The sequence below is a fragment of the Anabas testudineus genome, chromosome 15, assembly GCF_900324465.2.
Source record: "Anabas testudineus chromosome 15, fAnaTes1.2, whole genome shotgun sequence".
In the NCBI taxonomy this organism is placed as follows: Eukaryota; Metazoa; Chordata; class Actinopteri; order Anabantiformes; family Anabantidae; genus Anabas; species Anabas testudineus.
In genome coordinates, this window is record NC_046624.1 from 20270773 (window position 1) to 20386185 (window position 115413).

The following is a 115413-nucleotide window of genomic DNA, read 5'->3' on the forward strand; positions in this document are numbered from 1 at the left end:
AGCGCTTGTCTGACAAGTAAAAATTGTTGTTGGCAAGTTGCACTTAGGGGAAACAAGTAATTGAAGGTCATTTAAGCATTTAGAAAGTATCTCCACAGCACGAGTGCTTACAACTCCTTCATCTGACTCATCACTACTCATCTCTGAGGGAGAGGCAGCAACTTAGTGACAAGCACAAAAATCACAGATTCTGAAGTTTTGGTGGACAAAGATGTATTTTAAATGTCTCTGGTACCTGTGAAATTCATTTATATATTTACATTTAGCTTCTTTTATCTGAGCAACGTACAAGTGAGATACAAGCAAATAGTCACAAGTAAATCAGTGAGACGTCATTAAAGCAAAGTACCAGTCTGTTTGTGGTCATTTCTCATCTTTTTAAAGGAGACTAAAAGCTTATCATCTTATGTCTGTCTGCGATCCTTTTGCATTGTTTTATTGAGCTCTGTCACTTCTGAACAACAAATGCTAACACAACTGTCTTCCAACAGCAAGCAGCTACATCAGGTGATCAGGTGCTTCTCAGATCGAGGACATCAAACACTTTGAAAGGGAAAAGACTGGAGCTCAACTTAACTTGTCATGTTTCCTGTGGGGATCGATGTAGGTTTTTTAAGACCTATTTTGGTCTTTTAGAACGTGTTTTGTTTGCTTCTGTTATCCCATTGTACTGGCTTTAATACAGTAAATGTGTCAGTGGGCTCCAGTCTTTCCCCTTTAAAAAGAAATATTATTTTCCTCCAGATATTATGGCCCAGGGCCCCCCTGACCTCTTGGGGTCCCTAAGCCTGTGCCCAGTAGGCCCACTCAGTAATCTACCCACGACTTTAAATCCATGTAATTATCCATTTTCAGTGTCCAGAGTTCATTTCTCGGTGCCTCCTCTGAGATCTGCCTAAATATCAGACTGCTGCTCCATCACTCTCCTTGAAGGTTTACAGTCTGACTAGAGGTCTGCCTTCAGAACAGGAAACACCCACCAGACTGCTGCTCAACACTTCGAGCTTAACAATTACTTTGGCCAAATATTTAAGAAGCAGAGCTGGTCTCAGTTGAGCAGCTGACCTCTCATTAAAGCTCTGTCTAATTAAAACAGTAGGAGGACCAACACAGATCCATACTGTGCCCCCTGGCACCTGAACGAGAGGATGGAATTAATTAAACTATTAATAGGAAAGCAGGTTCCAAAACTCCTGCTTACTTTAGACATGATTAATCACGGAGTACTTCGTTCTTCTTAATCATTTGCTTTGTATTTGTTCGTCGATCTTGTCCCGTCTTTGTTCCATGTTTTGCCATATTTCATTTAATCACTGTAAAAGATGCCCATAAGCTTTCATTCTCGACGTCCTTCAAGTTAAAGGGATGCTGTCCAGTTTGGTAAATAGGGCAGATTTGTCAGTGTGAGCTGTCTCAGAGCTCACTCCTCTACTTTAGGACTCAAACTGGGCTGTACTGCTTTTTAAAATCCATATTTATGAGGCTAGGGACACCACAGCATTGTGCCCAGTGGTAGCCTGGTTTGCATGCACACACAGCCCTGTGTGCACAGTTGGATTAATGAGCATGAGGCGTTCGTACACACACAGATGCATTAGCACCATCTCCACAAACGTTTACAGGATGAGACCCTGTGAGAATTTCCAATGAATGAAAGAACTGTGTTGACTTCATGCTTAAGTTGCAGGTTTAGCATTTTAGTTGGTGTCATTTTAATCATCAGTAATAAAAGACACTGTGGCTTTGAATGCCACAGTGAATAGAAAACACTGTATGATAACTGCTGTTTTCCTGGTTCACAATAGTTCACCTGAATAAAGCGGGCAGCTTTCTGTCCATGCTGTCATGTTGTGTCACGTTACATCTGTGAATTCACAGTTTTACATGAATCTGTAGAGAACACTTCACAATGCACCTGAGAGTTGTATTAATAACAATGATTTCTGGTCACTAAAGTTCATGTGGGGACGAAAACAAAGTGAGGGGTGAAATGGGAAAATTCAAATGAGCTGTTGATTATGTAAAAAAAAACAAAAACACTGATGCTAATGTTTTTCTAAAGGTCAGGTTTTCAGCCTCCCTTAATTTACCTCTGTCTTCATAGTTCCCCTGTTTCATCATGTGTTAGTAAGACAACTTCCTGTTTTCTGGTCTGCTCCTGTTTTAATTTGCTTTTGATGTAGTTTGTTGTTCATCCACAATTAAAACTTACTTAATTCATAATTCTCAAACCACTAATTGATCTATCCAGATGCAGAGTTGTGTCGTACTGATCTGATATAACACTGTTTAATCCCCTCTTTTCACCTTTACAGTGCCTCATTATCTGCCCCCAGACGACACTGCTCCATCACCAGCCCCCTACCAACCTGCACACAGTCTGAGCTCCTCAGGCAGGAACCCACTAACAGTTCCCATGTTGAGGTGTGAGAATAAACAGACCAAAGCTTTTGCTGGTCGACTTTGAAATGACTCACATTGATGACGTCACTAATACCCTCTTTGATTTGACATGTTGAATTATGTCCAAACCCTTCACAAGTTTCCACAGACTTCAAATTGGATTTAATCTTTTGTTTTGACACATGAAACATCCAATCACTAAAATCTGAAAACAGATGTTTTAGTTGTTCACAGACAACATTTGCAATTAGCAAGATGTGGGTTAAATGGTTAAAAATCCACAGTACATCATGCTAAATGATACTTCTCAACTATTTGTAATCCTAATTCTAAAAATATAAAATGATTTATTATTTAAATTTTTGTTGCTCTCCTCTCTCCAGCAGCTCAACTCATCCCTTAGTTTGTGGAAGACTGTGAAGCATCAGTAGAAAGTGTTTTACTGATGTGGTTTAATACAGATTTAAGAATAAAAGTAAATGATTGGAAGACATTAGTGAATGATAAGTAAATATTCAGCAGAGTGAGTATGACATGACATGTCAGGTTAATTGCAGACTCTACAGATGGTCTTCTTGTTGGTCTCAGCCCTGAGTTCGATTAGCGACCTGCCTTTCGCTCAGTGACTGCTGGGACCAACCTCCACACCCTCCAATGAGCTGTAAGCAGTTTAGATAATGGATGGATGGAGTTATAACATAGGTAGTTTATCCGTCTCGGTGCTGTTTTACCCTGCCTATATTTTATGTGACACTGTGCACCATTTCTCATCATTACACATGATATTTAGCCACGATGGCGCCGATGTTTCTGAAACAATGTCAAAGCCTCTGCTGATGTTTCTCAATCTTACAAATGTCAAAAGATTTAATAAGTGAACAGACAATCAGATCCACAGATCTAAAAATATACTGCAGGGAATATTCATGAGAACCAGTTTCTATAGTAAACAGAAAATGTAGGACTGATCACTGGAGAAGCACAGAGAGCTGACACGCATCAGAGATTTAATAAAAAGACTCATTTTCTCATTCTGAGCTTGTCGTTGTGATTCTGTTATTCATGCCTTTAAAAATGAAGCCTGTTTCAATCAGCCCGTGACGACAACAACAACCGTTCACTCTGTTTCCAATTTGCACGCTTGTTTATCACATTCCTCCTACATCTATCTTCATCAAGCTATTGTTGGTGGTTCCATGCATCGTGTCCCCACTACACATTGTCAGTCTCCCTCTGTCTCCATTTCAGTATCTTTAATCTCCTAATTTTGTTTCATTTGTTGTTGATTAAAGCTGTTAAATTTACTATTTCATCCCAGAAAATGACCATTTTGTATTTGTAGTTTTTAAAATAATAGCTCTTGTTGACTGTGGTTGATCCCAAAGGTGATGGTTGGAGCTCAGGTTTTTGCAGGCTAATCATGTTTTAATACCAAACTGGGAATTTATATCTAGAGTCAGCTTTGTCGTGTGAGACTTGTAATAAAGGAACAGACAATAGAGGCTGCACAAAGGTGGACGAGCAGCATTTAAAATATGACTAGTTTACTTCGTTACTGACACATGGGATCCAGAGCCACACACATGCACTTGATGTGAAGGGGCGTCCATACACATTTAAACATATAGTGTGATTCCAACTCATCGTAGACGTCCCAAAAGCAACAGGAGAATTATCAAAAGCAATCAGCAAGAAGCTGAACAGCTTGTAGTTATAATGTCAGCTTTTCTTCTTCTCGTGCTTTTCAGTCCTGAACTGAATGATATAAATTAAAACCTTTGTGAGCTAAAGGTCACAGCATATATAAAGCTAACGTGTTAAGAAAGTGCCGATTTAATGCAGCACGTCATGACAGGAGCTCAGTGCGTCTGACAGCGCTGTTGTTCTGCTCCAGCCGCTGACATTTCAGGTTTCAGGAAGCTGAAGACAGAGGTCAGATTATTTGATGCTCTTTTAATACTGATTGATTCTAACGAGACAAACGAGACATGTCCACAATGAGGAATTGAAAGTGCGTCAACATCTTTGTTCCAAGAAATAATCAATTTTCATTTAACTTATCAGTTAGGGTTTAAGTCTGTTGCACTTCATCTAGAACTGGGCAGTTATCAGGGCTGAGGCACAGGACGCTGTAATTTGTACCGCTCAGCTGACAGGGACAGATAGCACTGGGAAAGGCTATTTCCTTTTTAAGAAATCTTTATTCTGTCAAACTGATATCTGTAGTCGTTTTCAAGCACAAACGTATTACGGCAGAAGCTCATACGATAACAGATATATACCATTTGGTGCTATAGTCGGAAATTCCCAAATGCTGAGCTCCAACTGCGACTGCACTCACATTCTCACATTATAATTAATCATATTCATTCAAAGGCTCCATTACAATTTGTTGTTCTCACTGTCAGCAACAGTCTGGATTGCACAATGTGTCTAAATTCAAGATACTTGTTTCGTCTGATCGAGGAAAACTGGCAGTGTAACATAAATTAGAATACGTATTTATTTATTTCTATATCCTCTTCCAGGCCTCTACAATATGAGAAACCCGACATTAGTCCACTGCTTCAGTTTATTGCTTTTCCCTAAAATTGCAAAAAACAAAACCAAATACTGAACCGTAATCTTTACTAAAGCATGGTAAGTCAGCCACAGGAGATTTAACATATTAGGTCTTTCTCATTTCTTTAGATCCTGGGGCATTTTCCAAACCCCTGTTCCAACTTCTCAGATGTGGGAATTCTTGGAGGAAACTTTTCGTTGTTTTTTGTGATACTGAACTGTTTAAAACCATCTGAAAAGTAATTTACCAGGACGACCTCTGGCCTCTTAGAACATGATAAAAGGCTTTTGGAGCATTCGTAATCAGTAACAAGTGATTTTAACTCGGTTTGAGTCAGTGAATGAGCTCCTGGATGTAGTTTAAAGGTCATCAAGCTTCTTAAATGTTGCTTACTCTTATTTCTAGCAGATAAAGACACATTTCACATTTCTACTAATGAATTAAGGCAAATAAGTTCAAAATTGGACGGGGGGAGAAACTTTTCAAACTGCTTCTAAATACCTGAACTGGTAGCTCAGCAAGATGTTTCCAACTCCAACATTTACAGAGGAAAAGCTTAAACACATCGATTCATCTCTTTCCCACTGCAGGACAGCAGGAGGACATCAATCTGATTCATTCCTTCTTTCTGCACACCCCTCTGGCTGGGACACATGGTTCAGTCCACACCTGCACTCAGGTGCTCAGCACAGGGCTAATTTCAGTGACCAGGAAACACATCGAGTGGATACAGAGGAGCTGAGAGGGTCTTCAGGAGATTGTTGTGCGGTTTGTGTGGACTCACCTGGTTTGTGGCTGACTGGGAGCACTGAGGACCTGTAGTGTTGACAACATGTGAATGGATGTTACGTCTCTGATACACAGAGGAAACCACATCAGGACTCCTGAAAGCCAGCACCTGCAAGTGAAGACACCCGAGTCAAGGTGAGCTCCAACCAAGACACCATGAGCAGTGTCTGTGGGCCACAGACAGCAGAGGTAACACAGGAGGTTACCAGTTATTATTATTATTATTATTATTGCTGCTGCTGCTGGATATGTTAATGTCCATGTTGAAGATGTGACCTGTTCATTATTTGTACAGTTCCAGTCTGTGAAGTAACTTTACCTGAGACACACACTGACCTCAAAACAATCAACAGTATGTGTTGTTTCTGTTGTTGTTTGTGTGTTTTTGCTGTAAAACATGAGTCAAAGCAGCGTTTTCACAGCTTCTCCATCTTCTGTAGCCTTCCTGTTGGTATCGGACGACCACTGAGGTGTAAAATGTTGGAGCTGGTTGATTTGCTGTGTGTTGTATGTTGTGTTCAACCTCATCATTCAGTCAGTGGCCAAAATGACAATGAGCATTTAACTCACGTCAAGTTGCCAACAAGTTGTTACTTTAACAATTTGGAGATTGTATTAAATATCTGATATTTCTTCTATAAAAGGAGGTGAAGAACTTAATAAAGTTAAAGAGACGTATCGTGAGCTGTGTGTTGGCTTGATCTCCGGTGAGGTGTTCAGGGACAGTACAGGGTGTAGGTCACAGATACAAAGCCAAAAATAAAATATATCTGTTCGATGTCTGAGCTGCAGATTTGGAGAAACGGAGTTCATCCCTGCTTCTACATCAGGGTTTCAGCAGCCACATACTGCAGCGTACGTACTGAAACATTTATGTTGTCTTCTGAGCTCTGTGCTGTTCTCGTCTGTATTTGGTTGTGTTTTGTCTTATTTTTCCTAATTTTTCCACCATTTTGTGTATTTGTACCTTTTAGCTTGCTGTGTGTTAAACTCTCCTACAATGACAAACGGCTGTGCAGTTACACTCGAGAGAGACTGCATTCATACTGGACGTTGTTGAGATACAGGTGTAAACACAGGTGACGACCTCTGGTTAAATGAGTAGTGAAGTAGTCAAGTGGTGGTTTTACCTATTTCCTATTTCTGCGTGGACGTGAAGCCCCTGAATGAAGCACTGAACATGTGACTGATGCTTTGTGGGCTGCACCAGCAGTTTTTTGTTTTGTGTGTTGCAGGAGGACTCTGTGTTTTTCTGCAATGAGAGACAGGCTGTCAGCCTCACTCAGCTTTTGATAGATGCAGTCTGCAGCCACAGATCCTGCTTTGTTGGCTGAAGATGTTTTAGTGGTGTATCGTGGAATTTCAACATGTGTTTAATCATGGGGCTAATTTCAGTTAACTATAATAACTATAATTAATGGCGGTTGATTGACAGCCTTGGCGTGGGTGCATCCTTTGCTCCTTCTGGTACATTTTGGATTTTCCTGCCTGTGTTTGCAGCCGTACAGCCCCTCTGCAGCAGATGGGTGACATGTCTGGTTTTGAACATTCAGTTCTCTGTGACAGACAGAGGCTGAGACATTTTTAAGAGTGTGAGCGTCTCTGGAGACTCAGACAAATTACCGCAGATCACAAGACGGTGAAATTTGTGAGCTTGTTGATTGACGACGACGTCTTCTTCCACTGATCACCAGCTCCAAATGACTCCAGCTGTTAGATACAGTACAAGTTACTTTATGCGTGATGAGAGAGTCTGATCGACTGCGTTCAGTTGTAACACCGTAGACGTTTAGCGAGTGATCTTCAGTTTCTCAAGGTTAATTGTTTTCACATTATTAATAAGGTAAATCTGTTACCTGCTGGGAAATGTGCTATACAAATATGTGAAAGTATTTTACATTCTGTTTGTGTAAAGCATTAGCACATTTAGCCTTTTACGCATTGTTTGCCTTGTAATAAATGCTGTAAATGTTTTTCTATTCTCGGCATGTGGTTATTTTCAGGACTCTACTGCTGATGACACTGATGATTTGAGGATTCTTAAAGCTTTATCAGTTGTGGGATCATAAATGACGGGAGTAATGCTGAAGACATGTCCCCCAGGTTATCATAAATCATCTGTGTTTATCTTCTTGGATCAAGTTTGTGCTTTTCATTTAAATTCGCTCACTAAATGTGACCATGTAGTAGTTTTTTTAAAGCCTCTCTACAAGGTTTTTACCAAGGTCTACAGCAAATACTATATGATCAAATTCTGGAAGTTACTTTTCTAGGGGCTGTGTCACAGACCGGTGAGTTGAGTTCATCAGTGTCTGCAGCACATTTCTTAGGAATCTGCCTGTCAGATATTGACTTTAGTAAAAGTGCCTGTCTTAAAAAAACAAAGCAAGAAATCCATAGGGCTGCACCACAGTTGTCTTAATTTAATAATATACATTTATAAATAAGAAATGTAACTAGTAACTAAAGCTATAAAAAACAAGTGCAGTGGAGGAGAAGTGGAATATTTCCTCTAAATTGAACTGGAGTTCAAGTAACATTAAATGGAAACGCTTAATAAAGCACAGGCACCTAAACTGTGCTTAAGCACAGTATTGGGATAAATGTAGTTACGTACCAGCCCTGCTCAGGACTAGAGAAAGATAAACTAACCTCCTCAGATTCTTACTGTATGATTTCTTTGTAGGACAGATCTCAAACGGATGCTGAGCGACACCAGCCTCAGTTAGATTCTTCATTTTCATCTTCATTGCAGACAATGAACTGACTTTGCCAGGTGAACAGCAGATTTATGCCGTTCATGTTAAAGTCTAGTGATAAGAAACATTAGATCTGCACTGTATGTTCAGTAGCAACTTTTAGAAGTAGGTTAAATTAGTCCTTGCAGATAACCTCAGTCTGTATCGTGCTGTCATGGACGCATCACATTTGTAAAATCCTCCCACCGCTTGTCAATGATGCTCCAGTCAGGGGAAGTGAGAGCTGATCCAAACTCTTCCGCTTGTTTTTCTTGAACTAGGTCATGTTCTTTTTTTGCAACCCTGTCTCCAAACGGTTACAGTAAGTTTCTATCCAGCTAATCTGCAAATGTGATGTGTTTGTAGTGGGGGCTGCCGCAAAGAGTGAAGCTGCACAGTCCTGAGTTGGTTTTAGTTCTCAGGAATCTATCTGAGCTTAGTCCTAGAGCCTTTAAAGAAGAGATCACCCTGGAGTTCTCACCCTGCAGTGTAAATGATACCTTCTCTGTCTAAAGTTTGTTTGTTTCACACAGTGCACCATGTATTAATAAGTGGGGGGGGGGTCTTCTGGTAATATGTATAATTGGCAGTCGGTATTCAATATTTATGTCACTCTGGAGTCTAACAGGAGGTGGTGGAGGGAGTTGAATAACAAAAATGAACCAGTCTCATTTGCATACGTACAAACCTGAACTGAGAGACGAGTCTGGAACAAAAGCATCTTACATACTGTAGATATCTGTCTCTGGGTTCCTGCTTTTGCTGTCAGTTAATCTAACATTCATTCATTATATTCATTTGCTTTAGTTGCTTGAATGTATATTTTAGTTGAAGAATGTTTGTCAGCTCTTTGTCTTTATCTTGAGTTAATTATTTTTAACTCCTGAGCGTTCTCTGGAAATAATGGGCTTCCTACAAAATGTGTTTTTTTTTTTTTTTTCTGCAGTGAAAAAATTATGTACAGGAGACGATAGTGTCATTGAAAACTATAGAAAGGAAAGATACAGAGGTTGGATTAGGATGAGGGCAGCTGATGATGCAAGTTTCAAAGCTTAATATTAACAAAAGGACATTTTCTATCGATGTTTATTATAACAACAAAAGAGAAAAAGTTGTGCGGACGTTTATGTAAACTGTGACTTGGTTGGTTGGAAGAAGCAACTCAGCAGCTAACTATACATTTAGTAACTTTCTATTTGTTCTAACCACACTGTGCTCGAATATCTTCTCCCTGATTTATGTAGCTTTGCTGCTTTGTACCTTACTTTAGATAAATATGTTTATAAAATTTAAATCTAATTTAGCCTGTGTCTTAATACGTAACATGAAAATGTTTAGATCAGCCTCTCAGTGATGATGATCTTAGTGATTGTCTATTTAATTCGGATCACCTTGACTTGCCGTTCGCAGTGGATTGAAAAAGTATCAACACTTATACAGAAAGCTCTTCACCTTCCTGCAAAATAATCTGTTTACCCCGTCCATCCCTGTGTCCTGTATTTTCGGTTGGATTGGATTAGAAAAGTTTTTTATAACACATTACTAAAAACATAATTGACTTGTTGTTGTGGATTACCGGCTGCAGAGAGAGTGGTGAAAATGTTTTCACCCTAAATGAATTCTGTAACATAGTGTGCATAAAGTGAGGGGTCTGAAACCGTCTGCAGCCGGTGTGATATTACCTCCATCTTTGCTTTCAGGAGGGAGACGACGTGATGAGAAGTGATGTTTTCAGACGTATGAAAACAAACTGCATCTGTTTTGAGGATGTTTTTCCAGTTCTAGCGAAGCTGCTCATACTTTAACTCAGCTGCTGGAAGTGTAACAGAACTATCAATATCTGTAGTGGCAGATATTTCCTGCCATGGTGGACTTGATTATTTATACCGTGCTTCTTACAGAGACATAGAGGCACCTCCACAGCTGCAAGAGTGACTTTAATTCAGAGCGACACTGAGTGGAACAGGCAGAGTGGGGAGGGTAGTGGTGAGCTTCGACGTGTCCACCTGAGCTTCCTCGTGTGTCATTAAGGTATAAAACACATTTTCTTGTTACACTTCTCTCTGTCATGTGTAAACATCCCGGAGACACAGTCTATTTGTTCCTTGCACTAAAGAAAAGCCAGTTCTGCATCCTCTTGTGTATTTCAGTGTGTTTCTCAGGCTGACACCATCCTCCAAATGCAGCTGAATGTGATCTGTTCTCAAAATCTGTCAACCTGCTGTGGAATGTGTCACTGCAGGCAAATGTGGATATACTCAGTGTAACTGCAGGTCAGGATGGAGGAGGAATGCATAACTTACAAACAGGCTCCTTTAAACGAGAAGCAAACAGGAACAAGTGGTTAACAGAATAAAAGCTGCTAATGCTCAGTTCTTTTATATGTAATTAATAGCTGCTCAGTTGGATTTACAGTGGGACAGAAAGTAATGTTTGCAGTTTCCTGGTTTCTGCATGAATTAGTCATCAAATGTGATCTGATCTTCACCAAAGCCACAACAGACGCAATATTTCTAACCCGATAAAACACAAACAGTCCCGATATTTTCCCTTTATTTCATAAAACATATGTAAGTGAAGTAGTGTTTTAATAACTGGTTGAACCACCTCTCAGCACTCACCTCAAACTGTAGTTGTGGATTAAAGCTGCACGATGTTCAGGAGGGACACTGGACCGTTCCTCCGCACAGAACTGCTTCTGTGAGTCATATTCCTTGGACGTCTGGTGTGAATGTCTGTCGTGAGGTCATTTCACAGCATCTCTATTGGGTTATTAGTTAAATGCAGCTTTAGCACAATAAAATGGCTGCTGGCTAAAGACAAAAGGGTTCTGACTTTCTGTTCTGTAAGCATCAATAATCAGATGCACGAATACCTTTGCTCTGAGCCATTAGGTGATTTATAAACTAGCAGCAGCACTTTACAGTCTATTCTATAATCAAACTGCATGCCAGTGTAGGGCTTATAGAAAGGAGACATGCCCAGCTCTCCAAACCTCAGCCAAATGTGTCAGCAGGGATGTATTGGAGGGAATGAACCAGGGTGTGTGAAAGCATCAAGTTTATCTGAATGGTCGACAGCTTGCACACACATACTGCTGTGACGGTAGCCTCCAACCCACACTTTCTCCTGTGTGAATGTCATTTGGTTTCAGCATTCAGCTATTGTCAGCCTAAACAGGTCATGTTAGAAACAGACGCAGCCAAACAGATTTGGCTGAGATTGGTGGCTGGAGATCATTTGGAGGCTGCTCTTATCCGGGATTTCTGCCAGTAGAGGAGATCAGCTTTCATCTGTAACTATTACACGCTGTTAAACTGAGCCAGTATACAGGATCGCCGTGTTAACCACCTAACAGCGTTGGGTTTATGTGCTGGAAAAACTGAAAATCAGAATGAACGCGTTGGTACATACAGTCGCTGTCAGTGGTATTTAGTTCAGACAGTGACATGAGCAGCGTTTCTTTCGTTACGTAACCTGAGGCTCTTTTGTCATCTGACGTTTGTTTGCGGCACGATTTCAGATGTGTGTTCAGATGTGTTTTGACAGACTACTTGTGGTGCTTTCTGTTTGCTGGTTGTGACCTGATTAGTTCTGTTTGTTATATTATCTGTGACATCATGACAGTAACTCTGCATGTGGAAGCTGTCATTTAATGTTCTGGCAGGTTAAGAAGCAGTGAGCCAAAGCAGATTTAATTTCCCTTTTGTAGATTTTGATAGAAGCTTTGTAACATGCAGATCTATATGTTGTGTACAAACGAAGTGCCTCTAGAGCAACTTCACTTCTCTTTGTCACCGATTCTCAGTCTGCAGCGTTTTACTTGATGTTGATTAAGAGCTCTTCAACATGTTGCTCTAAAATGTCCCATTCAGGTGTTCATCTGGAGAAGGTGAAGGCCAAAGCATTTGATTCACATCATTTTGATACTCAACAGACCATTCAGTGACCCCTCTTGTCCTCTATGGAAGCATCATAAAATCTGACTGTGTGTAGCAGGTAGTTTGATTAATATTCTTTGGAATCTAAAAAACTCATATAACATATATAAATGGATTCTGTTTTTGCAAATGAGCTCTTCAGATATTGAGGACCTATTTTTCACTGTGACCTCGAGACTAATAATGAATAAGTAGCAAACAACATGTACAGTGTATGTATGTTAATGCGTACATACATATGAATGTATACAGTACATGTGGAATTAATGAGAGACATCTGGTATTCAGTCGTGCTCTGTCTCTGTTTTGTGCTTTTACAACTTATTGGAAAGAAATGGGTTTAAGGACTAAATTCAGCTACAATCCAATGAGACAAAAACTTCTGAAACAGCTATAACAGACTTTCCGGCTGCGCTGCCGGTCTAATTTATTAGTGAATATCACAAATCTCTATTTTTAATGCTGTGTCAACACTGCATGCAAAGAAAAAACAATTTAAAATAAATAAGCAAATCCGATTACAAATGATACAGTAAATCAACTGGACACGACTATGAAACAAAGTGTAAAATAGGTAAATGGGAAGTAAGATAACTTTTTCTCAGAGGAACTTAACAAGCTTGTTTGCCACGTTATTGGAGCATTTCTTAATCTGAGAAAAACAGATCAGTCTCCATATTTCACCTGACCGTAAGGCATCAGAGCACAGCAGACGGCTCCACAGCTGAGCTTCAAGAACAGGACAAACTGAGCAGAGATTCTCACCCGACGCTCCCGGGAGAGACGATTCAGCATCTGGGGCCAATGTTGGTGGGTCAGTTCGGGTCAAAACGTAATGTTGCAGAAGACGTACCACCGTGACAACCCCCAACCTGTTGGGTCAAAGATGACGCATAGGCTAACCAGGCTGCTGGCCACAGTCTGGCCAAGGTCTAATTCAGGTTAAAGAGTTTGAATGGACCTGTTGCCCTGCCATTAACAGGATCATCTGATCAACAGTCTGCCAGCAAAACAGTGAGAGACTACAGACAGTTGCTACCGTATCTCATATCTCTCCGCTCAGTAAAAGTTTTCACCCACTGTGATGTCAGTCCACTGCACTAATACGTAAAGTGCACACATAGGGAGGAGGTTGGGATGTTCATGATTTCATATTTAGCTTAAGTCAATATTCAACAGTAGAAAGAAAATTTGATGGCAGTGAGAGAATGGAGGGCAGCACGTGTCTTTAGACTGAACTGACACAGAGAAGCCATGGACACATTTGTCTCAGACCACTAGGCCAGAACAAGTGCTCCTGAAGATCTTTTTAATGCTTTCTTTCAGCTCTTCCTGGGTAATCTGACAGCACACAGTCCCAGTCACTTCTGTTGAACTGTGGTTTCCAGATCCTAGAACAAATTGCCAGGAGCGAAGTGTAGCCTTTAACCCTCCAGCATCAGTACGTTCTAAGAGATCCCATTTCCCTCAGTGCATGTCTGGTTTTGGTGGCCTCTGCTCTGGTTGAACATCACTGTAGCGTAAACGTCAAATCAAGAGAGCCATCCATCCTTTTACACAGAGTGCTGCTCCAGACCCTGCTCTTTGCTCCGTTGCATGTTAGTACTTTCAGTCCTTACAGCTGACCCAGAAACACTGAGGTGTATTCAGGTGTCTGTGCCTCCACTGAAGACGTGTGTAGATTAGTGCATTGACATGTTTCCATAGAACTAAAAATAAGTTTGAGTGTCTTACTGAGAAAAAGGAAAGAGTAAAAATATTTTCCTGTCTTAAAGGGGTGGGGGAGTGGGGGAGCTGGAGTGATGAGAACGTGTTGATCATCAGGGAGAATGTCATAATTTTTAGGCTCATTATTTCTTCCATTCACCTTTTGTACTTGTGCAGGGTCAGGGTTCATAAGAGTAGGTGAATAAGAGTAGGTGAATATTGCTGCAGAAGGAATTTAAATGATTTCACTGGAAGAACAAACGAGCCGGAGCTGGAATTCATATTAGTTTCTATCAGTTTGTAGTGATCGTTGAGTTTGTTCAGGCAATCCAAAACATTGACAGGTGGTGGATGAGAGGCTTCTTTGCATAAGATTGGCATAAAAAAAGAGCTAATCGTGTTCTTGAGAGGACAGTTTCAGTCCCCCTGCCATGCTTCTCTCATGTGCACTAATTTCCTTGGCAGCGGTGGCTGAATCCCAATGCTTTTGGCTGGACATTGGCTTCGGAGTATTGGAACATTTAGATTATGTTAATGTTGTTCTTTCATCGTATTAGTGTGGAGTTACTTGTTGAGGTTGAAAACAAAAAGCAACCTAAGTCTTTACTTTATAGGAGCAAACATGCCGCAGCTTCTACCTCCATATTTCTGGTATTTCTAGTTTTGCCTGGCATCAAGCTGAAAATGAAAAACCTGGATTGTCACAGGTTTATTTCATGTGCTTGGATCTGATATCCTGTTCATGTATGGTCATTAATTAGCCGTCTTATTTTTCTCCTTAACATGAAAAAGAAAACCTGTGTTAGAGGATTTAAACGGCAAATTTCACTTTAATCTGATGATTTCACTTTGTTTCAAGTGAATTAATTAATATGAACAGGGTACATTTTGACGTTGACGTTGTTAGACTTAGAATAGCACAGAGGATTGTGTAATAGTTCCAGACGGAGAATAAAATCAGTATTTTTTGTTGTTTTTTGCACTTTAAGCAGTAGCACCTTCAAATGTGGCTGAGGATGTATTTTGAAATCTTCTTTTTTCCATTAGCTAAGCCCAGATGGAGCCTTGTAGTACATTGGACATAAAGACAAATAAATAAGAGCATCAATCCAGAACAGAACATGTACATGTGTATGATTCAGAGGTAAAGTGAGACTTCTCATCAGCATCAGGGACACGTTGTGCCTGATATAGACTTATTGTAGGCCTGTCTTTCAACCATTGTACTAAACATAGGGTCAGCACAGCTCAGAACAGTTCTCAACCTCAGCACCTCACAAATCCATAAAAACAAAGCTGTGGTGAACTATGAAATTTACAACAGGTCTTTCTCAATTAATTACCACAGATTTTTCTAGTATTTATTTTGTAGCTGCTGGCAAATTAGCATCCTTTCATCAAAGGACAAAACAGGCATTTGTCACAAGTTTCTGGAATGGGATAAATTTCCTTCAGATCATATAAATCACAGACTCTCTAACATCTTTGTGCAGCTGCCTGATGCATCTCAGCCCCAAGGCTGAGGACATACTTCCTTTCCTTCCCTCTGTCTCCCAATGTTAGTGCCCCTCAGAACAAAAGCCATCTATCAAAGTGTCATGATGGTCTCCTGAGGTCGAATTCACAACTCTTCCCCTTTCTTTCAATACTCTGATCTACAGAAGACTGTGGACCATAATATCAAGGCCTTGAATTGTAGCTTTAGTCTGGTTTTCAAAATAGATATAGATAGATACTTCCGTTTATGTGTTGTGGTCATAAACATTGGAAGTTTAGTCTTCTGTTTTATAACCATCATGACCTCTTTTTTCAAACAGTGGACACCTATTTAAATGCACCTATTTATTTCTTAAGCTTAATCGACTGAGGTGTTGAAGTGACTGAACTGATCTTCTGAAGAAGCTCTTCTGTCAAGCTGTTCTACTGCAGGAAACGTATTAGATCAAACACTTTAGGATGGAGCCGGTTAGGGAAAGGGTTAGGTAAAATTAGTCCCATATATCCTCAAGACAGAGATTTCTTCCAAGCCAGCAAACTGTTACTAGCTGCAGATAACTTGACGAATTCCAATCTGGTTTCACAAACATCACAGCACAGAGAGCGACCTACTAAAAGTGATGATGTGTGTGCTCTGTTCTTGTCCTTCTTGATCTTAGTCCTGCTTTTGATACAGTAGATCGCCACGTTTTGTTGGACCGACTGAAGCTCTGGGCTGGAATAACAGGTACTGCACTAGACTGGTTCTCTTCATACCTGTCCGATCGTTTAGTGTTTGTTAGAGTAGTGTTGAGTGGCTGACACTTTCCAAGTTCCTTGTTAATGTTCATTAGCTGCTGGTGACATTTATCCTGTCCGGGCACTGACCAGCACTGGCTAAAACTGAGAAGCTTAGCTGAAGGTTTTGTACACTGCCATTTGCTAATAATAAATCGTTGTTAACCTCAGTCTGTGAACTCTCGTGAGGACGTTTGACTTTTCTCACATTAGCTCATTTTTATATTTCCAGAAGTGTCAGTGCTCAGATTCTTGTTTTGCCTCCACCCTGTTACTGAGGTCTAATTAGATAATTGTGCAGAAGAGTTGATCCAAAAGCAGATTTATCATCAGTAACTCATCAGTTTGGTTTATCATTGTTATCGAGGGACTTTGTTTCTGAATAATGATCCAGATCGTATTATTCAGACCTAACAGTACATCCAGGTCCTTAAACCTTACACAGTACAATTTGATTTATACTCAGAGGTTGAAACACGTTGTGGAAAAGGGAGAGAAATAAAATACATCCTGATGTTGAGACAAATCCCCTGTGAAAAGTCTACTGTGGAAAAGGATGTGATTCGACTTGAGTTGCAGCCCCTGTGGATGTTGAGTCCCTCAGCTCCTTCAGAGAGATAAGAGGGGAGAAACAGATCAGAGACGGAGACAAAAAGAACAGTGACACATCTGGACTCAAGATTTTTAGTTAATTCTTGGAAAGGAATAAATGCTGAGCCATTTTAGGATCCAACATGTAGATGAAGGATGAAGGTCTCGTACTGACCCTTGGGTCAGTCATTATAAAATATGTGTTATCACCAAAACTCAGGGGAAGAAACATAAATACATCAAATGACTGTAGTTTAACCAACCAAGTTTTTAGCAGCTTCAAATACAGAAAAAGGCAAAGCTATTAAATTTCAGCCTCCAGGTGTCAGGAAGCACGTGAGGATCGAGGGAGGGGTCGGTCCAGAATTCCTACAAGCATATTGTCCTTTCCATGAATATGCTGAATGTCCAGGTTAAACTACAAAAAAATAAAACAAGGGTCGGGTCTGACCACCCACACTGTCAAAGTGCTGATTACATGCTGAGAGCTCAGTAATAATAATTAGAATAATACTCGTACCACATTTAAACAGTCTCAGTGGTCAGTAATTTACACTCTGATTTTATTATGTTCACACTGGGAAAAGACTGCAACATGACTCCCAATTACTGAAAGTCAAGTATTAAATACAAAAGCTGCAAACTCCCACACTCCTTACTTTTCTTTTCTTTTCGCTTTTGTCTGTGCGTCAGACTGTGACCTTCATCAAGACAAGTTAACCAGCTCTTTTGTTTCATTTTGTAATTCTAAAAAACTTTAAAAAGCTTTAGTTTCTGTGCTGTGTTTTGACAAGAGGTCACACCAGCTAGAATCATTTCCACAGTGTCAAGGAGTGACGCACCAGCTGCGCCAAATAACATTGGCTTCGATACTGAGAGGCCAAGTGGGGCGCGTCGTCATGTGACGCTGTGGGATGAGAACGTGTTGGCTTTTCCATTAAATGCTTCATTTTCACACGTTCACTTATATAATAAGAATATTTCTACATCTCCAATTCTGTTTAGTTTCCTCTGAGCTATTTTTTAAATTTGTCTTTAAAAAGCAGTGGCTGCTCAAATGATTAATTAGTGGTAACATGATTAATTGGAAGATACGCAAAGTAAGAACAAAAGAGGGAACACAGTTTGAAAGCCTGCCCTCACTGCCTTATTAAGAATCTTCTTTACATGTGACTGTGCATGGAATTCATGTAAGCATGCATCTTGATGCCAGTTTTTGTAATTAATATGCATCATTACATGCTCCTGTTGTGTATATGTGTGTGGCCTTGCATACAGTACCTATCTCTGTGCATCTGCTGATAAGCTCGTCTGTACCAACGTCTGTCATTAATGTATTCACACGTGTTGCAGATGGAGAGATCTGAGGCTCAGATACAGTCAGGAAGGCTGATTGCTGGTCCTTGGAAACTAATTCATCCGTACAGCTCAGGTTAGAGACCAACAAATTACATCTTGTAGGATTAGAGACCATGGACTACAAAGAGGAAAAAGCAATAATGCTCAGAGAGGGGAAATGAGTCAAACACCTCAAATGGAAATATCTGTCACCTGAGAATGACTTCGTTCTTAATCCACCTTAGCTCAGATGATGCTGATCGTGAAGTCACCTTTCTGTTGGGGCTGTTTTATGACAATAACCAGATTTTACACTGTTGCACAAAGAGTTTCTCCAACATTCATAGTCGTTGAACTTCTTCTGACTTGTTTTTGTGATCTCCTCAAGTATAGGTTCACACATGACTTCAGGTGCATGAAGGAATGAAAAAAGGAGCAGGAGAGAAACTCAGCAGATTTAAGGAACAGAACCCACGGCATAAATAAATAATACAATTGATGGATATTAAGTGAGATCCATTTTATATTAATGCTCATGAAGAGACTGTTCTGTTCTTGTGCAGTTTCTCCACATCCTGTTGCCGTCACATTGTACCATTCTTAAAGAAAAGACTATTATTCAGACACTCGTTGCTCTGCTGATGAATGTAATTCATCACTGTTAGAGGATACTGGGCATTTTTCTGTGCGTGCCTGTAAGTTCAGATAGAGATGGATACTTTATTAATCCCCAAGTTAAAAGTCACAGTCGCTGCAGTTGTGTTGAAAGTAGCTGTATCCTGCAGTTGTTAGTTTTTAGGAGGTGAAAGTCTGTCGACAGAGCAGATAGGGTGGAAGGAAACATTCCTATTTCTTTATTAATGTGTGAAATAGCTTTATAAAGACAATTGAAATGTATTAATGTAACAGTTTCCAGTTTTTGTGTGTGTGTGTGTGTGTGTGTGTGTGTGTGTGTGTGTGTGTGTGTGTGTGTGTGTGTGTGTGTGTGTGTGTGTGTGTGTGTGTGTGTGTGTGTGTGTACTTCAGTGGTGGTGCACCAATTAAGGTTGTTTATCAATGGCCCTAGAACTAATGCTATGAAAATAGATTCTTATTCCAGCTCTGTACCCGAAACATTTCCAACGACTTCTCCTTCTGAACTGAAATATGTTTTAGATGTATTTCTGTATCCTCGTCCTTCCATTCTTGGAACCGGTTCAAATAAACATTACTATTTTAAAACTACAGGGCATCAAAGATAAGACTTTTTTTTTTTTATTTACATTTTTTTATGTTGCCTTCACCCTTGCTGAAGTGTTATTTTACTGTGATTTAGCTGAGGAGATTCAGAGGTCTGTAAAGTTATCTCTGTATTAACATCTAGCTGAATGGTGGAAATGGCCTGGATTTACAGTCCAAAGAGGAATATAGTGAACATTAAGGTGGATATATGGGAGAGCTTTATACCTTTTCATTAAATTCAGGAGTCTGACCAAAATAGACGTTATTAATCCAGGCAGCTGCAGCATTCATATACAAACACACACACAGAGCGAAGCAGCAAGCCAATATTCTGTTTAACAGGCCAGAGAAAATCTCTGTATTTGTTGACTCATTGCCATGTGTGCTTAAAACCCCATTTTTAACCTGTAAAATGGTGATTGCATCACTACTGGAGTCTGTGGCTGAGCTGGCAGAAGCTTAAATCTCCCCCCTTCATGTTCATGACCTTTTATCTTTAGGATTAGAAAAAAGTATTTTTGCAATCAAGTGCAACCTTATGTGTAAAATCAACATCATGAAATGCAACACTGGCTGTTTGGTGGAGCGTCATGTCAGGTTACACACATTGATTGATGCAAGTAGCACTAAGGGCTATTTCATACTGCACCTGTAAATGTAACAGGTACCTAAATACAGCATCAGCTCCACTATCGGGGAAACTCGCTCATGTCGCATTTCAAAAGTTTGAACGACTCATTTTGCTGCTCAAATACGCATCAAACCCTCTTTGCACAGCTGGAAGTCTGCGTAGCTTATGTAGAGTATAAAAGAGTCCTGACTGAAGAAACACATGAGGTACAGCAGCCAGGGTGTGACAAAGTGAATTTGATGAAATTGCTGAATTTCTCGAGAGCTGATATGTGTCAAAGCTGGGAAGCAGAACAGTGATGTGCCCTGCTGAGTTATCACTGCCAGTATGCAGGCTTACACCAGCAGCTTCACTTTTCTCTGTGTCTACATAGGATGTGCTCAGGCACAGTTCGGAGTGTAGCTCATCCACGTTTGGCAGCGCTCAGAGTTCAACCCACAGTCACTGCAGTTAAAAGTAAGATGGAAGAAAATAGAAAGAAATGAGTAGTAAACATGAGCGGTGGACTGCTGGACAGCTGCGTTAATTCAACCAGAAATGTAGTTGTTCTCTCTGAGCCACGTGACCCTGCTGAATAGTGTGGTTGAAATACTTTGTGTGTAGCACAGTTTGGCTGCTTTCACACTGTATTAGCTGCTTTTGTGTTATTCTTACCAAACCAGCCATCAGGCCATCAGTGAGCTCCTGTCAGCCCAGTTCTTGAAGCGTGTCCACACTGTTGGCACTAGTCGCTCCTCTGTCAGTGACTTTTCAGCTGATTCGGCATTTTGAATCGGCAGTGGAGGGGAGAGAGACCACTCTGAATCTTAGCAGAACACTGCACGAGAAGAAAAAATGAAAGCTCAGTTATTCTTTATTCTAAAGCGAATAGGAACACGTTTTCTGTAGTATCTTATGTGTAATAAACAGCAGCAGTGGAAGTGAACATATGTGGTTTCAGACCACGTCCATTTAAATAGTTGTTGTAGTAGAGGATAGCTCTGTAGCTTTTGAAGTAATGACTCTTATAGTACATTTATTGTCTGTTGACCATCAACCTACAGAATTCAGTATGTTTGTAGTTTTCATCATCCAGGAATTATTTATACATCGACACAGAGGAAGCAGTTCTCTCCAAAAATCATGCTTTTAAGATGAAATCAACTTTGGCGGTGTGGATTCCATTATGCAACATGTGGAACACAGATATGCCTCCCCTGCTTCCTTCAGTAGCCAGAAGTGTGAGAATGACTGTGACATCCCTGCTGAAGAAGCCACCTAACCCCTGAAAACACCCCGAGGCCCAGAGAAGACGAGTTTCCAGAGGTTTGGATAATGTGAGGATGGAATGAATCCTGTGGCTCTGTGAATCCAACTCAAACTCGGCCCCCAAGAGAAATCAAACTAAATAATTTTTTATTTCATTCTCTCAAACCCTAAAGAGTAATGCTTAGATGAAACATCTGATCTGACAACTGATCGTGTTCCACTTTTCAAACGGATGAACAAAGCAACCTTGAGACAGGCGCTAAAAATAATTCACTTTCACTGAGCATTGTGTGCAATTTGTGGTGAAATCAGCACTTTTCAAGAAATAAGATGGAAGTAAGATAGTTATTGTAGACATAAAAGATTTATACACACTTATTTAACAGTGTTTAATCATTTTTGCTGTGCAACTCTTTGGACCTTTTTTTCTTGAGCTCAGTACGGTGTAAAATCTGTATTAGTTTCCTTCAGGCTGAACAACTCCTGAGCTCCACCTCCTTGACTGCGTTAAAGCTCTTCCAAGGTTAGCTATGTTGTTCTGTGAATATAAATCTGCCATTTGGTGGCCACTTTGATCCCCGGTGCCTGCATTGAGTAGCATCATGCTAAAATTGCATGAGAGCATGAATACATTTTTAGCATTCATGTGTAAATCTACAGGGAATGGAACTTTGTAACCCTGAAAATGTGAACGCTGTACGATCGTCAGGATCCTGCAATTTTCAATCATCTGCACTGAAATAAATTCTGCCGGCTCAGGTATCAAAAGAATGAAAGAAACTTGGATTCGAAAGGCTCAAATTGCTTGCTCACTTCACATTCTGTCCATTTATTTGAGGGTGACCTTAATAGACAGACGGTATATAAAAGGTAGGGGAAAGGGGAGTTTTACCTCGAAGGCTGAAGGCCTGTTGTCAGCTGTATGACATATTCCTGCCGCATTATGTTTCCCAATAGTTTGAAGCTGTAAATTCAGCAGCATGTGAAAGCAGAACTCTTTTTTCTTTCTCTATAATCTTCCTATTGTATGTCATGTGTTAATGTCTGGAACACACTGGCAAGACGGCAGGTTGTGATTAAGTGTGTGAAGGTCTTTCTAATCAGAAGAACAACTCCACCACTAATCATTGTTTATACAAGTTAGCCAGAAATCACCTGATAGATCCTTAAACACTCCATTGCATGGGACCTATTGGAAACCATTTCAATGATGAATCTGGAGGGTGGCTGTTTCTTCAAGGGCACAGACCACAAGTACAAATGATTCATACAAAGCGGAGCCAGATAAGGATGCACACACACACTATCTGTAAATCCTGAGGCCTCAGGGACTGACAAACTAAAAACCATATAAGGAGCTGATGTGAGCTTAGAGCAGTTTGTTAGGATTATGCAAGATAACACTACTGGAAAATATCAATAGACTAGATTAGTTTTAGTCTTCCTTGTGGGGAAATTTGACTCTAGCAGCAGGTAGTAAAGTGATAAATCAAAGACGAATCGAGGAGCATAAATAAGAGAAGGGCAAATGGGGCATTTGTAAACATGCACTCAGAAATTTAGTATAAATGTCTTTGTATGAATTAATGTGTATGTGTAGTCAGTCATATCGGTAGCAGCAGTGCAGAACAGACAGGAAATTAAAAATATCTGCATCATGTAATGGGGCTCTATGGAAGAGGTACCCTTTTTTTTACAGCTTTTCCTTGTTTCCAGTCTTTGTGCAAAGCTAGGAGGATGTTTCTTGAACTGGTGATGGATACCAGCTGTTAAAATGTCAGACATTTTAAGAAATTCACTAAAACCTAATTTGTCTTATGCCACGATTCAAAACAGTACAATGATATCAGTGCAGTGTGTCTGCAGCATGTGCTAACACATGTTGACACATGCCGGTGCACGGTGTTAACACAAGTAGCATTAAAATGATCAGTCTTTGATATTACCATGCAGCATGTAACAGAATCACTCTACAGTATGTACAATGCATATGTGCAGTATTTGGTAAATGAAAGTGACATTAATTCGCATTAGATTCTGAATATAATATTATAAGATGATTATTTGAATCCGTCGATGTTCAAGGACTCTCCTCCTCGCTGCTCTGTTCTGTCTTTGGATGAAAAGTGTTTGTCATCGCTCTGTCTCTAATTAAATGCTGCTATTCTCTATTGGAAAAGAAATGTGCAATCTCGGTGGAGCTAACCTGGATAAATGAAGCTCAAATGAAATGAATAATAAATACTGGAATATATTTTCATCAGGCTTCGGTTTCCAGCATTGTAAATGTTCTAAGTAGAGTAATTATCACTAACTATAGCTACACAAAATGCTGTGTAGTTCTTCTGTAAAACCTCTTCCTGCACTAATATACTTGGTACTTAGTGCTGAAGTAATTAGTAAAATTTTAGCTTTGATTCTAGATCATGAAAAGTAAGAATTTATATTTTAGTTTGTTTTACAGCATCTTAAATTGACTGTCTTTAGAAATGTTTAGACTAAACAGTACATCTGAAAATATGACTTTGGGCTCTGAGACATTTAATATTTTACAAAGTAAATGACTTATTGATCAGTGCAAAACTAATTAATAGATTACTGCTTCCTTTCCTCCTGTGTAGCACATGACGCCTTGGGCAGTGAAACAGTAAATGAACAGAATGAATGAACAGATTATACCAGTTGTTTGTGATTATTGATCGGATGCAGAGAAACATGACAATTCCAGAAATGGTTACAAATGCTACTACATGTACTAGGATATTAAAAATACAGGACTGGATGTTCCTGAACGATGAAAACTTTGAATATTTTTGGTTCTCACTTGACTTTACTGTAATATGAACTCTGTCACAACAGCAAACATCGTCTGCAATCTCAAAAAAGTTCCCCTCTATATCTCCACCCTAACTCTTCACGGGGGAGACATGCATTCTGCTTAGGCAATGTCTTAGCCTGTTTTTCATCCTTTACTTAACTGAAGTTATACATATATCTATTTTTTGTTTGCCTAGGATGAAGACAGCATACTGTGCTAAATGAGACATTTTATTAATATGCTAGGTTTGCAATAATATACAGTTAAAGTAATATACACTAGAGACAGGGTGGTACCTTCCATTCATATCAATAAACATAAGTAGTTTTCATTGTGCAAATGTTTACTACTGTTCAAAGGTTTGATGACACCTGGAAATGTTCATGTTTTTTGTCCATTAAAATGACATCAAACTGACAGAAACACCACATTGCACGTTAGTACTGTGGTCCAGTGTATTTGTGAACAGTTCAAATGCTAATTGATGATTTAAAAAAACCCTTTTGTAATGATGTTAGCACAGCTGAAAATGGCTGCACTACACAGAAGCAATAAAAGAAACAATACTTAAAGCAAATGTAATGAAGGTTATTCTATACAAGAAAATGCCAAGAAGTGTCCATTCACAAAGACCCTTAAACTAGACTAGAAAGAGGAGTGAGAGGCTCCAGTGGGCAACTGAACAATATACATCAGAGGTTCTATGTTGAGACGCCTCGCAGGACAACAGCTGGGTGATCAACAGGACAATGAACCAAAACCTCTTTAACTATGCAAGAACTATGTAGAAGCAGCCAGCTTCTACTCTGTCCTTAGTGAAGTCGTCAGCACCGCCTGGATCTCATCTCTCAGCTCGACCCTATGGTATGAAAAGTGCCGATCAAGCCGGTTGTCAGAGTGCTACAGGAAGCATGGGGTAAACAGATACTGACAACTAGAATGGCCAAGGTTTACATGGATGCTATGATGCAAATGGGGGGTTCTTGTCTGAAGGACACAGCTATTATCACCATCACTATCTAAGTGACCTCAAACTTTTGAACAGTAGTGTAAATACTGCAAAACCTAAAAGCTAGACACCTCCATTTTCTGGTACTTAATTAAAAAGAGACCCATCTAGCATGTTTCTGTTGATAAGGTTTATCTAACAAGGGTAGTTTACCCTTGTTTCTATTTCCCAGTGCCTCCACAGTCACGTTAATGTAGGGCGAATCAGCACCTTGGGCGTTAAACTGAACAGATGGCCAGACTCTGCTACAGGCAAAAAGTAATATAGTTTTATTCCATATGGGTCTGACACCTTCGCTGTGTCATGTACAAGTGTAAGAAGACGCTCTCTAGCTAATGCAATTGAACCTGCATTTGACACCTTCTAATTCAGATCAGCATCCTGCGCTGTTGAAGGTCACAGACAGGAAAAAAAAAAAAGAGAAGCAGGTCGGGTCGAGGGATCAAATGAAATTGCTGTGATTGAGTGTGCTGAATTACATTAACATTTATTTTTCCAAAGGATGTGTTTTGTTGAGTGTGTTCAGAACCCCAAATTACTTTGATGGAGCTGCTTAGAGTTCAAGGCAGATGATGGAAGTGCACTATAAACCACCTGTGCAGCCATTGCTAAAGAATTAGGTGCATAGACAAGGTCATGCTTCAGAGTAAATCATGAATGCTGCAGTAGTTCTGGGTTTGAACATTCCTGCACATTCACAATAAAAAAAATCATTTTTTTTATCTTGTTGAATTGATTTTAGATCCATTGATCTGGATTCAAAATGATCAAAAGGAATATTGGTGGGTGGAGATGATGCTTTAAACTGCCTTTTTATTGACAGTTGATGTCAAATTGGTTGAATAAACTCTTCCTGTGAGTAGGAGGCTGAAGCTCAGGAGGTAAAGCAGCCTACTCTACCTTCCATTCACTATGACAAAGTTGGCCGGTTCATTCACTGGCTCTTCCTGCCCACATGGTGAAGTGTCCTTGGGCAACACACTAAACCCCATGTTGCTTTTGGTGGGTCAGGCCAGCCAGGCAGCGTGTGGGAGAGTGTGAATGGATGAATGAAAGAGCAAATTGTACCTTGTATGGTGGATCTGTTCCATAATCGGTACTCCCACATGGAAAGGTTGCTGCGGCCATCTGAGCAGAAGTAGCATGACATGTAACTGAGAAAAATATGTGGTTCATGTAGAGAAGGATTTAAGTTTGTGATTAAAAAAAAGAATCCCAAGGACATGGCAGCCCCCGCATTACACGTTTTGTAAACGGCTGGTTCTTACTGCAGCACTTGTTTGGATTCATTGCGTGGACTTTCTTTGCAGATGTGCAGAACTATAACTGGGTAGGGAGATGAACAATATACTTCACAAGCTGACAAACTAAAATACTAAAGACCCACGTAACATACTTCCTCACTGGAGCTCGATAAACACTGTAGAGAGGAAAGCTGATGGACCTCATGAGATGTGGCTGCCGTCAGCAGGTGAGGACCCTGACATGTTGAAAGCTTGCAGCAAGAAATATGTGTGGCATTTTGGAAGCAGATTGCTGATTCTCATTAAGGATGGTCATACTGACAGGAGCCGTGACTGTTCATGCTGTCCGGGCACGGCTTGGTGACTTCACCAAGTGTTCATACAAAGTGTTTTTCCACTGCACATGGTTGAGTCTGAAGCTCACTGTGGCCTTTTCTGCCTAACTGTTCATCACTACAATATTTAAAACCCATCTGACTAAATAGCATCCAACATGTCCATGTCTGTGGACTTGTTTTAATTAAAGATTGGCACTGTCTAGTCAACGCACTGCATTTGCAAAAGCTGCTTCACAAAAGCTTCTGTCTGGGACTTTTCTAGAGAAGAAAATGCTCAGTTAGTATCAGCAGTAACTCACCGCTGCTCTGTTAGAACTGAAAGTGATTAGTAAATGTTAAATAAGACTGGTGGTGGACAGAATATACATGAATGTAAAAGTGAAACATGACTCTAAAACACAGTTGTGGTACATGGCAGCAGCAGCCAGCCCTGATCCAAAGCACCAGCTTGTGTTTGTCTAATAGAATTCAGTTTGCTGCATCTCAGACTAGAAACTAACTGAAGCTGCATTATGTTGAGATCAATACCTGTGATATTTCTGTGCTTCACTCCAACATTATGGTTTCCAGGCAGACTCAATAAATTAGTTAGACACATTATTCTGTGCTGCCATCACTGTTGTGGCAGAAAGTAAAACCTGCATAAATTCAAACAAAGGCAGCCGTCAGCTCTCATCCGTCCAGTCTGGAGTGGACGCAGCTGCCAAGTTAAAAAATATTATTTTTTACATTTTACTAAAACAACAGCAACTTTATTGTTTAGAAATATTGTCATGATCACCCAAACATTATACTTTCTGTTCAAGGTTGTAAAACAATTTACAAACAGTTGTAAAAAATATCAGGAGACAAAAATACTGATTAGATTTAATTTGTTCTTTGACTTTGTGAAACACTTTGTACGAACAGCTTGTTAAACACTAACAATAGCACAACACGGACAGCAGTTGTTGCTACTGTGTAAAAGCCCATTTCAACGTTTTTTTCTTGTCTCTACATGAATTATACATAAATGTTCCTTCTATTCAGTGTTGAATACCAGATGATTACATTCCTAGGTCACCAATATTCTAAATTATGGAGCATTATAGTCATTTATGGACATTCACATCTCCAGAGTGAGTCACAAAGAGTGCGAGCCGCCAACATTTGTGGATATTAGAGGGTGGAGCACATGCCGGTCGATGTAACACCTTGTACATGCATGGTTATATTTATCCATATCTAAACAAAGATCCTAGTATCAAACCATTCAAGACTGTATATTGAATACTTCTTATCCAAATGTCCACAGTAAGCTGAGCTAAATAACAAATGGGAACCTGGAAGTCGGAGCTAAAATACTGCTATGCTTGTTTTTTTTTTTCTTCTTCTTCTTTTTCCCTCAGCCTTTGATTAATTCTTAATTTATTTCAATTACTTTGACCTGAATTATTTATTATTTTCTCTTAAGATAATGGGAATATCCCACATATTCCCAAGTCATTACCCAAAGTTCTTGAATTTGTGCTGCCTCAGATCATCAGTTTTGTTTTTTTAACTTTTCTGGGGACTCTCACTATTTTTTGTCCATTTAACTAATTAGAGGAACTGAGACTCGGTGTCTTTAATTGTACATTCGGCTCAGTTTCCTCTTCAAATGGGATATTCTTCACTGGTCAAGTCAGTCACCTGATCTCAGCTCAGTAGAGCTTTTTACTTACTGAAGACTCACTCGTACCTCGCACTAGTTTCTGTGGTTGTACAGAGGTCGATATGTCTCAGAGTTTAAAACATTTAGAAAATGAACTTAGTTTAGTTTTTCCAAAGACAAAACTATAAAACAATAGATAGAATTAGGGGCCGGCACCAGATTTCAAGCAACATGTTTATGCTTTTCGCTGAACTCGACACTGTTTTCACAGACCAGCCCAGTATGCAGCAGGATTTTGGGCTAAGTTGTTGAAGGATGGTGGTGTTCCAACTGGGCCTAGTTTGATCCAGTCAAAACAGAGTGGGATATGAAGAAGGGCCTTAAAATCGCAAGAGCTCAAACTTTCTTTCTCAGCCTCAAGTTACCTCATTGTAACATGTATTTACACGTTTTACGTAGAAAACCATATAATTCAGTATCAGTGGAGCCCCAGAATAAAATATAAACCATGAAGTAAGCATAATAAGGCCACTTTATAGCTTTGGGCACTTACAATATGATGTGATGAGTATCTGCTGCATTTTCTGACCTCAAGTGACTGCAATAGATTTCAAGTAGACCGGTAAAAGCTGCAGGAACATGGTCAGGAAACGCACTTAAAGTGTACACCTTCCTCCCAACATTAGAGCACTTCTAGTTAATATTGGATGGAGTGATGGGGAGCCTTTCAGACAGAGGGGATGGATGAAGCCAGGGGGAAAATGGAAAGTGACGGGGACGCTCTCTTTGTCTTCTACCCTAAGTGCTAAAGTCGATTCAGTTCACCTGAGTTTGAATACCTGCAGTTTATATCAGGTTCGGACTGATAGTCCTTCAAATGGACTCCAAGTTAATCAATGAATAAAGGTGCACACAAACAGAAGGCAGACTAAAGGTGCTGTACACTTCCTTGTTCTATTACCTGGATGTTTTGCACTCTTGAGGTCATGTGCTAACTTTAATTTACCTGTAGTTTTACCCAGTAACCGTCTCTGTGATAAGTCCTCTGTGTAGCAACAAGACAACTTCACCAGGACTTCAGAGCGTACACATCCTCATTCTAAGGCTTATTTTGTGCTTACATGATGCATATACAGTATATACAATGCACAACAGTAGGAGAAATGAGGAAGCTAGGAAGGGCTCAAGTGTTTTGGCTCAGGGCTCCATGGTGGGTTAATTCATTTACAGTAATGAGGCCTTCTTTTTCCACAGGATGTCATTTGTTTTAAAGACGTTTTTTCTGTGACGGGCCAAGAATAAAATAGACAATGAGAGTGTTGAGGTTATTGTGAGAGTTAATTATGAATCGACATAAAGTAGTAAATCAGATCATTTAAATAAATTGTCTAAATAGAAACTCCTCGTTTATTTTTTTACGTGATCTCAAGGTCAAAGTCTGAGTATTGTTAGTGTTGGTATGCAACCTCCATCTCCTGACAGCTTCTGACGATGGTTTAGTTTCCATGTTTGGTTTTCATTATGTGGGTTTCAGGTTGGATTTGGGCGTCTTCACTGTGGGAACATACTGACCTTAGATGACCCTCAATCGTTCCTGTGGATAGTACAGTTGTTGGTATTCTGATTTGAACTTCTCTCCGAGCCGCATGTGTTCGCCTGCTATTTTGAAAAGACTGATCTTGATTTGGGCAGAGACTGTTTATCTCACTAACATCAAGAACAGTTAGGCTGTGCTTATATTAAATTTGTAGTCAGTTTAGATCTGTATTATTGAGCATCGGTGCTGTTGCTGTGGTTACCTGCAATTTACAGTACCTGCACTGTTGTAACCCAGCGCTTTAGGGCTTCACTGGATCTCTGGAAGTTTATCAGACACCTCGCAGCTACTTGTGCGATGATGATTATTGTCTTTGTACATACACAGTTTATTGTTAGTCATTCTTACACTGGATGAACATGGGCCTTAATGTTCACCCTCCCACAGCCTAAAAAGCTGGATTAAGTTACAGCAAATTGACATATTACCACCTTGTGTAGCTGCATCAAATTAAAAGCACTCAATGATTGAAACGCAAAAAAGCGTTTTATTGTTGTAAAACAGCTACAGGAAGTGGAGTGAAATGTGACAGTTTAATTCGTGTTGCAGCCGCACTGTGGTGCAAAATAACACAATGGACATTTTTGATGGATCCGTTTTCAGGGACCAGTGGAACAGTAACAGAGCTGTTGCCGTACATGAAGAGCTGCAGGCGACAGTGTCTGTGTCAAAAACGGCATGAAATCTCCTGAGGTGATTGACTGGTCAAGAAAGTCTCATCTCTGAAAGCCCTCTGGCAGTTTACGTCTGAGCTGCGAGGTGTCCAATAAAGTTGTAAGCTTCCAGCATTGTGAAATATGATATAACATTTGTTGCCGCGAGCTTGTCTGAAGGTAAAGCTGAATACTTAATAGCAAATACAATGCATTGAACTGTTAACAGCACTGCAGCCATGAACAATGGGGTTCCTGCATGTAAACATAGAGAGATTCAATTTTTATCCCTCCGAGCTGCCAGCAGCTTTCAAACTGTCTGTCCATCCCACAGTATCTCAGAAACACCTTGAGGGAATTTAACAGATATGGATGTAAACTACTTCATGGTATCAGGCAGACGACTTCAATGCTGTAATTCTACTAGAAACATTTATAAATGTATTGTTCAGTTGGATAACAGTAGTATTTTTTGCTACACTCACTGTCATTTGCATTTTTATTCCTGTTTGTACTAAAATAGTTCTACGTGTTACAGTACTTCTTGTCCAGATTGAGTCTGTCTCACTCTGTGGCACCTTGGAGCACTTCCTGTGTGGCAGTAGTTGATTTGGATTTAGAACACATTTCTCTCTTGCATGTGATTTGTCCTCAGAGGCCACTGTAGTAAACTGACCCATGAAAAGAGCTGAACTGGACAAGAAGCTGATGCTTGCTGTCACATGGACAATCGAAAGTTTAAAATATGGATCCACACAACACACACTGCAGTAAAACAATTTAATATGGTCGCCTGCTCTTTTAGATTTTAAGGACACGATCATGACACACACACTGATACTTTATCAATAAACCAATTTAGTGTGGCCTGGTGTGTGTCATCGCTCGAGGATTTTAAATGTGCTAATAATTGTTCTCACTCACACAGTCAGACAGGCGTATCCACTAACGCATGTAGACACCCACAAATATTTCATCAATAAACCATTTTTAATGTGGCCGGTGTGAACGTGCTGGATTTGTGAGGCAGAATAATAACACACACTCTCTGCCAACCCATTCAGCACAGCCAACATCAGCTCTGGCTGCTGGAGACATGAATTCACTGATGTCCCACATTCAGCTCTTACCTCCAGTTTTCCCATTTGAGAGCATAAATGATTTAGAGCAGTAAATGTTTGTTACGTGAATGGAGAAGACGTTTGAAAAGTGAAAAATGACAAATGGGTCACACACGATGACTGTATGTGGACTGTCGTAGAAGAGGCTTCAAGTAAATCGTTTCTCTCGCCTTAGTGGGATCTTCTTTTCCAGCGTGACAGAAGGTGAAGTGGTGACACGAACCTGTGTGTGATGAACAGCGATGTTTGTTGTGACAGCAGCGAGAAAGATACCTCATCGACTGTTGATTGACGGCTGATAACTATCCAGTCAGGGAGACATTTCAGTCAAATCACTGACATTGTTTTTGAAAATGTCAAAAATAATTGCGCTGTGATGGGTTTATGGAGCACCTCTCCTTCTGTCTCTGCAGCAGTGCAGTCCTTGAGAAAGCACTGCTGAAGGGGGCTGTTCAGTCCCACTCAGGCCGCCCACACGGACAGTGCACTCACGCCCGGTGTGTGTGTGTGTGTGTGTGTGTGTGTGTGTGTGTGTGTGTGTGTGTGTGTGTGTGTGTGTGTGTGTGTGTGTGCGTTTTGTTTGTCTAACTGAGAAAACTGTAATTCAAGCTGTGTCTCCTGAAGAACAACATTGAGACACCTGTGTAACTGGGGGACGCCTCTCTCAGCTGAGAGAGCTGCTCTGATCTAACAGCTTGTCCGACTGAAATTAGTTTTAATTTGCACAAATATTGAAAACAAGTCAGGTGTAAGTGGAGTGCTGCTCAGGACATCAGTGTACCAGGTGGATATAGCTGCTGGTTTGGTTCTTGAGCCTAATGGATCTGAAGTCTGAAGTGGTGGTAGGTTAGAGAACACGACCCCCCCACCATGAAAACAGCTTCATCAAACCTGTCAGACTGATTTTCTGAACTTCAGTCGTCTTCATGCTGACGTTTCCTGTTGTGCTGTTTCTAAAACGGTGAAACTGCTCTGACGCTGCTCAGGGTCGGTGCTGCAGCCTCGGTGATTCCAGCTTTACTGAGTCTGCACACGTTAGTAACTAAGTACGTTCAGTCAAGTACTGTACTTAAGTACAATTGTAAGGCACTTGTACTTTAGTGCTGTAATTTAATTTAATTTAATTTCTATTTCTGGACTAGACCTCAGTAAAGTTTAACATACATAGTTTTTTTGTAGTGGTGTACTTCAAGGCAGTTTTAGAGTGAAGTACTTGCCTAGACTAGTACTTTTACTTTGACTTGACTATTGAGTTTGTGTATTTCTGCCTTCTGCTGTACAGATGTGGATATCAATTAGGTGTGTGTGTATAAAACCTGTTCATTCTTTGTTTTAATCTCATTTGGAGCCAGATGGACAAAGTTTAGAGTCTGGTTTAAAGTCTGAGCCACCGACTCTGTCGACAGCTCATAAATTAAATTAATTGCGACTCGCTCACTAGAAACAATCTACTGTAAATGTTCAATGTTCAAACAGGAACCATGCCCAGTAATTTCCCTTTAATGTATTGTCTATTAGGTGGATTTGGAAAAGTAATTTCCATTAGGATTAAACTGAAACCAGCGGCTGGAGAAAAGGAAAAAGTTTCCTTCACAGTTTACAGCTCTAATGTCAGATCTGAGAGTTTGTACTGAGAGAAATCGTGACGAGAAACAAAATGTTTGACAGCAGTCCAACAAACTGTGCTGCAGTGATTGGTCACTTACCCACTTTGGTCCCTGAATGTGTTACATCACAAGAGAAACAGATAAATGAGGGAAACTTGCTTCATTTGAGTTACAGAAGCTAAAATATACTTTAAAATGTATCTTGACCCAAAATGAACCCCCTCCCTCCCTGCACAGTCCAGCAGCGGTGCAGAGATTCACACTTCAAGGTTTTCGACGGAGGCAGAGTTGATTTTGAGTCTCATGCTGCCATGAGCTTGTTTCCCAAAAGTTGTATATTGTCACTTTAATTTTTAAGCTTTTTGGAGAAAGAGTGTGTGTGTGTGTGACAAACATGAGGCTGAATAGCACACGGAGTGGGACATGATTGGTGTTCTAAATTTAAATGGTACATTTATGAAATCAGCAGGAAATTATGCAAGTTGCAAATCTCCCCTTTATCGGATAAAATAAGAGTTTAACGGAGCAGGACAAGAGGAGTGGAGGACCCGGGGGCCGAGAACCATGGATGAGTCATGGTCTTACAATAGAAAATCTAACAGTGGTGATCTTCACAGTGCAGCTAATTATCCTGTTGTGTCATACTTGGTGTTCAGCGCCCTGTGCTTTGGTGTGGGTGAGACGTGACGTCTTTTTGTTGGATTTTCTGTCTCTTCTCAACCACGGTGGGTATCAGTGCTCTATCGCAGCCACCGACACTGCATCCTTCCAAGGAAAGACCCAAATGCTTAAATCATTGTGGTCTTTCTACAGTGTTTAGAGAATGAAATGACAGTTTCAACTTTAACCTCAAACCTAGATATTGTGCATACTGCATATAGGTTTTAAGTCCTGTCCTCAAACGCAGTCTGAAAATATGACCGACTACAGCAGATCACTAGACTTGTACCTAATTTATGTAAAACCATCTTTTTTTTCCAGGCGCACAAACAAAAGCAGCCCACAGCCTCGTACGGCTCCAACATGACTCTCACCGCAGTAACAAGGATTTCCAGTGGATTTTCAGTGTTTACATTCAGTCGGACACACGGTATTTAAATACTTTGGAAAGCTGTGGGACCATTGTGTTCTTCTCTAAATGGTTTCGGTGTTGACAGAGTTTTTACCTAGTCTCTATTACAATGGTGATGAGTAAACGTTTGAGACTTAACGGTCATTAATTAATGTGACAGGAAGTGTTCGATATCCAGCTGAATGATTACAGTGACTAACTCGGTCAAACAGGACTTCAACAGGATCGAAGAACCTTCAGACTTTGCTTTTAGCTTCACCTTTTTATGTGTAGCTACAGTTCAGGGTAATGTGCACCAGTGTGTGTGTGTTGGGAACAGGAAGACCAGGCTGTTCAAACTGCACAAAGAGCCCAGCTGTGTGGGAAGCGATTGCTAAAATTGCATCATGACAGCCTCTCCATCATTCACAGAACACGGCTGCTCCTCCCCTCTCTCCATTCTCTGACCGACTTCTTAAGCTGAAAAAAAGAAACTGCAGTTGGATGCAGCTAGATGTGTCCTAATTTGAATTCTCACCTTCGCTGCCATCCTGGCTCACTCTCCTCCTCTTGTCTCATTTATTCTTTGTTCTGTAAGCTCTCTGTCATCCTGCTGTCCCTGACTCTTTTTTTTTTTCGAGCCTGTCTTGCCCAGATTTTCTCCCCATTCACCCTCTGACGCTGTCATTCCCCTCTATTGTACTGTGATTATGATGCTTCCTTCTAATGATGTCTTTGGATTACAGTCTTTTCTGGTGCGTACAAAGCGAAGCCGTCTCCACTCTGCTGCATGGAGAGTTTCTGGCAGCACTAATGTGACAGCGAGGCAGAGAAATGCACACTGCAGCCATTTCAAAACCCCATATTCACACTTTCATAATGACAATTTAAGCATTAGGCAGAATAGACGAAAAGCAAGTCCCTGTTTCCCCCGAGTATCAGTTATAGTTTGATCCAGAACTACTTTAATGACCTTCCTAATTAATGCTAAAGATGCAGTGTGGCAGTGTTTGAAAAGTTCCACCTTCCTGCTGCTCACATAATTTCATGCTCCACCTCTTGTTACTCCCCCTGATGAGCTGTCTAATGAACTCTGAGCACGACGGTGTAGTTTGGAAACTTTCATTTTACAGTAGCTGACAGAGTTCTCAGGTATTTTGTGGAATAATGTTTGATAATAGTTTGGAGGTTTATCATTTTGTATTAGTCTGAAGAAAATATGATCCAAGCTGTAATAAACTGAAATAATGCGATCTGGATGTGAAAAACCATTAGTATAATGGAGTCGAAGCCCTGTGGACAAAACCACAAGTTTGAGAATCAGGTTGTAGAAAAATGGCATTTTCCCATTAACATCAGTTTATTGTGGGTTTTGTGTTTTTCAGTCATCCACGCTACTCGCCACAGCTCCACTCAGGCGCTGTGGTGGTCAGTGGTCCAGAGTCCAGGACTCAGAACAGCACTTCAGAAACTGGTAAGTGATGTCGTAATGTAAAGCACCAAGTTAACATGGTGATAATCATGAAGTGTCTGCACACACCGTGAGAGACTAGGCACAGGTTAAGACTGTTCAGCATCATTAGGTTGTGTTCGGACTGTTTTGTTCACTGACCTTTATCATCATGGTGAAAGCCAACAGTGCATAATGTTTCCGTTAAAGTAGTAAAGAAAAAACCTTAACAACCTTTTTTCTACATGTTTGTTGTTGGAGGAAACTTGAACCTCAGGATCTTGATTATTTAGTAGACGTTAGTCAAATCTGACATGTTGAAGTGCAGAGGACTCGAAAAACTAAATAAATAAAAAAGCCTGAGAATGAAAGTGAAATTGGGCTCCAGTCTGGACCCTCACTTGACCATTGAAGCCTGCTGCTTTTTGGAAAATGCTGTGACTTACTGAATGAAAGCCTAATCTGCCCCTGTCACCTCGATGCTGGGTGGAACGGTGTGAGCTAGTAACACATTGTTGTTTGGACAAACGGTCTAAATGTCTCCTGACGTCAGCAACAGCAGATTAGACTCATGTGACAAACACTTCTCGTGTCCACTTCTAACACTGAATGAATCTGTATATACTGAGTCTATAGCTCTGAGATCTCCGTCAGCTACAGTGAGACTTACACATTAAAAGTTTAACTGTGTATTTCTACACTGTGGTAATGATACCTTTACCTAAATAGTACTTCCCGTTTACTGCAGTGGAGGAAAATGCTGATGTTTTTCCTCCTGGTCAGCAATTATCTATAATGATGAATACAAAGACTCTTTACTTTCCTTGAATACATTTCAAGGCTTATTTACATCTCGACTGAACTTTACTTTCTTTGTGCCCACACAGCCACAGCCTGCCTCCAACGTAAGCCACCGGGGGGGGAGGCTCGCTGTCAGCAACAGCTTTCAAGCTTGTGTTATCCCACCTTCACACAGTAAGTGTCGTTAGCATCGAAACTGCTTCTTAAGTGCAGAGTTATGGACGAGTCTATCACTGATATATTGACTAATTTTAAAACACTAGCTCAGTGATTAGTGTTGATGCTGGGCTGATTTACAGGAGCTAAATATTTTAATTGCACAATTGTGGGTTTGTAATGCAGAACTAAATGTGTGCAGAAGAAAGAATACGGATGTAACACAGAATACAGGTAAATGTTTTGTATGTTTTTAATTAACAACTGATATGACCTCTGTAATGTAGGTATGGACAAAGGAGAGTAAACATGATGCTATGACAGGAAAGAACTTTTTACAAACGTATGTTTTAATCTAACACAATTCTCTTCAATCCTTCATCTACAACAGAACATGTGACATAAAGAGAGCCTTACGCATATCCACAAGTTGTGGCTTTTAAATAAACGGTTCAGGCTTCTTCCAGCTGGTCTTTATATCTGCTCTTCAGCAGCTGCACATCTTGGGTGAACTTTCAAACTGTGTTAAACGAAGAAGTATCTGTAGCACCAACAGCTACTGTAGCAGATCTATAAGATCCCCAATACTGTGATAAGATCAACTTAAAAACTGTACGAACGTCTCAGTAAAACCACTGGTACTTTGACTGTACACATATCCAGCTCAGTGTGTAATCATATTTTGTTCTTGCTTAAATTTGATCTTGAAAGCAATAAAGTGCAGCAGGAGTCTAGTGAACAGAGGACGATACTCAGCTGACGACGAAGTGAACAGAATATTTGGATTCTGACTTGTTAACTGAACCATTAGCTAGAACAATGTGTGCTCCATTAGCAGCTATGTTGATACCAGCAAGTTAGTGTTTTACTACAAGATAATAAAGTGGACATTAATCTTTAACAGTAGTTTACTCATTAACAAATAACACCAGTAACACAAAAACTACTAACAATAGGAATTTCAGTTTTAAAATAATTGCACATCGAAGTGTTTATATATAAAAAAGTCAGCCTCTTGTCTGTAAAGTCTTACGACAAAATGCTATTTTAGAGTGCTTAGTATTAGAGGATACATGACATCATTTAAAGAAAAAGCAGCTAAGAGTGGAGAAGAGAACTCGCTTATTGCAGTGAGTTAGTTTCGACTACATACAGACACAACTGTGTGTGCACATTAAATACAGGAGAGATAGAAGGATGACTTCAGATTGTCAACTTCCCCTGGTTGAGTTTTAGGGAGTACATGTGTATGGATTGTATTAAACTTCCCTCTGGTAGACTTTCTTATTCAGAAGTTTTAAAAGTTCTGATTAAATAGGATTACTTACTTTTACGGAGAGGAATGTGTTGTATTTATAAAGATACTGTTACATAAAGGAAAAAGCACTGTGGACAGTACTGGCTGAAGGTTAATTATTTAACAATCCTGGAGCGCAGGCGCCTCTTAAGGATCTGATGGTCGCTCTGTTTCTCCTCAGGCTCTCTGCTGATGATCTGAAACAAAGGACAGAATAGTGGAAATGAGTGTTTAACTCTAGGGTTGTAAGTAGAGGCACGCAGACACTTACACTCCAATCACAAGACTAAACACCTAATTTAGTGGATCAGCCAATGCCAAGAACTGACCTGAACCAACTGCTCATTAGGTCACTAATTCGTGCTATTAAAATAGGATAATTACAGGAAAAATCAAATCCCTGCTCGACAAACTATGTTTAAAGCTGGAAAACTGTAACCTTTTGCATACGAATATTTATTAGATGTGGAAAAAATGTCTGAATGTGGATAGTACCATTACAGTGAAGTAGCCTGTATCTGTAACAATAAATACAAACAGGGACGAATGTGTTTCCAGTTTTACAGTAAACATGATACAACTCTTAATGATATGTTATAGTTCTCCTTGATGAACTGCAGCTAAACTGTTTATCTTAATAAAACATAAACCTGAAATCAAACCTTTTAGCCTGGCTCATTATTTGGCAATAATCAGGATGCAGCATTCAGACTTTCAGTGTCAGCATTAGTTTGATATTGGCCAGACACACTTAATTTACTGGAGTATTTCGGGCCTCTCTACATGTTGCCAACCCGGCCTGACTATCACACATAAGTCCTAGTCAGGTGTCATTTAGTATTGCCAAAAACTGTGTTTTGCATTTTCTTCCTGAATACCGTTCCCTTTAGGGGAAATTGTGAGAGCAGGTGACACAACCTGTGCAAACCCGGCTTCAGTTTGAAGGCGATTATTAGATCAGTGTAACTTACAGTTCTTTGGCCTTTGATTTATTGGTTAGATTAGATGGTTTTTTATTTTATTTATTTATTTTTTGCTATGGTGGGTTGCTACCTAGACATGGTACCAGCGGATGACTGGGCTATTTTTCCATTTCCATTGAGTTTGGCACTCAGCTTTTGTCTCAAGTGTTTACACATTAACTGCAGTGTGTGAGTGGGATGTCAAGCTCCCAAGCTGAGATACAGCGTATGACTGCTGCTCTAAAGCTCTAATAATCACCATTTAAATGAAGCAGGGTTTGAGAACAATTATATTCAGAGAAGGGAGAGACATTGGATGAAGAAGGGAGTGTGCATGTAGACACAAATCTAATGAGTGTCTTCATCACAGTGATCAGTGTTACCTTTTCATGACTGAAGAAAAGCAAGTTTTTTATCATTAGCAAATGACACATACTGAAACGAATCTGGGAAAGCCGAGCAGGTTGGCAACATGTCACTCACATTCTAGCTATGTTTATGTGACACGTGCTGCTCCTCTCTCTTTATGACATGTCACTCAGGTCTTTAAGCTGCTATAAAATAGTTTAAGACAAGTCATAAATGATGTATCAACCCCTTACAATATCTGATGTTGGCCAATATCAGACTAATACTGAATACCAAATCGGTGACCCTCTAGGAAAGACAAAGTGTGTGCATGTCTTACTGGATGTGATGGCATGTCCATGGGGGAGGAGATTTCAGGCCTGTAGAGTTTCCTTTTGTTCTTCTTGGCTCTCAGACTGAAGGATGACGAGGAGGCTGCTGAATCTGCATCAGCCCGACTACTCACTAGACTCATCATCTTCTTGGCTAAGGAGTCGGAGAAAGAGGAACATGCTGAATAGATACTTTAGATGGATCATTTAACCATTTGCTATATTTTATGTTGGTCATCATTTTACAATAAATAAATATTTCCAACAGAAACTTGATGCATTAATAAAATCATTATTAAAAAAAAAAAAGATAATTTAGCCTCTTCTCTGCTTTTTCCTTTCACAGCTAAAGGCAGTACTCAGGTGGTTTTGGTCTCATCAGGGGGATTGCATAACATTTACCTTTGCAATTGGATGGGAGTAGAAAAATAGGACAGGGAAAATGAAAGGGCACGACATGAAATCCTTTGAATGTGGAGGGAAGGGATGAAGGAAGAAAAGATTAGTTGAGATACAAAAGGAAAAACCAATAGAAAAAAAAAGATTAAGTAATGAAAAGGAGGTAGTAAATAAAGATAAAAGACGACTGAAGGTGAGAGATGAAGGGCCAAGGAATAGGAGAAGGGAACAGAGAGCAGCAGGAGGGTGGTGCGGGGGATCAGATGGTGGCCAGCGACTGCAACCTTGTATTGGAACCTGGGGGTGACGAGTAAAACGCTGGTCCCAGAGGATAAAACATAGATGACTCCAGTTCATTCCAATATGTTCCCCGTCTCGTCTAAGCCGTCATTAGGCCCAAACTGGCTGCCCCTATTCCATTACGTTGTCAAACCTCTGTTATGTTTTGCCAAATGACTCCACTAAAAACTCTTGGGTTTGTCCTTGTGTGTCCTCTGTGGTGTTTATACACAAAAGTTTTCACATGTAAAACTTCTAAAAAACATTTTAGGGCACACAACTTTCTTCCTGGGCCTCCTGTAAATAACTGGAGGTGAATCAGTACAGAGGGGAGCATAGTCTCGATGTATAAGCAAGCTTCATAATGTGTGTGAATAAATTGGTTTTAGCAAATCATGACTTGAATACTGAAACTTATTTTAAATATCAAAAAAACTAAATGGTATTATCTCAAAAAATATTGTCGCAAAACTATTTGTGTAAAGGGTAAAAAACTGGTGTCGACTTTGTGTCATCGTTGACAGGCTCATTACTGTAGTGCTCGCTTCTTTTAATCGTCTTGCTATTATTTTTGCATTTTCTACTTCAATCTTACTCAACAGTCACAGCAGTTTTACTTATAGCTGAAAATATGTTTTGTGTGTGAAGATCAGCAGTTCCAAAAACTCAGCTGGAGTTTTAATTGTGCCACAGTCCCTGATTAACAAATCTGTTCCTCCCTTCTGTTTGAAATGAGGAATATCTGCAGCCTCTACCCTTCACTGCTGTGATTCCTTTTAACAACAAACCAGATAAAAGCTCTCCCACAGTAAAGATTGACACTAACCTTTAGTGCCGAGCAGCGTGGGGGAGCTCTGCAGGAAGTCTCCGATCTTCTGCAGTGTTCCTTCCTTTTTGCTGCGGATGCTGCTCTGGGAGTCATGGCGACCTGCTGGGGAAGAGATCTGATCACAGACAACAGAGGTCTGCTGTTAGCGTGTCACTACATACAACACAGTGTTCAGAATAGGCGGAACAAAAGGCCAATACTGAAAACCTGACTGGTAAAATATTCAAGTTTAACCAAATGATGTAGACAACTGAATGAGGACTAAGATAAACAGAAATTAATTATTAATTTCTACTCAGTTTTATGTATTAGATTTTGGGATCTAGTATTCTTCTTAGTATCTAATGTCTATCTAGTAATCTTAGTATTACTGTGCACTGAGTATGTTGTATGTTCACTGTTCTAAAGTGACTTGATTTAGCAATGAAATAGTATAATATTATTGGGAACAATGTGCATGTTTCTCCAAAAGCAGGATTTGATATATTTGTAATGTTAATGTATAAAGTTGAATAGGATAGAATGCACAGATATGTTTATGGCTACGTTCATGTCTGCATGTGTGTGTGGATCTCACCTCCTCTTGGTGTGGGGTCAGCTTTGGCGTCACTTTGGTTCTTGTGTTCCTTCTGTTTTCTGCCTCCACCTCTTCCTACCAACACACACACACACACACACACACACACACAGGAGAAACACAAACACATGTAGCTTGAAGACACACACAAACCAAGTGTTGAAAGACAGAGTGCACTGAGTCATATGTAAAAGAGGATTAGTAAGAGGCAGACAAGCAAAAGTTAGGAGGCAAGGAGCTAAAAGTGACCACAGCTTTCTCCCAACGACTAGATTGTTTGGACACGATGGCACTGGTGATTTAGATAGCACGAGAAAAGCATTCAGACACTTGTTTTTTTTTTTTTTTTTGAGATTCAGGGTTATTTACCTGCCAGAGAAACTTTGGAGGGCTGACAAGCTCAACTGTTTTGCTTGGGTACTCACAAACACTAACAATTAATCTTGGGTTTTCACTTTCAGGCAAGATTCAGACGTCAGTGATGAGCACTACTGTCAGCCAAGTTTAGAAAACCTTTCATTAAGACTAAACATGCAAACGAAGAAAACAAATATGAGCGTTTGTGAGGTTTTCTTCAGTTTCTGATCAACACATTTTTTAAAGCTTTCATAAAGAAAATTATTTATTTATTTATTTTTATTTGTTTTTTTTTTACACATAATATGAATAACCACATTGGGAGCTGAATGGTTGGAATTCTTCATATAACAAGAAAAGAAAAGCAAAAAAAAAAAAAAAAAAAACAGTATGCTGAAAATGTTTTCTTTGGTCTGCAGTCTGAGATGTGATGAGTGGAATGAAACCATGATGGCAAATTAGTAATTATAAAATGGTTGCATAAAAATTTTGTCAATAAGTTAAATCTGTCACCTTCCAACAATAGTTAGGTTCAGACAAACTTTGAGTTCACAGATGTTTCTCATTTCTCATTCTCCTAAAAAGGTCTCATGTCACACCGCTCTTCAGATCTTTGCACTGGCTTCCTGTGGCTGCAAGGATCAGGTTCAAAGCTCTGTCTCTTGCCTGCAGAGTGGTTAACTCCACAGCATGTTGTTTCTCCTTGACTTTAGATTTTGTTTGCTTGCCTTGTTCCTCACTTGTAATTCGCTTTGGATAAAAGCGTCTGCTAAATGACTAAATGTAAATGTAAATTTGACAGTTTTGTACTGTTTGCACTTTTTCCAATTCAGAATCAAGAAATTCTTTCTTCTTACTCGACCATTTGATCCTTAACATACTGATACCAGAGGTAACGCAGCCTCCCAAAGAAATTCTTTCTTCTTACTCGACCATTTGATCCTTATCATTACCACAACACAGAAACCTGAATTCATTCGCTCTGCTGCAGTGATCCCCTTTTATGTTTTAAAACAAACAAGCGTCATTGGAAGCCACTGTGTGTTTATGTTCATATTGCTAAATTAGTAACTAGCCTACACACATTGGGCTTCCTCTCTACACCTTGGGGGAAACTTGCCATCCAAAATTGGTAAGAAAGTGACAATATATTTAAAGAAAACACAACAAACCAAAATAGTCAGAGATGTGATTTGTCATGATTTTTCTGCAGCAGCTTCAGTAAAACAAATCCTTGGCCATATGTTGGTACTCCAGCAAATTCTGACTCACAAAGAGTCGCTTGGGACAAGGCTGACCTGAGAGGGTAGCTGCTCACCAGCCAGGCAGAGGAGTGGGTGTGGTGGACTCCATAAACATGTTCTACTTTGAAAACCAGAAAAAAGGTCAAAATGTGGAGTCACCACTGACTCACTGAACATTTTTAAAAATAACCCGTGGAAGAAAGGAAGAAGGAACTGGAGAAGTAGAGACCGGCAGATAAAATGTGAACAAAGTATGTGGTGGAGCTGGAATGTGCATGTGTGAGTCAGGAAGAAGGAATGAGAAAGACGAAGTGTTGGAGATAAAGTATAATTGAAGAAAGTAAACATGTTTATATTACTAAATTACTTACTAAAGCAATTTATAGAAATAGAAACTATTTTCGCCTGCATTGCAATTCCTTATTTATTTGACAAATCTGTACTTGACACAGTACAGGTTTATTTGTAATAAACTAATATTAGAATAAAGTACCAGAAATGTTGAAAAATGCTCAAATCCACACGTACATGTGGTTGCATTTATGCAGCCAATAAGTAGACTAGAATACAGACTGTGAAAGCAGAGAAGATTGGACTACAGATTGTGTTACAGTCAACAGTTATATAATAAGTACAGTACAGTAAATGAGTGTGTATGGAAGAAATTAGCACAAACATTGTAAAACCCTGAAATTCAGAAAGAGGCAGCGACAAAGTCTCCTTGAAAGTGAAGCCACATGATTATCAATAAATCATTAGAAACTCATCTACTGAGCATACAGACATATCTGGCTGAGAGAAGGGCTCAGAAGGAGAGGAGGATGAAGAGGTGCAACAATGAATAAAAAAGGACAGTAGAACAGACAGAAAGACTAGGGGTGAGACAAAAATGAGAGAGCAGCATGATGGGAGCCTGAAGAGAAAACTATTATGGGCATAGAGTAAGAGGTGAAGCAGTTTATTTGCTTGTGTGTCCGTGTGTGTGTGTTCACACTTTGACAGTTTACATGTTCTAGCCTGCCAACACTCCATTATCTGAGAAAAATTGAATGGTGCAGGAGTCTGGATGGCCGATGAAATCGGCTTCTGTATCACTGCTGGGTCACTGCCTACAGACGTCTACTCATCAGATAAGAACCCACTTTACCATGCAACTCCCTGCATGGGTGTCACATGGAAGGCATCAAGCACTCTAAGAGGTGGTCATTAAAATGTATTATTATTATTCCAGTGATTCTGACAACATAATTACTTACAATTAAAAAGGAGACAACTGACAAGGAGTTTAAAAGCATCCACTTTACATTTAGCAATGTTTTAGAAACAAAAAGGTCCCACATATTTCTATATATCAAGCATTTGACAAGCAATAATAGAGATTCACTATGGGTTGGGGGGGTAGGACCAAAATTCAGTTTGCTTCAGATCTCAATTTTGAGCCACTGTTTCATTCATAGCTTGGTTATTTGTTTTTGTTTTCTTGGGGTTGGAGAGATTGAACATTCACATTCACCTACAAAACATGTACTGTCCCTGATCATCACGCATTGTAGATGACCATTCAGTCAATTATATGAAATTAATTTCAAAAGCTTTCATCTCCTGATACATCTGTGATAAACTAAAATTAGCAGATTGTGTTGTGCCAGTGTATCAAGCTCGTTGTGATTTACAGAAAACTGCTAAATTTAGGCAGTACAAGAATTTTGACATTAATGTGGGATAGAACCTCATCTCAAACACTTGTAATCACACAACAATAACAAAGCAGAGAAAAATGTGAGCATCAGCGCTGCCAGTCATCACATTTCGAACATAAGAGCCTCCATAGAAACCCTGCGATAAAGACAGGAGAACTATAATCAGCAGCTTTTGAAACTTTTTTTTAAATACAAAGTGTGGTACTAATCTTCAATTGTTTTGAAAGGTTTTCTTCACGTTACAAAACTATGTTTTAATCATAGTGCTTCCACAGAGTTGTATGACTGACAAATAAAGAACTGTAAGCCTAAGTGCACAACACAGAGGTAAAGATGAAATCCAAGTTAATCTTGGACTGTGCTGCGTCATTATTATTATTTATTATCATTTGATCAAGATGTAAAATAGGTAAGGAACGTTTTTAATTTGAATTTTTTATAAGTGCTGGAGTTATTCCACTAGTGACTCTAAACCAAACTGGGAGCAGCGTGGGCCTGTGGCTATACAAGCGCCCCTGTAATAATTATTTCACACTTCACCCCAAGTTATCCGCTGAAGTGTCCTTGAACAAGAAACTGAATCCTAACAATTTTCAGGAGCACTGCTCTGTGGCTCAACCTTTACTTTGACCTGCTTGTAGAACAGAGAGTCAGGCTCCAGCTCAATTCTACTCTCCCAAAGACATCAATGAAGCAGACCACAGCACTGCTTCCATGTAAGCAGTGCCATGGTCCTCTCTAGTGTTTACAGAGGAAATCCATGGAGACCAAAAACACCAACAATCAGACAATGTCATTGAGAGAAAAATACAGCAAGGTGGAACGTGTCAAAACCAAACATCTGATTAAATGCAGACTATCTGCAATCAGCATTATTACAGTAATTGTTCAACTCTGACCAATTCTCAGTTTACCCAGTTTGCAGTACTCAGTAGTCCAATACATAAACAGTACATGCTTCAATTCTAAAACTCTTTACCAATTGATGCAACATGTGCATGATGAGCAAGCAGTGTGGCAGCACATCATTATATGGAATAAAAGTGAAAACTATACTGATGTAAAAATGAGGACGAATGTGATGATTGAGATGAAGAATGTTTGCCTGATTGACGAATTGAAGGATGAAGATGATGGAGATTTAAAAAAAAAAAAAAAAAAATTAAAAGATACCTCATGTGTTGCTCGCCGTTTACTCCTCCTGAAAATGTGAGACTTCAGAAAAGAAAAAGCTTGATTAAAAGACATATCTGTAAAGTACAGTCAGAATAGAAGAAGAATTCTTTGTTATTTTGTCACAATGGAATGTGTCCTCTGCATTTAACCCATCTCCCTGGGGGGAGTGGTGGGCAGCCACATGCAGCGCCCGGGGAGCTAGCTAGTCACCACACCTGGTGCAGACACAGGGTTGGAACCAGGAATGTTGTGCAAATATTAACAAATTATAACTACTGGATAACTACTGGAATAGTGACAGAATAGAAGCATCACCCACTGACACCCAAAAACTCCCAACAGCCCAATGTAGGATAATTAAGAAAAGAGTTTACCATTATGAAAATGTCTTTCCTCACATACATGAGCAACAACTAATCATGCTTCTTGGACTCCCTTGACAGCACATACTTCCCTTTTTCTACAATTTCTAAAAAGAGCAGAAAAGCTGTCAACAGCTTGCTAATTCTCAAAACTTCAAGTATCTATACAGGAATAAGAAATCACAAAGCATGTAATATCTTGCACCAAAAGGCAGATGGTACATTGTGTACTAGTGATAATGGCAGAAAATGACGATCTGCAGTATGCTTAATGCTGGAAACGTGTAATCTATAAGGTTAAGGTCAACAAGAGATTAGCTGTCCCTCATTATAGAGCACATTCAAGCTCACAGAATTAGTTGGCATTTTGATGTTATACATTAAATGTAATTATTTCCACATGTTAGCAGGCACTTCAGCTCAGGCAGTAATAACTTTAGCATCTTTCTCAAGTCACCCTGCAGCTGCACTGCAACAAATGGATATTCAGGAAAGCACAACAGCACAACATCACAACACTGCGTTTTATTTTTGTTGAGAATATATTAATAGGTGATTGTTGTCGCTGGGCGAATATCCTTCTGCCACTGCCCGACAACTACTACTTGATCTCCTCATCAAGGGTTAATTTTGGAGTTAAAGGCAGAGGATGTGCAGTATGTTTAAATTATTTTATGTATGTGTCCCTGTACTTATACTGTGATTTCTATTGTGGGGAAACAACATGATTCCTCTATTTCAGCATCATAATAACCACAGTGAAAAACGAACACATGATACAGTTGCTGAAGGACACGTTTCCTGTTCAACACCTCCACACCATCCTGCTTAAAAATATAAATGCCTAAATGAGGCAGAGAATAAATTGCTTCCATGTAAGTTTTAATTTTTGTGTACTTTCCCCACATGCATTAATGAGATGAAAATTATTACCAAATAATTATTTTTGGACTGTTTCCTAATTAATGTTGTGTGAAATCCAGATGTTCAGTCCACATGGCTGCATATTCAAACGGGTTGCTGATAATCTGTCCTAACAAATATCACTGATGCAGCAGCAGCAAACAAGTCAGAAATGTCAAGTGTAACTTTTTAGTCAATGAAAGTGAAGATAGTACATTTCAACCTAATAACAACTCTTCTTTAATTAATGTAGCATTTTCTCCACATTTATTACCTCCCTGTGGCCATTGTTTTGTTGATGCATCGCAACACAGCCAGAGAGAAACTCTCACACCATAAATTCTCAACCACTTTATCCAATTAATGAAGAGCTAAAGAGTGAAACTGAGCAAGGTGGATAGTTCGTTTTGACAGTTGACTGATCTGAAATGCAAAGCTGCAATTCTGGCTGAGAGTTCTGAGAACCTCTCTGTCTGCATGCCTGTTGTCTGAACATAACTCTCTCCCTGACCTCTGTGATGCTCTATTAAGTGTTGTGCCATTAATCAGTTGTGAACCTGCTCTCTACCTGTGGTCCTGCTGGATCAAGGACAGGCCAAGAGCCTGTTGACAGATCTCCCTGCAGAGAGACAGACTGAGTGAGGGGATGAGAGATGTACTCTGAAGGTCAGTTTCAGAACTTATAAAAGGCTCTCTGGTGAACATAATGCACAGTTCTTATCCTGAAGCATCACTGTGACAGTGTAGTTTACTAAGCAAAAACATGCTTAAAGTATTTAAACCTGTACTGATCATTTCTTGTGTTTTGGTTTAAGCCACTTGGGTTTTTAGACATGGTGAGATAAATGTGACATTGTACTCCTATGATTACAATACTAGTTATAAAAATCCCTAGAAATGTATTTTATAACTACTTACAAAGCCAATAATGGACCTTTTTAGTACGGTATGGTCTAAGTAGTCAATTATTCAGTTTTATTTTAATGTGAAATCTTTCTTATTGTGCGTTTATGTCAAGTGAAATAAAGTAGGTCCATGAGTCGTAATAAGGATAGAATTGAAAATGGAATACAGGGAATATAAATGTAGGCTTATGATGGAAGAATGGATGGGAATGTCACCACAGATCAGCCCCAACATTAATTCTGTTTGACTATTTTAATGTTTTGGTGGACAAGGCTCAGCATAGAAAAATTTTATGCTGGCCATGATTGACAGGTGTTAGAGCAACAGTGCACCGTAGCTTTCTACGTATCGGGGCTGTGTAGGCGCAGACTTAGAGTGTCCATGCTCGTCACAACATTAAAACCAGGTGGTATTAATGTGTAGCTAATCAGTATATACTGTATACACTTGCAGGAGTAAATGAGTGTGAGAATGTGTAGATAGGTAGGTAAATGGGACGATAAATGAAGACGTTGATAGTAAGAGAGTGTAGGATAACATTCCCTACTCCTAATGAGATACTTGGAGAGCATATATTTTGTCCACTTGGAATAATGAGAGGAAAATAGGGGGAATTCAAACATACGAACTCTTCCTGCTCATGATTTTCATGATTTTTTATTCATAATTATTGAGCAGAGTAAGCAATAAAGCAGGTTTAGAGAACTGTAAAGTTTTAAAAAGATAGACAAGTCTCTAAGATCAATGTAAATACATTCATATATTCAAGACATGAACTAAAAATACTGTCAGACTACATAAAAACTCCATAACAGTTTTTCTAAACGTCAAAAACCTTTAAATAATTATTTTGTTAATTTCAGTGAACCTGAAGTTTTGTCACAGCCTCAGGAAAAAAATCAACCGCAGTAGTCTTTATGTTTTCCCTGGCTGTTACCCTTGATATTAAGCACTTATTTCCACTAACTTATCTCTCAGTTGGGTTTCTGCGTTGATCACTGATGCAGCTGTAGGAGTTGTGATGGAACTGGAAAACCTCTATTAGAGGCTGTATAACTGGTGTGGGAGGGAGGCAGTCGGAGCTAGCAGTGTTACAGTCTATGAATAGGGACAGTAAATTTAAGTAAACATAGACTGTGTCATATTATGCCACGTGGTTTCTTTTTATAAGGTATGTAATGATGCAAAAAGACAACATCTTTAGATTTTGTGAGGTTTCAACACAATAAAAAAAAAAAGTGCAATAAATATAGATATTTATGTTACACAGTGTATAAATGTATGCATTCTGTCTATTCTCCTTTTCACTTAATGCTTAGGCAATGCAAACATATTGCAAACGAGTTAATAAAATGAAAGTAAGATTAGGTGAAGATTCTCAGTCGCCCAGGTAAGTTATCTGGACGCTGAGTCATGGCAACTGGACTTCGTTCTTGTTAGGTTGAAAGGTTTTTAACCTAATAGGACAGTGGGTTTTTATTAGCACAGTAAAAACATCTCTATTTCAGACTGCGTGATTAAGCAACAACACAAAAGAGAAGCCATGTTAATAAACATGTACATTAAATACCGGCTCCGCACTTTGATTCTGCTCAGCTTCAAACTCTCAGGAGCAACTGTCACCTGCTCTGTACCTTCCTCCATTGCTTTCTATTTTCCCCACTTTCATCTCACCATCGAACTCCCCACAACACCCCACAATTTCTGCTTTCTTGCCACTTTTATCTTTGCTCTCCTCTTTGCATCATTCCCTCCTCTCCACCTCTACATTGTCTCTGTCTCTCCTTCCTATGTTTTTCCTCTGCAGCTGGCATATTCCCTGCTAACTCTAAACCAATCTCTCTCAATTTATTCTTTCTGTGCTGCTTCCACCTCTATCTGCACACAGTCTCCTCAATTTATTGTAGCCCATTTCTCTCGGTTTAAAACTCACCTTCACTGTTTGTTTTCTTTACACTTTATCCACTACTTTTTTCTGTTGCTGGGTCAAAACATCACTCGAGTGTCCAGCTTTGGTTTGGTGCTATATGGTGGCTGAAAGGGTCATTGATGTTTTGACATTCTCATGACCTCTGAATTCCTGCCACTTTTAATGACTGTATTATTTTGTTGTACGTTAAGGTTGACTCGATCTTTTAAAGTTAAAACTGGGTCAGTGCTGCAGCATTAACACAGTATGTGTTTGTTAGAGAAGAACAAGACAGAGATTTTAAAATAAAGTGTCAGACTATAATTAACTAACATTTAGGCTTTCACATACATATGATTTTTATAAAGAAAGTTATGAACGACAACAAATACACCCAGAGATTATTTATGGTTCTACACTTTTCCCATCTCAATCTTATTACTTGTTTTTTGTTTTTCTTTTTTAAGGAATGTGCTCATTTTCATAAACATTGACTCAAGTGCCCTACATCTCCAGAATAAAGTCTGATGTAATATCACATCAGTGGAAGTGGAAGTGCTGTACAACCCCTCCCCAGCACAAACTCCTACATGTTTTTGTGGGCTTTCATTACACTTCCCCTCTCCTGTGTTTCTGTTCCAGTTCTCTCGAACCCAGTCAGCAGAATGGCAGTCATTAGTGCAATTACTTTAGGGTTCATGGCAGAGCTTTCACCCCTGTACAAATACTCCCACTGCTGGTATCAAAAGAGAAAAGGCATCATACCAACGGAGCACAGAGACTAAATCTAAAAATCCTAGTCACACTGGGAGAGGATTTGTTTCATGAATATGGTCTAATGAGCTGCTGTCAGTACATCTAGCAACACTGTCCTCACATGGTTCTTACAAAAATATTAAAGAGTGGAGATTTACAATATTGGGTGTCTCCATGAAAAATGTGTCAAAAATCTAAAATCTAACTATTTCAAGTGAGTGTAGATTTGATTTTCAATACTACCAACAAAAATATGTCTTCAAAAACTTTTAATATCTAGCCAAATTTTTTTAATATCGAATTTGTACATGAAAATAGTTACATACCACCTAAGGTATGAAATAAAACTATCACCTTATGATTGAAAACACTGGTATCGCAGCAGTGGCATTGCATAATTTCTAGAATGTATTTCTACTCTCCAAACTGTTACTCAAAAACCTGTACGTGAGGAACTTGCTTTAAGTTGATGCATCACAAAGTTGGCTCATTGAGTGTCTAAATAGCTTTTCCTCTTGGTGCAATCTCAAATATTCATCTTTTATTCAGTGAGGTTTGCTTTCTGTGGAATGAAGAAGACTGTAATGTTAAGATGCATCTGGGAAAACTGAGTTAAAGAATCTTCACATGTAATTACATGTAATGTAATGTTCACGGTAATTACTCTTCAGTTATTTTAAGTAACAGAAATACCAAGTCAAGTTGAACTGTCTGCTTCAATCATGAGCTATCGGTACATTTTGTTCAAGCCAGTGTTGTTCATTTGAATGAAATGTACTATTATTTATCCCTTAATAGGCTTAAACATGTTTACTTTTAAATGTTAATACATCAGATTTACAGTTTTATAAAAATAGCCTGCCTGTGGAACAAAGCTGGTACATGTAGGTGACTTATTTTCCACAGATAAAAAATAAATTGTCTTGTACACAATCTGTATTTTACAAGGTTAAACGTGCCAAAATTTCTTTATCATGTGATGACATGTATTAGCATTTACTAATGCAAACCTTTGCCCATTAATCAGATTATATATATATATTTGTATTATAAATGGCATTTATACCATTGCCCTTAGCAAAAGTTGTTACTGTTATCATTGAAGGTGTCAAACTTTCTGTCAAAATACTTTAAACAACGCCCTTAGCAAGGATGTTAAACGTGGAAACGTTGAAGTTCAGCATCTTCCCCAAGGAGTCGGGAGAAGCTGGAGGATAATTTCACGCAATGGATTACACAGAGGCTTTTCAACAAACCTACCCTGCTACAGATCTTCTGTTACCCTATGATTGCCCTATAAGCAGACTTCACTTGAAAATTGGAGCTGATTTCGATGTTTTCACTATTGAAAACAAGAAATCTCTACTGTCACGAAAACTACAACACATCACCATAATTGTACTTTAAGCTTTGAGTGATGTCACACGTATTCCTACAAGTAGTTTTACTCCTCATGGGAAGTATGAGCAGGAGGCTTCATAAACAACTTATGTCCTACTTTCATGTAGAAGTTAACTTTCAGTGCCATTTTAACGGGTGATTCTGAGATGGGTGATAAATGCAGGTCCTGGCCTGTAGATTGCAGCATTTATCAAGTCACCACTAAAAAGCTGCCACACTGCCAAAGCCTCAACTGTGAGTATTAAGCAAAACACAGCCTCCTTTGCTTGTCCTTCTAGTATCATCTTCATCTCACTTATTTACTCATGTCATGCACAACACCGACTACTTATTGCTATAACATAAATCAGTAATAAGCTTAAAACACTGAGCATGTGCAAGCCCAAATTACTGGCATAAGGTATTTTCACGCATCAGCACTTAGAATATATCAGCACTTCCCAAACACACTGCACTTGGGAGTTTGTGGAAAACGGGGAAATTCGATGTTTACAAGCTGAGCAACAAGAAGCTAAGACTTTAAAATTACAATGATGATAAATACAGACAACATACAGGGACTAGTGTCCTAATGTAGCCACATTTACAATTTGTTTACTGATAGTTTTTGAGCGTCCTACAATAAAGTAGGAAAACTACTACTGTACCCTAATCTACTATTTGCTCAGATACGTAGTTTTTCATATTTGACATTTTCCATTCTGAACAAAGTCAATTATACGTAGAAGAATTAAATAGAAATTATATCAAATATCTAAATACAAGTTCTTGTGTTCAGCATTTTATCAGACGAAGATAGGATAAGTTTTCAAAATGCATGATTTAAGAGGGAAACAAAAAAAAAAACAAGAAAGAATTTATTTCTGAAACACGAGTTGTACAAGTTGCAACCAGCATTACCCTTTGCGGGAAAGTGACAGAGAGATGGTGATGTGACAAGTGAACTGTATCCGACCTTGTGTTCCTCTGTGCTCAATGCTTCTTTAATGTGTTCTCCTGGAGGGGGTGTGTGAGAGTACTGGAGTGTATGCATGATTCTCCTTTTAAGTGGTATCTATGATTAATGGGATCGTTTTCTAACATCCATATGTACTGGGTACATACATGTGAGTGTTTTTACTATTTATATTATATCATTGAGATATACAGGGACAACTTGTAAGGCTAACAACAGTATAAATACGCTTTTAAACAAACTATGTAAATATGGCCATCAATCTTATATTATGAAGGACAGTATTCAAAAATAGGAATTGCTGTCTAATTTTAATGTGTTTAAGTTTGCTACGTAGAGCAAAATGTACTATTTCATTAGTTACCGTATTTTCCACGCTATAGGGCGCTCAAGAGTATAAGATGCACTGTCATTGAATGGTCTGTTTTTGAACCTTTTTCACATATAAAGCGCACCGAATAAAAAAGCGCATTAAGCAGAACAAAACAGCCAGATAAGTCAGTCAGTCAAAATTTTTTTGAGAAGACTGAAGGCTTTTAAGTGCGCTCTATAGTGCAGTAAATACGGTAAGTTATCCACTGATATTTTAATACTCAAAAATGTACATTTTGTTGTGGACTGAAAAACTGGGCTAGTCTTTACAACAAAGCAATAAATAGTATAATCATATATGTAACTGTGCTACAATAGCAATGCGGTTTATTTATGTGCAAATACACTGGAGTGTGTTTAACAATACTGCATATGGGTCAGGTATTTCTGTGCTTTTCCAAACTCTGTCAGATGTACATTAGGCTGTCTGTGTTAAAATATGTTTCTCTATATACACATGCTCATTAACATTCACATGTGTCGGATGGCTTTGGGAGACACATGTAACATAGGCATTAGCCTACTTCCCTTGAATTAGTTAAATTAGATAAGTGCAGCTCCTCTGTTGTATTTAATTTAATTCTAGCAAGATCAAGACAGTGTCCTAAGAATAACCTCTACATTGTTCATCCCCCAGTGCACATTCACTTTTATATACAACTCGTGTTTTTCGTGGAGCCTCTCTGGTCTGTTCTGAGATTTACCAACAAACAGTTGGTTTTACAGCTGTAGGATCAAGCAGTTCACCAGATGAGAACTGTAATCCGTTTTCCAAATGGCACAGATGGGATTGGCTTATTGACCTTGTTACTTGTACTAGTCTAACATTAGTCACACAGTATACAAACTGGATTCGATTGCATAACTGTCTTGGTAGGAATACAAAATACTAAAAGATTTCTGTACTTTAAATGTGCTTGTGCATTAGCAAACAGTTGTGTTTACTATTGTTCTGACAGTGAAAAGCTTCTCTGAACAGAAAAGAATTAATACAGCCACCTGAAATTGTCTTGCTGTTGTAGTTTTAATCATCCTGCAGAGCACTGAACACACTTGGTTTTAAGGGGAGAGTCAAATCAATCAATTTCTGTAACTGTCCATCAAAACTATGTGTGATCACAACTATACACTTACATTCAGAATAAAATACAGTGCATCCAGTGAAAGTCCAACCACTGAAGTATTTCAAAATCAGTGCAAACAAATTTATAGGAAATGCCACTGGTGTAAAAGCACATGTGCATCAGCATGTAGCACACTCACCGCTCCTTTCCCAAAAGTAATTATTTCTCCAAAGACCATGTGAGGAAAAAAACATTTCTGAAAATAAAAAAGGCCCACCTCTGGGGCCTCTGTTGTGCAGTTGTTTTATTAGTTACCTACTACACATTTATTTTTAGGTGTGCAAATATAGAGTTGTGTGGCAGGATGTTCACATGCAGCCATTCTTGTAGTTGGACACACATAAGAAAATGTATCCATATACACATGAAGGGCAAAAGATATTGGAATGTTCAGCCAATTAAAAATCACCACACTAATGAATACATTTCTATATTATGTATGAAAAGGCACCTAATAAATTTGTAGACCATCTATTTCTAGTTGATCAGTTCTTACCTTCTCCATCTCCCCACTCTTCCGCTTGCGTGCTGAGCGGGTGATTTTGACAGTGACTGCATTCTCCTCTCCCTGACGTCGCAGAGCCATGCGGTTTGGCTGCAGAGGGCTAAAGGAGATCTCCAGCTCCGGCTGGGGGAAGCGGCTCGTCCTGCCGTTCTCTGTAGATATCTCAGAGGAGTCCAGCACTGATGGACAGCCAGCTGACCCCTGTAGGACAGCACATAATCTTAAGACATGGTCATTTAAGGCAGAAATCCAGGTCTGATGATACCTAGATGGTCTGTCATTTACTACAGGTGTTGTAATCAGCCAGCCACAACAGGCAAATCCACAGCTGTGTAAGTGTTGCTGAGCAAGACTCGGGTTTTCAAATGCCAGCTTTGTTATCCTCACTTTCATAAAACGCATGTCTTTTAAAGGTAAGTAGGAGGGAAAAAAAAACAAAACTATATATCTGATAAAGAACTTAAAGCAAGTTCAGTTGAAAAACCAGCAGAAGCATCACGTTTAAGACTTCTAATTGCTTAAATATGAGTTATTTGTCTGTTCAAAATGTGGCTGCAAACTCAAAATAAATGTCCTTGACTTGATTAGTGTGCTACACAGCCTTCTTTAGCATATTCATGTCATCTCTCTCTCAGCTTACCTGACTGCTGACTGAAGCTCTTGTATCCCTCCTTCTCCCAGACTTCCTGTTAATGTTTACATTTGGATGTTTCCCAACCAATGTAACAGGCATCTCATTGCTTTTAGTCTATGATAAGCAGAATCAGAAATTAAAACTAACATAATGCGTGATGAGTAAAATACACAGATTGATCGAATGCATCGTATTGCATTTATCTGCTAGCCGTCACCACAGCCTCCAGAGGCTTTCTGGCTGCCACGCCTTTACAGATAAAATGTACAATTCTGTACATTTTAAAGCTCATGCTGTTGTCGATTAGATTTTGATATTTGTTCCTGATTTTCAGATTCCGATAGTGTTAAATACACAACACCAAAAAAGTGATGTCTACATCCAGCAATCTAAAGGGATTAGGCAATCCTTGTACTTTGTTGTTTAGGTGTATTCAGATTCAAAACACCAAATTCCAAAACAGTCTAGACAGGTCCAAGTTCCCAGCTCTATCCTGTGTACTCTGCCCTGCTCACTCTCGACAGCTGAAAAACTCACATCATATATTTGAGTGTACAAACCTCTTTATATTGTCACTGATTTTATTCAACATGAAAAACATCATAATTGAAATCTGCTGAACATTCAAACATGTATGTGTGGTTATTGGACACTAAAAGATTATTATTTTGTGTGGAGTATACCTCTAAGACTCACCTGTGTGACTGTCTCCTCCCTTTTGTCTGTCAAAGCCTTGAGCTCTTCTTTCAGTCGCAGGATCTCTGCGTCCCTCTCAGACAAAACAGATTGCAGCTCTGCCACAGCAACGCCATAACCACCCTGTGACAGAAGGTTCATGGACTAATGAAGATTTTTTTCTGTCAATTACATTTTCTCCTTACCTCCTTCAATTTCATGCTTATCACCAAGTTTTCCAGAGCTTTGCACCACTAAAATGATAAAAAAATGAAGTGTAAAATGAAGAATAAAGTGCATGTAATACAGACTATACAGCCAACCAATACTGAGTAATCTTCAAGGACTGGGAAAGACTACATAATCAGGATAAAGGACACATATTGAATTCTATGTGAAACACATGATGGAATAGCTTGGAGTGCTTGCTGATTGTGGTCGCTAACCCTTATTTCACCATGCAAACCTGAAATATATTAGATTTTACAGACAACAATGTGACCCAAGGGTGAAATAAAATGAAGTGCTGTATGGATATGAAATAAGAAATGCATGAACAAAATAACGACTTGTGAAATGAAAACTCTGAAGGGTTTCCAAAAGTGCCTGGTGACTGATATCAACCCTCCACAGTCGGGGATTTGGTGTGTGTGTGTGTGTGTGTGTGTGTGTGTGTGTTGCATTTGGTGTTGTCCACTTGTTTCAGAGAGGTATTGAAAGTCAAAACATTTTTATCTGACCCCAAAAGTTTTTATAACAACACTGTTAACTGAAAATCTCAGTCTTGTGCATTGAGTGCTACCATTTGGTACTTGATGGGTTACTAATGCCAGTTGTAATGGTCAAAACACATTTGTGAATGCTTCTCCAGAAGCAGCAATCATGTTTAAAAATGCATGAATAAAAGAAACACCTCTGTATACAACATAATTCAATAACCCCAACTGTTTAACCCAACTGACTATAATAGATCAATATTAACATAATAACATTTATATAATAAATGTTACATGTAATGTACTGTATATGTATACTGTATACTTATATGTACTGTAATGTAATATATATGATATTTCCCTGATCTGTCACATTTTTCACAGTTTTCTTCATATCGTTTGTGGCTTTACCCCAGAAATATCTGAATGAACATAACTGGAACTCTGCCTGATACAGGCTTTTATAACAGTATAGCCATATCAGACACTGAGCCCAGCATCAGTGTGATTGGATGAATTATTACAGCCTGCCCTTCACACGGCCTGTTCTGTAGTTATTCTAGGGAAGCTGTCTGGACACAATAAATTAAATTATGTCATTTTGAAAACCACACAAAGCTCAGCGAAGACAAAATGTGGGAGCAAAGCAAAAAAAGTTAAACTGAGATACGGCTCCAGCTTAATACTGATTTGCCTAAAATGTAGTAATGACCAGTAAAGACCCGGAAGCACTGGATGTTGCTGAAAAACCCTGGCAAAACTTTCGCTCAGCATTCCTCTGCTTCACGGGGACCAACTGGTAGTAAAACTAACTACAAGGACTGTACTTGCCCTTCAACTGTATTTGTTGGATTTTGTTACAGACTGGGTTGAAATGTTGTTCATGTGTCTCTTTGTTTAGTAAGGTTATAATACTGAGGGGCTGAGGGATTTGTTCCACTGTCCTTCACTGCATAACATGAAGGTCCTACTAATTAATCATATCAAAAGATACACCAACTCTAAGCCCAATGAAAAAGAACAGTTATATATGGTGCTCAGCGCAAGTTCAAACTTACAGCATTGTTCCACCTATGAATAAACCCTGATAATGTCACAGCAGGTGTTTTACTCTGACGGATGATGGGAATCAACTGCTCTGACATCTGTGACTAGAGTGTGCAAAGAGGAGAAACATACTGAGGCGGATCAAAGAGAAGTGAGTAGCTACTTTTTTAGTGTTACTGAATAATCCATTAAAAGCCTAAGGACTTGAAACGCAAAAGGGATTACATCTGACTAAGGTATTTGAGCCATTACAGCTGCAAATAACACACAGCCTGACATTTTCTGAAATATTCACTTAAAACACCTCCTTGAACCTTCCTCTTAAACCTCATCTCCACCTCTTCTGAATAACTGAAGCAGAATGAGCGATTTAAGATGTAGCAACTGAATTCTCAGTGTCTGTGATGTGTAAAGCAGCCAGTTCTTGCTGTTTAAAACTCTCCAGTATGGTTCCCGTCTCTATTATCATCTTTATGCTACACTGACCTCTTGTGGTTGCTGTGAGCTATTTTGGTGCAGCTGCTGGATGAGGTTGTCTTTCTCTGCTTGGCTAGAGAGCAGCTTCTTTAGCTGGATCTCCAAAGCTGCTACTAGAGTATCTCTCTCCTTCCTCCACGTCTCCATGGTCTGCTCTTTCTTCTCCAGCTGGGACGACAAAGACTCCTGGCAAAGAGAGAAATTAATATGTCAGTTTTTTATAGTATGTGTGCGAGTGAGAACATGATAAAGTGAATATTAGACTCCTGTAGCGAACCAGAGTGCATGTAAAAAAATCAAACAAACATTCTAAATGAAAAGAGGTTAGATGTGAATGGATGTATTGTGGCCATAAATCATTTATTGGTCAGTGTGTGACTTTTTTATTTGGTTCAGCTGAGCTTTGAGATCATGGTGATATGTTTACAGTACATGTTCTAGCTGGTGTTTAGAATGCTTCTATACCCTCTTCTTCTTACCAACTGGCTTTGCTGCCGAGTGTAGCGTTCTCTGTCTTCGGCAAACTTCCTCATTTCCTGATTCCTCTTATCCTCAGCTTCTTTAGCTTGGCTGATCAGGTACAGCTTCTCCTCCAGCCACTTTTTGCGTTCTGCCTGATGTTTTTCTGTACACAGCTGTTTTAAGAAGAGCTGTATGTTAAAGTATTTGACTTGAAATATCTAATGAAATACTTAAACTGTGAACTTAGAACTGCTTACCACACACACACACACACACACACACACATTCTGGATTTACTGCATTTAGTTGTTGAAAAAAGAAAAGTTGTGTTGGATCCATTTTACATGTTTTTGTTAGGGAATGCAAAGGACTTGGTGAACAAATACTTCTGTAGTGACTGTGGATAATTAAGAATCTCCACAGTCACTGTGTCAGTAATATATTTCTAAATGTTTTCAAAAGTGAATGAATCAATATTCCTATTTAAAAGTTTATTTTTTTCCACCCCTTCATTGCATTTGAGAACACATTTTTCTAGTTATATCATCTAACAGAATAACAGCAATTTCCACAACCACTACCTTTAAGCTTTCAATAGACTGAGCAGCTGTCTCCTTGGCCAGTTTAAGGTCATCTGAAGGGCTGTCGACTTGGTGGTGCATGTTTCCACGGTCCTGCTGCACCAGGATCCCTTTTAGTTTCTCCACCTCTGGAATGGTTAAAATCAATCAACAGTGAATACATGACTTTCAACAAAATACTGACAGTAAGGAAAGAATTTGGGATTTTTTGTGCTACAATGTGTTACAGGCCTTTCCGTGCAAACCAGATAAAATTGTTTTGTTTCCATGAATACTCCAAAACAAGTTCACACAGTCGCGTTTCTCTGCTGCATGTAAGTATAAGAGGATTAAATAAAGCTGTCCATGGGCCAAACCTCTATTTAATTCAGTACAATGAAGTCTTCATTTTTTCACCATCCTGTTCAGATCCTGTGTCTTACCACCGGAGAGCTCTTGGATGAGATTTAGTTTCTCCTCCAGGACCTGCTCCATCTGCTCCTGTGTCTCTTCCTGCTCTGTCAGAGCCAAACGCATGTCCTCCATCACTCGCTCCTTGGCTTCAAGGTCTACAAATCAATAAAAGCACACTCAGACTCCTACACACAATGTTACAGGTTTACACACTGACTGACACCCTAACAGCAATAAGTACTATAAAATGTCCTTCCCTCAGGGAGGTATTCTCCTTTTCACTATCCTTGCTTAAAAACAGATCAGACTGCAGGACAGAGCTTTATTCAAGGATTTCTCTGCAGAAAACAGATTCAGTCTGGGCACTGTCCAGTGTCCTCCCAAGTTTCTCTCTTTTTGAAGACTATAGAATATTTCAACATGAAAGAAACAAAAAGGCCTTAAAAACAGCACACAAAGAAAAACACTTTTACACAACACACCTTTACAGGCCTTCTGGTACAGTTGAAGTGTCTGGTCAGACTTGGTGTCAGATGATTGTTCCTTTGGGAGAACATGAATAGTCAAAGATAAATGAATATACATTTATGGAGGTAATTAGGGGGAAATCTGTTGCCCTGATTACTGGCACACAAGAAGGAAAAAGTGTTTTAGAAAAAAGGGCTAAAGCCTTCAGAGGCTTGTCTGGGAAACGAAAAAAGGAAAGGACTATCGTCTTACCGATCTAAGTTGTTGGATGCTTCGGTCTCTGTTGGCGAGGTCTAACTGGAGCTGCTTCTTGGCTTTTTCCATGTCTGCAAGCTTCTGCCTCAAAGTCTTTTCCTCTTCTCTCATGTTTGAGATCTGCAGAGGTTAAAAAAAAATATAACACATTCAGGCATAAGCAAAACTTGAAAAATAAAAAATAAAAAATACATGTTCTTGAAGCTTTTTGGTTTTTATATCAAAGTTCAAATAACCACATTTCATCTAATTTCACTTTCTTCAACTTGCATAAAAAAGTTTTCTACTGAATCTTTTATACAACTCTTTAGACTATAGAACATTTCAAACATTTTAAAATATAAGACCTTTAAAAACAGCTAAATACTTACAGTAATAACAACCCACAGTGTTCACCACTGAAAAATCCACTGCCATTCTAGATGGTGACAACAGGACCAGTGTGTAGACAGTGTGAGTGTCATATACAACTCCCCAATACTTACACACTAGATAAATATCTTTACAGCAAACTGACAGCAAAGCCTTTAAAATGATGCATGAACCTCTTTCTGGATCTGCTGGATCTGCTTCTTGTAGTCAGCCATTTTCTCTTTCAGGTCTGAGGAGTCTTCCTCTTTTCTCTGAAGGTCGAGACTGAGGCTCTTGACTTTCTCAGCATCATGCTTGACATTTTCTTTTAGTCTGGAGAGTGACACAAAATAAAATAACTGTCTTAAAAAAGAAAGGATTGTACATTGTGCTACACAACAGCACCATTGCCCTTTAAATTCTCTAATAAAACAAATGACAGATTAATACAACTATCCCTCTACACATGGGACACAATGTCAAAATAAAGTTAGGCAAGGTAATGTGGAGAGACTGTTTCTCGCAGTTATTAGTTATTGTAGCCTCTCAGGGGAAGACCGTCTGAGAATAGAGGATAATAACTCACCACATAATGAGACAACAGACTGTGATTTAGAGATTTGTGACACAAATGATGGCAACCATTGAAATAAAATTCAATTTAGGTATTAAACGTAGCATCCTAAAAAAATAACACCAGGTATGTCCTACTAATCTGTTCTAACTTTGCCAACCCCGTCAATGTCTTGGTGTAGAAAGATGTAATTTCCCACTTTGATAGGTAAACATGCTGAGTACTTACTTGCTGATCTCCTCTGCCTTCTTCTCTAGCTCTGCATCCTTCTGAGCGATGGCCTCGTGTGCCACAGCCAGCAGCTCCCGGCGCCTTTCCACCTCTATCCGCCGGGCCTCCTGGACTGCTCGGCTCTCCTTCTCCTCCTGCTGCTCCTGTGCCTCCTGCAGGCTCTTTCGCAATGATTTTACCATCGCTTCTTTTTCCAGCAGCTTATTCTGCAGTTCTGCCTCTCTCTCTGCTGAAGCCTTCTCAAGCTCTACTAGCTTCTCTTCTACCTGCTTGTTCTGTTCTTTTAGCGTTCTCTCCATCTCTGAAGAGGCTTGCTGAACTTCAGTTTTGCAGTTCTCTCTTATTTCTTCCATGCTGGATACCTTTGCCCTCAGGGATGCAACTTCAGCCTGGAGATCGTAATTCAGCTTCTTGAGATCTTCAGCAGCAGAGTTAGAGGATCTGTTTGAATCCAACTTTGATTCTTCTAGTTCGGTCTTAAGCAGCTCTGCAGTTTTCATCTGCTCATTGAGCTTTTGCTTCAACTCATCTAAAAGTTTATCTGAGGTTTCTTTTTGTTCACTCAGTTTGAGGTTTAACTCCTCCAGCTGCAGTTGTGATGTCACTTCTTGTTCTTGCAGCTTCTTATTTAGCTCCTCTATCTGCTTGTCTGAGGCCTGTGTTTGCTCCTTTAGTTTTGCTTTTAGCTGTTCTACTTCTTCTTTGACAGTCTGCTCTTGGTATTCAAGCTTAGATCGCAGCTCAATCAGTGGTTGCTGCAACATATTTTCTTGCTCCTGAAGCTTCTTTTTCAGCTCTTCTGCAGAAAAAAAAGAATGCTCCCCCTGCTGTTTAGAAGCAGTTTTTTGTTGATTAAGCTTTTCAGTGAACTGTTCCAGTTGCTGGTCAAAGGCCTGCTGTTTGTGTGCCAACAGTTCTTTTGCCTGTTGAAGCTCATGCTCCAGCTGCAGAATTTCTCTATGCTTGCTTTCACATTTCTCTTTTTCATCAGCCAGATTTTTCCTAAGTTCTGACAGTTTCTCTCTCAGCTGATCGCTGCTACCTCCACAGGTCTGCAGTTCTTGTTTCAGGCCCTGAGCTTCCCGCATCAGTTTATTGATCTCTGTTGTTTTTTCTTGGATTTCCTTTGAGTGACTGTCCAGTTGTGCCTGAGCAGATTGCAGTTGGACCAGAGCCTGATCTGCTCTCTCCTTCTCACTGGTCACCTGTAGTGATTTCCAAAAATATCACTTTGTGTAAAAAGCCAAAAAACACAAGTATGAGTATGAGACCTCTCTCAAAAAACAGTATGGATACAATAATAGAATAAGTTATCATATACATCAATATATTATGAACTTATTGAAAATGTTGTGCTAATGTCATTTTCCACAATATCCTGAGCACTGACTTGAACTACTAGAATTGCTCTTGCTCTGGAAACTATTTTGAGGCAAACTAGACATTTTCAAGGCAGTAACACACTTGTGTTGGGTGTAGTAAAGATTTTAAGTAACACTGTGGCCCACCTGATGCTCTTTGGCTTCGAGTTTGGAGGTCATTTCTCTGACTTGCTGCTGGAGTGCTTCAGCCTCCTGTTGCCTCTTTTCACTCTCCTTAATGAGCCTGCTATTTTCCTTCCTCTCCACCACCAGAGTAGCCTGAGCCTCCTCTTTCCTACTCCTTTCTTCTCCAAGAGCAGCAAGTGCCTCATCTCTGCTTTTCTTTTCTTCTGCAAGGACTGCAATTGCATCCCCCTTGGCTCTTCTTTCAGCTTCAAGGGCGGCCAAGCATTTCTCTTTGCCTTTTCTCTCCTCTTCTAGGGATGCTAGTGCCTCCTCCTTGCTTCGCTTCAGCTCCTCTAGTGTGGCAATAGCCTCCATTTTTGCTTTCCTCTCCTCCTCCAAGGATGCCAGGGCATCCTCTTTCCCCAGAGTCTGGTACTCCAAAGCAGCAAGGGTGTCTTCTCTGGCCTTCTTCTCCTTTTCAAAGGCAGCCAATGCTTCCTGGATGAATAAATAAATTGATTTATTTAAATAGCAGTGAAGCTGCTAGCAGTCATTAAAAATCCCAGTTGAAAAATTGTCTCTTGGCTACTGGCACATGCAGTGGACATTTTCTTTTCTGCCAATAAGATAGGTAATCATGCCTGACATTACTTTTGACCTATCCTACATTTACATTTTGTAATTTGGCAGACACTTTTATACAAAGTGACTTACAAAATACAAGGCAAAGTCAGGGCAAGTGTAAGGAGGTCTTTCCTAAGGACAGAGCCAGGATAAAAATATGAAATTTGAGTGATGGGGTTTTATACTCTCCAGTTAAAAACTTGATCCCTTTACTCGGGTATCATTTATAAAGACAAGGGAAAAAAAAGATAATAAAAAATATGAAACAAACTACAGAACCTAATATAAGAGATGTAAGAGAGGAGAATAATTAATTAATAATTAAGCTCATCTAGGTTGGGCTAAGAGTTATCAGGATACTAATGAATTTGCCTCTTTTTCAGTGCATTCAGGATTTATTGACTGTGTTCCTATTTTTGTTACCTGCAGCTGTTCTCTCTCACTTGAACTGCTCTCCTCATCGTCTGTTACACCAGCGTCATCTAGAAAATACCAAAAAAAAAAAAAAGAAGACAAGAGGTTATAGAATGGTTTGTTATATACAAGTAGTAAGGTTGTTTTATTTTATTTTTTTTTACATTTTTATCATGAAACCAGACATTTTTCATTTGCATTCTGTCATCCTGTTCTCTTATTGAATGTTAAATCAATATGGTGCACAGATATTCATTTCTGGTGCTAAAAACCCTGAAAATTGACATTTGACCTCAAAGTTGAACCATTTTCTCAATTTTCAAGAAATATTTCTCACCCTTGATATGGAGTGAAACATATACAAATCAAGGCCATGAACTCCAGTTGACTGACAGATAAAAACACTGATGGAGGCATGATTGTTTGTTTTTTTTACCTTTGTCTTTGTGAGTTTGAACTTTGTGCTGATGCTCACTCAGTCCCAGCACTTTCCTCTCCAGCTCCTCTACAGAACCAGTTTTGTCTTCCTGAGAACACAGACAGTTATGGGCAGCCTCAGCAGCCTTCTTCAGGTCTGCCCATTCAGAAGAATAGTCCAGAGATTTGTTCTACAGTTAGAAGGAAACACCTGATAAATTAGTCAGGGGGATAAGCAAACATATCCAGACAATAAAACATTTATGTTTTATCGTCTGGATATGTGAGGTTGTTACATTACACAAGGTACCCCGGAACAAGACACTCATACCTGATAAAGTAACTACATAGACCCAAACTTCTCTTTGAGCTTGTAATACAGGGCATTGTAAAGACATTAAATAACTTGACTGTTCTAGTATTTAAAAAATACATATAATATAAAAACATTACATTTTTCTTTCACAGCGGGTAAAGTTAATTTTTAACAACATGCAGCAGACAAAAGCAGGTCAAAGAGGGGTTAAATAAGAACTAAGTAAAATAAGAACTACTGTGCTTTGGGTGAGTTAGTGACTTGTCTAAACCTCTGTATTTCTTCTGTTATGAATATTTTAATCATAGAATCGTGGTCACCAAACTCTGTTTAGCATGCACAACATATAACCACTCAATAAGCAAACAAAACTGTTAATGCACCAAGTTTGATCAAGAAATGATAGATTGTGATACCATGGCTTGTGCATCTTGACTGGGAGTAGCTTTGGCCATTTTGTCAATAAGGTTCTTGAAAATCTCCAGCCTCCTTTCTGCTCGCTCCTCCAAGATTTCTCTTTCCCTCGCCAGGCGCTCACTGAAACAAATACAAACATTTTTATGATTTAAAAATCAAAACAAATCTTTTCATTTTCCCATTTCTTCTCAAGTTTTTCAAGAATTCTGCTCTCCCAAAGTGGTGGTGGAGAAGCCACAGCAGAGTCCATTATATTATACATTATGTGAACAGGGTAGCCAAAACATTAGAAACAACTATTAACATAATGTACTCCAGTATGACTCCATCTATGACCTCAGTACTAAATGTATACTAAGAAATTAAAATTCATTGCAGAGCTGCTGGATTGAACAGACAGTGTAAGTATAAAGCAAACAAATCACACTCACTTGTAGTCATTCTGCATCTCAGAGAAAAGCTCGGAGAACTCTCTGCTGATCTCCTCTCTGATTCGCGCCTCTATGAGCAGACTCTCTGCTCTTTCCTTCTTCAGCTGTACCTGCAGCTGTGTCAACAGCGCCACCTGTGCCTGAGCGACAGGATATAAAGTGAAGGTGTGTGGGTGCAAAACCTAATAAAATCCAGTTTAGTAAAGAAACAGTAGTGCTTCTCAAGTAGCCCTGATTTAAGTCATTTAATTACTCCAGGCTACAATCTAGTTTCTTTGAATTTATACTTTTGTCCCAGTGTTTTAACAATGCGGCCCAGTTAAATCTTAATATATATTAATACTTTAATTATACAGTATGCTCAACAAATAGAAGCATTTTTCTTCATTAAAAGCACATAAATGAATTTAAATGTCGGCAACTGACCTCATGTGACTTTTTACTAATGACAATTTTATTGCCATTTTCATTGTCGTCTTCTTCATAGCCCGTCTGATCCATGGTGTCCTCCATCAGGCTTGTTTCTTCCTCATACTCATCATTCTCATCCTCCTGGAGAAAACATTTTAGTATCAACACAATCTTGATTTACCACGTGGTAATTAAAGCTGTACAGGAAAGACTCAACCTGCTCCACCCCACCTGTACATCTTCCAGGCTAGTCTCCCAGCCAATCAGGGAGCTCCTTTTGCTACCCTGCAGGGTCTTCCTCTCAGTATTGCTAATGAAGGACACATCACTAGTGGACCTCTGGAGAGTAACAGGAAGGGGCCTGGTGGACAGGACCACAACCTGGAAACAAATAAGAATAAGAATAACACGTCTGTTCCAACCAATGAAATGAACGTGGCAGTTATTGACAATAATCCTATAGATAAATGTATCATTGGTACTGTAGAGGGGCATTAACTGTTCAAATGGTGGCTGCAATTTTACAAAGTGTACGTTATCTCTGTAGGTAATTTAAATACACATTGAACCCAAACTACGATAAGACCAAAAACATGTAATAACCTTCTGTGCCACAGCAGAGAATTTGAGGACATTGATAGTCTCGTCGTACATGGAGGCACACTGGTTGATGTTGACGATCATACAGGCTTTGCCTCGACCACAGAAAAAACCTTGCAGGTAGTGGGTCAGCTTGCTTTCTCTGAAGGGAACATGCTGAAGCAGCCTGAAGCAAGAAACAGAAACAAACAGAAAAAAAAAATAAATAAAAATAAATAAATAAATAAGAAGCTTCGAAGAGTTGGGGAGTTATCCATTAATTCTTTGATCTTTCATAAAGACGTCAGAAACCAAAATCCACAAGCATCACAAGTATGACAAGCAAATAAAGATCTTACTTGGCCTGCTGCTGATTGTGTCGTAGTGCATTGATGCATTTTCCCAGGATGAGCAATGAGGTGTTGATGTTTCCAGCTTCTTTTAGACGCTCTCCTTTATTCTGAGTCTTGGCGCATCGCTCGGAGCCAGCCAGGTCACAAAGACACAACCTGATCACAACCACATTTGGGACAAATAACAACTGCTGTAGATTTATTTTTAACATTTAACTTTTTCAGTATAGTTTTATGATTTTATTTTGGTTTGTTGCTGACACATGTGAATTAAATGTTCACTTACTCGCTGACTGTGTGAACCCTCTGCGTTCCTATACCCTCAATCCTCAATATGCGAATGGAGAATATACTGTGACTGTACACAAAAAGAGCATATAGTTTAATAACTCTGTTGTAAAGTAAAGTAAAGAGACTCTCAGGACACAGAGAAGGAACAAATACTACAAAACAACAGTCATGCGTCTGAGTCAGAATATCTGTAAACGCTGCTCCTCACCTCCTGCTGGAGAGCTGGTTAAGTCGAGTGGCGGAGAAGCTCTGGTTCTTCTTGCCCAGCTTCATCACCTTATAAGCCTCTTCTGCACTATTTACCTGGACCCAACGCAGATCTAAACACACACACCCACAACATCAGGACACCAATTTTACCTGGCTGACTTTGTAAATGTTATTTCCCCACAAAGAAAGGGAAAGACAGAGTTAAATAATTGCCAAAGAATTTAAATTAATTAGCAACATGTTGTAAAGTAGAGTAAATATTCTAGTATTACTTTTATCTATTATTGTGAAATGCAGATGACTGTTAAACAGGATGTAAACTCAGGTACATTATAAATACGTTTCCTAGAGACATTTTAATCCTTTTAATTTAAGTGAATTCAAAAGAATAAAATGGTCCAGATATGCGACTAGATATGATTTAAGTGGCAAAGTTTTTTTTTCAGCATTGTGCAAACATTGTGTTATTTGGACAAGCCCCCACCCAAACCCATCAAACCTTTGACAAAGGCGTTGCCCTTGACGTCCTGTGATAGACGCAATGCAATTCTCCTCAGGGCGCCAGTGGGTGCAAGCTCCAAGAGGTCATGAATGTTCTCATTGTAGATTTCACAAAAAGAAACCCAAACAGAAAATTTAGTGTGTGTTTCGACCTCCAGGCTGACTTTGTCCTCTGCCGCTACAGTCGTTCCCAGGCCTAGCATAGAGGAGCCTGGAACAGAAACAAACGCTGAAATCATTTCTCTTTGGAAACACACACTAGAGTGTGTCCAATAACAGCAGTAATTTTGTACTTCTTAGATGACTGCCCTGCCAACGTTATGGAGAACAAAATTACATAAACATTTTAAGAACTCTTGCCTTCGAGGAAAGTCCTATTGGTGGAGTTCAACAGGCTGACATTGCTCTTCTCACTCTACAAAGACAAAATTAAAGATGAACAGGTTAAAATTTGCACCAAAGGTCTTAGATTTTTTTCTACACAGAGGAAGTTTAATCATCTTATTTGTGTGAGAATATATACACCATTTTAATCAATTTCTACCTAAACTACTCACATTTTACTCACACTTTATACGAATAGCCTTAATCCAAAGCGTATGTTTATGCTTCAATAGTCACAGCAATGGCTGTTCTGAAGAAACCTACACTGCATAACTGGGCTTGAATGTATTTTGTGTAGACACTCATGGGGGGTCAGAGCTGCCGCTGGTCTACTAACATGCACACAGCCCTGCTTATTTATATGCCTGCAGCAGCTTTAAAGAGACAGATTACCTCTTTCAGTTGTCTGAAGAGATTCCTCTTGAATGTCACTTCCTCTACCTGCTGTTCCCTGGTGAGTCTTGTGAACTCTCGACAGCGGTGAGGTTTAATATCCATTCCACTGAAAACCTGTTCACCAATGCTACCAAAGATTACATCGAGAGACCTTGGTAGGATACCAGCATCAGCATCTGGACCTGGAGCACCCAAAGAAAATTGATTGAGTTTCTAAGTTAGGGTAATGTCATCAGAATTTTAATACTGAAATGTTTTTTTTTTTTTCTTCTATGGTGTCCCTACCAGATTGTGATAAGAAATTTCCTGTATCTAATGTAAAAAGCACTTCCTATTTTGAAGAGCAATGTTCCAAACTCTAGCAGCAATCTAAAATTTGCTCCAGTGGAACATACCTAAAAATGTGTAAGTCTTTCCAGCATTGGTGACTCCATAAGTGAAAACTAGAGAGTTTCCTCCTTCGAGAACATCTTTCACCAAATCTTTTACTGTGCCTTCAAAAAGCTCTCTCTGTGTTGTCTCAGGACCATATACCTATTAAAGGAAAAATGTTTATCAGTAAGTCAAACCTCATGAGAAATATAGGAAAAAAGACATTTTCTGCCTTGTGATCTTATTTTAATGGATGAAGACTTTAAATAAAGTTGTATATAGGTTACAATAAAGGTTATTCAAAAGAAATAAAACACACAAATATATCTTTCATGCCTTTTTTTGTTTTTTTAATGCAAGAAAAAACCAACCTGAGAGAACTGGAAGCGCTGTCCGGTCTGAGGAAGTGATTTGTCAGTGCTTAGCCTCACTGACAGCGACAAAGCAGGAGGCTTAAGGAGAACAGTGTCAGGGGGTTCAATGATAACACAGTCCTGTTTTAAATATAAAAAAAAAATAAAAAATAGTGAGACAAAAGGACAGGACAAAATCATCCCTCTTACATAACATTTTAGTTTTGTTCACATATTTAAGTGATCTGTTATGTTATAAGGGGGATTTAGTCATGCTTCACTAATGACAGCAGAATGTTTAAACTGTACAGGGAAAAATGTTTTTGAAAGAGTCTTGAAATTTCATACTTCCTGAGTATGGCACAAACAGAGTTCTGGAGACAAGAACACCAAGCAGCTGCTAAGCAGGCTTTAGGTAGCTGGTCTTCATTTCTGATCAACTACCTGTACATTTTACACAGTACTTGCAAACTGTTTGTTTTCCTTTTTATTTCTACCTGCGACTCTCCATTTTGTCTCTCTCCCAATGTGAAAGGACGGATACGGAGGTAGACCTGGAGGTGTTCTCTCTCCTCAATGCTGGAAGGCTGTAAAACATACACAGGTTTATTAAAACCAGCAGGAAAAAACAAACATTTATTCATTTAGCAGACGCTTTTATCCAAAGTGACTTAAATATAAAAGGTACAAGGCCAAGGACGTAAGGACGTCTTGCCTAAGGACCCCTACTGGAGGTAGACCACAGCCGTGTTTCAAACCCCAGTCTCCCACATGGAGGGGCAGTGTTCTTATCTCTACACTATCCAGCCAGTAAAGATTACATACTGTACGCAGGATAACTAACTATGAATTGGGTGTTCAGAAGTTAACAGGATTTTAAAGAGTGTGTCATTGCATTAACATTTTAAGAAAAAGAACTGTGGGCATTAGAAATAAAATGCAGTTCTTTATTCAAACAAATTAAAATTAAAATTACATTATTACATGAAGGCAAACATTTCTGCTGTTTGTTAGGATCTTGAGCATTGCCAACATTGCCAATTGGTCATCCAAGTGATTACTTGCTTTACACCTAGTGCATGCTGGGAGAAGCTAGAGGCTACTGTAGCCCATGAAATGTTGTCTAGTGCATTAAATATTTATGGGATAGTGAAAAACTGTATAGATGCAATTCAAATATCGATTTTACTAGTTTAATGAAAGTATCCCAGCAAAACCAGGCAGTAACAGAATGACAAACCGAGGTGAAGCAGAGGTAAAATCATGTACATTACAGAAAAATAAACAAGTGGGTTGTGGAACCAAATGTTGCTATTAACTGTCAGTCATTTGGAAAATATGTAATCCAATGCCAGCAATACTACAAGTCTTTCAATACTGGATAACAGGGGCACATAACAGGGAGGGCGTTCCATCCATTAAATTCCACTCAGTGGTCGACAGTTGAATTGTGAAACGAATGTTTAGATGTAAAACTACAAATTTTACAATTAAATATTAGATATTACATTCTATTAGAATCACATCATTCAATTCAGATTATATATTTATTTACTGACATAGTCACCTGTATGGTGATAGCATGATTTTTATTGTAGGCAAAAGCAATAACAAGTGTCCATGGGAATTACTCAGTCAATACAAGGTTTACCTGCGTCTCTGGTAAAGTGACATATTCTGATGAGAGGCTCTTTAAGTCCTTAACCTCTCCCTGCTCCTGTCTGTCTGCCTTGTTGTTCAGGCATGATTCCATCATCCTACAACAGATAAGAAAGGACAAGATCAGGTTCAACAAATACTGTCAAAACGGCGAAATATGGCTTCGACACAACAAACAAAAACTAAGTGAATCTGTAGCATGTTGAAATTAATTTAATAACAATACGTTTAACTAGGTTAGCTGCCGATGGTCGGTACGTGGCACCGTGTAACTCCCACTGAATATGGACAGTCTTTAAATGGAAAAGTAATCAAACAGTTATTAAGTTTTAACTATATCAGCTTTGTTTACCAGCAGCTGCTTCACGTTATCGCCGCAACTCGAAGGGAAATTCAAACTTTAACGCTAAAGGACAGAGTGGACCAGGTGTTCTAATGATATACGATAAGAAATCTCCATTCTGATGTCATGTGTTTAGGTTGAAATCAAACTTTTGTGCAGTTTTAGAATCTGAACGGTTTCGAGTTAAGTTCGTTAAAGTAACGTTGAAGTTTCTTGGTCGAACTAGTCTTAGCTAACAGGCTAGTGTAGGATAGTGCTAGCTAACAGCTAACAAGCTGGACTAGCAGCCGCACCTGTCAACTAACACTAATCATTAAACAAAAACTGTAGCAAATGCTCGATTTCCTCAAACGAAGTCAACATAAGACACATCTACTGTAGTATTACTCAAACATACTTACGTGACAGTTATATCAGGGACATTAGGTTTTAAAACTGAAGAATATTCTGTCGTGTGCTAACTGACGTTAAGCTAAACACAACAACACAGTCGCGGTCTCAGTTTGAAACAGACCAATCGGATTCAAGCAGACATTGCGCATGCGTGTTTTGTTGCGTTCTGGGCCCATTTAGTGCTCGTAAATTACAACATCTCACACGTTGAACTAATGGCGGTCTAAAAGGTAATGGTGCGTTTAAGGAACACATAGTGACAGTCGAACAAAGTAACATCCAGCACGGAATTCAAAGTTTCACAAAAAGCTACAGTCTGAACCTGACTGTAGAACTTTGAATAAATGTTGCACATTTGTGCCTGTCCTCTGCAGGTCTGTACAATAATAATTCTAATTTAGTATAATAATAATTCATTTGCTTAAATATAATTTGGAATATTAATCTGAAAATAAAAAGTAACAACAGCTGTCAAATACATTTAGGGGAGGACCCTTGTTCTGACAGCTAAAACAGATGAGTCAAACTGAGACAAAGCAGAGGTTCAACATTTAAGGCGGTTTTCCAACACTTCACATTTATGCCAAGAGACATTTTCAGTGACTCACAAGATGCACATAACAAATCAACCAGATAAGCTGAAGATGTAAAGACCACGAAAATAACCATCAGATGTTGCCATCAGCAGGAACAAGGTGATAAAGTGTGGAAGTCATTTACACGTCCACAGGTTCACAAAACTGAGGAGGCCCAAAGACAGAAAGGTCTGGGAGGAGAGGAAGATGGAGAGATGTAGAAAAACAGAGATTTGCAGATTATAATGGCGCGATGAAACAAAGAGATGGAGATAGACAAACTGGAGGCAGAATGTTTTGTGCAGGGGACCTGTGTCGATTCCTGGTTTTTATTTATTGTTATATTCATTTAAAAGATACAAATACAGCATTTTACTTTTTCTGTATTGTAGAAATTTATAGAAGAAGTGCAGCATGAAGCCTAAACGCTGGAGAGAAATCACAAATACAGTGATGTTGCAGCTGTGAAATCTTGAGACTAGCAGTTAAGGATCTATATCCTGATAACACTTCTGTTCACCCCTCACACAGCAGAATGAAGCAGATCAGGGAGGGTTTACAGAAGACAGGACAGAGGATTAAAACGACATATTCTTTAGAGCTTTGATACCTTAACGGTGATGTTATCTTAAAAGCTGACATGCATGTGTGTGTGTGTGTGTCTTAGGCTGAGATTCTTAGTCTGTGTGAAAAATTACAGCGCCTTTGACAAACCACAGAGGAGTGGCACCACAGGGCTCCTCTTCATACTGAAGGAAGCTGTTGAGTAGTAGTACAACACTCTGGTATTGGAGAGGAAAAGGTCTTAGTGGCCACAATCTCCTTTTCATAGCAGTACAACGATGGCATCAAGGAGTTTGTAGACATATACGTTTGAATTTTCGTAATTATTGTATTATATTATTTTTGCAGACACCAAAACAGACAAATTAAAAAAGTTCTTTCCTAAACCCAGGCCGCAGTCAGAGACGGTCAAAAAAACAGACAGTGAACAGATCTGACATCGTCTGTGTTTTCACGGTTCTAATAGATTTGTACATTTAAGTCTTTTAGAAACTAACTTTATACTGATGAATTATGATGCTTCGCCGAATCATAGTGGGAGTTTGATTTTAATATATCATCTCGATGTCGTGACACTTTGGTCAGATAAAGACTCAGCTTGAAGTTAGTTAAAAACACATCCTCACTTGTGCTTCAGGTCAGTGTTATGCAGTTACTGCAGGATCTGCATCCTCATGATGCTGATTTGAGTTAAGATTCAATTAAACACTTCACAAGAACACAGGGAGCTGCACACAGAGGAATAGTAAAACCACACCTCGTCACCAGTCACCTAGGTCATAAATCTAACAGGTCATTTGAGAAATAAAGTAAAGAGAAGTATGGAGGTAGAAGACTGGGGGATGAGAGGCTCTGTACAATAACAAGACAAGTTCCCAAGACAAGTTTAACAAAAGACAAATAGACTTCAAGGAGAACAGAAAAATAACCTCCACACCAGGTGGAAGAAAGGCCAACAGGAATCTACCAGCAGCACAATGTTGGTTTCAAAATCAAAAGAGAGAAAAGCTGAGAAGAGGTGAGGACAGCAGCTGCAACGTTATAATATATATAATATATAATAACAGAGAACGACAAAAACACACAGACAACAAGACAAGAGGCATCAGTGCTGACAGTGAATTCATAGTATCAGCAGGTTAATGGAATAAGATAACACAGCAGTATGAACATAATAATCAGATAAAATGCTAAATAACAGAATTCTCTTACAACATGATGTGATCTCCTCGACCGAACCACAACTTTCTACTACTACTAAAAAAAAAACCTTCAAGGAATCTCGACCAGGCCCTGATCTTTCCGATTGGTTAAAACACTCCTGTCAGTCACTTACACTCTTTCTTCTGGAATGATTACGTTCTCGGACAGCTCAGGTCATTCAGAGCTCATCATGGCTGACAGCTATATTTGTTTGTAGGTGCTTGATGTCATGGTGCTACCAGCTACATACATATATTCCCTCACATACTAAATGCGAACACTGCATCAGCTCTTTCTCAATAAAAACAACTTCATTTCAAAATAAATTTTATTCAAACAATCCATAAATATAAGCAATGTTTACATATGTCATCAACAATACAAAATAAATCAGATTCCCTTTCACATCGCTTTAAGATCAGTATAAACTCTTATCAAACATCCTCTGAACCAACTGTGACTTAGCAGCTCCTTCCTGCTCACACTCTTTTGTTTGTGTGTGTTTAAGAAGACAGAACAAACTTCATAATCAAATACTTCACTTCAGCAAAATGTCAGGGTCAGACTGTAGCTTTTTGCTTATTCTGACGTGACCTTGGAAAAGCTGTGTGGAGCCCAGATACTCAGACTGGGAGAATCAAACAACATGTACTCGATTTAAACTTTTTCTAAAGACTACATTAGACACAACACATGCCCAATCAGTGCCTTGAGGTTGGAGGAAAATTACAAGGCTACGGGGCTATGGAGTGCTTTTAACAGCAGAAATAAACTGCAACAAAATTTTAAAATGATAAATGATGTTTTGAGTTTAAAAAAGACGACTCTGTTAGAGCCGAGTGATAATACTTGATGTGGACGTATCAAGCACCCTGCAGTGCAGTGAAAAAGGTAGATACTGTAAAAAGGACATTAGGTGATGCAGCTGAATCCATCCTATCCTAGCTATCTATCTATACTCTTAAGGGTCGTAGGGGTGCTGGAGCCAATTCCAGCTGTCACTGGGTGAGAAGTAGTGTACACCCTGGACAGCTCGCCAATCTAGGGCTGACATATAGAGACAAACAACCACTAACAGTTGCATTCACACCTATGTGCAATTTAAAGACACCAATTACCCTAACTGCATGTTTTTGGACAGTGGGAGGAAGCCAGAGTACCTGGAGAAAACCCACACAGACACAGGGAGAACATGCAAACTGCACAAAGTGGACGTTTGTAAAGTGGAGAGATTCTTCTGACCTAAGAACGTCCTTCATTCTGTCTCATCTCTCTCAGTCTTTAAGTCTAACAACTCATCTACCTGCTTTTCTAACTGTTCTCACTGATCTGGAGTAATTTATACACATAATTAACTTATAATTAACTACAGTATAACTCTAGACAGTCACTCACTTATTATGTAAATTGAAATAAATCAATCAAACCCAATATAGCGATTGCTGACAGTTGTCATTAATCAATAAATAAGTCATCTTCTTGATGCATTGTCACTGACTTCAACTCAGCTTAAAGTAAAAATTATGAAAAACAACAACAGCAAAAAACATCTTCGTGTTGCCAGTCGAGACATTGTCCAGCAATATGTGGCGATCAATGAATCTATTGGTGCTAATAATCACATTATTAACAACATCCTGATGAGATTTCACATTGTTGATAGAAGGCTGCGTCACACCCCCGCTGCTTGTTGGGAGGTAACAGAATGTACGTGTAATTAACATGTGGTGTGACGTAAGCCTGGCTTCAGGTCAAAGAACCAGCGTCTCAGGTCTTTATTTAAAATCCCTGAACTGGGAGGAAGTGCGTTAATGACAGAGGCTCAGTTAAGATGTCACTCAGCATCTGAAAGCTGTACTGTGGAATAGTTTCTGTAAAGGAGACAGGATGAACAGTCACTGGATAGACAGACGTAAAAAAAAGTGCTTCATCAAAGGAAATGAACGAATGGACCAGAAACGTTTCCCTGTTCTACGCCTCTGTTTCCTGATAGACCAGCTGATCGTCTGCCTGAACGGTGTCATGTTGAACTCCGGTTGTTAGGTTCTACTGATTGGACTTCTCATCACTGAAGTTACACAGCAGGCTCTTGGCTCCGTTCTGCCATGAATACAATGTCTCGAGGGGAGTTTTTCCATCCTGCACAGGAGAACAAAAAAATCTAAATCAAAATAAAAATGGACTGAATCTATTCAACAGTATAAAATATGTTTTTATTCTAATTAACAGACTCTTCCTAGAGCCTATAATGGAAGTTTTTTACTGTAGCTTTTACTTAAACCTCAAGTAAACTATATTTAAAGTAGATACGTGCAGTATGTGCTGAGTGCTGCTCTGTGCTTACGCAGTTTTTGGTATTGAGACTGGCCCCGTACATCATCAGCAGCTTGATCATCTTGAATCTGTTTATTCTCACAGCGTCGTGCATTGGTGTGTCTCCATCCTTCAGCGCGGGAAGAAAACAGATAATCATCCCAGATGATCAAGACTCTAACAGGTATCAGAAGTATTTACGTGTATTATTATTATGAATTCAGACAAAAATCCCTACATGACGGCTAAATAATAAAACAGCAGCCTGCGGCAGATAAAACTCCACCAACACCTAACATGAAGAAATACAGTGAGTCAGTAGTGTTACATGTTGTTCCTGTTAAATCAGCTCCTCTGTTGTAGTCTGTGTCGTTTTCACCTTGTGTCCTACTTATTAAATGTGTCTGTGAGAACACTGTGTCTGTGCATCATGTTGTCTGACTGTTGTCTGTTGTCCTTACTCGGTCTTTGGCGTTGACATCTGCTCCACAGTGAATGAGATGCTCAGCACTGTCACAGTGTCCTGTCCTCACAGCGACGTGCAGGGGAGTGCTGTGCAGCTGAGGGGACGAGAGGATTTCAGTTTTCTGAATCAATGCAAGACAAACGTCCTCCACTGTGTGGACATGCAGGATTCCTAAATCACCACCAGATGGTGCCAACGTCCCACATCTCCACACTCTGTTCTCCAGGGAATAAGAACTCTAAGCAGCTTTAGGTCTATTTGTCTGACAGCAGAGGTGATCTACTCTAATCCCTCATCCAAGTTCAGTGGACCAACCTTGTCTCTGGAGGTGATCTTGGCTCCCTGGTCGAGGAGGAGCTGGAGAGCTGGCAGACTGCCTCCTCTGCAGGCCCAGTGGACTGCTGTGGCCTCAAGCTGAAACACAAACACACACACTGAATTGTGAGGCTGATGCTGTGTTAAAGTCAGAAAGAAAAACAGGGTGGAGTGCTTAAACCTTACCTTGTCTTTTTTCTCAATATCAGCTCCAGCCTCCAGGAGTCTTTTCATGACCTCCACGTGACCTTTGAATGAGGCTTTGTGCAGAGCTGTTCTCTGGAACTGATATAATAGAAAATGGTTTATAGGTGAAAGTATGATCACATGTTATTATGTCTTTTATAGGATTTAACGAGACAGATTACTCACGTGGTCGGCTACGTTGGGGTCTCCTCCATCACTGAGGTACTTGTCCACCACAGGCAGTTTGTTCTCCATGGCTGCTGTCAGAAACAGATGCTCGTCCACTGTCTCTGGCTGGAGAGTTTATGCAAAAGCATGAGGTCAGTTTTCATTTAAACAGAACAAATCCTCTACATGTGTGACACCTCGTATCTCTTCAAGCTGAGACATACTTTCTAAGTATTTTAGTTTCTCAATGCTCAAGATCAAAAGTAATTTAATGCTTTTTATGAAGCCATTTACACCCAGTTTAAATGTTTTCACTTTAAAATGACCGGTGTGGAAAAAATCATTCATTCATTAAAAAGTTAAAGGAACTGGAAAGTTCAACTTTTGTATGTGGATTTAGGACAATAAGATGTCCAGTGTCAAAGAAGAGAAATGAGGAATATACTCTTACTGCAGTCTCGGGCTCTGGCTGTTCTTTCTTGTGAGCAGGAGCCTTCCTCTCCCTCCTCCTCTTCCTCAGCTGCAGGATGTTGAACAGGTCGTCCACTGTCTCCAACTTCAGCCTGCCGCTTCTGTCCATCTGACAGGGCGGAGAGAAGACAAACAACTTCAACAACAACTACAACTAAAACGAGAATCTTCAGTTTCTACTTAAACACTGAGAGCCGGAGAGAGGACTTTCTAAGGAAAGATATCAACAATATTGTAACTATATAACATGTAAAGTGTATTTGAATTGCTCATCCATTAAATGCTGAGTAAAAAACAATTTTTTACATAAGTAAAGTGACTTAGAAATAGAAAAACCTACTGAAGTTAAATATTATTTTTCCAGCATGAGGCGGGAAAATGCACAAAACACATTACAGCTGCTCTTGGTCCTTACTGATCTAATGATCACTAAACCTCACATGAAATATGGGTTGTATGAAAACAAAGTCATGAAAAACACTGTTATGTTACTACTATGAATGTGGAGCTTATCTTTTTTTATTACAAGTAAACTTTCAATACAACACATAGAACAATCATAACAAGATTTAAAGTCAGGACTGAGGTGTCGGAGCTCCAGACGCCTCCAGGCAGCAGCACAGGCCCAGAGAAGAGCTCGAAGACAGCAGCTTTGACTTTTAATGACTAACCTCAACCTGGTCCTACTGTGGAACCACCATCATCTGTGTATTCTTACATTGAGAGCGGCCACGCTGACTTCCTCCTGCTCGCTGCCACTGTCGCTCTCCTCTGACAGTCCTCCACCCACCGGCTCCGTGTGCGACCGGTGGTCATCGCGCTTCTCTTGACCGACAGCCGCCTCGTACATGCCCCCATGGAAGTCATCTGTCTCTTTGCCCTCTGACCTCTTGCTGGTCACCTGAAGGGACGGAGAAATGAACATGTTGTTCACTCTGAGCTGTGATTATTAATGTGTTTTACTGATGTGACTGATTCTTTGGCTCCTTCTCTGTGATTTTATAAAAGCCTGTTAGAAAAGTGACGGCTATTATAAAAACGTCCCTTGTAACTTCCTGTAAATGGAAATCTTGGCAGTTTTGTAGGAAAAACCCAATAATATGTCGTACAGAGATTGGAAATGCAGCCAAAATGAGTTTGGGAGACTATAACTGTTGACAGACTCCCACACAGTGAATCTACTCTCAGCAGGAGAGCTTTTGTTTTGTGTTGGTTCACAGTTAATCACACGAGCGGCTCTCAGCCTTCAGCCACTGCAGAGCCAAGTCCTACTGTTAACAGAGGAATGTAAACACGCCGCAGCTTCAACACATTAACGCACACTTCAACAACTGTTTAGATGTCCACTTATTGAATCCCCCCATCATTTAAACAGCCAACTGTCTCATGTGGGGAAGAGAACCCTCCACTTGAACCTGTTACTAATGAAGCAGCCTGTTCCACACGACTGCCAATTAAAGTACAATTAAATACTCTGCGTTGAGGTAATGCTGTGTGTGGGTTAAGAGAGGTAATTGTAACTTAATGTTAAGATTATTTACAACTAGTGCTGATTTATGTTTTTCTTTTTCTTGTGTTTGTGAAAGTTGGACTTCAGCAGTGAAATTTTCATTTTGCAGATTAAATGCATGTATCCAACAATTTTATGCATATTTCCAACAAGTGGAAACCAGTTAACAGGAGAGCATCACTACCAGAGAGATAGTTCAACACATGAATAAAAGGACCACCACATGTACACTTGAATTTACAGCAGTATTATGTAACAGTAGTGATAATAAAAGGCTCTGAATCCGTGTACTGGACATAATCATATGAAAACAATTCACTTATTAATGTATAACAATTTAAAACCTGAGAAAATTATATTTTAGAATGAAATACAAGAATGTTTCTATTTGATTGGTCCCATAATATAAGAAAGTTTCCATTGAAGAAATATAAATCTGTCTTTTCTTACTTCTCTGTCTGCCTCCTAATCAAATCCTTCTTATAATCGCTCTCGCTCTACATGTACACATCAGCAGTTCTTACCAGCTCCTCAACACTGTGCAGCCCCATTCTCCCACTTGATGTGAAGTAGTTTAATAGCACTGATAAAGTCCACTGGTCAGCGTCTCTCTCTGTGTCTCGTCCGTCTGCAGCCACAGACTCTTTTATAGCCCTGTCAAAGCTCTGTAGAAAAAATAGGGGTTCTGTCATTCAGCTCAGATCACATTACTGTCCTCATGTGCTCATCTAGGCAAAGTCAGTGCGACCAACACATTACCCCCCATCTCCATACAGAGCCCCTCCCACCTCCACCACTGCCCACTTTGGGCTGCTGCTGGCTCCACTGTGCAAAGACTGAGGGAAGCGAGAGGTGTCACTCTGCTGCTTGTTCGAGTCCTGTTAGACTAATTAGAGATTCATGTTTCACACTCTAACGATGAGACTTTAATGAACTCTTTATTCGTTTTTTATTTAATTTTCTACCTGGATTCAAAAATGAATGAAGCTTTACAGAAAAAAATCCCAGTAGAGTTGTGTTGCTGTCAAATCCCATGATCTGTGAAGACCTGTAACTGAGCCACCTGAGCAGTCACCTGATACACCTGACATTCCTTAGCTGTTTGTAACCTGTGCCTCCTCTTTAGGATGTTTGAAGTAAAGCTGCTCTAACACCTGAGTGACTGAGTGATTGCTCTTCTGAAACATAGACAATCCCTGGTAGCGTCTCCTTACTTTGGGCATGTGGCCACAGAAATGCAGAATATGGCTGAGGAGACAGGTTCATGGTGGCAGAGCAATAAATAGTCAGACTTCCAAACATCATCTCACTCGCACTGCAGCCAATCACAGATCAAGGTCAGAGGTCAGCAGGATGCCTCACCGTTTGACTTCCAGCCTGTGGTGGATGACATGATGTCAGGTGCTGGTAAATGTTGTCTAAAGCATATTACACATCTCAGAGCGACATACAGCACATACTCCGACAATGATAACACCTGATTTGTCACAGTCACACTCTGGGTGAGCTCACTGTCCACCAATCAGAAGAGAGAAGAGTCATGATGTCAGGTGTCATGAAAAAACAAACAACTTTTTCCTGAGATACTACTGCACAGAGTAGTTCAACTTCAACTAATACCACTGAACAAAAGGAGAGAGAGAGTTCAACAGGACAACAGTCGACACCTCCTTAGCTCTTTTAACTTCAGCTGCTTTCAGTGTGTTGACACTGCTAACACATCTCCCAAAGCATGTTGCTTCATCTACTTTGGTTAAACTCCACAAATCAGAGTGATTAGAATGATCACCAGCGTGTAGCAGACTCACAGTGAGGATAAGATGCCAAACTGAGAGTCAGGAAAATCCATAATGAGTGAATGAAAATAACGAACAACAGTTTGTTTCTTCATTCGACATCAGGAGTGAAGCGACCGGCACCACAGATGTTGGCGGCCTTGTTGTCCACTTCTCACCCTTCAATTCCTCTGAAAGCGAATTCATAGCTGCGAGCTATTTTTGAAACTGACCTTGTGACTGAAATAGATGGTAAAAGGGGGAAACTGTTTTAGATGGCGACCTCCAAAGATTCTGCACGCTGCTTTTTACATCTAGCTGTAGCTGTAGATGTTTGCCACTCTACAATGATGTGCAGTGTCCAGTTTAACTGCACTATAGCACAGAGGACACGTGCGTAGTGCTGAACCTGCACCAGACACAGCAAGGTGACCTGGTGAATTAGCAGATACTTAATAACTTAAAGAAGGAGGATGAATGAAGATGTTTAATGAACATTTCTGAGGAACTGGAAAACGCTTGCAGACAATATATTTGCACAAACGTGTCTGATATGTATTTTGTTTGTTCACAAACACATTTGGTAAAACAAAGTAGAATGTAAATATAATTTCTAGTGTTGAAGTAGAAAATCACCCAAGTACGAGACACACCAGTCACTGCGAGGTGAAAGTAAATGTGTGAGTTCTAATTATCCGGCTGCATTTGGTTCAAACACAACATCACAACAACAGTTTGCTGAGCAGCAGCAGCACTGACCAGCAGTGATGAGCACACATCAAACAACAGTTATTTTGGTGTTGTAATGAAGTCTGTCATTGCTTTGCTGACAGCTCCTCAGCTCGATCAGGAGCAGCATATCATGTTGTTGAAATGAGCAGTTGACCCCACGTGTGACTGAATTAAAAAGGTGCAGGTCACCAAAATAAAAAGCCCCTTGAGCCTATTTCCGCTGCAGCTCCCTCCTCTCGAACACACTTCATATCCTTCTCTCACATTTGTCAGCAGGCTAAAGGAGATTGTGAAGATAACACTATGTTTGTGTGTGTGTGTGTGTGTGTGTGCAGCCTGGTCAGCGGCGTGCTGGTAGTCTAGGACTGGTTTGGCGTTAAACCCTGAGGGATACATCATAGGATTCTGTAATTATAAATAGGCCCAGTGCTGAATTTCTTCTCTGGAAATACATCCACTCTATTATTAGCCGTGTAAATCCTCCCCTCACCCGGCATCCTCATTCGCACAGGAGGTTGCTGCCTCTGTGACATCGACTGCAGTGCCTCTGCACTGTTTACGAGTGTGTCATCGTATGAAGATAATCCTTCACTCAGAGAGACAAACTGTCCGGTTGTAATTCACAACACTGTTTGCTCTCTGACAAGCGCCGGCGGACCGTCCTCTATCCATCCATATGAAAAAGCTGTAACTCTGACAGGGGTGAAACTTTAAAGGCAATTTATCACGCTGCTGTCACATTTTCCCGAACAGACAGGAAGGCAAGTGACAGAAGAGATGGGATGAGATAAAATGAGACGTGAAACTTATGCTGGTAGTAAAATACGGTTCTGTCATGTTCATGTGAGGTGCTTAGGATGCAGGGTTAGATCAGTTTTATGTCAAACTGCTCTCTGTCCCAATAAATTCTGTTCAGATTGCACAATTTACACACATCCAACAACCTTCAGTGCCAGTGCAGGATGAAATGTCCCATTTATACAGCAAAGCAGAAAGTAGTGTGGCCTGGCAAAAGAGGACTACGTTCAAAATCACAATATTTGTCATAATGCAAACTCTGTGTGGTGAAGGTCAAGACGAGGATCAACTATCGATGCTTAGTCAGCCTTTTGAATTTGGTAGACAAATCAACTCTACTCTGTTCTGTCTGTCGCTGTGGAGGAATCAGTTGTGTTTGTTTCCAGTCACTCTAACACATTAATTTATATCGTATCCTCTAAACACAAACTTTTACTGGTCGGTTCCAGATTCTTGATCTCCTAAAAGTATTTCAAATGTAGTGTAAAACTCAGAAATCCAATCGTTCAGTTTTATATCCAGACAAAGACAAAGATGTGAATTGATCAGTGTTCAGTAACTCAGTGTTCCTCAGCTTTGACTCACAGCACTGCGAGTCCTCCAGCGTCTTTCAACCATGACGCTGGTGCATAAAGATGCTCCAAGACCTGTTTGTTCAGGTGTTCCCTCTTGGAAATAAGTCATGGAAATAAAGTTTGTTGCTAAGCAGCACCAGCTAAAACTTGGTTTACTGGAAAATGACCCATTTGTTGCCAAGCAACATTATCTTATCGGCTGTGCTGGGAGATACTAAGACCTACAGTGTGGGGTAGAAGCAGTCACACTGTTTGAACCTGTGACTCATCAGACACTGAAAGGTTTTCTTTTTTAGCAGTTCAATGAGCTGCAGCTGGCAAACTTCACTAAACCGATATCGGCAGTGCAGTTTTTAATGTGTGTATATCTCCTATGTCACTTGTTTGTTAAGCTCAAGTTGAGCACATGACTCGTCCACGATGTAGATATAGATTAGGGGTTTTACCAAATCCACAGTTTGTCGATTTTGGTGTTGTTTTTGTTTCAAAACACTGATGGCCTACACTCTGTACTGTCCCTGAATGCAGCACACCAGCTCATGGACACATCTTTAACGTCACATCTGTAACATAAAACTCATATAAATGACAAGAAATATCAGATCTCTGGGATAATGTGCTCATATCAGGGAGACTGAGGGAAGTCAGATGTCTGCAAGACAACGACAAGAAGGTGGATGGTAACAGCTTTACATTGCCGTAATTTAAAAAGTTGTTAAAAACTCATTTTATAATTTAGTTTATTGTGTTTGATGTTTTATTTCATGACATTTTAAGCTTGTCGTCATATTCTTGTTGCTGTTGTTCTTTAGTGTTGTAAAGAATAAATACCTGATTGACTGACTGATTGATTGATGATTTGTACAGTGTAGCAGAAAAAAACAGAGCAGTCAGACTGAAGTGTTTATAGAGTTCAAATTGTAATAAACAGTTTGCTGACACTTAAACAAAATCAGGTGCCAAAACTAAGAGCGTCTGAAGCTCCGCTTTCCAAAAAATGTAAAAAAACAAACAATCCAAAAACTTCACGTTGACATTTCCGTCCACGTTACACAGTGACTGGACAGGTTCAAAGTTCTCTCAAACTCTTTTTTTAATTCTTCATGCAGCTACTTCTGTCTTTTTTAAAAATGTCTTTGAGGAGCGAACGTCTGAACGTCCTCAGTGTTTCCTCATTTCAATGATTCAGTGTGTGTCGCACCTCTAAACTACCCACAAACACGTCAGCTTCACACTCCCACACTTCTTATTTTATTTCTTATTCTTTGGTGTGTCCGTGAAGGGGTCGACGGTAGTGATATTTCTGATGTTACAGTTCACGACAGTGTGACAATAACAAACACAGCCCTCCCCCGTGACCTGACCCCACCACCACCACCAGACCCGCCCCTACATGAACATAAACACTTCCTGTGCACAGATGACGCGGGAGTCGTCTCAGTTTGTATTAATAGGTGCAGAGATCTTGATGCGAGGCTTTAAGACCAAGATGTGTTGAAATGAAACGTACGTATGCAGAAGTAAACAGGTAAGAATGAACTCAAACACAGTTAGTTACCAGTAAGATCCACTGTTCAAGGTCACTGTGTGTGTGTGGGTGTGTGTAGGTGGTTTCACAAGTGTGTGTGAGATCTCCGTCATAAAAGTGAGGGCAAAGGTCAAGTGCAGTGAAGCAACACCTGCTGCAAAAAGACACACACACACACACACACTCATGCATGCTAAGTTAATTCTATCTGACACCTCTGATGATAAATAATCCATAATCATCCTCTAATCTCCTGCAAGCCTCAAAGTTTCACTCATCAAGTCCAGATCTGGAGGGAGAGACGAGTGACTGTTGGACACATGGAATACATTAAATCAAAAGGTGAAATCTAAATTTGAACTAATTACACAGAATTAACTTTTTAAACAAATGTGAGTTAAATTCATTTTTGCATTAGTCAGTTATGTTTGCTGGAATTTAACATTTTATAAACTTTAAAAACTCTTTATATGAAGTTAAATGAAGTTCAAACATATAAAAAAATCACTTATTTTAGTTTTTATTGCTCATTAGAAAAAGTCCCAAAGTTTCTGGAAACAACATTTGCAGGTTTGGATATTTAAGCTGCTGATCCACATATTGGTAACAGGCACTGAATCCTGCGGCATGTGCTGTGTGTCTGCAAAGGGGTGTGTTTTTTTTTACAAATATGCATCCACAAGAATGCCAACCGCTCGCCACGAACAGGTGGAGCGGGTGCTGTAGCAGGGCGTTAGAGCCTGTGTGGTGAGAAAAGACTTGCCAACACCAAGCAGCAGCTTCAGAAAAGGATCAGAGCTGATCCTCAGGTTCAAGGTTAAAGACAGGGAGGGGGAACTAATAACAATCAGAATATTAAAGCAGTGCAACACCACAGAAAAGTGTTTGTCAGATCACATTTCTCTGCAGTGAGGACACAGCACAGAGCACAGATTGAATGAACTATGGTGTATTTAATTTCTCAAGAATTGAACTTTTCACTGAGCGGATTCAGGGTAGAGTTACACACTGAAATATTCAAACACAATATTTCATTGTCCAGGCCAACAACATTTCATTGCTACACTGACTCACCCCACAGGCTGTGCTGCTCCGCTGCCCACGAGCATATCTGTGGTCAGAGCTGCAGTGCAGAGGGAACTCCATGCGCTGGTGCCCATCACACCCTGAAAATGATCCCAGTTTGGTATTTTCTGACTCAGCTGCTGTTCAGCTGCCACTTGGGCACGAACATTTGGCAATACCGAATAGAAAATAAGGTTAAATTTAAAGGGGCTTGGCACAAAACGGCACCATGAGTCTGAGGCTGCCGATGTTGCAGAAAGTGACATAAAACTGCAGGTCATTCTACAAACCCAAGTTAAATGGAAGAAACTGTTATTGAAAGCATTTATTCATAAAAATATTAAATCTGAAGTCAATTCAACTTATTTATGCACCTTCAAATCAATATAATGTCAGGGACCGTGCAGAGTCACAGAGAGAAAAACCCAACAAAGCTCCTTCGAGCAGCTCTAAGAGACAGATATCACTGATGAGTGCTGATACTATCAGAGATTTAACCAGGCGGGTGTGTCAACGCCAACAAGTTTGAGTCACAGAACTGAAGTCTAAATATTTCACACTTCACTGTTAGAACTGGAAAAAATCGAATAACTGCTGTTTGAAGACGTTAATGAGCGTTTACTGCTGTCATCAGTTGGACCCGATTCTCTGGCTCCTTTTCACGTCTGCTGTCGCAGAAAAGACAGAACATTTAAAACCATCTGCTCAGAATGGTTGTACCCACACATTTGGTTAGTTACAGTGGCACTTTGTGAATCCAATAACATGAACAGGTCCCCCGTTATTCACACGGTACAGTCAACAGTGTATTAACACAACTTTATGATGATGTTGCTCCGTTGAGAGATCAGTAGACTGACGAGTTAGTGATTCGTCTCTGTAAGTGCATGTCTAACACTCCCTTCACAGAGGCAGCCACTCATCCATGGTTTTGCCACTTGTTAAGTATGAAAGTGTTTCTCTGAATGTGACTGGTGTAAATCGTGCAGAGACAATAATGAGTCGTCATTTAAAGTGAAAGGATGATTGAGGATGAGTCAGTCAGTGACTTGTGCTGAAGGAGCTCCTGAGAGAAAGACAATAAAGATGAGAGGATGGATATGAAGAGGAGAGGAGAGAGAGAAGTGATGGGATAAATTAGAGGTTTAGAGTTGAAAAGAAGAGCAACAAATCCAAAAAACAGCAGAGGGACCGAGGGACGAGTGAGGAAAACCAGAAGAAAAGAAGAGTTTATGACTTAAAGAGAAAGTGAGAGAAAATAAGAACAAGATGAGAAAAGAAGGAGCGGGGAGGGGAACTCATGAAGCAGTGGTCAGTAATTAAGGGGTTCAGAAGTTGAGCCACATTCTTGTAGAGTGAGGATATAGAGCAGCGGCTGCCAGTAGTGAATGTAGGGCACAGACAGACCCTGAGATCCTGTTCAAGACGAAACTGATGAAGAGGACTCGTCTTCCTCTCTCCGTTCTCGTCTGTAGCATTTTATCACCACCGACATCGGCACAAAGGAAAGATCATGGTTTCTAATCAGCGTCTGTAAGAGTTCATCCTTTCTCATCCTCACATGATGTTAGACTCCATTACTCTTTAACCACACTGTTATGCTTTAGTGATAGATCATGGTGCCCAGAGGTTAGATCCTGGTCACTATGCTTTGGCTTTTCCTGTTGCACCACCATGAAAGTAACATTTTACACTTTCAGTAAAAACCCTACGGCATGAAATGAGTTGTATGAAGTGTCCGAGTCAGGCCAAGAATATTTAGTGATTAATACGTGTGAAGTGAGACATACAGAATATTTTTAGCACTCGGATCTAAAAACCAGAGAACTGGAGAAACCGCTCGCAGTTAAAAAGCCGAGTATACAGCTGCTCTTCCTCTGTTTCTCTTTGTGTCTATTTATTTCTTATCTTCCGTTTGTTTCCCTGCAGCTGTCTTCATTCTTTCTTCGTATCTGTATCCTGTCACTGTGTTTATCTCCCTCTACTTGACACCTTCTTTTCATCTCAGTTCTGACCTCAGTCATTTTACTCCTCTCTGATCTCAGTCTCTCTCTCTGTAATCTTTTCCTCCGATCATTTTTACTTCTGTCTTCTCCCTCTGTTTCCTTTAAATCGCCTTCATTCTCTTGCTGCTTCGTCTCATCAGTTCATCCACATTAAATCTATCTTTCTTCTCCTCTTCCTACTTCATCCTCCTCCTCCCTGCTCTTGCTCTCCCACTCTTGTTTTCTTTCTCTCTGTCTTCTATTCCATGTTGTACCCTAATTCGGGCTGACACGAGCCTTGGTCCAGTCTATATAGTTGGAACTAATTGGTCTAATGAAAGTGCCAAAACGGTCGGTGACTACATTTAGACTTAGACACAAACATATATAAAGCACAACACAATGCTGCACTGTAATAAATCCGCGGATACGTTCAGGCCGATGATCTGTTGTGTGTCTATTAATGCAAGATACTGGAAGTTTTATATCATCCCTTGAGTGCTGTTATTCCATCTTGCAGACTTCCATTCAATACACTGCTATATTGTACCTTAATAGCAGCTCTGCAGTTAACAGGCAACATTTCCAATGTCCAGGTCCACACTACTACAGCATCATGATCTATGCATTTAAAAGTTGACCCACTGGAAACCAACATTATTCACACTGGACGACCTGTTGACTAATGAAAACAGGGGCTGTTTTCATTTTGTCAAGTCATTAGAAATGCAGGAAATAATGCATGAAGTCTGGGCCGACTTTAATGAGAACTAGCTGCACCTCTGAAGGAGGTGGAGACAGATTCAATCCTGCTAGTTGCCCCTCAAGAGAATACAGAACACATTTTTACTGAAATGGTTGCAGGGTAAAACTTTCATTTTGGGGATTTACAATCAAGGACTGTCCCACCGTGTGACTGGGACCGCTGTTGCCATGGTGATACATTCCTCTTCCCAAAACAAGAGGTCAGATCCCACAGGGTAATGTCACTGAATACTCTGTTTTTCCTCCAGTGGCCCCTTATGTAAGGTGGCGCTGGAACAATAAGTGCTGGAAGTTACAAGCATCTCGAGTGGGATTTGATTTAAAGTCACACGTGAAGGGAGAATTAGTGGAAACTGGGATGAAAAACAAAATGCTGCTGAATTCTTGACATGTCGATATTGTTTGAAGAAAAGGGCGACGTCAGCACCCTGTCACTCATCTCAGCAACGGTTCGAAACTTCCTTCATGACGACTTTTATCATGGTCATCACGGCACCCAGGTACAAAACGCCACGTCGATGATCTGACTCCTGCAGTGTGTTGTCTAGTTTAAAGAACGTCAGCATGCTAACGCACTAAAATTCAATTCACAGGTAACAGACCGACCTGTTCTGCAGCAGCTTCTACAGATATTAACAGTTAGTTCATGTATGTACCACTGCCAGTCCATCGCAGGACAGACACACACAGAGACACTGACACGTCTGTGAACTCTTGATTCTCTATGTTTCTCTGTTTATTCTTGTGCACAGTCATAAAACAGCGTGGTGAGTGGTGACTGATGCAGAATGAATTCATCATGTCACTCAGTGTTCAGTTTTTATTTTCACTGATGATCTTTTGGACATCTCTCATTTAACTGGAGCAAAGACACAAAGAAGAAGCATAAAGATGATTTAGTGTTGTTCCTCTCCTACTTCAGTTTAATGTAAGAGATCCACAGGACAGGTTTGCTGTTTATGGACATGTGGGATTGGATTAAAGTAAAACAACAACAACAACAACAACAACAACACAAAGCGGTCTCACTAACAACAATCAGACGTGGACACTGTCATCAGCATTAGTAGAAAAGACTTTTGGACAGAACCATAAATTAAAAAAATTAAGTGACAAATTGAAAATATAATTAGCTCTTCACAGCTCAGTAATATTTTAATGATCTATTCATTAATAGGAATAATACAATAAAATAAAGAAACTAAACTAAAAGGTAAAAACTATTTAACAGGATCATTCTTGTAGCGACTACAGTAATAAAAAGCAATGAAAACAACTTTCAGTCTTTATATAAAGTTTTTATTTATCTTGTAAAATATTTTATTTACATCAATTAGTGAGTTTTTTATATGAAAGTTTAAAAAACGTTCTTTGCACGATTCTGATTATTTTTTCTTATATTCATTAAATAAAAACTAATTCAAAGTAGTTTATATATATATATAATATATTTATTTGATGGACACATGTCTGACAGTAGCAGAACTTTTAAGGTGCTAATATTAAATAAAAGAGAGGAGATGGAACATTTCAGTGTTTCACATGTTTATATGTAGTTTAACACATATAAATATCATTTATGACAGTTAATGTTGAATAAGGAGCAGAAATGACAGCAGGACTCATTTTCTCTCTTTATTTCTTATAATAAATTGATATGAATTAACATGAGCAGCGGAATAAACCATCGCGTTCATCCCTACACACAGCAGACTCTCTCTCTCTCCCTCTCTCTCTCTCTCTCTCTGTGTGTGTGTGTGTGTGTGTGTGTTGTAGGCCAATAGTCACTCAGTTACACAACCGCTTTCAGTTTCCGAGCCCTGCCTGCCTGCCTGCCTGCCTGGTGGCTCCCCGCCCACCGCCGCTCTCTGCTGCCTGCCTGCCTGTCTGTCTCGCTGCTGGGCGGACTGGGGCACATCTGATCCGACCAGTTCCGTGTTCTGTCCTCACTCAGTCCTCGGAGCTGACTGCACGGGAGGATGAGGCAGCGTCATGGTGGACGTTCCTGGAAGTCAAAGTGCGAGGCCAGGTGAGGAACGCGCTGTCGCTTCTTCTTCTTCTCTCTGCGCTCACGGTGAATTCATCCGACGTCGGACGCGTCACGTTGAGCCAAACTTTGACGCTGCTGGCTGGACCTCCTCTCTCTGCCTCCGTACCCCCTCCCTCACCCCCCCCCCCCCCCCCCCTCTCGCACTCTCTCCCTCCACAAACGCAAAGTGCGTCGCCGTGCACACTGACATGCGGGATTACGGTATGTTCACGCAAACGTTCAATAATCCGCGTGCGCTGCGCTTCCCGTTCGTGTGACGTGAAGCTCTGCAACTTTTACTGTCGATACGTGCTGCGTGCGTGTGTGTGTCTCTCTGTGTGTGTGTGTGTGTGTAGCCTGTACAGTAAGGAACTGCGGCGTGCGCGCATTTGGACATGTCTCCTATGTCGGTGCGCGTCGTCCATTGATGTTGTTTTGACACAGGTGACGTAGACCGTGACGCGCCTCGACGATGAGATAACCAGATCCTCTGCGTGTGAATAAATAACACGCCTGCGTGCGTGTGTGCGGGCGTGTGCGTGTGCGCGTGCACCAGTGTGCCTCGTTCACGGGCACGGGGGAATTTCTGAGCTGCGCACTTGAGATTCTTCTCGAAAAAAGCGAAGCTGGGCTGAAAGAAGCAGGAGTGTGGAGTGAAGTGAGGTGCACACTGCTTCCTCTGTGTCCTGTTGGGTCCTGTTGGGTCCTGCAGTGAGTGCGCAGCTCAGTCCAGCTCAGTCCAGCTCTGCGTGTGTCCAGCTCTGTTGACACGCCTGGCACACGCACAGCATGTCGACATCCAGCCTGTGTGACGTCATATACCTAACAGGGAAATAAAGTTTCCTGTTAAGTTACTGTAACAGCCTGTTCCTATAGTTGTCTGTACAGGGGCGGTTCATACATTAACAGCAGTTTACGGTGAGATCTCTCACTCTTCAGTGATGCTTATTATTAATCTAACTTCATGATTCAGTATCAAATACCGACGGCGTTGTTGCAGTGTGTTGTGGTTTGTCGTAGTTAATCTGCTGCCTGGAAATGAACAAACTGTGTTGACTAAGAAAGTCAGAATTGTGACCGGGTATCATCCATCTTCTTCTGCAGCAGCTGCAACACAACCTGCAACACAACCTGCAACACAACCTGCAACCTCTGGAAACACGGTCACAGTCCTGTCTCTGCATTTCTTTCATGTGTTGTTAGTGTGTAAAACATCGTGATCGATCGTCTTTGTAGGAACGTTTTGTTGTAGTTGTAGTTTTATACACTTTTATTTTTATTTAAATCCCACTTTCCAGTTAAAATATTAACAAAACGTAGCATCCTGGACTCACTAATACTGTGTACTGATAATCTGCATGTTACTTACAGAAATATTCGTTATGTTTAGTGAACTGATGCTTTTTATGTAATGTTTGTTATTCAACTGGAACTGGTCTTTGTCGCGTGATCTCTCTTCATGATGAGCAAATAGCTAAAGAAACGCGTCATAGAAAAGGAGGATTACATTCTGGCTGCTACTATATGTTTTTACAACATCTAATATCCATTCATTTCCTGTGTTAACTTTTAGCCTGTTTTTGAGTCCCTGTAAATTCACAAAGAGCTTTACCTGCTTCTTTGTGCTGTTTACTTCAGGACGATCTGTAAATTATGGTTCTGTATGAACACTCAGCGACTCTGACGTTAGTTAAATATCAGGTCAGTTTACAGCAAACATGTTACTGAGACGTGTCCCGCTCATCAGAGATGTTGTCGGCCTAATAATGGTTGATTCAGTAACGGTTCTTTTAGTCATTCGTATGATGATTAGTATTTAACAGTGTCCTGTTATCAACTAATGGACAGAACGGTGTGTTTACAACCGGGATGAACCAGACCTGAGAACAGAGACTAACCCGTCACCCTCAAACATTTACCAGCTCACTCACTTCATTTACTGTAACAGCAGAACTGACATCATCCCATTAAAATAAATGTTTTATAGACGACCTCGCACAGCAAATCTGAAACTTGTGAGTGAGCTTTGAAACTACCTCTATAAAGACACATTCACACATGAATCTGTATTTGCAGCAGGGAAAAAAGGTTCATTCAGATCCATTAAAGTGGTTGGTGAGTTTAGCTATTGTTAATCTGGAGACAACAGTACGGCTGGATTCATGTTTGTGCCACTGTCAGTTAATAATTATTGTAATTAGTGAAATGCCTTAAAATCTTTTGTGTCATAGGAACTGGGAATAATAAGAAACTGTACAAATCAGGAGAATGAAAGTACCTTTAGTCATTTGAATCCAGTGATCACGTGTCTCTCACAAGAGCTATGAAATGTGAAGTCAGTGCTACAGAACCAGTTGAGGAGAGAGGACGTCAGGGTGGGGCAACGTCTAACACTGCATCAAATCTCGTCTGATCAGTTCAGTGTAGAGATGTTTCTGCCGCTTTCAAGTATTCGTAGCAGCCTGAACACATAACAAACCTGAACCGGACGGCTGACAGATCACAGAACTGGAGCAGTAATGGTCATGTGTGTTTTGTCATCTCTTTCATACGAGCTCTAGATCAAAAAATGCTCATTATGGTTGTTTTTGAAGGCAGTGACAGCGTGTTTTCTCATTTAGGTTGGAGTCACTAGGTGACTAAGATGTAACGATCACCTAGTAACAGTAGTTATTGAGCTCCGCCAACAACAAATCAGACAAGCAGGCAAGATGAAAGCAGTGCAGATACACAGTACAGTGATGAAACAGGAAAAGAGGAAAGGAAGTCACCTCCAAATCTTCTAAAATGACAAAGAAATTAAGGTAATTTCAATTTTTTCTCAACAGCATAAATCTACCTGTTATTGTTAAAAGAGCCACTACTACTACTTCCTACTTATACTTGAACAAAGCTGCTGGGTTTCAACAGGTGAAGACAATAGTTGAAAACATCCGTCTTTATTAAATCCATGGTTTGAAAAATGTTGATTCTCTGAGCACAGAAACTTATTACAGTAACATAAATAACTGTGTGGAAAAAGTATGTGACTCACATTTTATGACAAATTAAAGCAGAAAACCATGAAATTCCAATAGGTTCACATAGTTTTTCTTACCACTGTCAGTTTAACATTGACCTTTAAAGTCACTGTTCACAGCTTCACTTCCTGGCACTGAGCCGTTCATGAGCTTCTATGACTGAAACCTTCTCGACTTGTTTGCTGATTGGTTTGAGGTTTTTTCTTGGAGGTATTCTAATTGTTAAGGTCATGTATCTGCAAATAGCACGATCCTGTTCCACCCTGACCTTTGTCTTTTATTTTCTCAGGTAACTTCGCTGTGAGGTAAAAGGTCATCAGATAGTCACTGTGGGCCACTTCAAGAAGGGAGACGTCAACAGCTACAGCACCATAATGAGAAAAGAACAGACCAGAATCAAAGTGAATGCGCAGAAGCCTCTGGTTTTGCTGTCTACAGCCGACCTTTGACCTTTCGTGGATTAAAAATGGCTGAGAGCGAGCAGGAAGTGAGACATTGTATTCTCTGGAAATTCAGGGGATTTATCGAACGTGTTTGACTGAAGCAGGACGGCACACAGGACTTGGAAAAGCCTGGTGTCTCTTTAATTCAATGGGACTAACGTCTTCCAATAGGATGGAGCAGGATTTTACACAGTAGCATCTATGAACTCTGTCTCCAGCTCTAACTAGCAAACACTTCTATGCATTCTCCTGGAACATTTTCTGCGCTTTCACCCAAACAAAACTTCTCATTAAATAAGCCCTCTGGCAGTACGAGCCTGTGGCCGGACGTTTGCCTCCCGTTGTTGTGAATGGATGTCTGAGGTGACGTTTCCCTTCAGCTTAAAACGCTAATAACACAGACTCCTGGTCACTTTCTCGCTGCAGCATCGTAAAACAATGTCAAACATGGCTGCTACTGGAAGGAAGCACTTGGTTAGAGACTTTAACCATTTCATCACCTGTTACCTGTGTCGAGGTTACCTGATCAAACCAACCACGGTCACCGAGTGCCTGCACACCTGTGAGTAACACAACAGACACACACTTCTTTGTTCCAGTCATTTGTGTGGTTTGCTCAGATGTCGAGTGCCCTGCAGTCAACTGCACGGACACATCATCGTCCTTACTTGGAGCAAACACGATGACATCACTCTGTCCTGACAAAGATTCGCATTGCAGATTCTAATTAATGCCCAATTAAACGTGGTGCTGTTTCTCCTGCAGTCTGTAAGAGCTGTATCGTGCAGCACTTTGAGGAGAGTAACGACTGTCCGAAATGTGGCATTCAAGTGCACGAGACCAATCCGCTGGAGATGCTCCGGTAAGATGTGTTTTTCTTCTACGTTCACTCTCTTCCTGTTCCTCTTGTTCATCTTCCCGTGTTTCAAACCCTCCGTTCTTATTCTCTGGTTTGTTTCCCACTTTTTATTTCTTCCTATCTGCTTTTCTATGCTCGACTTTCTGTCCTCACCACCTCTACTGCTCCTCCTCTTGACGTCTGTTACTTCCTTCTGTTAATTCCTTCTCTTCTGTTTATGCCACTCTCTCCTTCTTGCTCTCTGCACCTCCACATCACACTTCCCTCTCTCGTTCTTCTCAGGTTGGACAACACTCTGGAGGAGATCATTTTCAAGCTCGTGCCTGGACTGAGAGAAAGTGAGTTTGCCAGATGGTTTCATCAATCTGTCTCCCCAGTTTGCAGTCTGTATTAAATTATGAGTCTATTCATGGGAGGTAGGAAAAATTAGTAAACTACAGCATTCCAACCACATCATATATCACAAGGCATGCAAAGAATTTTTCACAATGCACACGTCTTTCTTTAGCATGCACACTAGCAGCAATGTTGTAACCTCACCAAACCACATATGGTAAAGGTATTCAGTCTAACTATACATAATCTATTCAGAGCTTATTTTATCCTGTTGCGTTGAGTGAACTATACAGAACGTAAATGACGTCACATTGAGTTGCAGGTTTGGGGACGGGGCTCACGTGCATTCATTTTATTTTGTTTGGCTGAAAGGTTGCTCAAGTCCTTCAGACCTGATGGAGAAGGTCACAGATATTGTAAACTACTTCAGTTTTGGACTGAGTGTAAACATTTTTGTGTGAATTTAAAAGTTAGAAATCCCTAGAAGCTCGTGAACAGTTTTCCAGTGGCTGGGTGTTAACTCATAAACCAGCAAACTGAGAGCACGGCCACACTCACATACCGATGGTGAGGCAGCTCTCCTCTTTTCTAAATTAGTCATTAAACCAAACAAAATACAAATTTATCATTGAACAATGTGATTGTTAGTCAGTCAGTCAATATTATTAACCATCACAATCAGAAAGGCAGAGAGCTTCAACGGCACATTCTCCATTAGTACTGATCAGTACATGTTCCTCTTTCTTCTCCCATGTATTTCTATTAAATCTGAATATGAACGTTAGTAACTGCAGGTTCAGGTGCAGCGACTATGCTCTGCAGGTTTACTGTACATGTGTGAAGTTGTTCTTCACGACATCAGTAAATATTTATTAGTCATTTGTTATTTATTCAACGTTATTTTTAGGGGAGGTTGAATCTCAGCAGTTTATGATGACATGAAGAAGTACAACCTTCTGTCTGCAGCCAAGTCAACATGTCCAACCAAAGCTGTGATGCCACTATAAGTTTATGACTCCATAACTTCACCTCTGCTGACAGAGCGCTCTGGCAGACGAGAGATGGAACAAACATCATATATTTTTTGTGGAGCTTGTACTTCTTGGCCAAGTTGTATAAAATCAGCCTCATCTGAATTCTCTTTATGGCTTTAAAAGATTTTTTTCTACCAGACATGTGTCGCATCAGTGCAGTGCATTGATTCTTAAATTTAAAATCCAGGTTTCTTCCTTCGGCATTTACAAACCTTTTCTTCTCACTGTTTAGAAGAGTTGTTTTAGTCTTCAGTGTGGACACAGCTGGTTAAAAGAGTGTGCATGCTTCAGTTCAGCTTACGTTCCACCTTTATCTTCCCAGGAACCTCAGTTGCACATTAAAAGTTCTTTGAACACAGATATGATCTTAAAACAGGTGTTTGGCTGGACAGGACCTCCGTCAGTGAGGTATCTCGGTAACACTGTCTTCTTTTATCTTTTCATGGGAACTAGAAGAGGAACAGCAAGAACTTGAATTCTGGAGGAAGAACCAGCCCAAAGAAAATGGCCAAAGTAAGCCGTCGTTTACATTTTAAACCATCTTCTGTATGACCCTCGTTCTGTGGAAGGAGCGAGCTCGTCTGCTGTGGAAATCAACTTTTAGTACTTACTCATGATTTCTGTATTTGCTCCTGATTCACACTGTCTTCTCGTTATCAGAGGATGAAAGAGTGAAATCTATAGAAGTTTTTGATTAAGCTTTGATTCATCAGCATGAGCTTAATCTTCAGGTTTTGATTCATCAGCATGAGCTTAATCTTCAGGTTTTGATTCATCAGCATGAGCTTAATCTTCAGGTTTTGATTCATCAGCATGAGCTTAATCTTCAGGTTTTGAGCTTGTTGATGCAAATCTGGGGCAGCTCAGATTTCAGGGAATTTCCTGCCTATATGCTGTTCACCTCACATCTGGTACCACAGGGTCTGCACCGTGGGGAGCAATGACTGTAGTGTTATTTATCATCTTTTCATTGTATGATTTTGATATCTTAATATCAGATCTTCTAAATTGATAAACCCTTTACTACTTTTTTTGTTTAATACATTTTAAATGAGTTTAGTTTGATATCCTTTCATCAAAGCATCACTCAGCACCTTTGTGTGTGTGAATGTTTCAAACCACAGCAGAAAACACGAGGTGTCAGAGGTTCAGGCTACCTGATGCTGGAGGCGATGTTGGTGGTGTTGGTGGTGATGATGGCGATGGTGGCGCCGATGACGACTACCACAGGAGCGATCCTCAGATAGCCATCTGTCTGGACTGCCTACGCAACACGGGGCAGTCTGGGGAGAGCTCAGTCACGGTGCGTTGGGATTGGTCTTTTTCTAAGTGGGGAGTGTTTCGGACACTTTTGTGTCTGCAAATGTTTTCTAGCTTCTTAGACAATCAGTATATGACTCCGTGTGAGCTCCAGCTCTAAATCACAGTGTAACACACTTTGTCTCTTGTCCAATTAGGATTTGATGAAGAGGTTCATCCGCTGCTCCAGTAGAGTCACCGTGGGAACAATTAAGAAGTTTCTCAGTCTTAAACTAAAGCTGCCTAGCTCTTATGAGGTAAAAATACCTTTTGATTAAACTGTCAAAGAGATAAAGGGATAGTGCTGCGTTTATAGACACCTTTACAGTATGTGTCTGAGTTTTTCAGATTAGTTTAGTTCAAATGCTAGATATCATTTGAAGCTTGGAAATATTATAATAGTGTATTTCTAAAACCCTATTGTACCTGTTTAATAGCTAAATGATTTACTCTGTTTTACAGTTGTGTACCTCTTTTACACACTGCAGTAAGAATAACTGGTTAAAAAAAGAAACCCACAACAGCAGCAGCAGCAGCTTCATGAGCTCCAGGATAAAAATACAACAACACTTTATTTACAACTCATATTGTTTTCTCCCACATTTTTATAATCAATTTAAATTTGTGCACCAGGTATGATAGAAACTCAACATCTGATGTTAGAGCGTTCAACACAAAGGAACATTTATCTCAGTGGCTTGTGTCAAATGTTTCTTATAAACTGGTGAAGAAGTGCAGAGGTTGTTGAATCCTCTAATAACGCTCCATCATGCAGACGATAGAATTTACAGCTTTAAGAAAATAAATAACACATCTGAAAATACTCAACGCTTCTAAAGCTGGATGAGAAACAAACTGTGCAGAAGCTTTAGCATGAGGTCTCACGAGCAGGAGAGGAAGTCAACTTTGACTCTCAAACCAGTGCTTTTTATTTTCATTTCCTTTATTATTTTCTGTTGCTTCTCATGCTTTGACAGCTTTGTGCAGCACATTATCTTTGTGACCGCTGAGTTCCATTTTTCTGCTCTGTGTTGTTCATTTTGTTGAAAGATTTACGTTATCTTCTCGTGGTATATTTTCTGCTGTGTCCAGCTAGACGTGCTGTGCAATGGAGAGATCATGGGCAGAGATCACACTCTGGAGTTCATCTACATGACTCGATGGAGGCTACATGGAGAGAATGTAAGGCTGTCACACTCACTTCCTGTTTGTGTGCATGCTTGCATGCTAATGTGTAGTTGCATTGGTTCAGGAAAGCATTTATTTGTGTGAGTGTGTGTGTGTGTGTGTGTGTGTGTGTTCTGCATTCATTCACACTAGAGATCTAAAACCTCATAGTAATATCACAAGCGGACCTTTTTTAATGGTTAACACGAGGTTAAAGTAAGATTTGAGTAAAGATTAGGCTTGGGGTTAATCAGGCACAAATTTCACTATGATTGAACAAGAATGAAAGTAAATAAAGAGAATACTCTGAGAATCAGTACACGTAACACTGTGTGTGAAAACTAGCCCTGGTTGAATGACTTCTCTGTTCAGTGTTCAATCATTTTTGCAGGAAGGTTCTTTCAGTTCCAAGAAACTTTCATGACTTTAATTCTGTAGAAGAAGGAAGTCGGACTTCAAACAGGTTGAAGTAGGAGGAGGCATTTCTCAACATGTTGTGTTGTTGTAGGTGTATACTGCTGGAATCTCAGAGCCACTGTAGCTTGAAAGGAAACAACACTCTTCCTTTTAATTTACTGCATCTGTGCCAAAGCTCCACATATTAACACTTAAACATTTACACACAGACTGAATCACTGTAAATCTGTGCACCCTGACTGAACACTCCCACATCACTGCCACAGGACATCGAGTCAGCAAGAAAATGAAGACAAATCCATACTTTCCAAAAATATCCCCACTTTCATTGTGAGAGGAGAATGACAGGCAGAGGAGGAGCAGGTGAAACAAAGTCCGTATGAAATAAAAGATGTAGAAATTCTGGTTCCACAGTTTCTCACAAAGAGCGATCTTTTAAAGAATTGTTCAAATCCAGAGCTAAAATGTAGTTTTTGGATCTGTTTCATTGTGCAGTGGATGGTTAAAGCAAAAAAAAGGGAAATAACCTGTGTAATTAACATTTCCACTTGTTAAGGAACGTTACTACATAATGACCAGAAACACAACGACCTAAGCTTGTAAAGCTTTACTTTAAGTTGACAGTTAAACGAGGTCCTAGTATTAAAATCAGCCTCGTGCATAAGATCATGGATATAATTAATCCAGTTTGAACTGACATCCTTCGTATGTAATAATCAGATCCAGATTGTTCAGCGTGCACAGACTGTTGGGGTTGGAGGTCACGTCATTTTCCATCTGGGAGTTATGGACACTTGATATGTAAACATTATGCTACGAGATTTAGCAATAGAAAAACAAATCATCCAAAGTGCGCTGTTCAGGAAAAGATTCCACCGGGTTTACTGCAAAAATCTTATTGATGACGCTCTGTAGAAAAAGGCAGCTGGAAATCCAGACCACAGACTCTTTAGTCTGCTTCAAACTTGTTTTAAGACTTGTAGACATCTTTTAACCTGCAAATCAGGATTATTATTACGTTTCATTCTGTGTTAGTTCACATGTAGACTTACAGCTAATGGTGCTGTTGCCTTGAACTCCACATTATCAAACGAATAAGAGGAAATCACATTTATTTATCAAATGCTCAGGATTCGAAAGCTTTAAACATGACTATGGGAAAAGAGCTTATTCAAGTTCTTTTTAATGACCCAGCACCATTATGAGCTGTGTATTGTGAGAAGTCTTTTCAGCAGAGTTTTCAGTGGATCGTCTGCCTCCGCTCTGCCCACAACAACAGGCAGAAATCAGTCTGTCAAATTATTTGTGTCCTGGTGAGTCAGAAGGATAAACAGCAAGAAATAAAAATATTTCTGCATCCTGTTTGAACCCTGTCAGGTTAAGGACACAGTAAGAAGAGAAGTGACAGAGAGGGTGAGAGAGGCACGAAGCAGAGAGACAGAAAAGGGAGAGAAAGAAGATACGAGTCATTCATCAGTCTCATCCTTTCGACAACTCCACAGCTCGGCTTCATTTTCGTCCTCCAACCCTGATCCAGTCAGGACGGCTGACTCACATGAGAGAGTGGAAAATTAATGTCCTATAACTGCTACCTGGACTTAGTTGACGTTTTTTTTTTTATTCCAGGATGAGTGATGGTTGTCCTGAGTATGGTGTGTTGTAAAACACATCATGTCTCATGCATGATCTTTTCCTTAACCAAAACAAAACCATCAAAATGTCAGAATAAGATTTTACATTTAACATTTTGAACTAGAAACATTTAGCTCCTCACTAAAAGCTGATCATTAGTTGTACATGAGCATAACTGTGACAGACTCATAATACAGACACAGACACAGTGGCACCTATTTAATCTGTAAAAGACTGACAATAAAAAAAAAACCTGCAGTAGAGGAAGATGTTTATTTCATCACAGTCACACGTTTGACAACGACAGAGGGAAACGATCGGTACGTCATAGATTCTACGTAAAGCTTAACGGCGCCGTTAGACTGCACCACATTATACTGAGAAATGCTTTTAATTCTTGTCATCCCTCTTCACATTCTTTAGGGGTGTCACATGTTATAAACACATCTGAAAATAACACCAAACACTATAAACCTAATCCTAAACCATGTTAGAGAATATAAGATAACATACATGTTAACAAAGCATAACTTTGTTTTAACGCTGCAGAGTTTTGTTCGTGGTTAACATTCACATCTCTGCTGGTGTTGAGTTCAAATCTGTTCCTTCTGCAGTAGCAGTGAAGACATTCACCTTATTACAAGTGTGTGTTGTAGCAGAAATAGCCAAGATGCTCGTCTGTGATCTGCAAAATATCTACAAACTGACTAATGTCATGTGAAGTCAACACGTTTGGTCACGAGTGAAGTCTTAACAGTAGCAAGAGACAGGATGAGGCAGGTGGTGAGAGAGAGGACAGACGTGTCAGACCTGAGTCTGACTGGTGTCTAGATAAAGTGCTCAAACTACATACCCGAGACTAAACGCCACACGGTTACTGACAGTCACACTGAATAGACAAAGCCTCCACAGATCTGATCAGTCCAACAGGTCGTTTATTCTGCTCAGACAAAGGTCAAATCTGCCTCTCACGACTTTAAAACACGGATCTTTGTCTTGTATCACAGAATCCATTTGTGAGTTATAAAGTTTGTTCCATCCCTCCTGTAATTGAGAAGCAGTGGATTCCTCTCGTTAATGAAAACCAGTTTCAGGTGTTGGCACCGTTTGTTCAGAAGCAGCAAAGCTTTTGGCCCGAATGATGGAACGCAACTTAACAGCGAAACCCAAAACCTTTTCCTAAACACCTTCAAGCAAGCGCTCCATCCAGAGAAGCGCTTCACTGCCTCGAACACACCACGCTCCCAAGAAAGTTTTAAATATGGGTCAGTTTTTTTCTGCAATGAGTTGAAACAACAATATAGTTCAAGGAGAAGAGGGGCCTTGACAGTGTGGAGAAAACGAGAGGAACTTCAAATCAAGCTGCACAGAGACGAGGCAACAATGCAGAGAACCCCCCCTGTCTATTCAGATACAGATATTATATCTAATTTCCTTAAGGATGAGGATTCACAGCATTGACATTTTACAGGTTAGAACAGAACAAGCTGGAAAATCGTGATAGAAATCAAGTTTTGTGAAATGAAAAACACAACAAAACACATGTTTGTCTTAGTTTCAGATGTCTGTAGGATACATCTACATATTGCTGTTGGAGATGTACTGCAGAAAACCAGAGAAGCATCCATCCATTATTCTAAGGGTCTTCTTCTTAAGGGTCCCAGAAGTGCTGGAGCTTGTCCCAGGTGTCACTGAGCACCGGACAAGTTGTAAATCTATGACAGAGCCGACATATAGAGACAGACGACCAGACACACTCAGTCACTCCTATTTAGAGTCACCAGTTAAGATATTTGTGTGTCTTTGACGGTGGGAGGACGCCAGAGTAGCCAGAGAAAACCCACGTAGACACAGGAACTACATGTAAACTTACACAGAAAGGCACCAGGCCGACCTGGGGATTAGAATCTAGGTCCCTCTTGCTGTGAGGAGACGGTGCTAACCACTAAACCACCATGCCACCCACCAGATAACCATCTGACAGCACGTTAGATTTCAGTCATTTGACATCAGGAGACGTACCCTTAAAGCTAGCTGACATCTGCACACAATATGTTCCAGTGCAGTTTAATTAAAGGGTTTGGAGACAGAAGTGCTGACGGAGTGAGTGTCAGAGATGCAGATACAGAGGGAGCGGCAGACTTGTTAGATCGGATTCAGTGCTGCTCTTTTTCTTTCTGAGGCATGATGCAGCAAAATGCAGAGAGCCGAAGGAGATGACAGCAGCTGTACTGTGCTGCACCAGGAGACACCAGACCGGTGACACGCTCTTCACTGTGCAGCTGCTCCGACACAAATCGTTTATATCTTTATGAATATTTTATGAAAACAAAGCTCCGTTCTTTAAATGTTTGAAATGTGTTTTACAGTCAAAGGAGACAGAAATGTACAATCACTACAGTAATGGATGGATTTCTAATGGGCCTAAAGGGCACTAGCCCTGCAGGAGCCTGACAGATCAAGGGTCCCCTGGGCCAGGGCATTTATGTGAAGAGCATGACACATGACAGATGATGACACCAGCATCACAAGGAGTGTTGTCTCCTCAGGTTTCCTGTAGGATGTTTGGCATAAGTTATTCTGCACTGACATCATAAAACCCAGGCTCAGGACCTTGTAAGGACCTGAAAGTCCTTGATTTTCATGTGACACTTGTGGTTAACTTTGCAGAGATTCCTACTTTTTGGACACAGTTGTCTCCTGCAGAAGAACATTAAAATGTTTTTTCTGCAAGTCGACTAACAACAGCTGATGCAGCTGCATTGATCTCATCCATGCTGGACGCCGCTGCTCTGTTTGTCTGGATCTGGAACAGCAAGACAGTGTGCCAGTCTTAAATGCATCTGCAACGCTGTGAACTGTGTGAGCACAGAAACAGCTGCCAGTGAGCACAACACCACACCTATTTGAAACTACTGGGCAACAGGATTTGTTCTAGAAACCCCACCGTGTAGAATTTAAAACATGTTCAATCTGCTGAAGCAACATTAGCAGTTTGAAACAAGGTTGTCTATTATTTTATTTTAAAGTTAAGAGCTGTTCCTAAATATATTTTTCAAAGCAACTTGAAAAACTTGCATGAGAAGACTTGTGTACAGGATGAGATTTGAAACGATGCCAGAAACATTTCAAAAGAAGAATTCAATGTTGTATTTCAGGATTTTCAGAATGAATTTTAGCATTTTGGAAATGAACTGTTCAAACGAGCTGCGTTCGAGCGAGCAGCAGCTGAACCTCTGTTACTTTTTTTCTGGCTCTTTTGACCCTTTTGCTTCAGACGCTTGGCCTGTGTCCCTGTAGAGCAGAGCCAGGTGGATCCTGGACGGTTTAATGGAAATGGGTTTACACTCATCTTTAACTCTGCATACGAAACCTGCACATGAAATGGGAGTCGCTCAGTCCGTCTTCCTCTTTCTGATAGAATGAAACAACAAACAGCTGAGCTTCAACAAGCAGCGACAGTTTTTTAAAAATGAATTTGACCTGAGAGAAGCAGGACGGAGAAACAGCTGCTAACTGAGTTTGGGGTTTTTTACCATATAGAAGTTTATTGCTTGAGTTTATTGTTCTAAACTTTGTGTTTCATAACTAAAAACGACTTCATACTTTTACTGTATTTCTTTATTTATTGAGTTTGTAAAATAAGTATTTACAGTCTTTGCTTTAGTCTTTTTTCCCTTGATTGTCTTCTCAGTCAGTCATTAGTTAGTTTGATCATGAGTTTGATCTAATGTTCGGTGTGTGAATGTGTCTCTGTAAGTTAAAAACCATCTAAAAGTTCAGTAAATGTTCATCGTCCAGCTTCAGTGTGACTCTCTTCTGATGTGTGATATGTTCCAGTGTTGAGATTTAAAGACTGATTCTCTCTCTCTGATGTGTGTGTGTCTCTTCCTCAGACGTATCCCATGGTTCTCGAGTACCGGCCACGTATCGACTTCGGCTGAACCACAGCTGGAGGACGACAGTGCACATTTACACATACACATGTACACAGACATAGGTACAAATATTAGGAACACCAACATTTGCACGTGGACTTACTCACAAAGCATACAAATACACATTCATACATACTGTACGTACGTGTATGCACATGAAGAGGAAGAGAAAAGATTTAAATGTATTTTTGTACAGCCAGTGATGAAGCGCGTATGTTGTTATGGTAAAGAGGTTTTATGCTTCATAGATGAATATGTTATAATATATGATATTTTTAAATGTATGTCTCTGTGCCTAAACACCTGTTGAGATCAGAAATGCAGTGTGACGATATCTTCACTTTGCCTGTCTAACTCTGTAGATTAAATGTTGATTTTCTACTGTTGATGCTGTTTTCTTGTTTGTGTCTTCAGTTTCATTTCTGAGCAACCGTGGTTTTGGTTCTGATGAATTAAAGTTGGGACGTCTCTGTCACTGATTATCCACAGTTACAGTCGCCCACTCGTTAATATTGTGGTTTTACCTAAAGTGAGAAACTAAAACACTTCCTCCCTTGAAGTGAAACGATTTAAACACTTCTTCTCTTCTGCACTGGTCATGTTTCATCCAAAAATACACAGAGAGACATAGAAAAAGTTTTATGTGCTGTGGTGGTCGGGGTCAGAGAGATAGTGTGTCTGCTCGTTAAAGCAGTTGACAGGTAAAATATTTAGGCGCCTGAATTCATGAATGAAGAGAACTGACAGAATAATAAACAGGCAGGAAGCTGAGTGATGACACACAAACACACACACACACCTCCCAACAACCTATATGCTGTAGTATTACTGTAGTAGAGCAGGTGTGATGTGAGTATTCATTCCACTGTGACGCCTGTAGATGTCTGCACACACACGCTGACAGGACAAACACACCTCCTGTGACAGCTTTACAAACACATTCAGCTCTCACATGCTTCATGTCTGTGCTGCAGCATGTTCGCACACACGCGCTCATCCTTCCAGCTGTTTTGGTTCTTTTCTCGCCCTTGTTTTTTCAGGTCAGAGTTATGTAGGACAGAGGTCCCTGTGGTTCTGTGTATTACTCACAGTGATGCTGCTGACCCGCCAACACTGTAAAATACTGTAATACACTCTGGGTTTACAAAAAGTGGAAGACAGTGAAATGGAAACCAGTCTAGATAAATCATGTGCAGATGAGTAATCACAACTCACAAGCTGAAAAATCAAATATGGTTGAAAATAACTGAATGCTATTTTTAAAATTGAGAGGAGATGTAAAAATTTCCAGTGATTTAAAACATGTATTATGCTTAGCAACAGTATGGACTCTAATATAATATTTCTAGTGTTAGAACAATTAAAACTAGAGTAAAACCATTCAACTAGAACTTACTTTAAAGTGCAGTAAGTTTTTATTTCATTTAATTTTGTCTCAGTGGATCTTACCTGTTCATTATAAGTGATCAGATAACAGAAGGCCTACATTTCCCAAGGTGCTGTTCAGCAACCTGCGCAGTGTGTGTGTGTGTGTGTGTGTGTGTGTGTGAACTTGTCTCTTTCCTCTGTGGGTTTATTATCTGTGTGGGAGGAGAGCGTACTAATGAGTGTTATCAACACTGAAAGTAGCAACAAGAAAGCAATAATTAGCAAAAGTGAGAGTTTCTGTTTCCGTAGTCAGAACACAACCTGCATTCTGGTTCAGGGAAGCCACTGTGGGATGACTAACCTGTTTCAGTTCCTCTTCTCTAATTCACTCCACGTTATCAGAGAAAGAAACAAAAGGACTGGGTGAAAACCTGTAACAGCGCGTTGTATCAGTGATGCATCACTAAAGCGACTGCTTCCTTATCATTTACACTTTGTGCAGTTATTTAAATCAAGATCTGACAAACCAGTCCGGAATGAGCAAGTAAAAAGGGTTTGCACAGCTAAGTCACATACATACACAGACATTTAAATAAAACTGAGCATTCAGTTCTTCAACCATAAATACGTCTGTGACTTCACTTAATGCTGCTAAAAAGCAGAGAATCGTCTTTGTAACCAAAACTAACTCAAGGTTCATTAACCAGAACTTTGACCTTAACCTGAACCTCATCAAGCAAATGACATTAGCTCAGTTGTCATGGAGATGCATAAACTTTAACAAGTGACACCATCCACTGAAGAAACCTGTAAAACTGATCTAGTAGTAGACGGTAGATAAACAGTCTCACCCTTCACTATACAGCGTGTTAACTATTGTTAACCATTGTTGACTATTGTGTAGAAATAGAAGCACTACAGTCACATCTGTGGGAAAAATGATCTGATTATTAAAAAGCAGCAGTAGACAAGGGATAAAGAGTTGAGCAGGCAACAGAAAATACTGTTGGTTTCTAAAATCAAGACTCTAAATGATGATTTCTGCCTTTGGACATGTGACCGTGTCGAAGACAGAGGTGAATCTCCTCAATAGATTTTGCGTCAACCAGAACATCACCGATCTCCTCGGCTCTGAACTGCTGCCAGTCTGCAGAACAGACACACGCAGCACGGTGACATCAGTAACACTGAAGGCAAACAGCATCTGGCACGAGACAGCTGCAGCAACACAACTATGTCCTTTCACTATAAATATATTGTCCTCTAAGGTCTCGGAGTACAATTCTATTGTGGGCCTGAATATGTGACTTGTTGCTGGGAGTAAAAATGTCTCCTTTACCCTGAAAACAGTATTTAACACTGGATCAACAGCAACGACTAAATATTGTCATTGCACACAGCATCAGGATGATGATGATGTTTCAGTCCGTCCCTGTGTCGAGAACTGAACATCAGAACATCATCCACTGGCCAGATTTGATGATCGATTGAACTGAACAGCTAAATCTCTTTTCTCCATGAAGCTCATCAGAGAAGCTGTTGATGATTCTGCTTGTAAAATTATTTCATGCTTCTCTTTTTATCATTTTAGCTCTGTGCCAGTCGAAGTGCAGAACATGTTAATGACACTACCTCACGCTGATACCATGCCACCACTGTGTATGAACACTCGACACAGATATCAGTGTGTCAAAGGTCGGGCCAAGTTAAACAGCAGATGGCATGGGACGTCCCGTTTAGACAAACAGCCGGCGGCAGAATCGTACAGAGAGAGTCTGAATCCTCACAAGTATTTTTATATCAAAGTTCCTGTAAAACCTTAACAGTTGTTAACAGTTTGTTAGTGACTCATCTTGAACTCAAACTGTTTTTCCAAACACATGGGATGTCGGTTTCTAGCTGAGCCCTTGACGGTTAAACAAGCAAGTTGTATGAAAGTCGTGTGTATTTAAATTTCACTGGGTAAAAACAGTTCACAGCTCTAAAGAGTGTGTTAAAGTATCATTTATTTATTTCTTTGTCATGTTGCTTCAGATCTAACACAGCGGTTGTATCGAACAACTCTGCAGCTGATCAGTGAGGCTAAAAGATGCATTAGAGATGTTGTAATTAACTTTAATCATAGTTATTGTCAAGTTTATTCATTAAGGAATGAGGCAGTAACAGCGGTGGTGTGTGTTCCTGAGCTGGTTATGAGAGTAACATTTATCTACAGTTATTTCAATTCATTCTTATTTATTATGAATACAAGAAGATTTTGATGGAGGGGAAAATAAAGATGAGTATATTATACTAGTGGGATGATGATTGTGTTCATTACAGGAGTGTGTGTGTGTGTGTGTGTGTGTGTGTGTGTGTGTGTGTGTGTGTGTGTGTGTGTGCGTGTGTGTGTGTGTGTGTGTGTGTTCTGCATTCATTCACACTAGAGATCTAAAACCTCATGTGTGTATCTTGTACTTCTATCATTTCAAAGAACAATTGGAATTTTAAGGACAGAGGATAACAACATTTATGCACAGGTACATCAATACATTTTTTAATTTAGCCTCTAGCCACCGTAGTAATTAGGACAGGAGCAACAGTCATCTTTCAATGCTGTATCCAGAGTGAGAGTGGTGGGGAAGCTGTAGTTCCCACGTCCAGTGAATAATGTTAGTACAAGGACGCATCCACGGGGCAGCCAGGTGTCTTTCAGTGTGGAGTTCTTCAGTGTATTCAGGCTGCTCCCTGAACAGGTTCAGATAAGATGTGAATGGATGGATCTTTAGTAAGTCATTATTTTAACTCGAACCACTCAAACTAGACACTGGTTTAATACTGTAACCATCAAAGTGAAGTGCCTGTAGCCATTGCATGAAAACAACCTACTAAAAAGGGGGTGGTGTTTTCATCTTACTAACCTGTATCTCTGGTCCCAAAAATAAGGATAAGAGCCACTGAGTGGTGTGATAACATTTGAAGCAGTTGTGGTTTCAGGGTTAAGATTGACTCATGCGACCTCCAGTGTATCAAGCAGGGCCGTAGATTCAGCACATGGCAACAGCAGCCATTTGTGGGAATGTCATATTCATGTACGGAGCCAGCTGCTTGTAGCTGGTGACACATGAGGATGCCAGAAGGGTGACCGCATGGCTGCAGAAAGGCTGCAGGTCAACGGGGCATGTTTGAGAAAGTGTGTAATATCTGCAGCAGCAGCCCCACCTGCAGATTTCATCACCTCCTGTGTTGTCATGTTGCTCTCTGGTCGCAACAACTATCTCAAGACTGTGATTCAAGGCAATAATGTCTATTCTGAAGGTCAAAGGTTGTGAAGGAATTAAGATGTTCTTAAAAATAAACCAAAGAATGTGTTTAACAAGAAATAGTGCATTTAAGATTATAGAGAAAATATAAATGTAAGAGCAAGAGATGAAGTGTCAAAGCCTATCAGAGTTAGCTGATCCTCCATCTCCATCTGGATTCACTCCTTCATCCAAATTAGTTTTGATAGAAACTGACAAAGTTGGTGGAGACAGTGAACTCAGCAGATGGACGGAATAAAAGACACATTTAGCAAACTGATTGACTCTATTATAAATCCTTGGTAGTCGAAATGGCTTAACACAAGAATAGCCTGAATGTGGCACTTCTTGTTGCCAAACACTTGTCAGACTTCTGATGAATCATGCACCAGAATCAGCTCAAGAATACTTGGGCTGGTTCCATGGATCATCTCTGGCCCCTCCCTGAGCCTCATGCTGCTAACCAGAGTTGATCAGCCAGGGCCAAGAGAGAGCTCAAACACAACACGGCTGAAGTGAGGATTAATAAAGTACATTTCTCAGGTCTCAAGTACCATAGTTAACTACATATTGAGGTTCTCTCATATACAGAGACAGTCGCCTACTGCATTGTTGTTGAGATAGAAATATTGAATATACTCACTTCAATCTCAAACACTTGATTTCCTCTCTTCCTGTATGGGTGAGGGATTATTAGTCATATTAGGAGTGTGTTAGTGATGATGATGATGACATGAGGGGCAGTGGACTCAGCACATGGCTCAGCAACCTTCACCATTTAAGGGAACGTCACATTATTGCATTGAGACAGCTACTTGTAGAAGACCTGCACAGAGACATGCAAAATGCACCTGTTCATCATCACCACACACACCCACGCTCACAGTGAGCTGACAGTTTGGAAAATAAATGACATTTGAATGTTCTGGTGAAGCCTTCCACACATCCTGCTGACTCATTTCACAGTAAGGGATTATTGCTGTTGAGGTTTTTTAGGTAATTTTTCTTAAGTTCTTGAAATTAATGTAATATTTAACACTACGTAGATGCAGTTTGCTATTTCTCCTTCTCTGATCTGATTACTGTTTTCTGGTTTTAGACTGCAGGAGGGTAGCAACTAGAACATCTCACACGCTCACTCACAAAGTTTTCCACCCAAGAGAGTCACGTATGTAAACATTTGTTTGTCCGTTTCCTCTGAAATGATTCACAGGACCATCTCATAGAAGCAGCAGGCATCTTGGCATCATTTGTCACCATGCTAATAACAGTAAACATGTAGTTTTATTAGGTTTTGGTGTAAACAAACTTGGTTAGGTTCAGGGAAAGACGATAGTCTAGGTTAAAATCAATGCTTTGTCAAAGTTACAGGACATGATTACAAAAAAATGAGACAAAAAGTATTCAAACTACTGCATCTTTTCTTTCTATGGCTCTTTTCAGTGAAAATTTATTGGATTAGACATAAAGTATCAAATAGAAATACTCAGAGTAAAAGTATAAATTTTACCAACTGAGAAGAACTAAATCATCTCCAGTGTGCCCTGAATCCCAGGAACCTGTGCAGATGTTTAATAACTATATGTCCACAGACAAATATTGCAGTATTTCTAAAAGGTTGTTGTCGTTGACTGTCTCAGGAGAGTCGCTGAGTTCCAAAATGAATTATGCTAAATCCCCTCTCTGTATTCTGAATCTGCTTAATGGGAGCGGCTGCAGGATGATTTGAAGTTGAAAGAGCTGCTCTCTCTTTTTGAGTTTAAACTGTGAATAAAGAACCTTGTGGCGGATTCAATAAGCTGCTGTCCTTGCAAAATGTAAATGAGAAGACACTGATTTGATGTGGGGCAGCTGCTTTCTACAGGACTCCTGTGAAAAAACTGACTTCAACAGCTTTTACCCAACTTTCTTTTCAATCCAGTCTAAATGTTATTCTACACAATTTCACTAATGATAAATTTCAGCCAGTGTTTCACTGTCAGCTTTCCTCTAATTGCGATCGATGCCGAGAAATGAAGATCAGAATGAGAGCAGGCATCAAAATAGCAAACCTTCTGCATGCATCGCTATTTTTAAACATTTATGTCACAGCTAGGAAAGTTGTGAATACATATGGAGAAGAACTGCCACATGACAAAACCCACAGAGCCAATGGGACTGGATGAGAGATCCTGACAAACTAACCACTGACATGGCTCGAAAATGTTGATAGATGGGTATAAATACATGTAATATAGAAATAAAATCTCTCTTGCAGGATGAAATATGTTCACCCCCCCATCATCACAGCCACCAGTATGTGGAGGAGTATGTGGTATGTGTGTGCATGACTGGGCGACAGGTGTTTTTCTGGAATAGAAAGATGACATAATGCACCGACAGGCAGCCTGGTGACACTGAAGTGTGAGTGTATGTGGAAAATAAAGAAAAAAGTGAAGGAGACTGTGTGAAAGTGTGAGACGAGAACGGATAATCGTGTGTGTGTGTGTGTGTGTTCTGTATGATAGATCTATAGGAGGCTTTAAGTGTGTGTGCGTCTGTCACAGCTCAGACTCACGGAGGGTGTGACTGTGTTTTATGGCAGCAGGTGTGCGACAGCATGTAGAACATAACTGAAATATGCTTTTACTTCAATGCCCATGTAACTTTGTCTGAGCAGACCATTGCACGAGTGTCTGTGGTGCATTTATGTCAGTGAGATTGTCAGAAGTCTGTCTCGGCTGCGTTCTACCTTCCGCTCTCTTGACGTTTGATATTAAAACTCAGCAGTCTCAGTTTCATTATTAATGATAACCTGTAAAATATTTAATAATATTTATTAGTAGTCGTGATCATGAATTGATTATTTCATTCTCTCTTCATCTTCACACAGTTTGGCAGATATGTAAACATTTGTAAGTAGTACAAAACTGAAAAACAATAAATATATCACATAAAATACAGCGGATGTACCTCCTGACACAGTCAGCATAGGATGACTAGTCTGTTGGCTTCATGCTAACATATAATGGCAGTTATCATTAACTGATGTGATGTTACCAGTGTGCAACATGAAGCCACAGTTGGAGAAAGAGCTGGGAGGCCAGAGACTTACCCTGAGCACCCCTTGGTAGTGATGTTAGAACAGGGGGAACTGGGATTTGTAGTTTTGAGATGATATTTGAAGTAACTTTTGAATTAGACGTTAGTTTATAAAGTCACAGACTAACAGTCTGTAGTTAGTTCTTTGTATTTATTTCCTTCTCATTTAAAATGGGACGATCAGACAGCAGAAACACTCCCCTCTGGACCCTGACTGGACCTGAGTGTTGGTCTTTGACTTCATATATTGTGTCAGATGTTTAAATAATAGTTTATTAGTTCACTTGTTCTGTTTATTGGTTCAATTTTTATTCTTTCGTTCTCATTCTGTTTATTTGACCTCCAGTATCAGCCCCAAGGATCCGGCTGAAGTATCACAGGTTGTTTTCCTGTGGAAACTAAAGAGGTAACATATCAACAAGCAGATTATTGGACATTCTTCCAGCTCACGCCCAGATGTTTGCTTTGACATATGGCTGCTGCTTCATCAGATTTGTGCAGCAGTGATCTGTCTGTTACATTATTAACCATCTCTGGATCACTTTACGAGATCTGAACCTCTCACCTGAACAAACCTGCACACGTAGCTTCCTCTACGTCACTGTAGCTGTGCAGCACTGCCAGCATGAACATTCATAGCTAAACAAATGCGACATCTACACCTGAGACCAGAGCGTGTGGACAGTGCTGGGCTGTGAGCGTTCAGTAGATGTTTTTAATGGACATTTATGACATTATTGCAATGCAGCTGTAACATTATGATGTATTCAGTTCATGTATACAGGTTGATGTGTAGACCTGCAGGAAAAACCCAGTTACCAGTTTGTCTGTGTCTCTTTCTGCTTCCTGGTTACCTCCAGCAAGACACAGACCTAAATAACAAGTGGACCAAAAAACATTCCACAGTTTATACAATCAGCTGTTGACTAAATCACTGAACATTTGGAAACACTACATGTTTGCATTTTCTCTATTCAGTCAGTTCTCTCTACATCTTAGATTTACTACCAGACGTTGTGTGTCAGCTCATAAATATCATCTTTATGATCGTCTTCCATAGTCTGCCACGTGAGGAACTTTGAGAAATGTGATCCTGTTGCAGTTTTCCAAATTTAACACAGTTTAGTATTAACCCCTGACATTTGGTCAAATCGTATGTTTTGGGACTCACTTCTTCATCCTGCCTCATTTTTCTTAATGTTAACTATTTAAAAAATAATTCTTCAGCACACTAGTAGATCTTTGAAACTGTGTTGTAATTATCGACGAGATTCATAATTAATAATGTAGTTTTACTAGTCACAATACAGTGATATGTGTCGAACCTGTGGCTCATGTTGGAATTCATTGCATATTGCAGCAATATTTGTTAACAATTCAGGGATTTTCTTTTGGACTCAAAGATAATTTAACCTATAATTACACTTTTGGTTTCACTCTTCATGATCTCAGCATGACTTCTAGTGATAATGAGAAATATAAAAAGTGGTGATTTACTTTAGATCCTGCTCATTTAAAGGTGTCACAACAGATTTAGGAGGACACTGTAGATACACTTTTATTTATCTAATTTTATTTAAACGAACCCATTTATTGTATTGATTACAAAGCACAGTCGCACAGATGGTCCAGCAGGTGCAACACACACGCATGTGAACACACACTAGTCTCCAGCAGCAAGGCAG

At 39.9% G+C, this 115413-nt stretch overlaps 3 protein-coding genes across 8 annotated transcripts; 1 reads left to right on the forward strand and 2 right to left on the reverse strand.

The window, feature by feature from the left end:
• Window positions 1-37162: 37162 nt before the first annotated feature.
• LOC113159527 (kinesin-like protein KIF20B) lies at window positions 37163-72926 on the reverse strand. Of its 3 annotated transcripts, none has more exons than XM_026356260.1 (35): window positions 72839-72926; window positions 72087-72192; window positions 70933-71022; window positions 70454-70576; window positions 70106-70244; window positions 69708-69892; window positions 69291-69345; window positions 68929-69141; window positions 68428-68539; window positions 68215-68286; window positions 67935-68084; window positions 67600-67762; window positions 67228-67377; window positions 67012-67137; window positions 66586-66725; window positions 66154-66274; window positions 65441-65531; window positions 65014-65072; window positions 63988-64464; window positions 62477-63684; window positions 61869-62007; window positions 61321-61443; window positions 61083-61143; window positions 60630-60755; window positions 60208-60335; window positions 59644-59799; window positions 59174-59350; window positions 56946-57068; window positions 56256-56363; window positions 55607-55816; window positions 46420-46461; window positions 41946-42020; window positions 41366-41483; window positions 39870-40015; window positions 37163-38416 (listed from the first exon to the last, which is right to left on the reverse strand). In XM_026356260.1, exons 2-35 carry the CDS (start codon window positions 72189-72191, stop codon window positions 38336-38338), a joined length of 5592 nt encoding a protein of 1863 aa, XP_026212045.1. In that variant the 5' UTR covers window position 72192; window positions 72839-72926; the 3' UTR covers window positions 37163-38335. The 3 variants fall into 3 exon arrangements, with proteins under 3 accessions (XP_026212045.1, XP_026212043.1, XP_026212044.1); XM_026356258.1 differs by having other exon boundaries at window positions 65441-65612; XM_026356259.1 differs by lacking the exon at window positions 46420-46461 and having other exon boundaries at window positions 65441-65612.
• Window positions 72927-75520: 2594 nt separating this feature from the next.
• Window positions 75521-81211, reverse strand: ankrd1a (ankyrin repeat domain 1a (cardiac muscle)). The gene is made up of 9 exons (XM_026354026.1): window positions 81126-81211; window positions 79810-79992; window positions 79072-79200; window positions 78639-78746; window positions 78453-78551; window positions 78267-78365; window positions 77947-78045; window positions 77517-77615; window positions 75521-77311 (listed from the first exon to the last, which is right to left on the reverse strand). Exons 1-9 carry the CDS (start codon window positions 81150-81152, stop codon window positions 77219-77221), a joined length of 936 nt encoding a protein of 311 aa, XP_026209811.1. The 5' UTR covers window positions 81153-81211; the 3' UTR covers window positions 75521-77218.
• A 10153-nt stretch (window positions 81212-91364) lies between these two features.
• On the forward strand, window positions 91365-106384 carry LOC113158702 (polycomb group RING finger protein 5-B). Of its 4 annotated transcripts, XM_026354802.1 has the most exons (10): window positions 92858-94380; window positions 94475-94657; window positions 95163-95878; window positions 96082-96178; window positions 96458-96513; window positions 97999-98058; window positions 98670-98848; window positions 99003-99101; window positions 99937-100026; window positions 105957-106384. In XM_026354802.1, the coding sequence occupies exons 3-10, from the start codon at window positions 95755-95757 to the stop codon at window positions 106002-106004; spliced, it is 753 nt and encodes a 250-aa protein (XP_026210587.1). In that variant the 5' UTR covers window positions 92858-94380; window positions 94475-94657; window positions 95163-95754; the 3' UTR covers window positions 106005-106384. The 4 variants fall into 4 exon arrangements, with proteins under 4 accessions (XP_026210589.1, XP_026210586.1, XP_026210588.1 ...); XM_026354804.1 differs by lacking the exons at window positions 92858-94380; window positions 94475-94657 and adding an exon at window positions 91365-91853 and having other exon boundaries at window positions 99941-100026; XM_026354801.1 differs by lacking the exons at window positions 92858-94380; window positions 94475-94657 and adding an exon at window positions 91370-91853.
• Window positions 106385-115413: the final 9029 nt, after the last annotated feature.

What these genes read in the sequence shown, in the direction of transcription:
- LOC113159527 (XM_026356258.1), bottom strand. Translation starts at nt 72,191, where the DNA reads ATGATGGAATCATGCCTGAACAACAAGGCAGACAGACAGGAGCAGGGA. An exon ending in CACAATCAGCAGCAGGCCAA is followed by an intron (nt 67,763 to 67,934) that starts GTAAGATCTTTA and finishes TTCTTGCTTCAG; the next exon opens with GCTGCTTCAGCATGTTCCCT. An exon ending in AGTCTATTGAAAGCTTAAAG is followed by an intron (nt 59,800 to 60,207) that starts GTAGTGGTTGTG and finishes TTCTTAAAACAG; the next exon opens with CTGTGTACAGAAAAACATCA.
- ankrd1a (XM_026354026.1), bottom strand. Translation starts at nt 81,152, where the DNA reads ATGGGGCTGCACAGTGTTGAGGAGCTG. An exon ending in AGATCACCTCCAGAGACAAG is followed by an intron (nt 78,046 to 78,266) that starts GTTGGTCCACTG and finishes TCGTCCCCTCAG; the next exon opens with CTGCACAGCACTCCCCTGCA. An exon ending in ATGTCAACGCCAAAGACCGA is followed by an intron (nt 77,616 to 77,946) that starts GTAAGGACAACA and finishes CCCGCGCTGAAG; the next exon opens with GATGGAGACACACCAATGCA.
- LOC113158702 (XM_026354801.1), top strand. Translation starts at nt 95,755, where the DNA reads ATGTCAAACATGGCTGCTACTGGAAGGAAGCACTTGGTTAGAGACTTT. An exon ending in CTGGGGAGAGCTCAGTCACG is followed by an intron (nt 98,849 to 99,002) that starts GTGCGTTGGGAT and finishes TTGTCCAATTAG; the next exon opens with GATTTGATGAAGAGGTTCAT. An exon ending in AGCTGCCTAGCTCTTATGAG is followed by an intron (nt 99,102 to 99,936) that starts GTAAAAATACCT and finishes TGCTGTGTCCAG; the next exon opens with CTAGACGTGCTGTGCAATGG.